General features: G+C 41.4%; 4 protein-coding genes across 8 annotated transcripts; 2 read left to right on the forward strand and 2 right to left on the reverse strand.

Moving 5' to 3' along the window:
• Positions 1-1,670: 1,670 nt before the first annotated feature.
• Positions 1,671-20,207, forward strand: dglucy (D-glutamate cyclase). Of its 2 annotated transcripts, none has more exons than XM_088648815.1 (13): positions 1,671-1,898; positions 4,774-4,917; positions 5,817-5,970; positions 6,380-6,578; positions 9,757-9,892; positions 10,831-10,953; positions 11,461-11,658; positions 12,198-12,458; positions 14,700-14,799; positions 15,723-15,871; positions 16,673-16,792; positions 18,320-18,471; positions 18,989-19,125. In XM_088648815.1, the coding sequence occupies exons 2-13, from the start codon at positions 4,815-4,817 to the stop codon at positions 19,007-19,009; spliced, it is 1,716 nt and encodes a 571-aa protein (XP_088504941.1). In that variant the 5' UTR covers positions 1,671-1,898; positions 4,774-4,814; the 3' UTR covers positions 19,010-19,125. The 2 variants fall into 2 exon arrangements, with proteins under 2 accessions (XP_088504941.1, XP_088504940.1); XM_088648814.1 differs by having other exon boundaries at positions 1,677-1,898; positions 19,011-20,207.
• On the reverse strand, positions 19,996-95,761 carry pcnx1 (pecanex 1). 4 transcript variants are annotated; one of them, XM_088648810.1, is made up of 36 exons: positions 95,446-95,761; positions 86,914-87,131; positions 85,043-85,148; positions 81,072-81,108; positions 79,050-79,136; positions 77,194-78,939; positions 72,088-72,217; positions 66,844-67,031; positions 58,779-58,872; positions 58,086-58,143; positions 56,568-56,770; positions 55,243-55,396; positions 54,541-54,573; positions 52,306-52,477; positions 50,165-50,275; positions 49,512-49,603; positions 48,700-48,809; positions 46,853-46,958; positions 46,319-46,411; positions 45,738-45,888; positions 43,629-43,770; positions 43,178-43,355; positions 41,902-42,010; positions 41,073-41,202; positions 40,410-40,468; positions 37,020-37,235; positions 36,197-36,450; positions 35,047-35,277; positions 33,263-33,363; positions 32,763-32,913; positions 31,824-32,054; positions 30,771-31,045; positions 30,485-30,666; positions 29,258-29,646; positions 28,617-28,757; positions 19,996-21,135 (listed from the first exon to the last, which is right to left on the reverse strand). In XM_088648810.1, the coding sequence occupies exons 1-36, from the start codon at positions 95,596-95,598 to the stop codon at positions 20,995-20,997; spliced, it is 6,972 nt and encodes a 2,323-aa protein (XP_088504936.1). In that variant the 5' UTR covers positions 95,599-95,761; the 3' UTR covers positions 19,996-20,994. The 4 variants fall into 4 exon arrangements, with proteins under 4 accessions (XP_088504936.1, XP_088504935.1, XP_088504938.1 ...); XM_088648809.1 differs by having other exon boundaries at positions 56,568-56,785; XM_088648812.1 differs by lacking the exons at positions 66,844-67,031; positions 72,088-72,217.
• Positions 95,762-97,316: 1,555 nt separating this feature from the next.
• Positions 97,317-106,686, reverse strand: med6 (mediator complex subunit 6). The gene is made up of 8 exons (XM_088648816.1): positions 106,604-106,686; positions 105,242-105,401; positions 103,883-103,974; positions 103,280-103,362; positions 101,483-101,591; positions 100,787-100,902; positions 99,668-99,695; positions 97,317-98,901 (listed from the first exon to the last, which is right to left on the reverse strand). The coding sequence occupies exons 1-8, from the start codon at positions 106,623-106,625 to the stop codon at positions 98,774-98,776; spliced, it is 738 nt and encodes a 245-aa protein (XP_088504942.1). The 5' UTR covers positions 106,626-106,686; the 3' UTR covers positions 97,317-98,773.
• A 4,192-nt stretch (positions 106,687-110,878) lies between these two features.
• Positions 110,879-118,575, forward strand: ttc9 (tetratricopeptide repeat domain 9). The gene is made up of 3 exons (XM_088648817.1): positions 110,879-112,408; positions 114,444-114,626; positions 115,368-118,575. The coding sequence occupies exons 1-3, from the start codon at positions 111,946-111,948 to the stop codon at positions 115,445-115,447; spliced, it is 726 nt and encodes a 241-aa protein (XP_088504943.1). The 5' UTR covers positions 110,879-111,945; the 3' UTR covers positions 115,448-118,575.
• The last annotated feature ends 766 nt before the right edge of the window (positions 118,576-119,341 follow it).

Below are 119,341 nucleotides of genomic sequence, written 5' to 3' on the forward strand. Positions count from 1 at the left end.
CTATCATTAACTGTGGCTGAAAAGCTGATCAACATATTTGTATTCTCTCGAATTGACTACTGCAATGCTCTGCTCCCTGGGGTATCTAAATCTACTCTGAACAAGCTGCAGTATGTCCAAAATTCAGCAGCCAGAATCCTGACCAGATCTAGTGCAAGTGTTCACATTACTCCTATCCTGGAGTCCTTGCACTGGCTTCCGGTCAAATTCCGCGTAGACTTTAAAATCCTCATGCTCACCTACAAGGCTTTACATGGCTTGGCACCTCAATACCTGTCTGAACTTTTATCGCCCTACTCCCCACCTCGCAACCTCCGCTCTTCAAATTCTGCCCTCCTTACTGTCCCCCAAGCCCGTCTACATTGTATGGGCGACAGGGCCTTCTCCTGCTATGCCCCCAAGCTCTGGAACTCCTTGCCCAAGGATATTAGAGAGTCACCTTCTCTAAACTCCTTCAAATCCAGACTCAAAACCCTCCTTTTCAGAAAAGCCTTTACTTAACTGGTTCCATTCTTCACCCCTCTGCTCTTCTTAATACCATCTTCCACGGTCTCCTCTATTGTTATTGTTGTATTGCTGTAATTATAATTGTGTCCTGTCTTGTGAAATTTTTCTTATTTATTGTTGTAGTCTTCTTATTTATTGTTATTGTCATCCTGTAAAGCGCTTTGAGAAGCCACCTTTAAAGGCGCTATATAAAATAAAGTTTATTATTATTATTATTATTATTATAACCAGCTGCTCTTGATCTGCTAATAACGCCATAGACTTTTCACTCCGACGTACTACTAGTTTGTTTCTTTGGATGGACTCCTTCGAAATTATACGAGAGGCCCCCAAAATCAGAGATGCTATTCATCCCTCATTTAGTAGTAGAGAGTACAACTCAGTCCTAACGTGTATCTTGACAGCATTCAAGGTGTGATCTCAAAGCTTACAGTGCATCTGTAAGTACAGTGAGCTATTATTTACTAAATGTATGTAATTGTACTAAATTGTAATTGTTACTAAATCTATAGAATTATATTCATAATAATTTGAGAGATGCTTTGATCCAAAGCAACTGACATCTGTACCCATTTATACTATAGGGTATTTTACTATAGCAGTGTGAGCGAATATCGTTGACCATGAGTACGGCACCTCAAATGTTCCATAATAGACATTGGCCGTATTATATAATTTACGGGTGATGGCCACACACCAATACATCTGAAATATTCAAATTTAAAAACTACTATTAAGGATTATTAGCAGCGTGCACAGTATATTTGCAAGGCAATACAATTACTGTACTTTGTACAGTATACCTCCAGGAGGTGGAGTATTAGGTATACAATACTCAAGCAGACGAATATACTAAGCCTGTAGAGAAATTGTATGTGTACCAAGAAAGCAGTGGAGATCCACAAGATATCTATGCTTTGTCTGTTCTTCCTGGCGTCTGACCATAGGCAGAAAGGGAGTAACCCTGGAGTCTGTAGCCAGACCCCTAGCTCTCTTACGCTGCGCCAGGTCCGCCGGTAATCATTACACCCACAAGACACTAAACTGGAGCTACCGTATCCCCGGGGGCGGAAAGACGCCCCTCTCTCCCGTAATTCGTATATCTGAGCCAACTGTCTAGTTTGAGTGCCAATCAGACTCGTAAATAAAGAAGGGACAAAAACAGCCTCAAACTGCTTAGAATCCTTCGAGCCTGAGTCAGTGTCGAACCCTCATAATCCGTGAGCAGCAAAATATATAGGTGGCAACTGGTGACCTGCTGTAATTTAGCATTGGGTCGGGCACTGCATGTAGTAATTTGATTGACCATGTCTGGACTGGAAAGAGCGAGCGACCTGATTATAGTTTGATTACTTTAGACTTTCGTTACGCTTACGCACGATTCATCTCAGGTGAGGATGTTAGTTATAAAAGTACTGGTTTTGTGGTTTGCCATTACACGTTATTTAGTGGTAGTGGTTCGTTACTACAGTGATACGTTTATGTACAGTGTGTAGCAGTGTTCATATGGAATACATAATTCAGCAGTTCAATTATTTGGACTGGGGTTGTACACATGTTCTAATGGCCTTGTAAATCTTATTTAAAGGTTTATCACTGACTTTGTTTTCGTCCAGATGGAAAACAAAAGTATTGGGTTCTGTTAATAACGATCTTCTGGAGTCAGGTTTTCCGAGGGAGACTTGACTAATGCGTACAGTATAGCTTCTTGGTCATACGGCTAAACACATTGTATGCCACTTTACCAGTTTGTTTCCGTATTCTTAAGAGACTTCTTCATGCAATTCAGCACTACTTTAAAGTTAACATGTATGCAAGGTTATTTTTGTAGACGTTACACGTGCTATAGATTTCGCCGCTTTTCTTAAATTAAAAACTGTTTTAGTTAGTCGTAAGGAGTTAACACGACTACGAAGACGTGAAAGACTAAAAATGATTGTACTTCCCCTGCGCGCTGTCGATGTTTTGGAGCAGGTGATGTTTTCAATGTCATCCACATAATGTCGATTAAAAAAAAAACCTCTGTATCTGTTTTTTTATTGCTTGTCTTTTAAAACACTGGCTTCTGCGTTCTGTTTCAACAAGATAAACCGAACAATATAGACACACACTCATCTCTCCAGAATGTTATTGTTAGAATAGAATATAACTCTCATAGAAAGCAATTTGTCCTCCAGGTAGCGGTTTATCAGTGCTCCAGGTGTGTTTGAATGCTGTGTTTCAACTTCATCTTCTTTTTCCCGTTAGTGTATTGAACTTACGTCCTAGGTATGTTGCTACCTTTCAGTTTACCAAAGAAAACCGTTCATTCAGTGCTCAACTTGTCTGAGAAGCTGTTGCTCCATTTCTCAGAAGATTTGTATCCATTTCAAAGAGCATTAGGACTCTCAAACAGGATACCAGTTAATGGCAAACAGTGGAAGAGGTCATTGCAACACATAACAAGCAGTCTTACAGTAATTCTGCATGGGACCAGCTGCCAAAATTCCAAATGACTCCTGGTCATTGGAGTTGTGTAGATTTCCTAAATCAAGGAACTGAAATTCATCACTTTCTAATGCTAAAGTCTGACCTTGGTCAACTTTTTATTAAATATTTTGGAAAAAGGGTATGCAGTTATATACAGCAAATTCAGGTGTTCATTTAGGTGAAGTAATTAGGAGCTGTTGTGGAATGAAAGCCTAAATACCAAAAAATAAACCAGAGGACACATGTGGAATCTGTGGGGCAGCAGTGCCTTTAAAACTGAGCATGGGAAGCAGGTCATTACGCCAAGGGTTGTGGGTGTGCAAAGAAGCTTTCTTCAGGAAAGAACTCAATAAGATCCTATTAGCTACTATCAAGCAAATAAACTTCATGGGCTGAATGAGCTCCTCTTGTTTTTAAACATTTGTATTCTTATTTTTCATAAAGGAAAATAGGGGCTCCTTAGCAGCAGGGCTGACAAACTGTATAATAGGACCTCCTTTACCATGTGTGGTGGGTTGAGAGTATGACAACATGAACATTCTGTACATGATAGTTAAATATTATTTCCAATATAGCAGCTAGGCTTTTTTGTCGTGTTTCATTGTGAAACAAAAAAGACATTGTGATCAGAGTCATTTCATGTAAAACTCCCATGTCCTGATTTAGTGTACATAATAGTTGTACAATCGGAGGAGCTAATTATAGCAGCTGAAGACAGGAACAGATGTTTGAGTATGATTCCATTGCTGGGCATGAAGTTAGTAAGGGAGTAGTTACTGTATGTAACTAGGCATGCATCTTGGGTGACCGCTAGGTGACACATAGATTTAATGTCTGGTGTCTATCTATGTTGTTGAGTGAAGGCAGGGTGTCAGCACTTAATTTAGAATATGAAATGCCAGAATCTTTTTTGAGATATAATTTTAGCTATGGGCAGATTAGAATAGCACATATCAGTAATGTATCTTGCATCATTTTTAGATTTTATTTCACTAAATATATTGCTCTATGATAACATTTACACCGTACATTTTAGAGTTAACGTGATTTCTGAATATGACTGATATAATATTGTTGTAAATGTGTCAATTACAATGAAAGAATGTAAGAGAAGCTTAGAAAACCAAGAATTAATGAATGAATGAGAAGGCATGCTTGTCTTTGCAAAGACAAAACTGTCAGTTTACTTGAACTGTTTCAGACTCAGTAGCACTGAGTCAGACTAAATCCATCACTGACATTGGTTACTTGGAATTAGGGTTATTTAACTTTGAGTAAGTTACGAGTAACAATGCGGCGGACACAATGGTGCAGTGGTAACAGTGCTGCCTTGTAGCACTGGGGCCCTGGGTTAATTTCCTTAGGTATGTTCTCCCTGTTTTTGCTTGGGTTTCTTTTGGCTGCTCAGCTATCCTTCCACAGTCCAAAGACGTATTGGTAGGTTAATTGGCTTCTGGAGAAAATTGGCCCTGGTGTGAGTTGTGTGTGTATTTGTGTCTGTGTGTCTGCCCTGTAATGGACTGGCGCTACATCCAAGGTGTATCTCCGCTGGCACCTGTGGCTTGCTGGTGTCCCCTGCGACCCTCTATGGGATAAAAGGATTAGAAAGTGAATGGATGGATGAGTACCAGTGTTTTCAACATGGGAATGTTTGGTTCAGTGAAGGTCTGACTAGGTATGACACAAATTCCCTCAATTTTGAAGCATGAAAAGTTTTCTGAAGTAATACAGATTAGTAGTTTCCTTACTACCAGTGTCGTATATTGCAGTGAAGGCATTTGTTTTGATCTGTTACAGGTGGCATGAAGGCTGTTCACGTGCCGTAAAAGAGCAGAGTGATGATCCCTGCAAGGCTCTTCAGGAGTTCCCTCAGCACTGTGTTCCGAGAACTAGCTCGAGATAGAAAATTGGGAATCAGAGGCGCTTCAGGAATGACTGAAGGTAGGTAATTAATTATAATAATTGCTTACACTTATATAGTGCTTGTCTGGACACTCCACTCAAAGCGCTTTATAGGTAATGGGGACTCCCCTCCACCACCACCAATGTGCAGCACCCACCTGGATGGTGCGACGGCAGCCATAGTGCGCCAGAACACTCACCACACATCAGTTATCAGTGGGGAGGAGAGCCGAGTAATGAAGCCAATTCATAGAGGGGGATTATTAGGAGGCCATGATTGGTAAGGGCCAATGGGAAATTTGGCCAGGACACCGGGGCAACACCCTTATTCTTTTGAGAAATGCCCTGGGATTTTTAATGACCACAGAGAATCAGAACCTCGGTTTTACGTCTCATCTGAAGGACAGCGCCTGTTTACAGTATAGTGTTCCCGTCACTATACTGGGGCATTAGGACCCACATGGACAGCAGGGTGAGCGCCCCCTGCTGGCCCCACTAACACCTCTTCCAGCAGCAACCTTCGTTTTTCCCAGGAGGTCTCCTATCCAGGTACTGACCAGGCTCACACCTGCTTAGCTTCAGTGGGTTGCCAGTTGTGAGTTGCAGAGTGATATGGCTGCTGGCAAGGTAGGATACTTCTTTCACACCAGAGGTGCAGATACAAAGTCACACTGCGCTGGAGCCAAGCTTGTCTATAAGAAAGATTTCCTGATCCATACCTGTCATCAACACATGCAGACAGTGAGTTCTAAGTCTTAAACAGTGCTCCTCTCTCCATAAATTCATTAGTCTTAACAGATAATAGAGACCTATGGATGCATCCTCTTCAGGGATAGAACCATTTTATTGCTCTAGGATTCCCCACATTTTCTTTCTGTTTAAGTTGGGACAGAAGACTGCAGATGCCAAATTGAGATGCAATTTCTTTTTCTTTTAAGGTTATAAGAAGGCCAGTATTGTAATACTGCACAGAGATCTTGCTGATGACTTTGAAGCTTTTTGCCATGCCAACAGTGGCCCCTTGCCTTTGTTATACAGAAGCCAGCCAGGAGAGCTGACATGCCCTGTACTGACCCATGCATCAGATGTTAGGTATGTGTTCCTCTCTTTAACTGGCTGTGAAAGGAAGACCGCAAGATGCCTTTGAATTGTTCACTAATTGTAGGATATATACAATCAGAAGATCTCTACGGGGGGAATCTGATAATGTTATGTCAGCTTGCTTAATTTTTTTTTGTTAGTGGCAATCTAGAGCCATCCACAGAAAAAAACAATATGCATGGAACAAGAAAAGGAAAGTGACAGAATAACAGGAATCCAAACAACAGTGATCTAGTTAAATACATTTTTAAATTCATGATATGTGGATTTCTCCAAAAATCCCTATATTTTCAGTGTTAATTACTGTGAAAATTAATAATACCTGTGAGCTTGATGAAACCTATTGTCCATATAGGTGACAGTGGAGAGATCAATTGACATTGGAGTATGCTTGTTACAGAACCCTCTACCCTGAGTATTTTAAGTACGAGCAAGGGAACCTCACTAGCAGGTTGCCTAGTCTACTGGACTACTCTGAAGAGTTGGCCAACATGGTGACATTCTACCTGGGCACAGCCATGTCGGACCACCAGAAACTTCAGAGGGCTGAAGTCCCTCCAAGGCCTGGAGATCAGAAACATGCTGTAAGCATTTACAAGGTAATGGCCTACATGATGCTGTCTAAAAGGGCTCAATGTGGATGTTTAAAAGTAAAATGCGAACAAGTGTTATTAGTAATACTTCCACTAGGTTGTTCCATATGCTTTTGCAGATGGTGGGTGGTCAGACGTACTGGCAGTACATGAACATTGCTCTCGCAAGCAGACAGCACAAATATGTGTTATGATCTTCAGCTATCATCATTAGGGGCCATTAGCTGCGTTACGCTGGTCGTGTTTTCCAGATGTCAGATTCCAGGCTCCCAAAGAAGAAAGTTCTCTTCTCTCAGCTTAGTCAAGGCAATCACATCAGAGGAAGCTAGAAAAGTGTTTCAGTGCTGTGATAAACATTTTGTAAAATTCAAAATTGATATCAACTCCTGGGAACTTGAGGCCCTTCACAGAACCAGATGGAGGGAGAATGTTATTTTGACACCCAAAGGTTTCTGAAGAAAGCTCACTATGACCGCACTGTGCAGTAAATAACCTGCATCTCCTGTTACAGCACCTGCTCACCCTGCCAGAGAGTGTGGATTCCATATTGGCCTTATTTGTCACCTTCAGCTTCATGCAGGACAGTCAGCCATGAGGGATAACAATGAATGACATCTGTTTTAATGGTGGATTCAGCTGTAGGGCATAGGATTTAGACATCAAACTGTATTAAGGAAGATTGGCTGTGAACGTGCCCCTTTTAAATTCCACTTATGCATGATCCTGCTGGGATAATGTTTGTCCTACACAGCCCCTGGGGGTCAACAGACAACATACAAAACATTACTTACAGCTTACAAAAACACAGCTGTGAAACAACCTCTGATTGCCTAGATCCTATCCCTACCTCTTACTGAAAACTTGCCTGCCAGACCTCTGGCCCATAATTGTAAATATTATCAACAGTTTGCTTTCCATGGGTGTGGTCCTTACGGCTTTAAAGACTGCATCGGTCATTGGATTCTGATATAATGATTAACTACAGACCAATTTCTAATTTACCATTCCTATCTAAGGCTTTAGAACGTGTAGTTGCACAACAATTATAGGCTCATATAATAACACATTTTCGGTTTGAAACATTCTAGTCTTGTTGTTGTATGAATCATAGCACTGAGACTGCTCTAGGCAGGATTGTGAATAATTTGGTTGTTTCGTCAGACTGGGGCGCTGTAAGCATTTTTATGCTGTTTGATCTTAGTGTAGTTTTTTAACTCATTCTGCTCATATCTGACTGGCAGGCAGCATTTTGTTTCCCTTGGTCCTCATAAATCCCCCATGGGCCCAGTCAATCTCGGTGTGCCTCAGGGTTCAGTCTAGGCACAGTACCTTTCATGATTTACTGTATATACTTTCTCTCGATCAGATTGAACACAAACATGGTCTTTGGTTTCATTGTTATGCAGATGATACTCAGATTTACATTAAAACCTCTTCCAACTCTGATCTCCTGCCTCTGTCACTTAACTCTTGTCTGCGCTAAATAATGACAAAACAGAAATGTTACTGGTAGGTGGCAAATGTCAGCTGAAAAAGCTGGAGAGCTTCACGGTAATGGTGGATGGCTTCCCCATTCACACGTCAGCTATATTTAAGAATCTGAGAGTCACACTTGATCCTCTCCTGTCCTTTGAGTGGAAAATTTGATAAAGATCTCTTTTCTTCACCTCAAAAATATTGCCAGCATTAGGCAATTTCTATCAATGCTCAATGCTGAATGGTTGATTTATGCATTTATAACATAACATCAAGGCTTGATTTCTGCAACTTTTATCTCAATGATCTCCATAACTCTTTTCTCAGTTGTAATATGTCTGAAACTCTGTAGCTAGACTTCTAACTCAGACCAGACCCTGGCAGCATATCACTTCTATTCTTTAATCTCTACATTGGTTATCTATCAAGTCACATATTTAGTATAAGATCATTACTGACTTTCAAGGCTCTGAATAATCTGGCTCCATCGTACATCTCTGAACTCCTTCACAATGACTCCCTCCCATAGGTTCTGTTCATCTGAGGCTTGTGTTTGCTCAGTGTACCCAGGACTTAATCTCTGACTTTTGGTGGCCAGGCTTTTTCTGTCTCCACTCCTTTGTTATGAAGTGCCTCTTTGAGAGTCAAATAATCCGACTCTCTCAAGATCTAAACTCACCTTTTTACTATGGCCTGTTTCTGATTATCTTACAGTTTATCCTGTATGTTCTTGTTCTCTTCATTTTTATTTGCTTTTTATTGTATTTTGGTCTTTTTCTTCTTTTTATTATTATTAGAAGTAGTGTAGCTTGGAAACAGGCCTTCAGGCTACAGCTCTCTGACTTGTTGAATTTTCAAAGGGACGCACTCATGAGCTACAAACAGAGTACAGGTTGAGAATCCCTTATCGGAAATTCCTGGGACCGAAAGTGTTGTGGATTTCAGATTTTTTGGGATTTTGGAATATTTTTATATTTGTATATCTATAAAATGGGACAGCTTGGGGATGGGACCCAAGTCTAAACACGATATCCATTTACATTTCATAATATAGCTTATACATATACCCTGAATGTAGTTTTATATACATTTTAAATAATTTTTTAAACATAATACAATCAGGAAGGTATGATATCAGTCTCCACCTACAATGTCATGTTTTGATTAAAAGGTTACAGTACACGTACGCCATTTGTATTTTATTTTTTACAATACAGGTATTAAGTTTTATGTAGGGTATAAAAACAAAGCATCGAATGTGATTACAGATAAATAAAATGAAAACTGAAAAAAGTCAGCATTTTATTTTTAAGGTAATGTACAAGTAATGACGCTAGTCAAGTTACACACATACATGGAGGTGAAATTCAGATCTCACGTAAAAATAATGTTTTGTACTTACTGTACAAAAAAACAAAACAAAACATGATGATCACTGCTTACAGACTTGAAGATAAATGCAGCCCCAGACATTACAACTACAGTACATCAGGTCTGAGAAACGTGAGGGAGAGGGTATGTCATCAATGATATCACTGTGAGCTGGAAAGTTTAGGATTTTGGAGGTTTTTGGATTTTGGAATTTCGGATAAAGGATTTTCAACCTGTAATATGAACCAGATCATTTTCCAAGAGGAAAGACTGAATCGGTGCTAGGGGAACTGATCTGTAAATCTGCGCATAAATGTATAAACTCCTGTCATTGCAGACCTCTGTGCCTTGCTGTGGGGTAGGCAACTTCCAGTGTGATCTGAGGGTGTTCATGAAGCCCATGCCAGAGAGGAACCTGGACACGCACTTAAACCACAGCCTCCATGGAGTTCCAGTGCACATCGGACACCCAGGTCACCTGACATTTATCATCCCAGCTTCTGCACTCTGAGCGCAAAACTGCAGATTTAAAATTATTAACAAATAATTTTAATATTGGGCAGCACTTCACCATACAGTATGACAATAACCATCAACATAATAATATGCCTAAAAAGTTGTATTGCATTTATGTTAATCTCGTGTTCACTAAGACTTCTTCAAGCAAAACTAAATTTTGATGTCCCCTGCATTTGGAGCGCACCATCTAGCATTAACATTATTAATCTGAATTTTATATAGTGGATTTCATTATTACTGGGTTCCTCCCTTCAGTCAGCCTAAAGTATGTCTTCAGTTTCATTACAAAATTTAGAAATACTGGGTAATTCCTGGATTGACTCTTGAATTTAATGTGCTGGATATTGTTAAGACATTGGTTTTTCCATTTTGCTAGAATGCATTTTAGTGCTGTCTATATAGCTGAATAATGGGGTTTACATTTTCCTCAAGGATCAATTATTGTGACACCCTAACCACAGAAGTGCCTAAAACTCCACTTTAAGCTACAATATGTTCAGAGTTCAGCAGACACAAGCCTGAGTAGCTCACTCACAGGCGAGCACACCACTCCTGCCCTGCACAGACTCCCTGTCAGGCTTAAACCTCATATTGAAACCCTCCTGCTCATATTGAAGGACTTGCCATGTCTACCTGACGCTAGTTGTTTGCTCACTTCCACGTGACAGTTTGCTCAGCTTTTTCTGCTTTGCCACATGACCCCATCTTTCCTCTCCATTCTATGGCTGGTGGGGTTTTGTGTTGCTGTTCCCCAGGGCTCTAGTGCACCATCGCCATATAAATCTTCTTTCAGTCTCAGAATTTTGAGAAAGGCTTTTTATGTAGGATAAAGCCCTGAGATTTTTGGTTTCACAAGGTGTCACCCACAGGAAGTTTATTCTGATTTCCCTAGGCCTGATTGGGGTGGGGGACTTGCGCAGGCCTGACTATGGGGACACAGTGGAGGTGCAGCCAGGGGACGTGCCCGTGTTCTGGGCCTGTGGGACAACAGGAGCAGAGGCTGTGCGGAGAAGTAGTGAGTACAGGGCTCACACACCACAGACAGAGGCCTTCATTCTCAAAACCCAGCCGGATTCCTGTGTCCTGCCGCCCTTAACTAAAGCTTTAAATGTGAATCTTTCATTTTTTCCCCCAAATGTTCTAAGTTTATTTATAACCATTTCAAGTGTCATTGACCATTTAACAACCCATTAATAGTGACGCATGGAACAAAGCACCAATACCAAGCACCAATTTGACACTAATCAAATCTGATACTTCTTTTCTGTTGAAGTATTATAACAAAACACTTAACTGATTATACAATAAACACTAAGCTGAAAATGAGTTACATTCTATTTTATATTTATGAGAACAAGGATATCAAAAAGTGCAAAATAATAGTTGCACCTAGAGTTAAAGAAATGTAATTTAAAAAGGTACGGTGTTTTGACAGATAAAACCATCATCCTTAAGCCAGTGTTCAGTGGCTGATTTATCTTCAGCTATGCCTCAGCAGTGTTTTTTTAATTTGTCCTTTCAGAGACGCCGCTGTCGTTCACCTGCTCCACAGATCTCAGCAGCTACGAAGACGGCGCCTCTCCTCTTGCCCGCAGCCTTGCCCCTTCTGAGACCCCCCTTGCCTTCTGCATCTCCCAGCAGCCCCTGCACTACAGCTTGGCATCAGCTGCTGCTGTCCAGCGCATCAGAGCCTTGGAGACCCACATCGGGGCCGACCCAGGTACCCCAAATATTCCACTAGTTCTGTCCTGTTTGCTTCAGCAGATGAGGAGAGCTGTTGCTTAAATGTCTTTGTAATCCAGTATATAAAAATCCACTTTAATATATATAAAGGAAGGAGGAATGCATACAGGCAGATTTAGAAGGTGACAGCCTTCTTATCTAGCTGTTGGACCTTCTTGACATTCTTTCCAAAAAGTCTGCCGTCTCTAGTTCGATGCAAAAAAAATCAGGGCAATGATGTAAGTCAAACTTGTGGTTTCAGTAAAAGGGGTTATCGGTTTATTGTATCCAGTTAATAAATTGTATGAATTATGCAAGCAGTAAAAGATAATGATACCTCACTAATGATACTGATCATTTAGTCTGAAAGGAGCAGGCCTGGCTTTTTTAAATGTTTCCTCTTAAAATGTTTTACCATCATTATCATAGAGCTGCGTAATGCACACTGTGTATGTATATTATAACCGACAGACCTGTAGGATAACTAGGCAAGTGGTAAAACATAGCACGCTTAATTATGGGACCTGTGTTTTCTAGGAGAAAGAGGGATTAAGGCTCTGCTCGTCCCTGACGAGCTCCTCAAGGCCAGCCTATCCCTGTCTCATGCAGCCTCTGTCCTCATCACCACTGGGTTTCCAACTCATTTCACCAACAACCCCCCAGAAGAGAACGACGGGCCCCCTGGGGCCATTGCTATGGCAGCCATGCTTCAAGCCCTTAACAAACGGGTCGCGATCGTAACAGACCACCGCGCCTTGGACATGAACCGAAAGATCATAGAAGATGCAGTTGAACAAGGTAATCTCAAAACAGTGCACAAATGTCTAACTGCTTCCTAGGCTAAACTGTCAGTGTCTCATCAGCAATAGCCATTATGCTTTAGGGATCACAAACAATATACTCTTCTGCCTCATTTTCTGATTACTGGATTGTCAGAATAAGTATTGCAAACTAGAGGAAAGCATTCATTCCCCTTTTGCTCATGGGGTAGTTCAGCCACAAAGTCAGTCTAAAATTCTACCTGACCTCTTACATGAAGGAGGTCAGAATTTTGGTCTAAACTAACTGACTGGTAAGCCAGTTCCAGATGCATAACTCTGTAACAAAGTGTTTCCTACTCTTGAATGAATCCCCTTTCAACTTTAGCCCATTTTAGGTATACAGTCTGTTTTGTGGAATGGTAGTCAAAACTGAAAACATGCTAAACATGATCTTACGAATGCGTACATAGCTTGAGCCTAACTTAACAATATGTAGAATGTACATTCCTAGTACAATGTACTATGTGCTGACTGATCCAATGTTAAATTTAATTTGCCAAGTGTCTGCAAAAACAATGGCATGTCATTTACAAAATGTCCTCGAGGGGAACCAGAATTGGGCATTCTCCCCCTCGAGGTGTAATACAGATGGCTATCTGTTGGCAGTAAAATAAATAATCCTTACAATTTATATAGCACTTTTCTGGACCCCAAATATTCCACTGGTTGAGGGTCCTGTTGCTGTCCTGTTTGCTTCAGCAGATGAGGAGAGCTGTTGCTTAAATGTCTTTGTAATCCGGTATATAAAAATATACTCAAAGCACTTTACGGGTAATGGGGACTCCCCTCCACCACCACCTATGTGCAGCCCCCACCTGGATGATGTGACGGCAGCCAAAGTGCACCAGCACAAAACCAGTTTCTTCCCCACAGAAGCAGCCTTATTTCGGGGTCTTTAATTCTTCTTATGGGAAAGAAACAAAAAGAGATCCTGTCTTCCTTTAAAGAGCTGTCAATATTTTAGGTCAGTTCACCCTGCTAAGCCCTGTCCCCACCCCCCCCTCAAATAATATAGAGCCTCAATGTTATTTATTTACCTTTCCAAACAAATCTGATTGTCCAGCTCCTGGTGCCCTTCCCACTCTCTCTGTATTGCTTTACAGAGCTTATATGTCTCAGGTTGAATTTAGTGTAACTACCCACATTTTGGGTCATTGTCTACTCTTGGCCCATATAAGATCCAAAATGGCTGATTTCTATGGAAGCCTCTCAGGGACATTACAGGCAGGTCTTCCACTCAGGGATGTACAGTCTACCACTGAAAATGTAACTAGTTTTCTGTTTATATCAGAATGTAACCCATTGATTAAAATTAGGCTGTAACACAACACTGCTTAATGCTGTCCAATTAGAGACTATGCTCCTTAGGATAATATACTGTTTCCTGTTTGTTAATCAATCTGTTTGTTGTTGTTTTCTTTCTTCAGCTGTGAAACATTTTTTTTGTTTTTGAATCTAAGTTCCCTTTTCCACTATCTGTAGAGCACTCTCTTCCTTTTTTTTAAATCAATTTCTCAATCTATTTAGGCTCATTTTCCTAGACTTTCATATTTGTTTTAGGGATTAATTTGTTTTGGCCATTAGTGTTGTCTTGTATTGATGATGTATCCATCTGTTCCCAGTGCTCTGCTTGCAAACTCTACTTTACTTTTTCAAATTTTGTTTTTCTAAAAGTAAACCCCTAATATTAGACTGACATTTTTTAGATTCAAAGTGTACTTCAAAAGTTACCACTATGGTGTAGAGACTGGCTTTCTGACATTTAAAAGCAAGACACCTGTTGTGTGGCTTTGTAGCAAAAAAAAACTCTTAAAACTGTTTGGGATGATGAGAGATACTGTAACACTGCAAGGTTTGCATTTCAGGAGATCAGAATTATTCTTACAGTACTTCTCTTTCCAAATACATCCCTTTTCCTTACACGATTTTGATACGGAAACTCAGGAGGCGGTTCAAGTTGTGCCTGATTATAAATACACATAGAAATGTCCTTTCTATGAAATGTCCTTTAGAGCTGAGGGAATGAGAGAATGATTAAGTCTCCGCTAGCCTCTTGTCCTTTCCCATCTAATGCTTTTTTTTCTATCCTGATTTAAAAAGACTAAGAGATTTTCGTTTGCCATCCAGTTGTGTTGTATTGTGCTTTTTCAGGTATTTTCACAATGTGGCTTCCTTGAAGAAGACGTCAAACCTGAAATGTGTCTGTGTTTGATTGCAGGCATTTTAAAGACTCCAGTTCCAGTGATCAGCTTCCAAAACTCAGGTGCAGAGTCAGTCTTGGGGTTCCTCTGTCACAGTGGAGATCCTGAGAAACCCAGGTACCTTGAGGAAGAAGGCCAAGAGGCTTTGCAGGTGCTTTCAAAATGCTAACCTATGTTTCTTTCAGAAGAGATTTCTACTAAAAGGTTTGTTGTATTACAAAATTAGCAGTTAGTAGCAATCTTCCTTCATTGGGTTTACTTAACTGTCACTGCTTGTAGATGCACAGGCAGCACCTGCTGCAGAAAATAAGGGGCCTTGCTCAGAGGCCCAACGGAGTAGGATTCCTCTGCCGGCTGCAGGATAAACCAGCAAACTTCCAGCCACAGGCGCAATAAGGGGCCTTGCTCAGGGGCCCAACGGAGTAGGATTCCTCTGCCGGCTGCGGGATAAACCGGCAACCTTCCAGCCACAGGTGCAGATCCTTAGCCACTGAGCCACCCCTGCCCTGAGCATTTAGTTGTCAGATATAGACCAAACTATTTATATGGTTGTGTTTAACAGCAGTTTGCCTTTGAGCTTATTGACTATGTCAAGGCTGTAGGTCAAGTTTTAGGCCTTTTGTTTCTAAGCAGTCATCCAAGGAGTAGACGGCTTCATGTGTTGTACCACACGTGTCGGTCACAGGATTCCAACATGCTAATCACCAGTCAATAAGATGGCGCAGACTGGAACCTAAAGAGAAATGCTTTTACAATTCTGAACTCTTTTCTGTGTATCAAATGAATAGGTAAAGGTTTATTCCATGCTGAAACGTTGTTTCAAATCTGCAGAAGCATGTCCTCAGCTTCAGTACAACATGAAAGTTTGACTGACAACTGGTACAAGTGGTTGACAGTCAGATTTTAACATAAAATAACTTCCTATCAGAGGTCCTGGCTGCAGGGCTTCTGAGACTATGAAGAGCAAAGGGAAGTCAGACCGTGTCTGTGCCTGAGCAAAGTACATGATGAATGAATCTATTCAAACATGTCATTCTCAGGTATGACCACTTGGTGGCAATAGAGCGTGCCGGCATGGCTGCAGATGGGAACTACTACAACGCCAGGAAAGTGAATATAAAACACCTGGTGGATCCCATTGACATTCTGTTCACAACTGCCAGCTCCATCCCAGGAATCACCACCACAGGTGCCTCCAAACTATTACAAAATCCACTGGACTGCAGGGCTAGCCAAAGAACTGACCCCCACTGAACGTTATGGCTTTGAAAGAAGGCATCATCATTGCTTTTGTAGTTATTTTTAAAAGTGGTTGCATCATGTGTTTTATTTGTGGATATTTTATCAGCGATGTATGCTGAGAGGCAATAGAAACACAATGAATACGTTTGGAATCAGTAGCATTTGTTGCATTTGTAATGACTCTAAGTATACATACTGTAAATATATGCTTATATTACTGTATGCATTTTCATGGGTTTCCCAGAATTGCATCATGAACCAGACCTCCATATACATCACCATATTCTATCATGATTTCACTGTGCACTATTCCTCCGTTACTGTATATCGCTGTAAATGTTCAAATGGGGGATCAGTTCCACTATGAGGTTCCTGTTCACTCCTTAAACTATGGATGCACGTTAATAACTATTGAAAAGCTTTATATTTAGAATTATTACTGGGAAGGCTGCTGTTCAGCTGCCTTGTCTTTAATCTCTTAAATTCCTGCCGCACTTTTATTGTCCTGCACTTGTTCTTGTCCTCATCTATGAAAAAGTGAAGCTCAGATTCCATTCTACATCCACCGATCCTGATTCGCTGCTCACAGTATTGACATCTAAGCATGCCAGGGTAGCAGGTGACCACCACACACCAGCAGACAGCTGGCATAGCACTGAACACCCTGATGGAGACATAGTGGAACTCTTCACTAGGGGGCGTCTTGATGCAAAGTCAGCCATGCCTCAAGCAAGGTCTTGTCTTTCAGGGATTGGCGACGGAGGCAATGAACTGGGAATGGGGAAGGTGAGAGAGGCAGTGAAGAAGCACGTGCCAAATGGGGAGCTGATCGCCTGTGATGTTGCTGCGGACTTCGCCATTACCGCAGGTAAATTCACTCTTCTCATCAACTCTTATTATTTGTTCTTGTGATTCTTCCCTTGATCCACTTGATTCACAAGTGCCACAGGTATCGAGCCTGTACAGTGTAAACTGGAGAAGGACGCTCCAGTAGCTGCAACAGTTTAGAAGTGTTACGTACTACAGTACAAGCACGGCAGTTTGTATTGTAGTAAGAAATTAGTTTGTATGATGTGTTGTACAATGTAAAGAAGGTAAATTCAAATATAAGGTAAACACATGTAAATATAGAGAGCTTAAATAACAGAAAAAGACCAATGAAACAATGTTCTACTGGTAATAATCAAGAGAGTCGTCTTTCTGAGAAATCATTTAAAGGTTGTGGTTTCTTTGTATGGCTTCCTAACTTCCATCCTGCCATCTCTCGCTGTGTTTCTGTAAATCAACCCAAGGAAGATAACAGATAAAAAAGCATATAAACCACTTCCTCTCACCCTTCTTTCACATTTACTATGTTAAGATTTTTTAAATCTAAATAAATTTAAATAATAAGGTAAAATTAAAGTTTAAGAATCATGTCCTAACACTAGTTTGCCAAGTGAGGAAATTTCTACATTTACATTTAAGGTGTTTCCTTTTTCTTCTGAAATGAAAAAGCCACAAGATCACGCTCAATATTCCCAGAATAAATAGGATGTTTTATTTCAATTTAGATCTATTTATTAACAAAACTAATAAGCTAAACATACTGACTGCCATTTCCAAATATTTACATAGAGTATGACAAGGTCTAGCCTGTTACAGTAAAACAGAGCTAAGAGAGGGTTCATTTGGCTGGTGGATATGACAGGGATACCACTGTCCAGAGCTCAGCCGGGTAGTGTGTCGGTCTTTTAAGCATAAGGGCCAATGTGCTGGAAGTCTGACCTGGAAAACGTGCTGCTAGTGTCATTGCCAGAGCTCAAGAGAGAGAATTATGATAGTGAACCTTTCATACATGGAAAAGAAAAAAAGATAAATTAGTTTAGGAATTCACGTATTCGGTACGTCAATATGAAGTACAACTACTGGGAAGTTTATTTTAGTGCCCTTTTGACCTGAACTGAAATTGCCATTTTCACTTCAAATGCTGGGTGGCATGGCGACACAGTAGTTAGCATTGCCGTCTTGCAGCACTGGGGCCCTGTGTTCACTTCCAGAACTGGGGTGCGGGCTGCATGACGTTTGTATGGGTTTCCTCCCACATTCCAAAATCAAACTGGTTGGTTAATTGGCTTCTGGGAAAAACTGCCCCTGGTGCAAGTGTGTGTGCCCAGTGATAGACTGGCATCTCATCCAGGGAGTACCCTGCCTTGTACCTTTTGCTTGCCGACATGATCCCCCATGACCCTGAACTGAGTGAGGCAGTTAGAAAATGGAAGGATGGACTTCCACTGCCCTTCGGCAGACCTAGTTTAAAGTGCCTGTTTTATTCCTGACCTGGTGAGCCATGAGAAATGGGCAAAAACAGATTTCCACTGTCGCTCTGAAACTACTCTCCTGTGGACCTGTCTAGGGGTGTCTAATTGGGGGGGCTACGCAGTGGCCTGTGCTCTGTACGTCCTGAATCACTGTCCTGTCCATGAGCGCTACCTCAGAAGAGCTGTGGGGCTCCCCAGAAACATCCAGCACAGCTCCTGGACTGCTGCACTCCCCACTGTCAGGAAGGTAATGTGGAACATTGTCAGCATTTTTACTGAAACTAATGAATCCTAGCTATTTTTATTCACGTCTTCACTCTCTTCAGTCCTGTTGCCTATAGAAACCCAATAGAGGATTTCAGCCCTGGAAAAAGGCCATTTATTTTCTTTACCACTCACCCACGTTCACAAAAAAAAAAATTTATAGCCTCATTAAACAAAAGGAAACTAATCTGGAACAGAAATGATCAGATAGATTAAGCAAACCTTTTATACTCTGAACCATAATAATGAAATTATAGAGACAATAAGATGGAACACCTGCTAATAGAGTTATAGAGTATATAATAGACACCTTGTTCAAAAATCAATTTTTCTCATTCGATTTGGAAAATAGGCTCATATCAGGAGGACGTAGTAATGTGTAATAAGACTAGAATCTTGGTTAATTCTGCAGACCATAAAAACAGTGGTGAACAGGTCATTGTGCATAAAAAAAGGTGAGGTGAACTGCCTCCAAGTCATTTCATTGTTTGACTCCAAAGACGGCTCATCTTACTTGTTAAGGAAGAGAAGATCCTGGAGATCCTGGTAAAGTACGGCATTCGGAGTGGGAGAACAGGGACTCTTGGGATGGAAGTGGACGGTTTGCCTTTCCACCGTATTCACTCTGCAATGATCCAGCGACTGATCGACATCACCCTGCATCAGGCTGCTCTCTAACAGCCCCTGGACAAGCTGCAGCACAACTCTTTCCAATCAAGAGACAACTGGCATCCCTGCCTTCTTACCTTGACAACAGAATAGAGCTGGTCACATATTAATTGTCATCAGTAGGCCTACAGTAGGTGACTGAAGAGGGAACAGTCAGGTAAGTGGTTCACAACACTGCTTTGTCAGGAGCTACTGAAAACATTGTCTGCTTTCTGAAACAGCCCTCACACAAACATAATTAAAATGAGGAAAGGTTTTTTGCATGAGACTTACTGGAATTGGTATTGGAGGGGGGGGGGGGGGGGGGGGTTGCAAATTTCAATATTTCTTGTCATGGGAAATTAGGACTAAAGCTGACATGCAGGAGAAAAAAACTATGCAAAGCTTTAATGAGGACCTGAAGATTTGTTTGATTTATCTGAAATGTGTACATTTCTTTAAAACAGCAGCAGATGTCTGGGATTCTGCATATCTTATGATAGTTACTGTATTCTTGGTAAAACTTTTCTTCAGGCTTCTCTTTCCAATTATATAATTCAGTGGCAAAAATGAGCATTGAAAGATTGTGCTGTACTATAAAAACAGCACAATTTCAATAGATCAAATCTTACTATTCAATAGATTAAATTTACCTGCAGAGTATCTCTCACTTAAGAGGTTCGATCATACTATGGACCTGCATGGGCTGCAGCAATGTGGTTTCTCAGTATAAGCAGGGAAGAGTACAGCTGTCTTCTACAATTTGTCTAAAAAAAAAGCTGTCTGCTCCATAAAATGTAAGTGCATTTGAAATTAATTGTAGTGAATCACAGCAGGAAAAGTATTACAAAAAACATGGTAAATCAAAACAGTTTTATTTTTTTCTTATAAAAAAAGCTTTAAGTTAAATTAGATCGGTCAGAAAAGAGTCCAACAGATGTTTGGAGTTCTGCTCTTAACCAATGGTCCTGTATACATTTATATAACTTTGCTTATCCCCTGAATGAAAAAAAAAGATATGTAACAAAATGTAAATATACCATGTTCACAGTAATAAATATTCCAAACCTTTTCCTTTTTTACAATTACATATAATATATATTTATATATAGTAAAAACAAAAATAATTTTTCAAGTTGAAAAAGAAATACAGAACGATAACAGAAAAGATGGTAGAATGACATGACCGCATGTTTCCATTCTCAAGGCATTGGTAAATAATGGCAAATTAAAAAGTCATTGTCTTTATCTCTCTGTAATAAATAGACCGTGAGATTACCTCAAAACTGTAGTGCATTGCTGTAAAAAAGACAAAATAATACAAAGTGCAGGTTTTCCTTGCCACACATCCTCTTTAACTCCAAACAAAAATAGGAATGACAGTGAAAACGAACAAACAAAAGAAGTGTCATGTGCCCACCACTACCTGAACTGGAAAAAGCCTCTCGACCATAACAGTCTTGGCAGCAACAGAAACAGCTAAACATGCATCTTATGAAGAAACCAGCATGATCTTTTACCCTTTTTTAATTTGGCAAAGAGATTGAAAGTTATTCTTATTCTCTTCAGAACTGTAAAGCAAAATTTGTCTGTCACGTCATTATGAGATGCATAGAAATCATGATGTTCAACTCAGAGTAATAATACATGTTAACAGGAGTACAACCTTCATGCAGCATATTGGTGTTATACAGAGTGAGAATGGGTCACCACAGGGCTATGCTCCCTTGTCCACCTCATTGGGAGGCTCCAACGGTGGCAATGTCTACCGTTTGGAGGTCCCCCTCCCGCCACCAGGAAGGTGGTGTGTTTCTTTTGTCAGTGGTTTCTCAACTCCGTGTTCAGAGGTGCTCACACTTCACACTTCTGCACCCAGCTCTATGACCCCGGTCTCCACGATGGGCACGAATTTGTCTTCAATCTGCACCAGGAGGATGGTTTTGTCAATGTGGGAACGACTGCCTGGATCTCTGCTACAAGGCACCCAGCGGTGAATCACCTAGAAGAAGAGGCAGACTGTTACAGGCCGAAATTCTGTCTCGAAAGAGGGGCATGTGCTTTTTGCTCTCTGCAGACATCCCTCGGAAATGCCCTAGGTTAGTGAAGAGCAGGGGTAATACTATCCAGACAAGAGCTGGTTTCTTGAGCAATACTTATTCTAAACTCACAAGCTTAGTGTTAGACTTCAAGAGCATTGTTATACTTTGTGAGATACTGGCACACACAATGACTTTTTCCGAAAGTACAACTTTTTTTGGAGAGTCCAGATTGGCGATTTAAGTAAAATGCATAATCCCTTTGCAAAATTATGTGTGTGTTCATCTGACACAGGTTTGGATTATATTAAACTTTGTCTCACCTGCAAATTGCAGCATTTCCAAATCTGGGGGTTCTAAGCAAGAAGAATGCCTTCACTAACTATCACGTAGTATAGGAATTGATGCATTGATTCAATCTGTAGCCCTGCCACTAAAAAATGATAGAACAAACCAGTGACTTCATAAACTGTTATTTTCACTTATCCTAGACAATCAAATTTAGGAAAATCTAGTGCTATTATTAATCTGCGTCTGCAAATTTACCCTGTGTCAACACTTTCAAGGCTATACTTGCACAAAACAGATACCCTTTTAACCTAAAGATTAATTTATTAATCCTAATCTGTTTGCCTCTGCCACCATTTCCAGAAGAGAAACCCATTGATGAACAGCTCCTCACAAACACCTCACAAAGGACAGATGCATCTCTCCCATCATGACTTCATTCAGTAAAGCTTTGATTTTAGGATTAATACAGAACAAATCTAACTATTTGTCCATTAACAAAGTAAAAACCTTTCAATTCTATTGAAAGTACGACAGCAATTAATAGATGTCTAATTCAGCATTTAATAGAACAATTCATAAAGTGTTTTATTCTGGTACTCTGTGCAGTGCAAATATACAAACAAGCAAGCCCTGGTCTTTAAAGGAAGCCAACCCAGGCTTTTGAAATTAAAATAACTGTGGTTGAAACAGAAACCTAGCAACCAGTACCTACAGATAAGACCCACTGGTTTAAGATCTGTCTGCAAATTGACACAGTTCAAGATAATTACATTTGAGTCAATGTTTTTTTTGTTTTTCAACCATCAATTCTAGAAATAAAGTTTGTGTTTAGTTCTCAAATACGTGTGGACAGTCACGTTATATACCCTGTTGTGTTAAAATCATATGTATTGCTATTTTGATTTCAAACAAAGTTGTCACACTGACTGTTTTCCACTTTAATACCACAGTAACTCAACTTCCAAATTTTCATAATTTTCATCGTCATTAACAGAAATCAACATTGCTGTTGTTTTTTTTTGTTCCATTAAATCTATATGCATTATAGATTCAATTACAAGTAAGCACTTCTTGAACTGGAACCAAAATGATTGCTTTTATCTGAGATTTAAGAATAGACATGAGAGTATTCACAGATCAGATAGCAGCTGCTGTGTGCTCACTCTGGTTTATCTGGACTACATCCTATCGCTCTAAATGCATCAAAAACCATAGCTAGGAAGTAGAGGCAAAGCACAGTTTAGCAAATCAAGCCACTACTGCTAAACATGTTGTTTTCTAAGTGTAAGGCACACATTTGTAAGGCAGTGCTCCTGTCATTTGAAATCAGATCTTTAAACAGAAAACACTAATAAAATAACCTGAACCTTGACCGCTTTTTAAAATGTCATCTGGGTTCCTGAGCAGCTGAACCAGTAAAGGTGGGATGAGTTGGGTTTATGGCCCCAGATATTGACAGTTCAACTGTGGGTCACATCAGTAGCTGTCTGTGATCAGGATTCCCCAACATGGGGCACACAATTACATAAGAACATTGATAAGGCTGTAAACAAGAGGAGGCCATTGACATTCAGCCAGAATGTCAACTTCAACAACATACTTCTGTGTTCCCACAAGCCTTTGCCAAGACTGGGTATTAACTCCATTTGACTGTACCTTGCACCTAGTAGCGTTTGCGAAATCATTAGATCTGACAGATGGGAATGACAGAGAAGGATCATCTGTCATCATCAGAAAAGTCATCATCTGACAGCTCTGAGTCTTTAACTGGTGATTCCAAATTATTTAAACAAGTTTGAACTTCAGTTATAGAAAGTAAGCAATTGAAAAAAAAACTCTTGCATACCTGATCTAACATATTACAATCTGCAATTAAGAATTGTGCAGCAGCAGCCTTTAAAGAATAAGAGCACATCCCACCTCATGCTGTACATGATTAAAAGAAGTAAAACAGGGTTACAATATTCCCAACACAAAGTATTAACTGATCACAGGCTATTTAGGCCAGAACACCCAAAATGCTTGTTCATAAAGTCTGATAAGTGACATTTTTAGTTATACAATCAGATGAAAAAGAAAGTACACCCTCTTTCAATTCAATGGTTTTACATATCGGGGCATAAATAACAATTGTCTGGTCCTCACCAACTTCCATAATTAGACAAATCTAGCCTCAAATAACAGCCAACACACAACGGATTTCACAAAAAGTAAGCCAAAATGCAGAAACATTGTGGGAAACATTAAGTACACACTTTCTGCTTCCATAGGAATTAAGAAGGTAATTAGCAGCCAGGTGCTAAAACACTTGATTAGTTGATCATCAGAAGTGTGACTACCTCTAAAAATGCAGAACATTTGGTGGTCTGGAGCATTCAGGTGTGTGTTAACACCATGCCAAGGAGAAAAGACGTCAGCAATGAACTCAAAGAAGCAATTGTTGCTCATCAATCTGGGAAGGGTTATAAGGCCCTTTCCAAACAATCTGAAATCCATCATTTTACAGTGAGAAGGATTATTTACAAATGTTGAAGCAATGTTGTAAAGAAGAGTGGGCCAAAATTCCTTCAAAACAACACGAGAGACTGATAAACTCATAAAGAAAACGATTACTTCATGTTATTGCTGCTAAAGGCGGTTCTACAAGCTACTGAATCATAGGGTATACTTAGTTTTTCACACATGTGTAGCGGCGAGGCTTATTAATAAGGCAGAATTAAGTGTTTCTGAGCTTTCCCAAACGAGGCCCCATTTCTCTGTTCATCTCTGTGGTGCAGCCACAGAGAAACTATTCATGCAGGCTGATTTAAGGTTCCTTTGATAAGGACAGCTCCCAAAGGGGGATGCACTTAGCTAAGCCTGGCTATCATGATCAATGGTCATCCATTGGCGCCTATCTGTCTAGGGAGTGCCAGATGGACATCTGGACTGCATTCCTAAGTGTCAGGAGTAAGTGACTCATATCTCACCTTGATCAACCAATCAGGGACTGGTAGGGCCGAGTAACCCACGTGGGACTCTGATGCCCATGGAACTTTCAGCCAATCAACAAGCTGAAGTTCCTCCAGGTAAAAACAGGCAACACAGAGAGCCTGAAAGATTCAGAAGGGATTCAGGAGAATTCTGTGGACTATTCTAAAGGGAATTCAAAGGAGAATTCCAGGGCAGGACGGCCCAGGAGCAGAAGGCTCCCAAGGGCAGGACATTCTCACAGCGCGCCTCCTGACCACCCTGAGACTCAGCCCGGACAACCACGGAACGGCCAGTGTGTCCGAGTGCCAGAACTTTCCTTTGTTCTAAGAGTCTAGAGTGGAGATTGCCAGAGAGTAACCAGCAGCAGGCCTCGTGAACAGGTCGGAACTGTGGACAGCTGAATCACTATTCAGAACTAGCTCTTCATCAGGAATGAACCGGTCCTCTTCCTGACTTGCTGGGACCCACAGTCATCTTTTCTCCTGTGCACAAACTTTGCTAGTTAAATCCAACACTAACTAGCCGGTCAGTGAGCATCAGCAGCGCACCGTCGCAAGCCGCACAGCACAGCCTGGCACGGAGCCAGAGAGCGCGGACTGGACAGCAACAGCCTGCAACTGTTTCTTTGTGCCCGCAGGAGATCTGAATCCCCAGAGATTGGATGAGTATTCAACTTCAATGCTTTACAGCTCGAGAATTCAACTGTTATCCCAACCAGTTGATATCAATTTAATTCCTAAGAGTTATGTACTTGTTTTGAGTATCTAATGTAGAAGTTATAACCAAGTTCATTTATGAAACGGTCTAAATGAATGATATACTGAACGTATGTCCTCTTGATATGTGTAACTCTTTGTAACTGACTGAATATATACCTTTTGTATTCTGATAACCTCCTCGATAAGATCTGTTAGGTTTATATGCATATTTTATGTATTAATAAATGTATCCTCGTGTATTAGTACCTGTGTGTGTGCGTTGTTTGAGTTATGTCGCATGGTTGGATTCTAAAGCCATCAAAAGAATCAACTTTGTGATTTACTGCTACAATTAATAATTGTCTCAGTAAATGCCCAAACCCTACAGAACTGGTGCCTTCAGAGAGCCACTACATTTAATTTTGCTATGGCAACGTTACATATTTGGCGTCCCTGGGCCGGCTATGATTACATATTTGGCGTCCCTGGGTGGGCGTGGCAAGACTGAAATGAGTCAACCAAGCGGAATAATTCAATATAAAACGCCGCGGGTTTCATACACGACAGTACAGTGTGCTGAAAGCCGAAAGGAAAAAAGTTCCCCTTGCTCTTTAAGCAGTGCTTGATTGTTTTGTGATCTTTTGCGATCTACCGGGTTGATTGCATACTTGATCTTGTGGTTTTCTGTGGTAAAACTGTGATTTTGTACTTAAAAGTAATACTCTTTAAGTTTAACGATGGTTGCTAAAAGGTCTGAATTCGAGTCGCTACTAAGCACTCTCTCTAGCAGCGACAGGTCTGACCACGATCTCTGCCATATCTCCGTCAGCGGAGAAGCTAGGAGAATAAATCTCCATTCTCTGAGAGAGCTAGCGAAGGACATAGAGAGATTTGACCCTGCAGTGTCAGAGAATAATATCGAGAGTTATATTCAAGACCTCAGGTATACCCTGCAGTACCTGCCAAACGCCACAGAACAGGAGAAAGTGTTTCTGGTCAGGAAAACTACCAGCAGAGCTGTACATGAGTGGATGGCTAGGCAGATGAAAGAAGTCTGTAATGACTTTGAACAGCTGTGTCAAGCACTTATCGAAGAATACAGTACGTTTATTGACCCGTCTGCCGCGATAGCCGCCGCTCTTAACATTAAGCACGAGAGAGCAGAGTCCCCTCGCGAATATTACGAGAGACTTAGACGAACTCATTTTGCAGGGCGAAATGATGAAGGCTGGGAACAGGAACTGTTGTTATTGTAACACTACTGCCGGGTAGCTGGATCATGACTGACAGTGTACTCTGAATGCTGTACTCTCGCATCAAGATGTACTCTGGGTAGCATGAATGAGTCAAAGGTAGCATGTCAAAAGAAAGGAAGTGACTTCTCCCCAAATATCTACTACAGAGGTATCAGATATTGACAGTGAACTTCCTGATGTGTAATTCCTAGACTTAGATAATGTCTCCTACCGTGTTTATACATACTCCAGATGTTATTCATCCTGTTTGTATCCAACGCTGGTTCCGGTATGAATTCTCGAGGAGTAATGTGAACATTTAAGGTTAATGTTCCAATGACAAGGGACATCACTTAACTCTGTTTTGTTTTGAAGGCAACAACGCCTCAGGACCTAGTGACCTTCAAAAAGGGGGGATATGTAGCGGCGAGGCTTATTAATAAGGCAGAATTAAGTGTTTCTGAGCTTTCCCAAACGAGGCCCCATTTCTCTGTTCATCTCTGTGGTGCAGCCACAGAGAAACTATTCATGCAGGCTGATTTAAGGTTCCTTTGATAAGGACAGCTCCCAAAGGGGGATGCACTTAGCTAAGCCTGGCTATCATAATCAATGGTCATCCATTGGCGCCTATCTGTCTAGGGAGTGCCAGATGGACATCTGGACTGCATTCCTAAGTGTCAGGAGTAAGTGACTCATATCTCACCTTGATCAACCAATCAGGGACTGGTAGGGCCGAGTAACCCACGTGGGACTCTGATGCCCATGGAACTTTCAGCCAATCAACGAGCTGAAGTTCCTCCAGGTAAAAACAGGCAACACAGAGAGCCTGAGAGATTCAGAAGGGATTCAGGAGAATTCTGTGGAGTATTCTAAAGGGAATTCAAAGGAGAATTCCAGGGCAGACGGCCCAGGAGCAGAAGGCTCCCAAGGGCAGGACATTCTCGCAGCGCGCCTCCTGACCACCCTGAGACTCAGCCCGGACAACCACGGAACGGCCAGTGTGTCGGAATGCCAGAACTTTCCTTTGTTCTAAGAGTCTAGAGTGGAGATTGCCAGAGAGTAACCAGCAGCAGGCCTCGTGAACAGGTCGGAACTGTGGACAGCTGAATCACTATTCAGAACTAGCTCTTCATCAGGAATGAACCGGTCCTCTTCCTGACTTGCTGGGACCCACAGTCATCTTTTCTCCTGTGCACAAACTTTGCTAGTTAAATCCAACACTAACTAGCCGGTCAGTGAGCATCAGCAGCACACGGTCGCAAGCCGCACAGCACAGCCTGGCACGGAGCCAGAGAGCGCGGACTGGACAGCAACAGCCTGCAACTGTTTCTTTGTGCCCGCAGGAGATTTGAATCCCCAGAGATTGGATGAGTATTCAACTTCAATGCTTTACAGCTCGAGAATTCAATTGTTATCCCAACCAGTTGATATCAATTTAATTCCTAAGAGTTATGTACTTGTTTTGAGTATCTAATGTAGAAGTTATAACCAAGTTCATTTATGAAACGGTCTAAATGAATGATATACTGAACGTATGTCCTCTTGATATGTGTAACTCTTTGTAACTGACTGAATATATACCTTTTGTATTCTGATAACCCTCTCGATAAGATCTGTTAGGTTTATATGCATATTTTATGTATTAATAAATGTATCCTCGTGTATTAGTACCTGTGTGTGTGCGTTGTTTGAGTTATGTCGCATGGTTGGATTCTAAAGCCATCAAAAGAATCAACTTTGTGATTTACTGCTACAATTAATAATTGTCTCAGTAAATGCCCAAACCCTACAGAACTGGTGCCTTCAGAGAGCCACTACATTTAATTTTGCTATGGCAACGTTACATATTTGGCGTCCCTGGGCCGGCTATGATTACACATGGCTTCTGCATGTTGGCTTATTTTTTGTTAAATAAATAATGACATAGTGGAATCAGTTGTGTGTTGTTTGTCGCCTGAGGTTAGATTGACCTAATTTTAGGACCTGGTAAGGACCAGATGACTTTTTGTTATGTCCTGATATATAAAACCATAGAATTGAAAGAGGGTGTACTTTCTTTTTCACATTTTACGTTTGTAAGACTGCAATCAAATCAAATACTTCTAAGGTGGCATGAACGCTCTGCAAGGGGCATGGTCATATACATGCAACATACTGTACAGAACCCCTGGTGCCTGAGCTACACAGTAATGTCAATGTCAAGCCCATTAACCCAATCCTGCTGGCGCCAGTGGACTCCAGACTCACATGGCCCTCCATGCCCTCCTGGGGGCTCCAGTCCCTCCAGCAGCTCCGCCCGGCTCGCAGACGCATAGCCTCGTCAGGCCACTGCAGCTCCTTGCGCTTGGACAGGTTGATTGTCTCCAGGACCTGACTGACATCCACAATCTGGAGGCAAACAAGACATGTCCCATCAGCTCAGAGCCAGAGCAATCGCAGCAGCCACCTTGATTTTAGAGCTCTGTCGGTAATGGTCACTATATCCAAGCACAGCTCAATCCCATAGCTCACACAGGCAATAGGTGGGGTGTAAACAGTAGTGGAAAAACTTTCAATGTCTAAACCTCAGAGAAGAACACTAAGATGAGCTTTGCGACAGTATTTAACAGGTTTCTGCTTTTCCTCACTATAAATGAGTTTGCTTACTTCTCTCCTGGTCACTTATTAGGAAGCATGCCAGTTCAGATGCAGATTCTGAGGAGCTGCTTGTTTTAGATGTAGAGTCCTGCCAAGTCATACACTAGTCAGATGTGGGCTAACAAGGGACTCTATTCCACGTGCTGCTACAGGCACTGGCCAAGCCCCAGTTAAGAGCGGCAGTCATTCAGTGGTGTTTCAACAGCACAAGATTGGGTTCGTGTGGGCAGCGGGTAATGGCGATCGCTCACCTGCACCCTGTAGGAGATGTCCTCCCGGCGGCTGACGCACCCCAGTGCCAGGTGACCACCTGGCGCCAGCTCGGGGCCGCCCAGCCCCTCGCTGCCCAGCAGCCCCGCCAGCGTGTGCCTCTTGCAGGGCGGGATGCTGTGGCTGGACAGGCTGGCCGAGGGGCCGGCGGGGTCGGGGGCCAGGCGCAGCTGGATGGAGGTGGGCAGCGCGCGCAGGGACAGCTGGCTGGTGGAGGAGCGGCGGCAGGGCTCCAGGCCCGTGGCCGAGGTGCGCAGGGACGAGTGGCGGCTGCTGCTGTAGCGGCAGGAGGACTGGCTGGCCACCGAGGCGCGTGCCGGGGAGTGCCGCACCAGCCCGGACTGCACCGACTGGGAGCTCTGGCTCGTGCCTGGGAGACAGGGAGGACGGGGTCAGCCCAGGCACGGCTGCCTTTTCAAGAGGGCTGCAAGGAGCTGCGGTTTAACAGTTCTAAAATTAGGCATTTTAATCGAAAACGGGGACTTTGAGACAAGGGGATGAGCAAAATCAGGACATTTAATCTGAAAAATGAACGGAAGTCAGGGCAACAGAAGAATAACTTTCAGAAATGCACAGTGGATAAGGGGGATTGTGTTACAGAAACTTTCACCTCCTAAATATACTGATCCACTGTAAATGCGGATTTTTAAACCACCAAAACCTCAAAAATATTGATTGTACGCATACTGCTAAAGGTTAAAATGTGAAGCTGGCAGAAAACCCATCAACAAGGGCTTCGAGAAGTGTAGTCTGGAGAAAGGATGACTTCAACAACCAAGGACTGGAGTAACGGATCTCAGCTCTATCTTCAAGCCACATATATAATCTATACAATCTTCTGTGGTCTGAGAGGTATGTCATAAATTACTATTTACTGCTCTAAACTACTTAATCTATAGTGTCTCGGTTAAACTGCTAGTGTCTTCAACTGTCAGTCTCAATTTGACACGGTTCAAGAAGCACATGAAGTAATCCCTGCATGCTCTCAGAAACACTTCCAAATCAAGTCTCTAGAGCTCTGGGTCTTTTTAATCACCAACATTGTAAAGCCACAGAGGAGGGATGAACTGGACCAATTAGACCTTAATTAAGTCATTAATCTGATGTCCCAGGTTGTGTAGACCAGACCTCAGATCTCAGAGATGAGTTCATGTGTGGACGCCAGGGCCCCCCAGACTGCAGCGCGGCACTAGAAGGACCAGGCTCACCTAGGGCGTGGGGCTGGTAGGACACGGGGGGAGCGAGGCCGCCCCCCCCACCCTGAGAGAAGCCGCTCTGCTGGGGGTCCAGCCCCGCCCCGCTGCCGCTGCCCGACGAGGCCCCGCCCCCGCCGTCCGACTCCTCGATGTTCCCGCCGCTGTTGCACCCGGCTCCGCAGCCCTTCCTCAGCCTGCGGGGAGAGAGCAGCCCTGCTCACGCACTGCCGTCACCCACAGATCAACAGCCCTGTCCCCTTCCCCCGTGCCCCATCTCCGCCTCCCCCCCCCCCGGTACCTGTGCCAGGTGCCGACCACGAAGTTGCGGATGTTGCCTATGCTGATGGGGCCCCCCAGGATGTGGCGCAGCTGGCCGTGGGAGTCGCAGTAGGAGGTTGTGAGCGGGGAGACGTAGATGGGGTAGCCGATGGGCTGGTCGCAAGAGGAGTTGATCATGTTGCGCAGGGCCTGCTTGGCGTTCTGGATGCTGCCGCGCTCGGGGTTGCGGTTGCGCAGGAAGACCAGCTCCTGCTGCTGCCCCGCCCACAGTCCGCGCACACACTCCTTATTGACCTGCAGCACAGGGGCAACAGTGATCCCTTACTGCTCTACTCCGCTGAAGCCTTGAGGGCCCGATGTTCTGTCAGCGTGTAAAAAAGCGTCCTTTGCTAGAAAGGTAACTACATTTTCACTGTTGCAAAATAAAATGTTTTTTAAATTTGGAAAACTATCAGTATAATACATTTTTCAAGGAAAATGAATGAGATATATGCATAGAACAATGATTCAGCTCCAATAAGTCAATTTCAATGAAGAAAACATTTAAGTGTGGCGAAACTCAAAAGCATTTTTACCACTGTTAAGCTTGCCAAGGAAAAGCACTTCACAATATACAAAATATTTCACCAGAAATCCCTTATATTTTTGGTGTAACAACACAAAACAACCAGTTCTGTGTATCGTACACCTTGTCAAGGAAAAACGCAGATGTTTGAGCTCATTCAGATAATTTTAGAAGCTGCAGTCACAAAACCAAAGACCCAGAAAAAAATCGCTGTCTCCGTCTACTTGACAAGAAACACCTTGTGTGAGTTCTCCCGGAGCCTGCGGCATAAAAGATAAGATAAGATCAGAGCGTGGGCTTAGCCGTTCATACGGCGCCCCTGGAGTAGTTGGGGTTAAGGGCCTTGCTCAGGGGCCCAACAGAGTAGGATTCCTCTGCCGGCCATGGGATTCGAACCAGCAACCTCCCAACCACAGGCGCAGATCCTTAGCCACAGAGCCACCGCAAATCTGGCATGGCACACACTGTCGTGCAACCGGACTCTTACTTCCGGCATTGTGCCCACACCTTGATGACACGGAAGCTGAGGTAGCGGCGGTTCAGCATGATGATCTTGTACTCGTTGGTGCCCTCGTCCATCACATGGCGCAGCGCCAGCAGGGAGGGGGAGTTGGAGAGCACGGCGCTGCGCCAGGCAGGGTCGCCCTCGTGCGCGATCACCAGGGTCTGCTGGTGGGTGGAGATGGCTTCGTACAGCACCGCCGGCTCCTCGTACTCATCAGGGGAGGTGAAGTGGTCCTGGGGGTAAGAAGCAGGCAAGGAAAATCAACAATAAGAAAACCCAGACCATCAGTCCTCGGCCACTTCCTGCAAAAGCTTATTAGCTTATTAACAGTTTTGTTGTACAAACTTTGGTCCCAGGTATGGACTGCACACATGCTGGCTGATTCTAATTTAGCTCACACAATGTGTTAATGATTTGCTGCCTTCCACAGAGGAAAGAGTGTCTTCCTCAACTTATTAAACCCACTCACCCACTCATTGCCTTTGCTTTATGGCTGCTGAAGTCCTAATAGGTGGTCTTTCAGACTTGTGTATCTACAGGTGTGTGCAGTCTTAGTAAAATGACAAATCTTACCACTGTTGAAGAACAGCACTATGAATATCTGTACTGATCCAGCTGTTGGATCATTGAGCTGTACCTACAGAAGGGGTTCCCTGAATGGGTTTCACAGCCACCAGCTGATTCATTCTTCTTTGGAGAATTAAAGCAGCTGTAGGGAGAGAGCACTGTCGGCGCAGCAGTGTGGAAGTGAGGCTGTGAGGCTGTCGGGCAGTGAGGCAGTGTGACGGGGAGACTGTGAGGCCGTCGAGCAGTGTGGCAGTGAGACTGTGAAGTCATCGGGCAGTGTGGCAGCGAGAGTGTGAGGTCGTCAGGCAGTGAAGCAGTGAGGCTGTGAGGTCGTCGGGCTGTTTGGCAGTGAAGCAGTGAGGCCACCCCTTTACCTGGTGCAGCTTGAGAGACATGCGGACCCCCGGAACGACCACCTTCCTCAGCAGCTCCATGTCCGCGAATATCCACTCATCCCGGACAGAGGAGATTCGAAAATCCCCTTTGAACAGGGCATGGAGCCCATACAGGAAAGACTCCAGGTTACTACAGAAAAACCCAGCACATAGGACCCATTAATTCGGTAGAGACCAGTAGAGACCACACTCCTATACAAAGTAGTCTGGGGAATATATTCATTTCATCTGCACTTCACTGCAAGAGAAAAACAGACAGGAAGTGTCGCATACAGTCCCCCATGGTTGTCACTCATACTTAAGCTCTTACTTTGATTTATTGATACAAATATTGGCTCATGTGGATATGGCTCATATTACTACTTGGCGACAACCCCTGTTGGACAAAAAGAAGGATCTGGACAGCCCGGCCAGGAAAAGCCAAGGCGCTGACAAAGCCTGATCCTTTCCTGCAGGAGCACGGTCTGTGAACTGGTTACCTGGACATGTGGTGGGAGGCAGTCCCCAGTGCCCTCCTGCCCAGCACACACAGGCCGTAGGACAGCGTTACCAGGGCCGAGTCCTTGTCACAGGCTGGGGGCTGTGGAGACGCACAGACACACAGCTTCGTCACGGGCAAGCGCCGAGGCCATGCACAAGCCTTTTTCGATGGACCAGGGCTCAAGCCTGGCTCGGTGTAAGGTGTTAAATTAAGCATGACAGTCTCATTTGAGCACACCATAACGATGACATTGAATCGCAGCACAGTGTATCTCCATATTAATGCAATGTGGTATGAACTGTGAGCCCGAGTATATACAACTGCATACAACATGGTTTTTTCATTTTTAAGCACTTAATAGTAATACCCAATGGCTGAACAGGCTAACACACAGAGCAAATCAATTTTCATTCAATTACATCCCACATCATAGCCAATTACAGCTGTAATAATCTCCTCTGACACCTAATTCACTTTCATTAAGAATACCAGCTTCACCGCCACAGGGCTGAGAATTATCATCAAAACAAGTTGTCTATATGTGTGTGTATCTCAGACTGGCAGACTGAAATGTTAATCAGGAAAAATACAAAATATAAATCAAAGGGTATTTTTTTAAGCATCTTAAAATTGTTTTCAACTTAAATGTTCACAAGCATTATGGTTTTTTTTTCTACTTCTCTCTTTTCAACTTAAAGGTTGAAAGAGAAGCATGATAAATTCCACAAAGATCACTCTCAATGGCCTACTTGGGATAAGCAGTAATACCAGGTCTTGAACAGTGAAACACAAACCAGTAAAACCAATGCAAACTATGTGGAATAACAGAAAACCAGGGGCAATTCTTTACACAAAGGTGTGTTGGAGTATGCAGCAAGTTAGCCCAAAACATGTTTAAACAACCTAGAAGTTTCAGATAAAGATTACTCTCAACCCTCACACAGGTTCTTTCAAGAAAATGGTAAATGAGATGCTTATTACCCAAGATACTAACTACCAACCAAATGGTCTACATGGGATGAATGGCCTCTGATTTTAAATGCCATGTCTGGTTACAGGTACTGTAATGTCATTACTGTAAGCTGTGTATTATAAGGTTTCATACAACTCAAGCTGAACACAAAGTGTTCAGTCAAAATACCCTGAGTCATGCCAAGATAAAACACAGTCTCAAGATAGCACTACTGAGTTTACACGGCCTGTCCAAAATAAGATTCCTATTTCACATCAATGCGATACTCAAGAACAGCTATATAAAGAAAACAATGAGCACAAATATAAGAAACTGTATTCCACTTGCAGATTAAATTAAATTTAAAAAGCAAGTTTGCAAAGTCCATAATAATAGTAGCTAATTTTTAAACATGGTGTCTTTTTTTGCTGTTAAAACTGGAAAAAATTAAAGCAGCCAGAATGTGAGGAAATTGTATACTGAACGTTAAAACAGCAAAACAATTCAAATGCTTTCCAGCACTGCCCTCTACTGTTCGTGTTTGTTTCCAAGGTGGCATTAAAACGTTTGATAGTGTCGGGTATTTAAGACTGACACGTTTGTTAGAAAATGTGCAATATCCCACAGAAACCATTTTCAGGAGAAGCAGCCTACGTGCCTTTGTCACTAAAGAGCGCTCTTTCACACTGACAAGGAGGAGGAGGATGAACGAAATGCAGGCATGTACACCCAGGCGACTAACGGTTTTAAACCGTCAGGAAAAAACAAGCCCTCCCAGGCCCACCACCCGAAGGAAAGGCATCGGTGGTAACCGGCTGCGGGACGAGTACCTTCTCCAGGCGGGAGCAGCAGTACTGGATCCAGCTGAGGTAGACGGCACAGAAGCTGTCTCGGGAGATGCCGGCCAGGCGGTGGTCGTAGTCCTCGTCGATGTTGGGGTTAAAGGTGGGGTCCAAGTCCACGTAGTTGCGGTCGCTGCAGCACTGGAGCCCCTCCCGCATGGCCTCATTGCCCAGCCACTCCTCCAGCTTGTCTGAGGTGGTCACGTAGTAGATGATGCCCTGTCGGAGCAACCACCCGAAACGCACTGAGCTGCTGGGCACTTCCCGGTTATAAGGAGGGAGCTGTGGAGAACGTGAGCAATCCTGTATGCTGACAGGATGAATTGCCACAATGAGGAACATATGTGCAGTTGGACACTTCCACTATATCTAAGGGTCCTTAATTTTGGGGTACTTTGTCTTGTTTTTGTTTCAAATCTTGGGATGACCTGTATCACCAATAAAATTCTCACAGTGGACACATACACAGTATTGAGAATTGAGGCATTGGTTTTAGTGCCGGATTAATCCTACTCCTGGAGGTAGTATTAATAAGATGTTCGTCTGGAAATTAATAATGCACTCTTGAATCAGTGTGCAAAATCCACACCGCAGAAGAAAAGTCATGTGAACCGCATACTGCCCATGCCAATTTCTTCCTTTCTGTCCACTAGCCTTTGTGGCTTAGTAGTTTGCATCACATGCATGCTGTTGTATTGCTGAACCCGGCTTTCTGTGTGTAAGCACTTATTTTCAAATAAGCCACTCTGGAGCAATGTTTCAGAGCATTTCAGCTGACTGAGAAGACCAAATCACAATTTCGGGAGCAGGAGGTATATACTATGCTCTGATATACTATGCTTACACTTGCATAAACTTTGGGCAACATATTGTTCCCCCCTCCCACCACACCTCCATATGTGTTTCTGATACAAGCAAATCATTATTATTATAAATTTAATTTAGTGTTTAATCTGAGCAGATTAATAATGCTGCTTGAATATTTTCATATTCCCATGGTTTTGGAGCCCTTTTTTGACAGAACAGATGATTCTTGAAACTTGAAGCTCTTTCAAAGCTCTTTCAGTTTTTTTTTTTTTCCCCCCATGACCTCAGCCCCCCAGGTCTCCCCCATGAATGCAGCCCCCAGGCAGGCTACCTTGACGTAGTAAGTGGTGAGGATGCGGCGCAGGTCGAACACCTGCAGCATGGAGGCGGCGCTGTTGTCAGTGATGCTGTAGCCCTCCAGCACGTACTTGGTGACCAGGACCTCCCAGGCCAGCCAGCGCTGCCCAAAGGCCGCATTGAAGGACAGCACGTGGGGCAGGTGTCCCGGCTCGCAGCAGCAGCAGCCCTCGTCCTCCTCCACGCCCTCCGTGATGGCCTCCACCTCCCGCTGCTGGCAGTACGTCCCTGCACAGGGTTCCCAAATAAATACCCTCCTCACAGCTTGCCAACCATCGTATCTGAACACCAGCAGCTGCTAATTAATATCATTTACTTTGTAGGAGATCTAGCAGGATGGTCAGATCTATGTTTATGTTTAATTCTCCTATAAATCTGACGTAACCAAACATGCCGCCATATATACTAGATCCTTAGGTTTAATCAACAGCTGGAAACAACATGTCTGCACAAGTAGATATAGTGGTACCACAGATTGGCTTATTCTATAATGGTAGGACCTGGAGACAATACCAATTATTTCTACAATTTCTCATAGACGATGCTGGACCTCAAGGACAGAAAAGCTCCAATCGCTGTTTTCCATTCCTGTAACATTCGTGACTCTCCCAGCTCAGTTATCAATGGTTCTGAAGAGAACTTCGCTAATTGATGATCAGCTGTCAGGGCAACTTTTGATCAATTGCTGTGCAAAAGTTGCATTAAAAAAATCTCCAGGATGTTCAGACCTCCTGCTTTCTGGACATATTTCATCCAGACAGCAAGCCGAAAAGAAAAAGGCAGCTGCCCACACGCACCCCGGAACTCCAGGCCCCGCAGCTGGAAGGTGACCAGCCCGTTGCCGATCTCGATGAGGTGCACCAGCGCGTTGAGGTAGTCCGAGGCCAGGATGAAGCAGTCCCCGGTGCCGAAGTTGCCCCAGCGGCCCAGCAGGAGGTCACCGCATAGGCTGTGCTGCAGCGAGCGCGTCAGGTGCTCGTAGAAGATGGAGTTCAGGTTGTTGTCATCAGAGCCTAGACAGGGACACACAGACAGCACCACAGTGAAGACCTCTCTTCATCGGTCACAGACCACACCGGTGTTGACCTCACGTCTGCACATTCTGAAGGACCACAAGCCTACAGAAACTTGGTTTGCTGGGCCCTGACATCAGTCATGCAAACTGCCCAAAAAGTACAAGATCACTTACCTTACTTCAGTTAGTATCCCATTAAACAATTACAAACATCGGTAGCAGTAAAGTAAAGTATAATTTAACTTATGGAAACACTTTCTGCTTCACGGTTCCTTATTTGCAAAAACATTAACATGCTATTAGGAAACAAGGTGATGTTGTGAGGAAAAAGGCTATTCAACAACATTCTGGTTCTGGAATGAAAGCAATAGACTTTCTGCTAAACCACACCACTGACCCAGACTTGAGGGAGCTGTACAGAAAGTGAACTAAGTGGCAGTCACATAGACTCTCCAGTAAAAATTCATATCATGCATGAGTTTGCAAGTCAATCGGGAAAAATAACTTTCCTTCCCTTTGGATTTTAAAACTAGATGGAACAGCCAAGTAAAAAGGGACTGACAGCGCTGAAGTCATCAAAGTGCTTGATGACTTGCAATTAAAACTATTTGAGCCCTAGTTTTTCCACTGCCTTTCCCTCTGTACCAGAACGTTCTCAATTTTGCTCAGTTAATTCTGATAATTTTACAAAAATTATTACCACCTGTAAAACAACTTCTTGCTGCCTAGATCCCATCCCTACGTCTTTATTGAAAGCTTGTCTCCCAAACATCTGCCCCGTTTCCCTGGGTGTCTACTGCCTTAAAGACTGCATCTATCACTCCTATACTGAAGCAACCTGGCTTGAACTCTTACAGTATATAATGATGAACTACAGATTGACTGCACATCAACTACAAGCACATATGATAGCTAATGACCTGTGTGAGTCATTTCACTTTCACTGAGACTGTGGGTTGTGAATGATTTACTTATTGCCTCTGTCTATAAGTATCCTTTTGCTCCTCAATCTTAGTGCGGCTTTTGATACAGTTAATCATTCAGTGTTTCTCAGTCGCTTGCAGACATTATTGTCTATCAATGGTACTATCTTTAACTGGTTTTGCTCCCACCTGACTGGCAGGCAGCATTTTGTCTTCCTTGGTCCTCATAAATCTCCCATGGTCCCAGTCAATCTAGGTGTGCATCAGGGTTCAGTCTTGGGCCCTTTACTTTTTATTATTTACATGCTACCTCTCGGCCAAATTATATGCAAACACGGTCTTCTCTTCCCCCTCTAGTCTCACCCCTCCGTCACTTATCTCATTACATTTTTCACCTTAGAAATATTGCCGCTTTAGGCAATTTTTATCAGTGTCCGATGCCGAGTGCGTGATTCATGCATTTATAACATCAAGGCTTGATTTCTCCAACTCTTTACTGTATGGGCTCTCTACCTCTCTTCTCAATAAATTGCAATACGTTCAAAACTCTGCAGCTAGATTACATACTCACACCAGACCCTGGCAGCATATCACTCCTACTGTTAAGTCTCTAAATTGGTTGCTTATAAAGTCATTTATTCAATACAAGATCTTGTTACTGACTTTCAAGGCTCTAAAAAATCTGGATCCATCTGAACTCTCCATGTTTGCACTCATCCCCATAGGCTCCGTTCAGTTGAGTGCATTCCTCTACCCACTCTCCCCAGGACTAAATCACGGACTTTTGGCGACTGTGCCTTCTCCGTTGCTCCTCCAATGGAATGACCTTCTTCAGAGAGACAACGTAACTCTCTCTTAGATTTGAACTCTCTTCAAATCTAAACTTAAAACTTACCTTTTTGCCAAGGTCTACATCTGATTGCCTACAGTGAATTCATAAAAACCTGTATGCTCTTGTTTTTTTCCCCATTCATTTTATTTATTTTCTTTTTCTTCATTCATGATGTACAGCGTCCCTGGGTTTGGAAAGGCCACACATACTGCTCAGCAGAACCTCCTCAGCTGAAAACTGCATGAACCAGCAAGGCAGCAGTGCTTTATGCTGAATAACAAAGCTAAGATCAATAGTTCAGTTGGGTAGGCTACAAAGGAACAAGTAATAGGCTTGTTCCATGCTGAAAAGAGAAGAAAGAAAAAACAACGTTTCGGCTGACACCCAAAGAAGGCTCCACAGCCGAAACGTTGTGTTTCCTTTCTTCTCTTTTCAGCATGGAATAAACCTTTACTTGTTCCTTTAAAACCAACAGAGTGGATCTTGAGTGAAGCGAAGTCTGTTGAACCTGATCAAGATCAGCTGATCAGTAGGAGCAGCCAGCTTTAACCAAGCAGCAGCAGTGAAACTGGGCTGCCCAGAAAAGCTCCCTGAGCAGTACAGTTGCGAGGACAACAGTACCAGCAGGTACTCATCTGATGACGTTCATCAGAACAGAAATAACCCTCCTTGAAAGAGGAGGTGGGGATCTTCATGTTCATTCAGCTCAGCTATCAACTCCTCAATCAGCATGGAATCAGAAAGGCAATTTTCAAATGCCGGTATGACGCAGTTGCCTGAACGATGACTGATGCACACAGGTTTATTCATCCTTTTTTTATTATTCGATTTAAAAAGAATCAGCTGTGTACCATTTAACTGTGTATATTTAAATGAAAATGCTCAGTGTTTAGTCATTCAAGCCCATCACTGTCCAATGATACTCAGAAAAGAACGCAAAAACGAATTTTTCATTCGATGTTTAATTTGAAATCTCAAAAACACATTATTTAAGAAAATGGTTGGCTACTTAGAAATATATTGTCATTTGCTCAGCTCAGTCCATTCAATGCACAGTGTAATAGACTTAACACATTTACATGCTTTTTAAGAAAGAGATGTTAGTCATCTATTTTTAATTATCACATTAAGAATCAGGTTTCTTTAACCTGGGATAAAAATACAATCAATTCCAAAATCCCCAAACTGAAAACCACATCCGGTTTTGAATTACCTAATTCTGCAGCATTTATTGCTGATCCAGGCTGTAGTCAACAACCTAACTGCAAAGACACCATAAAGGCATCGACTCATTGAGAGATTCTTCCAGTGAGATCCAGATGGGACTCCAGATGGTGTTTAAGGTATTTGTGCTCAGGATCAATCAATCTGCGGCAATTAGGCTTTTATCTATCACTTATTTATTCTGTTGTCCTACCTGGGTTTCTGTCCAGCTGAGAAGCCAATCTGGTATTGGAGTGATCAACCCGCTTTGTGCTACAAGAAAACACATGAAGAAAACAAATTTTCTTGTTAATTCAGGTTTAAATATTCTCACCTTTTCCAAGTTTTTGTATTTTTAATTCTATTCTCCAATTATTATTTAAAGGTTGTGTAGGATGATTGTTGGAATGATTGTTTCTCCACATCTTGGCTCCCAGTAATGGTGACTCCTTCACCACATGGAGAGAATGAGAACTCAGTTCAATTTAAATAAAATGATAAATGGACACATCACATTAGTTTTCCTCTGACACTGCTCCATAACACAGGGGGATTAGCCCATCTCTCACTGCCATCACTGCAAGCCTGCAGATGCCTGGCAAGCCACAGATAGTGATATTTGTAAGAAAACCAACAGAATTCCAGGCAGACTAATCCCAACTCTACCCCTATGGGGAGCTCTGCCAATTAGGTGCTGCTTGGGTAATCACAACCCAGGCTAGAACTCACAATGTGCTCAGAATGAACATTTTTTAGTCACTTAAGGCCACGTTTGTGTGCTTTTAAAAACGTTTTTGTTTGGAGTATGATCTAGAGAGTACAGTGCGTGGGAAAGGAAAGGAGATGGTACAAAGAGATGGAGGAGAGGTCTTCTTACTTGTAGTCTCTCTCCCAGAACTTGACGGGCCGCACATAGGAAGTGATGAAGATGGCGCTGCCCAGAAAGGGGTTGAGGGGTGTGGAGAAGACTGCCGACACCACGGCCTGGACAAACAGCATGGCCGAGTCTGCAGGGCACCTAGTCAAGGACACAACCTGCGCAAGGACGCCGACACAACCTCCAGCCCTGCTGAATATACATTCTCACACAAATATTGAATGTTTTTCATTGTACTCTGTTCAGTATTACCAGGGCGTCTGTTCTTGGTTATCTTAAAACTATGGTTTTCCAAAAATATTTAAAACTCTGTAAATACTAATGTACAATCTAAATTTGTTTTTTTTTTACATTCAAACAAAGATGTTTGAAGTATACTAATGCAACCACTGCGGGAATATGTGAACTTGTCTACATTAAATGTCGCTGGCCAGGTGTTTGCCTAGTCTTGAATGTTACATAAATCTTTTTTAATTTCTTTTGCCACTTCCAAAGTGTTTGCTGATCCCCCTTATTTGATATAATCTGTAAACTTGACTTATTTACTAACTATTCTAGAATAGTTCCCAGTACAGGCCCTTGAAATACTCCACTAATTACATCACTGATAGAATTAAGAAGAGCAATGGTCCCAATACAGATCCCTGCAGTACTCCACTAATTACATCACTCACAGAATTAAGAAGAGCAATGGTTCCAGTACAGATCTCTGTGGTACTCCACTAATTACATTACAGATATAATTAAGAAGACCAACGGTCCCAGTACAGATCCCTGTGGTTATCCACTAATTACCCCAGTTTGAGTCAGTCTGCAGTTTAAAGGATACGAGGCACTGCAAAGGGCTGGGCAAAGGCGTGGAAGGCCGAGCCCCATGTGATCTGCCAGGGGGCAATGTAGGTGTACACGAAGCGCAGCTTGTAGAACAGTTCCCACAGCTAGAAGACAAACATCAGGAATACACCCACTTACCAAAGCGGCTAGACGCCCGCAGGAGAAATGAAATGATCTCCACCTCAGAAAATGAACTCTGAAGCCAGAGAGCCAGTTTCTTACACACGACACACACAGTGTATGGAGGAAAAAAACTTAATATTCACATCTCCCCCTTGTTAAAAAGCCTTTAGATTTCTTTACCTACTACTGACTCAAATTGCCAAACACAAGAAAATCAGACTTGAAGATGAGCCCTGTGGTCAGACTGCAGAGTGGTGTGGTCAGAAACAACAGAAGGCTGAACTTCAGCGTGATGTCGGGGTTGGCTCTGAGGTCACTGTGGACAGTTTAAGGTTGGAATGCCCAGTCATGCACAAGGGTGCCACAGTCAAGCACGGGATCTAAGTCAAAGCCTCCAGAGTTAAAGAAAGGGAAACGAAAAAAGCAAAACCCAGCTGCTAGATATTTCAAGACAGACATTAGGTTTAAAAACTATGAAATCTAATTTCTCGTGCTTGTTCGGACTTGAATTCACACACCTCATTTACAGGTAGTGTTGTTACAAATTCCTGGAACATGCAGTAGTCAATAAACAGAGAGCAGTGTTTGGATTATCTTAGGAAAACTGTCAGTGTCGCTTGCTTACAAGAAATTCCTTTTGCCGTGCGTTGTGTATCTCTAGAAGAAAGGTATGTCTGCTTTTTTTGTAATTGTTTGTGTGTTTCCTCCTTGTGGAGTTGGGGTTTAAATGACTTAAAAAAAATAAAGGACAAAAACTACAAATGTTCAAAAACTACAAATCCATATAGCTTCTGCACCATTCGTTGAATATACACAAGAGTGGACAACAGGCAAATGGGGGTTAAAACTCTACAAAGAGAGTGCCTTTTTTTCCCCCTCACGTATTAAAAGTGTGAACAGGAGCATCAGCAGTTACACTATGAAATAACTGAGCTGGAGAGGATCTTGCAAGACATCAGGGATTACAGCTGACTGTTCCTAGTAACATAACCACAAGACATCAGTTTTGGCTAAACCAGTTAACTAAGTCATCACTAAATTAAACATGTCCTTAAAGAGGCAAAGGCTCCTGATGCTTGTTCACTTTTTTTCAAGCTGGAGGGGTAGTCTGAGGTTTTGCAGCACCTCAGGCACACTGAGGACCTTACCTTGCTGAAGACGATTGACATGAGGAAGAGGTCCAGCAGCAGGGTCTCGGACAGTGAGCGGTAGTCGAAGGTGAAGAAGAGGACGGTGAAGAGCACGGTGACGTACTGGTAGGTGGGGCTGCTGAAGGAGGAGCGCAGGAGCTTCAGCCCAGCAATGGTGATCATCAGAGCCCCCACTCTGAGACAGAGCAAAGAAGAGGGAATTCAAACTGGAGGCCCATAGGCCCGCCTTTCCTGTCCCAGTTGGACAACGGGGGAAGGAACTTCACAAATACTTTTCCAGTACTGAACAGACTAGTTTGCCAATGCAAGATGTCCCTGGCTAGCCTGCGGCTCAAGAATAGTTTAGATTGATAACAAATTAGATTCTATCTAAATTAGATTTTTCAAATCGTCTTCGGGACTTGGCCTCGTTCCTCTATGAGGAAGACTGGGAAAGGCAGAGACTCACTCCGTGTCCAGTTTCTTGGGGCTGGCGATTGCCCTGGCACTGCCGCTCAGCTCGTTCAGGATGACTAGGGGGTACAGCACATTCTTCTCCACAAACAGCAGCCAGACGTGCACCTTCTCGAACCACATCACATGAGCAGCTCCTGGACCGGAGAAATTGACACAGGGAAGATGTGTAAGACAGCCAAGCTAGAGTCAACACAACGAGAAATTCTCTCCTCGGGGATGTAAGAGTGTCTGGTGTATCATTTAATACCTTTTACCATTTAATAGTTAATATTGAACACTTGTTGTGTAGAAATACAGGGATAACATTTCTAAACAAAGTGGAGCCGTTTGGTTAAGCAGTTTCAGGCAATTTAATTTCTCATGGGTACTTATGAAACTGTCAACTACAGCTCTCAGACATCAATATCAAACAAATAATGAGGCCAATAAAAACCCCTTTCACAGTGAATCTCAGCTGCTTCCATCTGGCTGTCAATTTAGACTACTTACATGTAGGTTTAAATGCAACAGAACTAAGTTATCTTTTATTCCCATGCCTATTAACTATTAAGTTGCATAATTTGGACAATGGATTTCATATTACTTTAGGCATATAGAAATGTTTCGGGGTTTTTTTGCATGCATGCATGCATGTCTCTTTTGGGATCACGTTGTGTTAAATGTATAGTGTACTATGCTGTGTCTTTTACTTGTCTGCAAAAGCAAGTTTCTGGGAAAATAAAACAAAGTAAGTAAACGTATTTAGATTAAATACACCAAGGGCGATACATTCAGAATAGTAAAACTAAATAACAGAAGATGCTGCTGAATGATGCTAACAAGCATTAGGGTTGAACAGTTACACTTGTGGAAAGCAATTAGTGCAACAACTGAAGGGTTGCAATAGGTCTGTAATTGTCAGTATTGGGACAGCAGACTCAAAATAATTGTTGCACAAATGTTACTGTCTGAAATACAGTATGGAGGAATGGTGAAAGGAAGCTGCACAACAAAGTAGTTTTAAAGCTTCTGTCACACCGAGTTCAACTCTGGTCACTATGGCATAAGACATATACACTTTAGAGACGTTGCTGAGAAGCAAAAGTATATTCATTCCTGGACTGAAGCACATTTGTCACAGCAATAAATATAAAGCAACAACACTTGCACGGTGGATCTGCTTTGACAGAGCTTACAGTGGATGTGTTGAGTTGTGGTTATGTTTTTAAGCTACCTTGATGAAGAGCAGCACTGTTCTTAAAAATCCATCCATACATCATGAAAAAACCTGTTTCTTTCCAGAGGGAGTCACAGCAACACAAATCCTATCCGAAAAGCATAGGGCACAAGGTAGAGCTAAGAGCACTGGTCTCACCCTGGACTGGACACCATCTCATTACAATCTCTTTAAAACTCTAATTTCATTCTAAGTTAACGTGTGCTCTTATTAACATTGGTTACTTGAGAATTGACTTCATAGCCAGGAAAAGACTGAAATGCAATGATTGCAAAAACTGTGACACTAGATCACCATTGTTGATATGTTTACATTGAGATTCCTACAATGATCATACATCGCGAGTCTTTATAATCCACACAACAGGTATACAGCCCATTGAAGAACAAAAACCCATGCTTGAATTCAGATGAGCATGGGTCAGCTGAAGACTTTATCCAGGCATGCAAAATATTAGAAGATATAAGACTGTGTGCAAAATACATTTGATAAATCTAGTTCACTGAACTGAGCAAAAACATGTGCTCCAAATTATGAAGCTGTTAAAATCGGATTTAGGTCTAACAGAAAAAACAACTCCTTAATGAATAGTTTTAAAACTCAGTAAAGTTCTGCTTCAATCCATACTGTGAATCCATACTTCAATCCACACGCTGAAATCACAGGACTTCAATCAGCATTTTTCTTAACATAATTAAGAAATACCTGGAAAAAAGTACTGCAGTGAAAAGGAATGGCAAGGAATGAGCCTACAAAAATATTTTACTTTTTCAAATATATTAATGTCAAGTTAATGGAGGCATTATTCTCCTCCTTGAAGTCAGAACAGGAGCAAGAGAATGAGGAGACTCCATCACATCACAAGCGCAAAACTACCTGGCTTACCTCTGACCTCAAACTGGTAATATTCCTTGGTCTTGATTAGAGGGTGGGAGAAGCAGTACCATGGCAGCTGCTTGCGCACTTGAGGCAGCAGGTAGTGTGTCAACAATCCCACTGCTCCCACCAAAGCATACAGCACATAGCTCAGGAAGGGCTGGTGGAGAGAGGGGGGGAAATGACAAAAATATGATTCATTTTTAACTATCCATTTTTGAGAGTAAGGTTCTAGGAAAAGGCTAAATGAATATTTAGGAGCCTAGGAGTAGCAGTCTCCTGTTTTTCAGGGAAAATTTGCACATAAAAAACTCTTTGATATCTACATCTATGCACGTCCAATATAGGTAATAACAGGGGAGTTATCAGATTTGACTGAGATTAGTCAGAAAGATTATAAGATTATTTTGCAGCTTGAAAACAATCTCAGACAGGTTTAGTCACACCCAATTCAGAATAACACCCATGGTGCCAACAGCAGAGCCTATGAAGCTTTTACTGGCTACAAGTTTAATAAAATATTTTGAAAGAAACATGAAGCAAAGATGTGTCTCCGTGCTTCATATTTCAATGCTCTTAAATACCATTACCTGTAAAGCAATGAACACCGTGCTGACATGGATGGCAAAGTATAAAACTGCAATCACCACACAGACTATCAAGTCTGATTGAAGGCGCTCATTCTGGAAAGAAAGAAGAAACAGGTTAATGCTATTGGACAAATAAAGGTAATCCTGATTTCAGGACAGCAACATCACAAACTTTACTATTTTACTATTTACTACAGACTTTACTATTTTAGGACCTGGGGAAGGTCATGTGAATAGTAACAAAAGAGATTCGTCCCATCTAGCCTGTTTGGTAGCTAGTAGCTAACCTAAGCTAGGATGTCATGTTTCTTCAAATAGACTAAGATATCAGCATCAACGACATGGCTGTGTAACCTGTTCCATCCTCCCACAACCCTTTGGGTAGTTCTTAGTGGTTTCCATTTTCTTCTTGCGTTTCTTGTTGAATTGTTGAAGAAAACAGTACATCTTACAATATAGAAGCCAAAGATGTAAATCAGTTTAAAACTCAGAAACAAGTCTATCCAAAAATCTCACAGATTTCAGCACACTTACTACAGAGTTCTTGAGCTTGTCTGGTAAGGGATCCTTCACTTCTGAGAGAGGATCTTCTGGGTTTTTGTCCTTAAGGTCAGGAAAAATCTTAGACTGCACCAAAGAGCTAGACAGGAGAGAAGAGTGCAAAGATCATTTTCAATCAGGAGCCATTCTGCACCTGAGTAACTCATGCTTTGCATCATTTGTCTTCCATTCAGGATACACAGATTTCTTTCCTGTTCTAACTGAATAGTTTAAAAATAACAGAAAAGCAATTCACAACGATAGTGCATATGGCTGATGAGGACAAAGAAATCATTTATATGTTTTCTCTCAAGTATCATAATGCTGCACCACAAACCAGACTTTGTTTATTATGTAGGGCTGGGCGATAATTCGATAACGTTAATTATCGCGATACAATTTTCCTCGATATAATTTTAACAAAGTTCGATAAATGTTCGATATATATGTTTATGCGTTGCGCATGATATGCGGGTGCGTGTTGCAGACTGGGCAGCTAACGTGGTGGTGTTTACCCACACGGTGGTGGCTGACAGGATTGTAGTTGGAGCGGAGGAATGAGCGACACTGAAGCAAAGGTAGTGCTGCCAACGACCAGCTCGAAGGACGATGACATCGTCGACAGAAAAGGTTATTCAACTTCGGTAATTTGGAGATATTTTGGCTTTTTATGATCAGACATAAAACAGAGCAGCGTGCACTGCAAACTGTGCCGCAGATCCATGCCAGCAAAGACGGGCAACACCACGACCCTATTTCATCATTTAAAACAACATTACCCGTTAGAACACGCAGAAAGTAAAAAATTACAGTCACAAACTACTGTTGTTAGTGGAAGGGGACCATCTATAAGCACCAGGCCAGTATTCAGTGGGACTACACAGCAGCAAACCATAGTAGCATCATTTTCGAGCACCGTGCCTTACGACAAAAAAACGAAAAGACATGAAGACATCACAAATGCAGTTGCATATTGCATTGCAAAAGACATGCTTCCCATTAGCACTGTCGAAAACGAGGGATTCAAGAAGCTTATCAGAGTCCTTGACCCCAGATACGAGCTACCTGGTTGGAAACATTTTGCACTGACTGCACGTCCTCGGCTGTATGCAGAGTGTAGGGAGATGGTAGAGCGGCTGCTGCAAACGGTGCCATTCTTCGCCACTACCTCTGATATGATCCTTTAAAGCACTTTAAACTTTGCAGTCTGTCTGAGCCATCTTCTATGTGTGTTTTATCACACTGCAGTATTTAATGTTTCTATTAAGATTTATTTTGTAAATTTTACTCATGCATATTTTGACATAAAAAAGACTTGAATACTCCCTACCTCAGATTTGTTTAATGTTTCTGCTGTTTGGCAAGTGTTTGTTGTGCTCTTAAAATAAAGAGTTGTTTAATTTACCAATTAACTGTCTGGTTTCCTCAACTTTCACTCAGGAGAAAAAATCTGCCTTTAAACTTGAAAGAAATAATGATTTGACATTTATCGTGATAATTATCGATATCGACTGATATGAACATTTTTATCGTGATAATGTTTTTGCCCATATCGCCCAGCCGTATTATTATGTTTATTATTTTTGAAGATCTGGTTTCATTACAAGAGAATTATATTTATTTAATTATTTATATCCTTTTTACCCAAAAATCCAAACTTAGGAACAATGCAGATTAACACTAAGAGAATGTTTCTTTAAAAAAGGCAAAACTCAAGCAATCTCACACAAAGAACATGCACTTCAAAACATGTGAAAATAAGCAAAAAGGAATTCACAGTTTAAACCTTAAAGGGCCTAAAATTAAAGGTTTAAAATTAGTATATTTGTGAGTGTCCTTACATAAGAACTGAAGGGTCACTGCTCTGTCGACTCAGGTGATAGGAGACGGCCACAAGCAGCCCGCAGAAGACAGAGAAGAGCACGGGAATGTGCTGAGCATCCCACGATTCCTGTAACAAAGCCACACACTTTGTGTTCACTGAACATGACCACACATACAAGGGGTGTATCCCCACACATTGACTTCACAAGGCAAGATCACACACTCAGGCTACACGTCACAACATAGCATCTTGAGATGTTTGAACTCAATATACATGAAATATTGCTGTGATCTCTAGACAGGATCACATACTCAAAATATATTTTTAAAGATTCCATAAAATAATCATATTTTTTATAAGATTGATAAAAGTGCATTAGTACAGACCTCCATGAAGTATGAAGTAGTCAGTAAGAAAAACCAAGATACAGAAGTACAACTTGCTAGCTGCATACAGTAAATACAGCCATCAATACAAAACTGTTAAAAAAGTCTTAGTTATATTGATGACCACGTCGAAGATAAGTTAAAAAAATCAGTAGGCAATGAAAATGGGACAGATGTGGGCATCATTCCTATACCCATTGCCAAGTACAGTAGATTGTTACAAAGCAGTGCAGTGGTTGAAGTACATAGTATATTCTGTAAAAGTCTGACCTAATCTTACAGCGATAAAGGAGAAATCTGTAAAGCTTCCAAAGCAATTGGCATCAAAAGGATAAAGATCTGGACCAGTACACTTCTGATAGCAATCTAAAGCATAACTCAGGCTGTTTGGCAACTCACTATCCTTCTCTAGAACATAGACAAGACGGCGAGTGGCGTTTACCTTCAAAGCGCCATAGCAGAGGACGTACAGCATGGCCACGGCGATCAGGCTGCGAATAACACTGTACAGGGCAGAGGGCAGGCTGGTGCAGGCTGGAAGACACACAGCACCTTCAGGCTCAAACCAGAAAGACTCTGCACAACTGCTAGCGGGTGCTGGTGTCCTGGATCTCAAGAATGAATTTACTGCAACATCTGAAATACTGCTTACTATGATTAATGAGTGTACCAAAACCTACAAGAGATATTGCGGGTGAATATTTTTATTGTAGTCATAAATTACTAAATACTTGTTTCAATAACTGTGTTGGTACACACATAGATTTGCAGATTTGAAGCATAAAAACAAATTATCCTATGAACATGGGATTTTCTAAATTAATACATGGGCCACCTACAAAAGCAGGATGTCTGGCAATATTACGTCCATGTACATTGTCCCACTATTCAGAAGTGGATTTAAACATGGTATGGCTCTGTTGATGCTAATGTAAACTTTCAGACATAGCTTCACAAAACAAGTGAAGCTTCACAAAACTGACTGGTTGCAATGCATGAACAAACTCAGCATCATTAATAATAAGTACCAATGCATTACAATGACATGATGTACTGCAAGTCGATAAGATATGCTCCCTTGAACACCCTGCTCACCATTTCCTCCAAAGACATGAATGTCCACTTGCTCGAAGAGGTACATAACAAAGGTGTTGACTTGTGGGAGGAGACCAATGAAGAACACGAGGGGGAAACACAGCGTAAACACTGCAGGGAAGTAAATCGCAGCAGTCAGGAAAGATTGGTCAACAGGAAACGCGCTAGAACTAAAGTGTCACCTTTTCCCCCATCCAATGACTACAGTGCCTTGTGTTCACCTCTTTCCTATGACAAATCATTTTTTGGCTTTACAAAAGTGTACATGTTTTTAAAGTAGATATTTTTAAACAAACATGAATGCACAAACTTCAAAACCTTTATGGATGAAAGAAATTTAATGTCAGCAATAACTACAACTAAAGATTGAAAACTTTTTATCAAATAAGTGTTAAGCTGAGTCAATACTTGGTGGAAACACCTTTAGCACCAATTAATCCATTTTACCCATAAAAATATTCACTTTGAACATTTAAATTTGGATTATATTTATCTGTATTTTGATGATAATCTCTTAAAATCTCAATAAAAGTGTAATTTAACAAAACATCACTTTAAGAGCTTGAATACTCTTGCTAGGCACTACATGTGTAGTTCTGTATGTCCACTGAATTAGGGGACAACTCAAATGAACACAATAACACTTCTAAAACAATGTCTCAAGGAATATGAAAAAATAACAAAACTTTTCTACAATCAACAGAATACATAGTAGGATTTTTCAAAGCTTTTTTGCTCCAGAGTGCAATTTATTCAGAATTTGCTGAAAGTATAGTAGCATGACAATACTGGTCACAACAGTACAACAAAATAAAAATCAAAGGTTTTTCCATTTCAAAAGAGTTCTGGAGGGGCTCTTTTGCTCTTCAAAACTTGCACTGGAGAAAAATGCTTTGGAAGTTGTCCTTTTAGCTTTAGAAGTTTATAGTTGTAGCTTCAAAATGGAGTCACAGCTGTAAAACTTCATCCTAGACAGTGGACACAGTTAAAGGGCTAAACCACATTTAGTTGGTGGTTTTGGGAATTTTGAACAACACTGATTTAAATTAGTCCAGTTTGGAGACTGTATTCCTTTCAACAGCCAATTTCATTCTCTGAAGTCCTCTGAATGTTTTAAAAGGCCTCAGGATTCAGTTGTTCTGTATTGGTTCAATCATAATTCAACGCTGTAAGTGTTCAGCAGAATGTTTACAAGCATTTCTCTTGAAAAAGCAACTATTGAGAAAATAACGTTTAAATTAAAAATATTCACAGCCAGTCAAGTGCTTTCTTGCCAAGACAGCAGCATCATTGTTTAAAAATGGTCCCGATTTTGCTCCTGGTGGCGTTTCTTTTCCATGTCATTTCACTCATGAACAGGGGTTTGTTGATATGAGATCGGATGCAAACGCGCGTCATCTGGCTGAAGTTTTGAATTAAATTTCAAATTGATCCAACTTCTATAAAGAATTCTATCCCATGGCTGGAAGGTGGTTTTGATCAACTAATATTAATATTAATAATTGCTTACACTTATATAGTGCTTTTCTGGACACTCCACTCAAAGCGCTTTACAGGTAATGGGGACTCCCCTCCAACACCACCAATGTGCAGCATCCACCTGGATGATGCGACGGCAGCCATAGTGCACCAGAACGCTCACGACACATCAGCTTTCAGTGGGAGGAGAGCAGAGTGATGAAGCCAATTCATTTATGGGGATTATTAGGAAGTCATGATTGGTAAGGACCAATGGGGAATTTGGCCAGGATGCCGGGGTTACACCCCTACTCTTTTCGAGAAACGCCCAGGGATTTTTAATTTAATTTTTAATTTTTAACTAATGATGACTCTATAATGCTTCATTCCATCTGAGTAACGATTTAGATCTCTTTCTGAACCCAAGTCCTGAGGATGAGGCCGATTTAAGAAACGCCTGTAAGGCACAGATATCTTTAATTCGTCACCTGCCAACATCCAGGTGAAGACGGAAAGAGGGACCAATTAAGAAAATAATTAATAAAATTAAGTTACGGACTCGGGGAGGAAAACACAGCTGAAGCGATGTGCTCCTTAAGGAGAGTGATTTTGGAACTTTTGAAACCAGCATCTCTGCGGTTTCCTCTACACCCAGAGCTGAGCACCCCTGCACCCTGCCTCACCTATGACGAGGTCCCTGGCGGACGTGAGGAGCAGCGAGCTGGTGAAGGCCACGCCGTACAGAGTGAAGCGGGCCGAAGATGTTCTCTCGCTGCCGTAGTTGAGCAGCCAGATGAGGCCGCAGCACAGGCAGAAATACACCGGCCTGCTGTAGGCGATGATCCGATTGTGGCCCTGATGGGGGAGTTAGCGGAGACCATGAGAGAGAGAGGAGCTTTACCTGGAATAAAACATGCTTCTCGAGGCTGAAAGCTACGCCACAATATGAACAACGGTGTACAGAGAAATCTAAGCTTCATTTTACTCCTATGACTATAACATATCCAGTGTTAAATCCCATTAAAAAAAGCACAACACCACATTTTATTGCACAACTCAAAAAGAGCAATTAAAACAGCTTAAAAATAAAAACAATTTTTTTGTTTTATCCAGAAGTTTTAAAAATCCTTCTAGTGTTTGCAAAACATACTTTATTATCAGGGTCCCAGAAAGGCACTCTTGGCATTTTCAGGGGTCCAATGTGAGTAATATGTGAAGATGCATGGCAATGTGAAGCAGGTGCTGTCTCTTTCTATCAAACTCACTGCCAGAGCCACAGCCGTTTGTTAAGAATCCTCAGTCTTAAACTGGTCTGGAATCGGGGAGTGTCCAATCACCACCCCCACCCCAACAATCTTTACTTCTTCTTGTGTGTAGTTACACACCAAAACAATTATGTATCACATCCAGCCTGAATCAATTGACATTAATGGTAAACCAAGTGTTCCTGAAGGCAGAGGTAAAATGCTTTAGAGGCCCACACTGAAGATAGAGTTGAGAGGGCACAAATTCTTTTCAAAAGATAAACACATTTCATATAAAACAGGACAAGAAGTAGAGCACAAAAAATTAGCAAGAAACCAGATCACATTTGATTAACAATTCAGTATAAGACTACTTTATGCTAACATATAGTGCATATTTCCCATACAATTGGGATTAGTAAAGGCACATTTTGAGCATAGCCAAAAAAAATCAAGACAGCAAATTAAAAACAACAGCATCGAGCAGGCAATTTAATACTAGCAGTGTTTTCAGACACAGTCTAACATTTGGAGGTTTATTGTGAGAGAAAAAGGGAACCAATCCAATTTGCCATTTTGTGTCCTAGTAAGAGCCAAATCATAGTATGAGAGCAAAGCCTTTCTATTAAAACTTGGACAGAAACACAAGGTTTATACATACTTCACCTTGTCTGATTCAATTAATTTGAAAAAGCACCTTAACTCAGGTCTTCATCACCTTTCTAAATGGTTAAGGACCTACGAGACAACCTACTGTAAATCCTTTTCATTTTTTTCCCATTGCCACTTGACTCTGAAACAGCAGAAAGTTTGCGAACAAAAGGAAAGAAAGTGCTCAAGCTATCAAAAGCCACAGCACAAAAACATTCCCTCTTTTTCCCAGAATGCTCCAATTTTTTGCTTCACATGTTATTCTTGGGTCTCTCTCACTATTTACACTTATACAGTCCACTTCACATACTCAGCTACAGCAAACTCCATTTTCTCAACGTTTTGCACTATGTAGAAATGAAAAGCTTTTGAAAAACAGAAATCCCATTAAGCGTTGGCTAATTAAAGTATTTCTTGGTAAAGCAATACATGGATTAATTTAAATATTACAATGTAATAAACTGGAACGATGGGTGGGTTTTATGGGATGTGTATAGAAACAGGTACAGTTATCTATGTGTTGCATGTGTAAGTCTCCTAAAAGGAACTGTAAAGCTCACGGACCAATCGCCACGATGCTGTGTCTGCCTGCATGCTGTGCAGGTCCTCACTTGCCTACACTGATTCCAAATTATATGGATGCAAACCAACAACAATTAGCAATCCCTAATTTTAAAAACACTGCCAAGATGTGAACAATGACAGTCTGCAATTCAAGGCACATTGCTTAAACCACTGTGGCAACAAATATTTTCTCAGAAGCTCAACACCTGCTCTTTAAAACAACCCCTTCAAAACTAGTCTTACTTCTTTCGTTGTCTGCATAACTGGCAAGGATGATATGTTGCTGTTATGAAATTATTTCCCTTGGGAAACTGCTGCTTTATACACAAGCAGACTGTCTCCATTCAGAGAAGCCTTCAGTTTCCACTGCGTGTATGTTGTCCCACAGGAATGCCGATCAGAACTTAAAGAGCCTGCAGAGCTCTTCAAACAAGCCCATGCAAAAGGACCCATACGTACGTGTCGTGGCGATGAGGAATCTGGCTGCACACTCTAAAGCAGACAAAAGAGGAGAAATTAAAACTGGTTGGAAAAACGAGAACAACCCTCAGAAATCAGCAGTTAAAGTTCAGCAAGATTCCAGTGTTTTATACTAAACTGAGAGTGGAAATTGAAAACGCAAGGAAACCTCTGTTTATTTTCATATACCATGTTTATCTTTTGATGAAAATTTACAACATTTCCCTCTGTAAACACAAAATGTTGTCGAAAAAGACTGCCATCAAACACAAGAGCAAATGGAGTTCATACCTTCTGACACTTAAATTCCACACAGCCATTTTACAAAATTCTGTGCATTTGCCAGAAAACAACAAACATGAAAAAAGCACCCATTAAAATAAACTATCAGGCGCTTTAATATGCTTTAGAACATGATGGCAAGGAACACAAAGGAAAATGATGTCTAACATTTACCAAAAAGGATATTTTGAGAGATTTTTGCAAAAGACAGGCTTTCTGCACTGCTTTGGTCCAGAATTTCATTTTGCAGACTGTATCGTATAAACTGTTAACTGGGAGCTGTGTCAAAAGCTGATACCCAGACCATTTTAGGAACCCCATAACCCTGCTGTATTGTATTTGTTGTTCAAGTAAACTGGTGGTTATGCAAGAGTACACTGGTTTCAAAGGGAGCTGTGACGCATGACCAGTTCGACTCACCTTCAGTAGGGAATACTGGCAGCTAGCAAGAACAAGGCAGAACTGAAAAACCCAGATATCGGTGAAGAACCCGTGGATGAGAAGCACCGAGCCCAGGAATGCCACCAGAACGGCCAGGGTAACTGCCAAGGCGTTCTCCAGAACCTCCCGGTTCCTATCAACACAAACACACGCAGGGAGCTCTCCTAAGTCCACCCAAGTATCATACCAGCAGTGCAAGAAGTCCATTAGGTTGAACAATGAAGAGGTCGGCTACTCAGCTAACCCATTTAGAGAAGTTACAGTCAGCAAAAACTAAACAGAATATTTTTTTTGTATAAGTATTCAGTCCTGTATACTCAACATTTGGTGGAAGGTACCTTTGGCTGCCTATACAGATACAAGTCTGGTTTTGATTCTACCAGCTTTGCTTTGGCCGTGCATTCAAGATTACCGTCTTGCTGAAAGCTGACGTTTTGCCCCCGTTTTAAGTCTTTGGCAGACTAAAAAAGGTTTTCTTCTACTATTTGCTTGTACTTGTGCTCTTTTTCTTCTTCACACTGGAAAAGCATGATTCACTGTAGGGATGGTGTGGACTGGGATGTGCACTATGTTGGTCTTGTGCCAGTTTTATGTCTAAAGCAGGTTTTCCTCTAAGCTTTGCCATTCATTTGCTCCTCCTATGTTCCCATCAGTCTTGACAAGTTTCCTAGTCCCTGCTGATGAGAAGCAGGACAATAACGTTATGCTGCTTCCAACATGACTGTAGGGATTGTTTTGACTGAGTGATGTACTATGTTGGGTAGGATCAGATTTAATGCTTTCTACTTAAACCAAAAAGTCAAAATTTTGTCTGACCACATAACCTTTTATAGTATCACATCAATGTTTTGTTGCATATTTCTCTTTCACCAGGTCTGTGCCAGAGGATAAAGAATATACTGTATTTTTGAGCCACTTACATGAGCTGCAAAGGTATAGCTTTGACAACTGGGGGATTAGAATTGTTTATTTTACTGTTGACTATCCTGCTCTAACTTTTCTATATTTTCCTAACAATATAAATTACCTATTTGCTTCTATTTGTTTTTTGCACTGAAAGTGCACAGTAGGTTGTGTCTCAGACAAATATTAATTGCTTCTTCAAAATGTCATAACTGCAAGCTTTAAAGCAACAGAGTGCGAAAACAGTGCAAATGTCTGAATACTCTTTTCTCTGTGAGGCACAGATACGATTAGAGCCACACTCACAGAGGGCCATGCAACACCTTGCACATTTGATAACCTGACAATTTTAATGAACTGAACTGACTGCTCCACATGAGTGGTGGCTTAACGGCCGGTACCTGTCGAAAAGGGCAAGCAGCGTGAGGCGGTCAAAGTTGACACCGATCCACAGGTAGGGTAGCAGCCAGAAGCGGTAGTACTGCTTGGCTTTACGAGTGGCTCCCTCTGGTGGCAGCGAGGCATCCTGCAGATCCGGGCTCAGGTCAGCATCCTGCTGCTCCAAAAGCTCAGGGTCAATGGTCAGCAAACGGTTCAGATGGATCTGAGGGAGAGAAATCTGCCCGTGTGTCAATAACAGCACTTCTACACTTACCTGGCTTTATTCTTGACTCCGATTAAAAAAGTCTGTGTCGCATGAGCAGACTATATCAACTTACCACCCACTGTGGAGTAACTAAAACCCCCAGAGTCTCCGTAAGATTTCTTTCAATTTTTTTTACCGGTTTCCTTGTCTATTCAAAGGATGACTAGATATTAAGACTGCATTATCTTTGAACTCAGTCTGTCAGCTTGGTGAAGATTGATTTTTTTTAATAATAATTGTTTGGGTCTTTGGAGCACTTTCTCATCCCAAAGGATTCCAAAGTGCTACACATATAGGAAAGGACCTACTGTACTTCATAAATCACAGAACTGCAGCTACCACTGGGGCAGCCCCGCAAGACAGCAGACAAGGAGTGAGGAGGAATGAGAAACTGTTTTATCAACTAAAGTGATGGGGACTTTAGGGAGGTCAGATGATGTAATCTCAAAGTCGAAGTTATTCGGGACAGCAGTGGTAACTGTTTCAACAATGAATTCCTGAAGTCAACAAGGTTAAGCTGCCTATTGGCGTACGCTGTTTCGAATGGAGAGCTAATGACAATAACAGCAATAAAGCAGTTTTTTTAGAAGTGATGAATAAAGTAATCTATAAGTGACAGCTTTGATGCATTTCATTTAAACAGCTATTAAGCTAAATTGTGCAGCCAGGGGAAAGGCTAATCTACATTATTTTGGACACATTTAGTTAGTCCATTTTAGTTCATCATGCCATCTGTAAAATCATATCTCAGATCCTGCTTGTTTCCAATGAAACTTTTATCTCAAGAATCATTTGAAGACAAACAACTTAAAACTGATTTTGAAGGGGAAAAGTATAAAGAGATATATGCCCCGCCAACAGCCTTTTATACAATGACATTACAGAAAAGATCTGACCTGGAATGCCATTTTATCTGCTGCAGGTGCACAACATGAGCACTGGATTTAATAAAGTGCACGGTCGCAACAGAATGAAATTATACGATCAATTCTTTAATCAAATGGCATAAGATGTTGCATAATTACTGAATACATAGTTTGGACAGTTTCGCTGGTAATCTTTTGCTATATTGTCAACAACACAGAAAGAAATGGGAAAAAATTGCAGAGCTTATGTTATTGGAGCAGCGGGCAGTGGAAAAGGTTAGGTTTCGGAGATGCAACAAGTGCCGATCACCAGCTGCAGAAAACTGTGACGGACAGAGCACATATTCGGCTAAATAAGCATTGCTCCCACTGGCTGTGAGTAGAGCCTACACACACCAGCTACTTACTAGGTCATGAGGATAAAAGCGAACTGAGGTAGAACTGGAAACGTGGGAATCCGTGTCCCTGTGAAGAAAATGAAAAGGCATTTCAATGCACTTGGGCACCGATTGCAGTACTCAACATCCTCAAGCACCCTGGCCAAGTCAAATCAGGAGACTCAAGACAAGCACCCATACAAGCACCCAGGGACCCAAGTGAAAATTAAGCTTAAAAATATTCAGGGAAGAAAAGAGGACATAATTCTGTACATAGAAGACTGTGGGATCTGGCTTGATGGGAAGCTACTAGCTAACGATGAACAAAATGAACCAAATGATCACTCTCTTCTGTAACCTTCCTCATGATCAACACAGTGTCAGCAGCAATAGCCCTTTCCTTAAAAAAAGATATCTGAGGACTGGCCCTAAGGGGAAATGGTCAATCTACCGGTATTTGCTACCATTATTAAAGGAAATAAAAACATGAGAGTAAGAACCTGTATCATAAACTGTATTCATGTATATCAGGTATGGTATTGTTCAGCCATACTTAAGTCACATCAGTTGCACCCACAACTACAGCAACATCCCATGTCACAGAACAAAAACACTTTAATGGATAAAAAAAGCAGAAGGAAGGAACCTGGCATTTTCAATCATTAATAAACCAACCTCCCGAAGGACTTGACATTGATGGATCCGATGTTGCCCTACACTTACCAGATGTTGTTTGATGCTCGTCTTGTAGCAGGTTCAAAGTTCACTAGAGACACGTCGCAGCCCCCAGCCTCGTAGAGAGGAGGTGTGAACTTCCCTGAAATCAGAAGAGACCAACAGAGACACCCCAGCTGAGTCGCACTCACATCCTGGAGCAGTGACAGAGGACTGAAGACACACAACCATTCCCATCAACCACAGCAGTTTCTTAAATGACAAAATGAGGAATTTCACTGTGGCTACAATAGCAAGGGAACATTCATTTTTAATTAGGAATACACACAAATATGCAATTTACTGTTTATTTAACAGGACAAGCCAAAGCTCATAAAAAATCCATGCAGGCAAAATAAATGAATCTCAGCACCCTAGCTTTTTAACACGTGAGGAGGCTACCAATTAAAGAGTCCTGTATAATCTTGAAGGCAAAGTAAAGACATAGCCAGCAGCCATATCACCCTGCAACTCACAACTGGCAACCCACTGAAGCTAAGCAGGTGTGAGCCTGGTCAGTACCTGGATGGGAGACCTCCTGGGAAAAACTAAGGTTGCTGCTGGAAGAGGTGTTAGTGGGGCCAGCAGGGGGCGCTCACCCTGCAGTCCATGTGGGTCCTAATGCCCCAGTATAGTGACGGGGACACTATACTGTAAACAGGCGCCGTCCTTCGGATGAGACGTAAAACCGAGGTCCTGACTCTCTGTGGTCATTAAAAATCCCAGGGCGCTTCTCGAAAAGAGTAGGGGTGTAACCCCGGTGTCCTGGCCAAATTTCCAATTGGCCCTTACTAATCATGGCCTAATAATCCCCCTCTATGAATTGGCTACATTACTCTGCTCTCCTCCCCACTGATAGCTGATGTGTGGTGAGCGTTCTGGCGCACTATGGCTGCCGTCGCATCATCCAGGTGGATGCTGCACATTGGTGGTGGTGGAGGGGAGTCCCCATTACCTGTAAAGCGCTTTGAGTGGAGTGTCCAGAAAAGCGCTATATAAGTGTAAGCAATTATTATTATTATTATTATAGCACAATCAAGCTTTCCTATATACATAATAATCAAACAACTCTTGCCACCAACTTTTGCACAACGTACAAAAACTCAAAATTAACCTTGTTGTACTCCACTGTACTCAACCTAAAAAGGATATTTGAAGTGTGGGTGATGCAAAGCATCATGATTTTTCTTTAACAAAAGGAAATATCCAACCCATACATACCAAACATATCATTGGATCAGAGCAGGTGTAACTGCAGTTTCACTCAAAAGAGAGTGATAGTTTCTGCACTAAACCAGTGTTAAGCACAGAAAATAATTCACAAAGTTTAGAAAAAACTAAAAAGTTTATGGGGCCAATCAACAATCCAGCCTTACTGCACAATACTTCCTTTAATAAAAATGTATTTACTGCCCCCCAAGAACAATTGCAAACATTTACAAAACACCTGTATATGGAACTTAAAGTGCCTTCAAAAAAACTTCACCTTCACCTCAAGAAGTAAGATCAACAGGAGATGGAAGGAATACAGAAACACCCATGGAACTCTGTTGTCTGTAGTGGCTTTCATTGGGTTCTTGCATATTGTACTTATAATGCATTGAAAAGATATTTTCTGTTGATTTACACAACATATGCAACAATTTAAAGGAGTAAAAATATCTCCGATAACAAAAATGCATGAAAAATGAAAAAAGGAAATATCTTGTTTACTGAAGTATTCACCTAGAGTTAATACTTTGAAGAAGCACCTTTTAGCAGGCTTTAAGCCTTCCTGTGTACAGTATGTCTGCATCAGCTTTGCACATTAGGAGTTGGGAGTTTCCACCCACTCCTCCTGGCAGTTTTAGTCAAGGTCAGGCCAGCTGAATGGGGAGTGTGGGTGAACTGCAATCTTCGAGGCCTTCCAGAGATTCTCAATAGGAGTCTGGGCTTTGGCTGGGTCACTCAAGGACATTCACCTTCTTGTTCTGAGACTACTCCAGTGTTGCTTTGGCTGTACACTTGGAGTCATTGTCTTGTTGGAATGTGACTCTTTACCCCAGTCTAAGCTCTTTTGCTGAAGCAGGAGCACTTCAAGGATTTGCCTGTATTTGGTTTCATTGTTCCCTCTAGTCTGACACATGTGCCAGTCCCTGCTGCTGAAAAGAATCCCCATAAGATGAGGTTGCCTCCACCACGCTTCATGGAAGGGGTGGGAGGTATTCAGTTTGCGCCAGGCATAGAGCATTGCTTTCAGTCCAAAGAGTTGTAATTTTCTGTTTAATCTGTCCAAAGAAGATTTTGCCACATTTTCATGTGACTCCAGGCCACTCTTCCATAGAGGCTAAAACTGTAGTGCTACAGTTTATCTTTGTACAGCTACTCCAGTCTCAGCCATGGAACTCTAAAGGTCTGTTAGGCTTTTCATAGGGTCCTTGCTCATTTATCTGACCAAGTGTTTCTGTAGTGCCTTCATGCAGTTTGGGAGACTCTAGGAAGTGTCTGGGTTGTTCTGTATTTCTGCCCTTTCCTATTGATCTGGATACTTGCGATGAATACTTTTTGAAGGCACTGTAAGTTCCATATACTTAACAAATGTCCTTCCTACAATGTTAAGAAAACTATGATGAAGTACACAATCTACTTTCAGAATAGAGGTTTCTGGACAAATTTTACAGATGAAAATGTGAATACTCTTTTCTTCCCTTTCCTGAATAATAGCCAAATGCCCCAGAGCACTGCCATAGACAGAGCTATTTCTTTAGACTTTGGGGAACATATTCATAAAGACTTTTCTGCCAAGCTACATTAACCGCAAGTTGCATGTAACAAAAAAAACAAACTCTTGTTTTTACAACAAAATTAAGATGAAAAAAAACACGAACAGAGTCCTGTGCATCAATGTGTATATACTGTACAGCCTGTATTTATTTCCTCTGAATCAAATAAACTTTCTTTTGTAGTTATTTTCTTTATGGAGTGTAAGTTTGGGGGTGGGTGTGTGCCGATACTGGCCAGGGCAAGCACTACATTCCAACAATTTTACAACATTTTACAAAAAAGGAACAAATTTAAAGGGGAACAGAGAACTGGATACTATTTTATTTATTACAAAAAGACGCCATGGAGGAGCAACAAAAATCAAAACAGCTCCAAGATCCACATGAACTGAACCTCTCTTCACCAGAACAACATTAATACCCACGACTTCTGTAGCAGTAACTGGCGTGACTGCAGCAGGGCAGCCACGTCACATGACTTCTAAATGTCACGTTAGGAACTTGATTTAGAAAGAATAAATGCTGCCACTGCCAGATCTTATCAAACAGAATCAATTGCAGGTTGCATTTTTAGGTTTTCCACCATATAAACCATCTGAAGTCATTTCAATGGTTTCGCAATATTGTTGATTTAAACAATTCAGGTACTTGATTTATTCCCACAAATGGACTAGAAGTTAAATTGAGCTCAGTAACACTTATGAATGCTATAGGCATTCATCAATAACTCAGTGAATTACCTGTCTTAATACCACTTTATTTCATTAAAATCACACGTGCTCTAAATGCAAAATCAATATCTGGTGAAGGTAAATGACAATGATGAAGAATCCAGCCAAGTCCAGTTAATAGTAAAGAGGTCGACACATTGTGTATAATCAATCCCCAAATCATTTATGTTTTGGACAGATGTGATTTTTTAAAGCAACAGAAAGTCCACAAGCCATGAATAAGACAGAAGTATTTTGAAGAAAAAAAATAGAGGCTAGTCATTTATTTTGTCCCTTCCTAGCCACAAAATAATTATACCATAAAGATTTAACGAAGCTACAATCAACAGGGAACAAGACACTGGGTACTGATTTTCTTCAGGCATACATAACAAGTAGAATGATTTTATTCAGTTTCACATAAGATCTCAGTGACTTGCAAAAATGTTACTACTGTAAATGCATGCATAAGAAATAAGAAAAACACATGACAGGGTGTGGAATCCAATACAGAGTCGAAATTTCCCAAATCTTACTTTTCACTGAGGTACTGAGATTCACAACATATAATATTGAACTGCCCCCATCTATGGCCCCCCATGACTGAGGGCACGGCACAGGCTGTAATGTGGGAGCAGTGTTTAATAACACAACCACCTTTAAGAGTCTACTGGGGAGGCAGTAATTGCTTCTGTCTTGTTCAGCTGGCAAAGGAGGGCAAAGACTAACTATTAACTCGCGGGAAATTCCAAAGGACCTCACTGGAAGCTGGCTGTTCAGCATTCCTACAGTTAGCAAAGGTAAGAAAGAACACAGTGGAAAAATTTGTCAAGCCAGCTTAACAGGCTGCTTGCCTTAATACATGCGAATCAGTGTTACCCAGGAGATAACCCTATCAAATTCCAGTCTTCCACCAACATTAAACAAATACAGTAAGTACAGACTATCCGCCAAAAGATGAACACAGCCCGCTTAAGAAAAAAAAATGTGCTGTCTCCCAAACCAAAACAAAGTTTCTTTAAGGATACTGTATTTGAACGCAACAAAGTGAAATGGCAATAAGCTGTGTATTTGGAAACAAAGAACAGGCAACTGCAGAAACGTTCCTCTCTGTAAATCTGTGAAGGTTGCTACAATTGCCCGCTTTGTATTTCCAAACAAACTTTGTTGGCTAATGCACAATGCGGAACTAAAGTTTAATATTTCCTTGGGTCTAATCACTTTATCAATAGATTACTATATTAATGATTTCAACTGAAGGTCATTATGCCCTGTACAGAAAAGTAAAATTGTACAGTGGAATCCATTGTTGGCATTTTGCATGCAGTATATTCAAGGTTAAGGAAGATAACACTCAAGAACAACTGACAAAGAAGTCTTGAAAGATATTTTTGCAAACACCGGGAGTGATGAATTGTTCAACAACAATGGCTGCTGCAGCATCACCTACAGTATAATAGGTCCTCAGTTTTAACTCAACTAATCCAAACAACAGAGCATGAAGCCATGTTTAGTAACCTATACTGGGTAACACATTGTGACTCAGACACCAGGAAGTTCATAAAACCTTAACCACTGTCTGCACCACATTCACAGCCTCCCCAAATTAGCTCAACAGAGGCAGTTTGTTAAGCATTTTTGAACCAGCAAGACACAACAGCACAGACTCTAGGTTTTTAAAACTTTAAACCTACATCAGCCTTTTTGTACAAACAGCAAGACAGCACTTCTCAAACCAAAATACTAAACTGAAAAGGCATGGTTAGAATAGAATGGAGTAGAAATTAAACAAAATGAAAGCATTTTTTGAGCATTTCAGGAAATGGTAAAGCGGGAACTAGCGATTACTTGTCTCAGACTAGACCTACATCTTTGCTGTGGACAAATCACACGTGGTACTGGCTCAACCATATGTAAATGGCATTCTGGGGGTAACCCCTTACCCCAGTTCACCCCTGTTCTCATCGCAGAGCAGCCCTTTTACTTGGCAACGGCTAGATTTCTTGTCAGAATCACAACATCTTGTGTTGCAGCTTAAATGGCATTCTAAGCTCTTTTTTGTCTGAATTCGAGTTAAAAAAAATAATTAACTGCATGGTGTAAAGTACTCCCAACAGTCCAAAACTGGAGCTTAATGACATACAGGCTGAGCTCCAGACATATCTATAGGGCTGTGTAAAAAATAAACAGGTTTCGCAGGAAGAAAAAGGTCTCCTCGGCTCCCAGCTTCCACTGCTTATTATCTCTTCATTAATTTGAAAGGCTTCAACCAGATTTCTGAGTGTAAAGTCTGCCACCTTGTCAACAAAAAGTCACATGACCCAGTTCCTAATGCAGCTGCTGTCACATCTCCTAGCAACCTGAGGCACTTCCTTGCTCTTCAGGAAGAGTCACATAAACACAAAGACAACAGAGACTACCCTAGGGGGTCAAGACAGGGAGCCTCTGTCTCTAGAAAAAGATCAACAACACTTTAAGGCCCAACATAAACCGACTGGGACTGAAACAATGGCATCTAGTAGATACTAAGAGAGAGGGAGATAAGATAAGATCACTTTATTAGCCATATACAATTTCTTGTATTAGGAATTTGTCTTTTCGCATACCCCAGCTTGCTCTCCATGAGACACACAATTAGCTTCACCTGTCTCACAGAAAGGCCAGAATCACACCAGAAATCTCACAATGGTAGGCCAATCAAAAAGTTACTTGTAACCGGCTGATTAATCAACACTCTCCAAATGTTAATCAGAAGACAAAAGCTTCAGTTTAACTACCCTAGAGAATCAATTGGCCTAACGACAGGATTATAAAGGTTGGAGTGCTACAATGGCTGGCACTGTGCTTGCCTGGAGGAGTTACAGCTTCCACCAAAAGTCAAATCTATATCAGCAAGCATGCAAGGTGAAAAGCCTTGCTGAGGTTTCTGAATAAATATGGAATCAAACATTACATGTGAATTAACTTATTGTCTGGAACCCAAGCAATAAAATGTTAACAGGCAAAAAAACTAAGAGATTTAAGATGCTGATCACAGACCAGAAAGGATTTAATGGCTTGATCCCTGACAAATTAATGGTTACCTATGGCCAAAATGTCTAACCAATTTCTAACCAATCCCAATAAACTGATGATGGGTCAGTTCTTAAACTTTAGCAATTTTGTACTGTATGTTTGTACTTGCTTTCATCACTGTTCTCAGAAGCTGCTACAGGTCTGAATGACCTCCACTCATGTTTTACTTTTTTATATTCTTGTGTCTCTCACAGCTGCGAGTGAATTTCCAGTTACAGGCATCAAGGCTTGGAGAGAAAGTCATTGCTCAGTTCAATCTGGGCGAGATGTCACACTGACAGACATGAGCTTCGAGCACACACACCTGGCATGGATCAAGACTGCTATCCCAAGAGGAAGTGTGGTGGATTTATCACTCAAATCCCATCAGAATGAGGACAGCAATATTGCATTCACATCACATACAAAATTTTTAGCAACATGTGGGAATTCATTACATTTATATTAACTATTATAATAGCCACGAGGTTAGAACCATTTTGGAAAATAAACACTAAAAGAAACTGTCATAATGGGTTACATGATGCCTATAATTTGCCAACAAAGACGTGTATTAGTGAGAGAGTTCTGAACTACAGGAAAGTAAAACATTTACTGGTTTAAACTGGGAGCTGCAATGCTTTATGGGCACAAGATAAGAAAACTGATTGCAAAAATAAAAGGAAAACTGTGGTTTGGACCAAACAACCCTCACCTGGAAACAGGAATATGTCAAAAGTCAAAAGTGAGGCTTTATTCTCAGAAACACTCGCCAGAGCTGGCTGTGTCACAGTATCAGAGTGCAGCTGATGAGTGGAACCATCCACAAAAAGCAGGCCAACCAAATTTCAATAGGGAGCCTTTACATTTCAAGAGTCACATAATGGACCAACCAAAAATCTGTCAGCAACATTTAGTATAAAGAGCTGTGGACAACTGTTTCTGCAAGCTGTTTCATATTGCTTCTACACAACAACATAATTTTGCTCTTTAAGACAATGGAGCATTTTCATGAATTGAAATGGGATTGTTTCATATACTGATATGCACTCCAGTGTGCTGGTTCACTTCACATCTAACTAAAATTGGCCATATTTTTCTAGTATTTGTGAATTGTACGTACTACAGATAGGGTACTGTCCACCCACATCAAGTCTGGCTAGCTATATATCCAAGGGACCTACACCTACTACAAAGTCAGCAAGAGACTTATTATTGCCTTAAAATATATTAAGCATTTGCAACTTTCATGGGCCCTTAGGTACAATTGTATCATATAATACTATATTAGCAAAAAATAATTACAAAGCCTTGGTAATGTACTGTACCAAAGAGGACAAAGACAGCCAACTAAAATTTTACAGTAAGCACAGTATGTAGCAAAATACTGCAAAAAACATTAGTTGTTACTAAATACAAGTCAGCATGATTAAATTCAGCTTTTCCAGTGATTGAAACACTTCTTTTTGCTCCTTCTCATAAAGGCCTTTGCAGTCAGCTTGGGAACATGAGGAAACCGTACCCTGACATGCAAGTTGTGCTGCCTACCAAACTCATCGTGCAAACTGGTTCCGCCCACAGTAGACGCTTTGTCCTGAGAGCCCTCAAGGTGGACACTTCCGTTCCTGGCCAGCAGGGAGGCGCTTGCGCTCAGCACGGTTGCCTGGGAGGGAGGGCGGGACTGCCCTTTGACCTGGGAAGTGGATGGCTGGGGGCCCTGCAGAGCTTCCTGAAGACTGTTAGAGAAACAGGGATGGGGGCCGGTGAAGGGAAGGGGTTAGAGAGACATGGGGCAAACAAACACAGGGTGAGTCAGTGAGGTTCGAGAAGGATTAAGGGTTCAATATCAAGAAAAGAGTTAAGGGGGTTGGCCAAAGCATGTGCAGGATAAAAAAATGGGACACAAATGGACAGATCAGAATGAAAAGCGAGAGGAAAGGAAGAGTGCAGTGGGAGCCAGGAGACACAAAAAAAGCAGGTCGCAGAAAGAGAATGAGAGAGAAAATGAATACTAGCAAAGAAATTCTAAATATTCTAGCAACATTACACCAAAGAATTCTTCACAACAAAAGGCAAGAGTGGTGTGGAAAACTTGACAGCAAAAAATAAGCTGACCTTTGAGACAAGCGTATGAGAACTTGACATTAAGACATGACAGACCATAACATTAAAAAGGGCTTATTTATAATGTATGTTATTGAGCTCATTAAATACTTGTTCAAGTGAAATGCTGTCCAGTCTTTCTAACTTACTGAATCCATTCTTTCAACTGGAACAGCCTCCTCCCATCCCGTTTAACTGGACAGCTCAATTGAAATTAAAAACATCTTACTCAAAATCGGTCATTTAAGTATGCTTTCACACTAATATACAGAGAAAAGTTTGGTGAAACAAAGCAGGGCATCAGGCTTCAACCCATTTATTTCTCTTGAAGTCATAGACAGCTGATGGAGGGGAGTTCTGTAACAGATAATAACCTTGACTTTGTGCTTAAACGCAAAGAGCTTCTGAATGCAGACAACCTGTCTTCATTCACATACAGATGTTGTTCTTTTCAGGACTGACTTGGCCAGGGCTCTCTGTTCTCAGCAAAAAGCCAGCTCCAGGGATTTCCTTGGTGTAGCAGGAAACTTGCAGTGATGTCAGTGATGGACACACCTCTCCAACAATTGGCGCTGACTTTCCTGTGTTTCACTGCAGACTTTCTTTCTATTTATTCCTGAATGTCTTCCTGCTGGGGGGGGGGAGAATCAGTGGAACCAGCCTACACTTCCTCATTCTCCCTGAGTAATAGTTGGTGGGAAATGAAAAGAAACAACTGGCTCTTACAAATTGGGTGGGTGTAGAAATGAAAAGTAACCGGTGACTCAAAAATGTACAAATAATGGAAAGAGAACAATACACTTTGTGTAGTGTACACTTTGTGAACAATACATTTTATGCAGCAGCTTCTTCAATTCTGCTACAAACCAAGGGGGTAGTCTTAAAATATTTGGATTTTATGCCATGGCATTATTTCTTGAAATCTGGATTTTGAGTCCAAATCCTATTTGTATTTACAAATTTTCTCATCATACAAAGAAACCTGTAGTCATAACTCCTCCACTGTCTATAATACGAATTGATTAACGGGTGCAGCAATGGAAAACGGGGAGCAGAAGATTACCCACCATGTTGTGAAGAAATGCTATCAAGTTTCCTGCACAAGGAGGCACGAGGGACACACAAAGGTGACAGGACAACAATACGAGTTGTGGCTAGCTGAAAATTTTGCTCCAGAAACTCTCTTTCAGGTGACTGATCCATTGTTGAGGAAAAAAGCAAATATTCTCTATTTGACACTGTAAAGTGCTGTTTCGGGAGCAGTGGTTTAGAAACCATAAGTTTTCCAAACATTTTAGGAGAACCTTCTCATGCCTTTAGGAGAAGAAAGTGTGCACCTGACAAACCACTGTAACATGTGCTGTTAACTTCCAAAATCTACAAAGAAGATTTACATTTTACTACATTAATCATTAATAACCAATACTGTTTAAAAATGTGTGCTCAAAAGGTTACCCATGAAAAACTGGGCAATGATTTTTACATAAAAGAAAGCGTTTTTTTATCATGTTTATGTGAACTTTACAGATGCCAGCACCTGATTTAAAGATGACAAACTTCCTGTTTAATACAGAAAACTGTTCTGAAGCATAAAGTCTAAGATGTTTTTCTTATGGGGTTATAAGTGTGAGGCAGGAAACAGATTTTAGACTATAAGGCAAGATAAGCTAGAATTTATAATGCTTTTTATATTATCAGCCACGACACAAAGGTTCCTGTTACTGTGTCTTGGGATCCTAAACATCCTCAGCAATAAGAGGACATTGGTTTAATGTTAAAAACTCAATATTCTCCAACTTCTGGCCAAGCTGGTAGAACAATAATTGATTGGCCCAAACACTTTAATTCCAAAAGCAGCCTGATCTGCCATTTGTAATAACCTAGTTCTGGTCAGAGTCAGACTTGCTTAGCTTTTCATATCAGTGTTCAGCTGAGATGCTATGAATAGCAGGACACATGGAAACAGTAAACAAAGGACAAAAGTCCATGACAGCACCATTTTAATGCACATTTTATCCACCAGAGGACTATTCAATAAAGAATGTATTTTTGATTACAAATCAACTACAACAGCAGCAAACAATGACTACCATTCATAAAGTTAATGACACAAGCTCATTTGGACTCAGATTGCTTAGTTTCACTTACAATGATCACTTAAATCTGATAGCCTAAAGTTCTTCATGGTTGCATAAGAAACCTCCTGAGAGTCCAGAAGCTATCAGCTATAGACCAGAACAATGTCTTAGTAATTGCCAGGGAGAATAATCTACTCTAAACACTGTTGTGCTGGATCCTCAACAGACAGAGGGACGGCTAATGGAAGGTTTTTAAGGACAGCTGAAAAGAAACAAGCTACCCTGCCATGTTGTTGAAGCTGATACTTGAGCTCCATTCAAGACATGTCTGGATGTGATCAATGAGCTACTACCAAACTAGATGGGTTGAGTGGTCTCCTCTTGTTTGAAACTGTTCTTATGTGCTCATCAGGGCAGACATTGAGGGCAATGCATTCAGAAAAAAGACGCAGTACTGGAACTCGAGGTGTGAACTGTGCCATACCGCTACACGGTGAATGATATACATGTGGCTCCACAATGACGTGTGGGTTTTAACCAATCCCGTAACATTCTCCTCAAAAATGGATTCTCCTCAAATAAGGCCTCATTTTGAGACCATGCCGTCTTAAATTCCACATTGGCTGCCTGCTGTTTCTGGCAATGTGAATGATCTCTCCTGGCATCCCGTACCCTGCTACTCACAACCAGCCATCTGTTCCTCTCCTCGTTCGGATTCTGAGGAGCAAACAGCGGCAGCCGCCAGCACCATTGGCCCCCTCTTCATCAGCGATGGCCACGTGGGATGTGTGCTCCTCGCATGGCCAGGAGTCATTCCTCCAATGAGATTCCCACTGATCTTGACACCCAGTGGCTAGTAAAAGCTGTAGCTGTTGTTGCACTGTTACTCCTATTTTTGCCATACAGTAAAATTAGCCCCATGTGCTCAGGAAAGTGAAAGCTTCATTATTCACAACATGCATCGTGTCTGCTTTGGAAGCAGAAGCCATAGAACGAGCACCTGGCTTTATATGTATGGCTCTGAGGTGGACAAATGGAGCATCACGTTTTCCTTTCTCTATGGCGCCTCCATTCAGTTTATGAAACAGCTAGTGTAATTTAGTGTTGCACAACTCCAGTCCTGTGGGGAGAGTCAGAGTCTGTGGGTTTGTTTTTTAATTTAATTGAGCTTATCTGTAGCTAAGCTGACCCATTTTAACATTTTGCAAAGAACTGTCAAAAAGATATTACAGTGTAATATCTTGTCATACATACACAAAGACCAACAGGGCTCAGGTATGGTTGACTTCTGTCTCTGCCTCTGATTTTTTTTTAATTATTAAGAAACCATACCTATATTACTGGGGTTTCCTTACAATTATCAGGCTGGTAAGTTTCTGCTTCATGGCAGTATCTTTCTATTTCCGTCTCTGAGTTCATTAAAGGTACAAGGATAACCCTGCCCAGTACAAAGCACCACTGGAAGTTATGGAGTCCTTCGTATGTCAGAGAGATCTTTAGCAAGCTAGCTGGAAGGAGATAAGACCAGGTTCTACGAAAGAGGAAAGCAGGCTCAATGTCAAAAGTACACCATAGGTTTGGGGGAAGGGACAGATGAAAGAATGAGGACATAAAAAAGGAGGGTGAAAGGCATTGTCTTTCTTAATTTCTGCTGCATCCTCAGTTCCCTTGTATTAGAGAAAGGCACACTGATCAAATCCCAGGGTAGCAGGCAGCAACTATAGTGCAGAGTCAGTGGCACAAGCCTTTAGAACTGACATCTGTACAGTGCAACAACCTGACAACATTAAAACTGCAGATGCCCAAAGGACAATATGTCCTATCTTGCAGGCAATCAAGTTAAATTAATTTGCTCCCTTTCAGGAAATGTATAAGAAAATCAATAGTATAAGAGCAGAGCAGTGAAAATTAAACCTCTTAATGGCAAATGAAAATCCCATCACAATAACCGGAATGGGTGAGTTACAATATCACCGCATCCTACAAGGTGTTTTTCTTCCTGGGGTTGGGGAGACTGTATCGATATTTGAATGTGGTTTTAAAAGATTCCATTTAATTTATATCACTGTAAGCCCAACCATTAATTGGTGTGAGTGTATTTCAAAGGTTTTTACTGTAGTGTGATTTAAAGTGAGCATTTTCCATAAACAGAAAATGATTCTGTAAAATATAACATCTACATGTGACACAGTATAGAAATTTAGTTAAAATATCAATTAAAATATAAAGAAATTGTTTGGAAAAATTGAGTTTGCACTTCAAATCAAGAACTACTTTGCCTGACTTCAGCTCTCAATAATGAAAATGAGTGGATCTGTTCTACTACAACTACAAACCTTACCACAGGTAAAGGTATTGGGCAAAAGTAAAAATGTAATAAAGACAATGCCTGACAGAAAAAATGGAAAAAATGAAACATCTACAAAGTATAACATTTTGAGAACACTTTAATGCAAGCGCAGCACCTAAGCAAACCAGACCACGCAGTGCCCCTCTACCAAGCACCAGGGGCGCATTGGTGTCAGCCGGGGGATGGAGCTGTGCAGAACGAGTGAGTAGTGAGGAAGGGAGAGGCTGCATGCGGCGCTGCCTGGCAGGGCCCATGGCGTACCTGAGAGGTGATCCGATGAGGGAGGTGGGAGGCGTGGGGTTACTCCCCGCGTTGTGACGGCGCCGCACTGCCTGCCGCCTAAACGTGCTGCGCTCGCGGCGAAACGTTACCGTCTCCTCACTCGCTGGGGCTGCCATGGCAAGAGAGAGTGTCAGCAAGCGGCAATTCACTATTACAAAAAGGTTTTGCTACAGTCGTGTTGTGCCCTGGACCAGCACCCCCCACCCTGGAATTACGCTATTACAGTCTTCAGAATTTTAAAATGCACTTTAACGCAACTGAGACAGAGCAGGGGGCAACTATGACAGGTAGCACTGAACTTCAGGTGTGTCTTCATCAGAGGAAATCAACAAATTCAAACCAATTCAAAATAAAACAGGAGCCTAAACCAAAAGGCACAGCTCAGGTATAATAAGAAAACTAGAAGAGAAGATGGGATACTTGAAAAATATGTTTCAAAGTTTGGAGGCAGATGGAGGCATTACCAAACCGTGCAGTAGGTACAAATGCATAGGAATTGTTGAAAAACTGTCTGGAGTAGACACCTGAAATCCTAAACTACTGAAATCTGCTTTGGGAAGTTTGGAATCACTTTGTTTTCAATTACTCTGCCAAAAAAGTGTGTCACATTCAGCAGACATGGAGAAGCAGAACCAACCTTTCTTCTTTCAATAAATGTGGAAAAAGTGGCTTGAGACAGTAATAAAGCTGATGGAAATCAGCACTCACCCTGCCCAGAGGCCTGTTAAGGTGTTATAGCCCCAGAAAATAATAAGACCTCACAAATGTGTCTGAAGTCACAAACACAGTGGTTCAGAGTCATAAACCAGCATTAACATATTCCTTGACTTAAACAAAAAAAACACTAAGGAAACCCTGTACAGTATATGTTGATGTGCAAGTGCCAACAATATACAGAAATACAAGCCTGTTTCACAACAGACTAAGTTCCAGGTAGTGGGAGGAAAGTAAATGAGGACATTATGAGTGTTATCAATAGTGCTACTTTGTAGAAGAGTTAAATAGATCCAACTAAGGCCTAAACAGACTAATTTACCCACAGGTTAACCTGCGAGTAATGTAAAGAAATAGGGAAAGTCTGCTGGACCCTGAAGATGAGGTTTGGTTTTAAGACATGGTTTTCAACACGGATCTTGGGACAATATGTGTCGAGCTCCCCATTACTTATGGCAACTAAGTTACGAAACTAGCAAAATAGCTAATCAGGTATTTTAAGTTGTTTTCAGTTCCCAAAACATGTCTGGTTAAAGCTGCTATACAGATACCTTGAAATATTCAATTATTTAAACAACTGGAAACAACTGAACTTACGCAAGATGGTAGCTTATTTAAAAGGTCTGGATACATAAATAAGAGCTCTGGTGGGCTGAAAAATCAATCAATACAATAAAAAAGCATGTTCTGTGACAATGTTTGAAACCAAGCATAAATCCACTGAATCTGGAACACAACTTAACGCCCATGTTTTACCGGGCAGATACAACTTCTGAACATTGCAATCATCAGCTCAATGAACAACATACAATCAGGCAATCCTGATTAAAAGCCCAGATAGCAGCTGGTCAATATGGGACTGTATGACAGCTACTGCACTGCTTCCGCTATGAAAAACATGGGACACGAGACGGAGAATAATTGATTGCATGCTTCACTTTTCCATCCTGACAACTTAAATAACAGGCTAGCAAAACCAGCTTTTTTAGATGACACAATTTATACTTACAAATTAAGGTTTGTTACAAAGTCTGAGAAGAAAAAAACAGCAAAACAAATGAGAATTTCTTGCATTACTCAACCTCCCTCCCTTGCCTTGAATTTGAAACATTATTTAAGCTATTTTCTGTCTTGTCAGCACACATGGAACAATTCAGCATACTACAGGCTCCGCCAACGAGGTCACCACTTTAGGTCTGTGTTTCAAAGATGAAAACTCATGCCCCTACAATATGGTTAAAACTGCATACTTACTCATGACTTAATGGGGTGCTCCTTTTTTACTATTTAATGATTTTTTTGTTTTTCCGAATACAGATTTGTAGCATTTTCAAAATAGATGGTTCAAACTGGACCTATCCCACCTTAAATCAACATGGTTGTAGATTCAGACCAACCACTGTGTTAAGAAACAGTGTTTGAATTGATGTCCAATTACCAAGGAGATGCAGCCTTTGGGTGTGAATCCATGAACTATTAAAACCTCATTAGGGAGTCATTTCATTTTAATACTGTGCAGAGGGAGCTACACTTGCATGTTTCTCAGTGGCAAGCAAGATATAAGGATGCGTTAAAAAGGTAACAGATCAATTTTTAAAAATGATCAGAAAGTCAGGGGATAAAAATATTCCTAAACCCCAAAATGATTCTTTAATTGCTTACAGTATTCACTTTTGGGGAATATCTAAAATCTAAATCTACTTTGACATTGAGGTTGGAGCAATACATTTCTTTATAATTATCACCTTCATAACTTAACAATTAATATATTACAATTCTTCACTTTTTCCAAATATTTAATTTTTACCATTTTAGAAAGCATTGTCAGTCCCCCCATGTTTAATATTATATATTTGCAATACACTATGCCTGCAGAAAATCACTTCTAAATAAACACTTTTTACATTTTTAGATGTAAAAGTTTCTTATTTAGAAAACACATTAACAACAGTTCCCACAGACACATCTATTATGTAATGGAAACAAAACATTATGGGAAGTTGTAACTCTGAAAAGCCCTTGGTTTTACAGAGGCAATAAAAACTAAATTGGCTGTAACGCCATGCAATGTGGACCTTAATGACAGTTTAGTGAGCAGATGAACATTTACTGAACATTAGGAAATCTTTTTTGCGTGAAAGTTGTGATACATTGCACACTGCTTCACAGCTTTATTCTACAGCCGGTAGAAAAGGAAAATGCATCATATTCTAAGGATTTATGACACCCTTTTGAACTTTGTTTAGGTACAAGGAACTCAAACTCTGGACCTGGAGAGCAGCAGCCCAACAGGTTTTGTAAGTCATCATTAAATTACTGATCAATTAAACACATTTGGTAACTTAAGACATCAGTTGACACTAAAACCTAGGTCCTCTTCAGCACTCAAGGGGCATAACCAGATAACTGTTCATCAATAGCTTTCAACAGCTTGGTGTTGCCCATCACTAAAAACAGTGACCAATAAGACTAAGTGGATCTCCAAGACCCCTGTGTGTGACACCCCCATGCTGAAATTGTGTCCCATCTGTTACCTGCGTGCAGCAGTCACGATGGTGAATAGACTGGTGTCTTTTCTTGTACTATTCCTGCTTTTACTTCAGCTAGACAAGATACCAGTGCAAGGCCACTGGACGAGAAGAAGCGTTATTACTGTACATCTTCACAAGAACTAACATGGTTGGTATGTGGACTTGTTTCGGAATGAAATACGTTCTTTACGTCAGCTGCTGTGAAAAGCCTTAAGAAACTACACCAGGGTTACATTTTTATTGAAGGCATGCAGCCACTGAATTACAATTTTTTTCATCACGGACTAGAATTCAGCACTTCTGTACACACTCTCCCCTCCTGCTTTCACTGCTGTGGGTGATTATTATGTCACACTCCAGACAAGGACACTAACCCACATGCAGAGTAGGTCCTGGAGCGCACATGTTACACACACACACACAAGCAGTTTAGCTCCACCAGTGTAGAGCAGTTGAGTGTGAGAAGTGTATGTGAAGAACTGAAGGAGGTAATCAATTAATGGCTCTCAAAAGTATTCACCCTCCTCAGAATTTTCACATTCTATTGTGTTACAATATGGAATCATAATGTATTTAACTGAGATATATTGCCATATATTGCCAGACACAAAACAATCTGTAATATCAAAGTGAAAATAAAATTCTATAGATCTTCCTAAATTCATTATAAATGTAAGACAGAAAATAACTGCGTATTTACCCTCTTTGCTATGAAACACCTCAGGCTCTGTTGCCTTGAGACATTACAAAATTAGTTTAATTGAATTCACGTGTGCAATTACGAGGTTTCAAATGAGTTTGGGTTAAACACACCTATCTCTAGCAGGTCCCACAATTGATTAATACTGTACAGCTCCCAGCAAAAACTACATAATTACAACAAAGCAACATTCAAAACAAATCCAGGACAGGGTTATTGAAAAGCACCAAGTAGGGTAAAGGTATAAGAAAATTTCTAAGGCAATATCCCCAAAGCACAGTAAAGTCCATTGTAAAGAAATGGAGGAAAAAAAAAACTGTTCAACTGTGAATCTGTACGGAAAAGGGTATCCTCAAAAACTGAGCTCCCGCGCGAGAAGGGTGCCAGTCAGGGAGGCCACCAAGAGGCCTATTACAACTCTAAAAGGAACAGCAGTCTTCCATGGCTGAAATGGGAGAAACCATGCATATGACAACAACTGCCTGGGTTCTTCACAAATCTGGTCTTCATGGAAGAGTGAAAAATGAAAGCAATTGTTGGGAAAAAAAACACCAGATTTTGACCCCAGTTTGCCAGGGGCATGTGGTAGACTGAGACCAAGTTAAAGAAGATTCTATGAGACCAGTTGATCTGTTTAGCCTCAATGTTAAGCACTATGTTTGGCAGAGGTGTGGCACCACACTTCATCCTGAGAACACCACCCCAATCAGGTTAGCAGCAACACGCTATGGAGATGCAGTGCTGCATTACGGCCTGGAAGACTTGTGAAGAAAAAAAAGCCAAAAGTAGCATTATGCAGCAAAGTACAGAGAAATCCTGGAGGAAAACCTGCTGCAGTCTGCAAGAGGCCTGGGACTTATGATTATGATACATTATGATTCTATATGGCAACACAATAAAATGTGAACAAACCCAAGGGGGGTGAATTCTTTTGAAAATCACTGTAAGTGAAGTAGTGGATCTTAACTATAGTCATGACCACAGCAGATATTATACATCATGTAGAGCTAAGCCCTGCCACTGACGAGCAGAAATTGCCACAGCTTATAAAAAATGCCACACAGCTCACGAATGTCCCACATTTGTGTCTCCAGCTTAGAGTGAAGACCTTAGTCTAAGCTGTATGGGATGGCCACCTACCTCTCGTAGTGCTTCCTGCATCCTGGCACTCAGAAAAGGCTGTCTGGCTGGGCAAGCTGTTCCGGGAGCGGGTGACGGACTCCAGCTGTGATGCCCGGCCCAGCAGGGACACCTCATCCAGGACCTCGCCCTCCTTGGCCTCCAGGTCGGACTTGGAGGTGGTTAGGGGGCGGGCGTTGGTGGGGGGCCTCAGCCTGTTGGGGTCATTAAGGCATGCTGCGGTGCCACTGTCCAGGCTGAGCACACGGGCATGTGTTTTGGTGCTACTGGTGCTTGGGGTGCGGCGCGAGGAGCGCCTCCGCCCCCCACCACCTCCTCCTTCTGAGCCAGACTGGCCCTTGGAGGAAGTGGATGCTCCCCCGTGTTTAGCCTTTAGAGCGCGGTAGCGGCCTTCGGGGGACTGGCAGGAGTGGGAGGTGGTGCTGGAAGAGCTGTCCGTGCTAAAGCGGTGGGCCGAGTGCAGGCTGGAGGTGCGGCTCAGGTCACTCTGGTCGCTGGAGTCCTCCTCGGCTGCAAAAACAGCACTGCGCGGCTTGGCAATGCCGCGCAACGAGACGTAATCCCGGTGGCGGCTGGCGTCAAAACTGCTCGCCCGCTTTTTCCCTCCCCGTCTCCGCCCATTACGCCCCGAAGAGGAGGAAGTAGTCCGGTGAATCAAGTTGGCCGACTTTGGGCGCACAGCCTCCTTCTCCCTGTCCCTGGCTGCTGACCTGGAGCTACTCTCCATGCTTGTCCTTGCTCGGGACTCCTCCGAACAGCTGCAAGGCTCGCTAAGCTCAGGTGGTGCAGGGACAGACTCGGGCTGCTGTTTGGTGCTTAGCTCGTTGGCGTGGGGGTTTCTGTTCGCCTCTCCGGAGACAAGGGCACTCAGCCCCCGGGAACTGCTGCTGTGGCTCGGGCAGCTGGGGCTGAGGCCGCCTTCCCCTGGAGTCCTGCTTTCGGTGGCAGCAGAGAAAGTGGAGTCTCCCCGGTCTTTGCTCTTCTCATCCCCAGATAGAGACAGCAGGCTCTCCACATGCGTCGAGCTGGTCTGCTCACTGCGGAAGCTGCTGACAGTGCTGTTAGTGTCACGGTCTGTGCCGCTGCAGTAGCTCTCTGTGGAACCACTGCTCCGTGTACTCAGGCTGCGAAGGCTGTCGGCGCTCTGTTCCCCTCTCAGAGATTTGCCCTGTCCGCTCCGGGACCTACAATGCCCACCCTGATAGAGGCCCGAACCTCCCTCACCTGCCTCCCGAGAAACGGAGGAGGTCAGTTTCCTAGCCTCCATTTGGTAGTGCCGGCAGCAGTCTCCACTCTCCAGTCCCCTCGAGGAGGAGGAGGATGAGGCAGCCTGGTCATTCAACATCTGACCGAGCTGGCTGCCTGTATCCCCCGCCCCACAGCTAGGGTGCTTAGAGGTTTCCAGCTCACACACAGGGTCCAGGCCACCCCTCCTGGCCTGGGGGTAGAGGCTGAAGTCTGGGAGCGAAGGGTCAGGGAAGGCCGAGCCCGCTGAGCTGGAGGTCCGCGGGAGACCACGAGGCCGGGAGTCCTTGCGGTAGGACTGTGAGTGGAGCGGCACTAAAGAAGCCGCCTCTGTGTCAAGGGCAGCCGACAGGGACTGGTCCACGTGATGTGAGAGAGGGCCCATGGTCTGTTCTACAGGGTCCCGGGCCAGCTCCGGTGGTCCCAGTGAGGTGGAGGGCTGCAGAGAGGCGAATGAGTCATTGGAGACCATGCAGTACATCTTTGGGTCCGATGTGAGGTCTGGTGAAAAGCACAGGAAACAAAAACAAATTTGCCGAGGATCTTCTAAAAGGCCAGCAACGCAAGCCAGACAGATGAACACCCTAATCCCCCTTCCCTGACAACCTTACCTTGTTCTTGACTTCCATCCTTACAAAGGCTGCAGCTCTGAGCAAGACTCAAGCTGATGTCATCTGAGGTTTTTCCCATCTCTGTGCCTACGTGTGGCCCAAGAGAAAACGGGGAATTCATGCAACAGTCATAACTTATTCACTCTCTCTCTGGGAAACTGCACAAAAGCACTTCTACAAAAACATTCTCAGCTACCCCATCCAGATTCAGGTCCCAAAATCTAAATAAAACCAGGAGGCATTTTGTTACTTTTCCATGCGTGCGTTTTAAAATACAAATTAGAACAAAAAGCACTTTAAACCAGAAAAAAGCCTGATGCCTATATATCTATGTAATTCCAAAGTACATTTTAGTGATTCCTTTTGAACTAAATATACAGTTTCCATTTTCCTGTTTTTGTCTTAAACCAGAACACTCCTGGATTTTAAATCAGAGGAAAATGAGGAACAGGGTTGAGAATGAAACTTTATGTGTGGTCCTTATGACTCACAAACTTTATTGTTTGAGAAAGTATTTAAGTTAGAGTGTATTTATAGGCTCATGCTGGACACTGTTCTAATGTGTTTACATATAAGAAAACACACTTCTACTAAGTTGAACAAACTTGTATTTATAGTTTAAAAAGGCATGTAATTCCAACTGTAGTTCTGTCAAAATGCTGCATATGGGGTTGTCATCCAGATCCAGATTAACCTACTTTCTAACACTAAAGATTTTTCAGATTCCATCTTAATTTGGAAACCATTTTAAAACACAGATTGACTGTAACTTAAATTTTAACTGTACTGATCAACATCCTTCTATATCTTCTATATATAGTTTTATATCTTAAACTACAACAACGTGATAGATAAATTAGTTTACAGTTTAAAAAAAAAATCCTAACAAATGTGTAGAACAAAATAAGATCAAATTAAAAGAATAAAATACACAACATGGATGTAATTCTACTTTTATTTAATAAAATATTATTTTACTTAAATGACTGTTGTCCGTTCTTGCACTGCTATGCTTTCTTCCCTGTAGTGGTGTAAGCCACTTGGCTCGGTTGTTAATGTAAATGAGAATGTATTAATAGACTTCTCTTGCTAAGAGAAATGATACCCATCTTGCATATTACAGCTTTATTTGCTAAAGAAAACCAAATATGTTTTAGTCCTGGTGTTGGTAACAAAGAACTCCAGTTTCTTTTTTGGATTTTTTTTGTGTGGTTTTGAGCAGTAAAAGGAAATCCATGGTGCACTCTGACTTTTTAGATACTTCACAAAGATATCTCCAATCGTAGTCTTATATATGCAAACAGACCTTCTGCTTACTGTCAAGATACAAAAGTTCATTAGTCGCCTGCTCCCTTCAGTGATACTTAGTTAATTACAGTCCTATACTCCAGCCAGCTAAGGAGGAAACAATATGCTGAAACGATGAGATGTGCTAAATAATTAACAGGTGTGTATGTGTCTGTGCTGGATGCTTCATTAAAGCTCTCTTCACCTGAAAGGAGCAAGGTCAGGGGAAGTTTCTAGATTTGTTGGGGTTTTTTCCCCATATACAGTAGTCAAACACAAAGCCTAGGAAAGTTTTACTTCCGTGGATAAAAGAGTGTAGTCTGGAAACCTAGTGTAGAATAAAGTCTACAAAACCTGAATACCTATGCAGAGCCTGACACAGACACTCATACCAAAGGCTATTATTAACACTAGAGATGCAGGGTTTTGTAGCAAGAATGGAAAGTTCCACTGTATTTGCAAAACCAACACTGGACTCTGAATAAGGTTAACTTGATGCATTTCTGCTTTTCGTTCAACATTTAAAGTTGTATTAAACTTTTCCAAACTATACCTTTTACATTTATTACAGGTTTATCATTGAACATTCCTTGCTCATTTGGTGCCGTAACAGTGTAAACAACAGCACAAGCAGAATTTAGATTTGTGTTAATACACTTTATGATCTGGAACAGACGGGTTTGCTAGCAGTAAGTATAAAAAAACTGAGTGTGGTCACATGCTTTTGACTCTTACCTCTCGCTGTGGTCGTACCTCCGTGTGTGGAAGCAATCTAATATAAAAGAAGAAAAACAACATTAGGACAACAACAAAGACAGCTCAGTCAGTGAAGGTCAGGTCAGACGGTGCAGATTTACACAATAAAAGAAAAACATGTAGTTATTTAAACTGAATACAGATTGCATGGTTTTTAGTATCAAAAAGAACGAAAAAAGGACAAAAAATAATTTCATGGAAAGGGTGACTAAGTATACTAGGCTTCTGTGTAACTGCTAGAAAAGTCCTTAAAGGAGGTCAAAGTCTCAGACCGAAATAGAACTAGAGTTCGCCTTGCTTAACGGGGTTACTCTTGGAACATGAGGAATTTGGAGGAAGCAAGAGAGGCTCAAAAAAGCAATTAGGTCACAACATAGTTTATAGTACAAACTATTCTGCTGGATTTCAGGGACAAAACAAAATAATTGGCTTTCCTCTTTATATTTTTGAGAATAAGAATTCAGTCAGCTTCCAAAAATTCTCATAATGGAATGATTCACTTAAATATTTTTGAGTGTGAACCCTAGTAGACACTATCATGCATAAGTTTTTTCCAATCTCTGGTATGCAATCTTTGGGGCACTACAGCCACGTTTTGACACATTTTGAAGGTGTCTTGATTAGAATAAATTTTGGAGGCAAGTTTCTTCTTTCTTGTACACTACTTTAGACCAATGTCATTTCAAGCTTGTGCCTGGTGCTTTGGTTGAATGATGCCTCTTGTCTTTATCTTTTACAGCAGAAAGGAATCTGATTGGCAGGATGCATCACAGCTGAAAACATTCACTGATTCTTATTCCAGTGTAGGGAAGGGTACCTGATTCGTGTTTCAAAACCCTCAAAAGTGAAATACAAATCAGAGAACACATGGAAGCCATGGGTAATTCATTTAAAACTGGGATCATGAAGCATTTTTCTTTTACCCAAAGGATTGTGGGAGCATGGAACAATCTACCTAGCCATATTTTCAAAGGCGATATCCGGGCTTCTTTCAATGACAGCAGGATTAGATCCTCAAACCAACTGACTGCTAGCACCCAAACCAGCTAGATGGGTCAGATGGACTCCTCTCACTAGCAACCTCTCATATGTTCATGTGGTGCTGATTTGCCTGTGAAATGTCAAGAGGTCAGTGGATTGAAGACAGGCAGAGAGGAGGAATCTGTCTAACTTCAATCTCCATGTTTGATAGCAATGTTTGTAGCTTTGAACTGAAACTTGAAAACACGGAAAACACACAACTGGCATTTCCAAAATTGGGTTGGTATAACTGGACTAGTTATGAACATTTCTCTTCAGAAGAAAAAAACATCCCAAACAGCTGTCCCCAGAAAATGCACTACATCTACAATAAATTTCATCTCACTATTCAGAATAAAAATGATGACAGCAACAGCAAAAGCAATCATAAAGCCAATCACAAGACTTGGGCAGACAGGCTGCTTTTATAATATCTGCATCCACTGTCCATTGTACAGGACAGCAGAAGGTCACTGAAGCAGAGGAACTCCTGACTTTTGATCAACACCAAGCTTAACAGCAGCCTGTTCCATCTATTACTTATTTGAATAATATTAAGTCAATATTATATTTGCCACTATAATATTATATTGTACAATAGTTGCCCATTCCTCCATGCAAAATTGCTCATTCTGGGTCAGGGTAGTTGGTGAGCAGAGATGGACAGCAAGTCTGATGTTGTGACAGAGATTTTCAATGGGATTAAGGTCAGGACTCTGACTGGGCCACTCAAGAACATCTATTTTCTCATTTTCTTTATTTTAAGCCACTCCAGTGTTGACTTTGCAGTGTCCTTTGGATCATTGTCCTCTTGAAAGACAAACTTCCTCCCCGGTTTGAACTTTTTGGCAGAGGGCAGCAGGTTTTACAACCACCATGCTTCACATTGGGGATGGTGTTACCTGGCCGGTGTGCAGTGTTTGATTTACACCATACACACTGTATTCAGGCCAACAAGTTCCACTTTAGTCTCGTCAGAACACAAGACGTTCTGCCAGATCTCTGCAGTATCTTCTAGATGGTGTTTTGCAAACTCTTTGCAGAGAAGGATATGGGTTTTTTCAGCCAGGGCTTCATCTTTGCAACCCTCCCATAAAAGCCCTTTCTCTGGAATGCCTTGGAGTTAGTTAAAATGTACTTTATCTTCCATCTTATTGACTGACTTCTGTAGCTTGTTCAATGTCACAATTGGCCTCGCAGTAGCATCTGTGATAATCACCCTTCTTGTCCAGAAACTACGTTTAGGGGGTTGGCCTGATCTAGGCAGTGTGGCTGTAGTTTCATACTTCTTCTACTTCTGTACAATGAGTTCCAAGGGATATTCAATGTCTTGTACCCTTCCTCAGATTCGTGCCTCTCTATAATCTTATCTCTGACTTTTTTGGAACACTCATTCATCTTCATATTCTTTTTTTTGCTGTAGGATCTCAAGGAGAGGGATATTTATATTTACAAAAGAATTGACAACAGGTGATCCATTAATTTCTTACACAAGTGGAGTCAACAAATTGTGTGACGTTTGAGGTAATGTATTGCACCTCACCTGTGCAAATTTGAGCTTGCAATAAAGAGGGGTATGAATACTTTTTTAATGTAATCATTGCTGCTTTTCATTTTTAGTCAACTGTGGAGAGGTTTGGGATCACTTATTTTGTTTTGATATGGTTCTCAATATTTTGAGGATCAGTGCCAAAAAATCCTACTTCAATCTATTTCAAATTCACAATCTGCAGGAACATAATGTGAAAAATGTGTTGGGGGCTCAATACTTTTTCAAGGCTCTGTACATCTTCAAAACCGAAGTAATAGCAGGGGGTAATGTAGGAAACTGGCTTAAGGTGAAGATGCCGGCTGCCAAGCAGCCAGGCCTGCAGAATCTGACTTGTCATGCTACCCACTCAAAACGAGCTTTAATATTTCATCACATTTATTCAGCTTCAGTCTGACGGCTTGGCATATCTGTCTGAGACAACATATTATATCATTTCAGCAGAAACTGCTGCAGTGCTGTTTATTTATTTACTGCTTTCATTAAGCTTCCAAAATGTTGCATTGCCCTCTATAAGGCTTTCAAAAGTTTCAGACAAGGCTAAAAAAGACACATATGGATATATCTTTGAGGATGTATTGGTGAAGAATTGAAAATATAACTGAGCTCCACAACCCAGATTTCTCAGATTCAAATCTGAGACAGGTCAGTCACTTATTGACTGGAATGGCTTGGGCAATGGCACCTAAACGACTGAGCATTTCCAGGTTCAATAGCATTCCCCATCACTGTCTGGACACTGGTGAGCTCGCTGTGTTAACAGTGAGAGCTGTGTTACTGTTACATCCAGAGCCTAATGCTGCTTCTTGCACATTGGGCCAATGTAACAAAACAAACAACTGATTTCTCATACATTTTTGGAGGAGCTTGTAGCAGATGGCCAAGCAGTCTATTACCAATATTTGCAGGGAGGATTAGGAAAGGAAAAATGACAGGCAATTCCCCATCAAAGCACAATTACAGACTCTGCGACTTCCTGAAATTCTGTACTGGGTTTGTCTAAATAACCTCTGTGTAACTAGAATGGCAATGTTGTTTCAGGCGAGAAGCCTTTCCTTGTTTAACTTGAGGGCCAAAATAATTTGAAAAGCATCTTTGTCAGAACTTTTTTTGTGCATACCTTCAAACCCTCCATTGGTTTTTCCCAAAGGAGATTTAGTGTACAAATAGTGTAGTATTTTAGAGACATAGGCTCTCTCATCAATGCAAAACAAGCCACGATCACAAAAGTCAGAGTTCTGAATGATTGTAAAGTTACAATTTTAGCGGGTAGCTTTACCATCAAGAGCTACTTTTAAACTTCAGGGAGCTCAGAATTGCAGTTTCAGAATGGACTGAAATAAGGATATGTCTTCTTGGTGTTGGTTTCACAAGGTCTTACTTGATTACTGGAGTCCATCCCAGCATAGGAGTTTCTGGAGCTGCAGTCCACTGGAGGAGTAACTTCCCGAATAAAGTCTGCCATCTCTATCCCCCCTCCAGGATCCCTGTCAACAGCACAAAAAAGAGAAAAAATGATCTGTTAAAGGACTTTAGCACAATGCTGTGACACAATGCTCTCTACCCAATTTCCACTTCTGGCAGACCATGACACAACAGAAGCTAAAAATCAAGCATAACGGAGTCATTAATTCTTAATGCAAAAGATCACTTGGCCCAAGAAAATCTGTCACTGTGCAATAAAAAATGTTTTCTAATTTCCACACTTGATGACAACACGCAGCCCTTGCCTTTGCTTTTTAAATTGATGAAGTTCTCAGAAAAGCAAAGCATAAAGGAGCAATTCCAAATTTTGCAACTTGCCAGCTTGCCCAACACAGACTGTCTAGCAGTCCGGTGTACCAGCAAAACGTGCTTGCATTTCTTTTTGCAATGGTTCTATAAAGTTCTGAGCTCAGAATCTTCTCAGTCACACCTCTCATGAGCCATCCTGGGGTATGACGGACCAAAGTCGCACAAAGTTAAAACCCCTTCCAGAAAGACAGGCAAGGATGACACCATTAGATATATCTTTTAGTAAAAACATATTTGGTCTTGAGGCCAACAAATCCCTCTAATAAGTGCTCACAAATGATCAATTTCCATATATAACAAGACATTAATTGCTATTCATTGCATGATCCATTGCAGGTTTTCATTATAAGCTGCTATATTAGACTCATACCTTGTGTTGGCCCAGTCTAGTGTTCTGGACATATTTTGCTTATTCTGAGAAAAGTGCACAGACATGTAAAGCTAAAATAGTATTAGCACAATACTTTTCTTTAGCACCAGTACAAAAGCCTGACGTTCATGAAACCAGAAATAGATCCACTGCTATGCAGAAAGGAGTTTCATTTCACTGGCTCTTCTCTCTTGGGTTGTCTTCTGTAATTAGTCACAGACATTTGTTTTTGTACTAAGCTCAAGTCGCCTGCCCAAGTATCCCTTCAGGAATGTGAAATGCGTCACGACAGCTATTGCATCATTAAGTTGGGTCTCACCATTTCTTTAACGGCATTCTTTAGCACCGACAAATGAAGAGAGAATTCTCCTAAAAACAGCTTTCAATGCACATGGCCAGGTTTGAGGTCTGAATGTAATTACAACAGCTGAAAAGACAGGTCCCAAACAGGAAGAATAAGGACAATTCTACCTCATGCCCTTGGTTGTTATAGATACTGAATGCAGTGATCTGAATGCAGCAAGAGCGGTCTGAAAAGACTCAAAGTGCAGAACTATTTATTGATGAAAGTACTCAGGACTGCCAATCCTAAACTACTAAACCACAAAGCTCCATGATCTACCGAGCTCTGGAAGTGAGAAACGTGTTCATACCAGGCACTATGCAAAACATGGATCCACAAAGCTGACAGATGAGCTGCACAATGCATTAAGGACGATGATGACAGAGTGGGCAAGGGAACAAAACATGAATTCGCCAGATGCTGTTTACAGAAAGCTGCTTCTTTGCTCACTCAAAAAAGTTGAGTGTAGCTGAAGAACTCTCTGTTGTTGTTTATCCAGTCACGGCTTTGATACCGTGTTCTTGTAACCCAGTTCTGCGTTTCCTTACCTGCTGATCTACGGACTTCTAAGACTCTACAGGAAATCCTAAAATTCAGCAGCATGTCTCTCCACTTTCAAATGAGGCTTGGCCTACAGCTACAGTTGTGAGTACAAATATAGGGCGGATCTTTGGGCAGCAGATGTGATTGGAGACCTTTCAAAGAGATTTCCCCTCCTCACCCCGACTATCCTGTACCCTCTTACCCTGGCCCATTGCTATCCTCTCGGCGGGTGGCGTTGGCGTCGTTGGCGCTGTCGGGATTCGCGCTTCGGCCGCCGAGCTCGCCAGCGCGGTGGTGCTCTATCACCTCGCCCTCGTCCAGCGCCCGGTGCAGCCGGTAATTCACCGTCTTCAGTAGCAGGAACATGGCGGCGATGACACCGCAATAGATGCCCACTATCACCATGGTGGAGGGCAGAGCCTGCGGGAGGGAAAGATCAGTGAAAGAGGGAGCAAAACATATTCAAATTTCACCTGACCATCCCACTCAAGGTTCAGTGAACAAGTGTAGAAAGCTTTTTAGAACCAATTTCAAACCAGCTACAAAAGCATGTAAGGTGCCTTTCTGGAATGAGGCCTTTTTACCTTCAGATGGGAAATATTATTCCAAATCATTTGCTCAAATCAGAAAACGACAGCTTTAATGGTTAGATCAAAGACAAGCACTAATGACTGGTCTTAAAGGCATGTCAAACACTGACACACGATTACAAAGATATCTCCTAGAATTATTTGACATTCTGAAAGATAAATAATATCTTTCCACACACCCACCGCTGTGCATGTCACACACTGCCAAGTCATGCTGTTGAAAGTTAACTACAAGCAAGTAAAAGATGGTCTCCCCTTGGTTATAATCATTCCTTATTTCCTTCTCTCCTTGTTGTTTTATAAAAAACATCATTATACAGCCGCCACCCGTACAGTCCTCAGCTGCATTGCTCCTTGTTTGAGTTTGAGGAACTGCTGCCAACAGCAAAAAAGCTAAACCTCACAATTCTGTCTGAATGTGCTTTTGTGCAACTGATTTATAACCTGGAATGTACTATACCTTGGCCAAGAGATATTTTTCTGTTTGTAATTCTGTACGGTGCCTTTGAATGCCTTTGGCATGAATTTGTGTCATATGTATGAATTTCTATTATGTATACTGTACTCAACAATTAATTTTCTTTACAAAGCATCTGTCAAGACAAAGCTCTGAAGAGATGTCAAAACTGCCACTGATGTGGAATCTTGCATTACCCACATAATTCACTCTGCAGTCTCAGAGCACAGAAACAAAAGGTCTTGCTGCCTGAGGTGTAGAGTTTGTACTTTAAAAAGTACCCTCTGAACGTAAGGGCCAAGATAGAATGCACAGTGAAAGAGATCATTGAGATATGAAAGACTTGACCCACTTAACCCATAATAGAAAACATCTGAATTTCACAGGGAATCACCGCAAATACAGCTAAACCAGGAGGTATGCTTTCTAACATCAGACTTGCTATTATAATGTGATATAACATCTGATGATGTGATTTTAAAACATTTACAAGATGCTCTTATACCTCATCTACACATTGTGCTGAATATAGTAATCTCAGTCTACAATAGCTTTTGTTCAGCCAAGGCAATTCTACCCAGCCTTCTACTTCCCACTTAAAAAAGGCTTATTTCTTATTTTCCATTCCTTAAATCCGCCTTTTTATAACCACTTTCTGACTGTGTATCTAATAACCTAATTCCGCCTGCTAACTGCAGCTTGTTAGAGTAACGCAGACGGTTTTACAATTCATTATGCTGAGACATTTTAAGGCCGATCTACCCAGCATGTAGTGGGACTTTTTCATCAGTTGCTATGTTTGCTTATAATCTTATTAGGGCAGATTGAACTGCACATTTGGAGTATTTTATCTATTTCACCACTGTAAGGGGCTCTCTCTGCCAGAACAGAAGCTATATCTCAGCTCTTGCTGCTCAGCATTTTCTGTTTCCTGATTTTTCATATCACCAAACAATATAACTTAATTGGCAAAATCGAAATATACGACATTTACCCTGAATGCATAGAACAGGAAACGAAAATCCAACTATTAACAAGAACTTCCATCAAATGAAAAGAAGTCGTCACAAAACAGAATGTAGGAGGAAAGTCTCAAGATGATGTAACTATGGCACTGCAAGAGGACCTTTACTGAGGTACACTGACGCAATAAAACCAGCAGGATGGGTTTATTTCTCCAAAGTGGATGAGAAAGGAAAACTCCGAACTGCACCTTTCACCTTTTCTCTTTATCTGATAAATCTGTAAACTTGATTTTTTTTTCCTGTCACCTTTGATAAACAGGGAGCATCTTAAGTGAGCCAGCAGCCATATCACTCTGCAACTCACAACTGGCAACCCACTGAAGCTCAGTACCTGGATGGGAGACCTCCTGGGAAAAACTAAGGTTGCTGCTGGAAGAGGTGTTAGTGGGGCCAGCAGGGGGCGCTCACCCTGCTGTCCATGTGGATCCTAATGCCCCAGTATAGTGACAGGGACACTATACTGTGAACAGGCACTGTCCTTCGGATGAGACGTAAAACCGAGGTCCTGACTCTCTGTGGTCATTAAAAATCCCAGGGCGTTTCTCAAAAAGAGTAGGGGTGTTGTCCCAGTGTCCTGGCCAAATACTCTGCTCTCCTCCCCACTGATGGCTGATGTGTGGTGAGCTTTCTGGCGCACTATGGCTGTCATCGCATCATCCAGGTGGGTGCTGCACATTGGGAGTGGGAGTCCCCATTACCTGTAAAGCGCTTTGAGTGGAGTATCCAGAAAAGCGACATATAAGTGTAAGCAATTTTAATTATTAAATTATAATGAATTAAGTGTGAAGCATTCCTTAAATCCTTCCAGAAGAAAACAATGGCTGTTAGGGAATCAACTCCAGTGTATAGCTCAGAATGAAATACTGCAGACAGACTACAACAATGATGATGGAATTATTTTCTTTAATTAGAGCACAGAATCTACTTATGATTGTCTTATTAATTTCTTCAGTCCCTATACTTATACAGTGCTTTTCATTGCCAAAGGATCCCACAGCATTTTAGAAACAAAGGAGCACACACTTCACCACTTAAGTGTAGCTCCCATTAGGCACCAGCTACTGTAGGCTACAGATTAAGGGAGGAAGTACTTTCATCCAGCCATTTCCTAACTGCTTCTTCCAATCCAGGGTCACAGGGGAGCCAGAACCTAACCAAAGAAAGGCACGATACGCCCTGGTTGGGACACCAGTCCGTCACAGGGCAGACGGACACAAGCACACCCCAGCACTGCAAGGCAACAATGCTAACCACTGAAAGTTTTGTAGGTGAAAGGACATATTTCACCTGCAAAATTTACGGGGAACTTTAAAGTGGGTAGATTACACGATCACAGAGTGAATTTTAGTCAAAATACTAGGGTAACACCCTACTCTTTAACAGCCAAAGGACACTGCCTCTTACAGCACAGTATCCCCACTGATCATATTGTAGCACTGGCTTGAAACTTCTGGTTGGTTCAAATTCTATCTTCACGGTATGCACACATTTTAATTGTAGCATGTGGTTTCAAGACTTGCTTTTAAAACAAGCAATGTTTTTAATCCCTTAAACCCTTAAACAGTTCACCAACTCAGGAGACACAGCAAAAACAAAGCTGTTATGCACCAGATGACCACACAGCCAACTGCCTGATGATCACACTTTTTATAAAGCAGCATGACACAGCAATAAACGTTTTGTCCCCCCCCCCAACTGTTTACAACAAAAGTGATCCTGGAACGCTTTAAATTATACGCATTGCTGCATCGTCGCAGTAAGTGCAAAGGTTTCAGTGCAAAGGGCAGCTTCCTTTTGTTTTTCTGCCTGTTCAGAGATGCAGTAACTTTCCCAATCTTTGCGCTGATATCGCATGACATCTTATCATTCCCAAGAATGAAAGATTCTGCAAGGTACATGTGGTGCTGTACTGTTATATTGACAAACATTAACAGAGCTTACAAAAGAGATGTTCTGCTATAGTGCCACAATGATACCTCTACAGCACTTAAACTGCACACCAGAATGACAGTTTTTCACACAAAAAAAGTGGATCACTCATCATTTAGTTACAAGGAGAAGGGCACCTTGTTTTTGTCATGCTTTGTTATTATTATGCCCATGAGATATGTTTGATGATGTTTTCACAGTTGCCACTATGCGTTATCATTTGCATGGCGATCTTAAAGATGAGTCTAAGCAGTTTGGCATTGACGGAAGTTCTTGTTTTGGGACTTAAGGTCAGACATGGTCTCAGCTTGGTTTCAAAGGCTCCAGTATTCATAAAGTGGCGGAATCTATGCTATAGTTTTGCACAGGGGATAGATGAAGCCATTTATTCCATAATTCACCATTATCTTTCACCGTCTTGACAAAAAGCACTGCATTTAATTTGACTGGCTTGATCCCATTCACAGACTTCTGATTAAATATGAGAACAGTGTCATAGCCTAAAGTGCAAGGCAGGGAGTTAAAGACAAAAGTGCAAAAGTGTTAAAATAGATCAAATTCTCAAAGTAAATAACGTGCGATAAACAAAGTGCTAGAATTAAATGCATAATAATCATATTGAAAAGGTCTTGCCTTAGTGTCCATCAGCTAGAGACCTGGGCCCAAATGAAATGGTGAGTTTTACCAAGGCCCTATATCAGTGGTTTCCTAGTGTTTTGTAAAACCCAATTCTGGGATGAAGGACCAAATCAAAACAAGATTTCAAACCCATCTAACGTTAATTGGTGATTTCCCTGCAATACCTAACACAAGTGAACTACCTTAATAAATAATATAGCTTCTGAAAAAGCAACAACCGACACGGAAAATGAAACAGGTCTTAAGGGCTTCAATTTTTTCTTTGTTCTTAATCAAAATTCAATCTTACAGTGTTCAGGAAATTTACATAAAACACAATGGAAGCTCTGTTGTTAATCATACTGACCGTACAACGGCATGGAACGCTCTGATGTTTTTCTGGAAAGCTACAGTAATACAGTTCCTTATTTTACATGATAGCAGAAATGTCAAGGCCTTCACTTTCCATGGCAACGGATATTAAAGCAGTGTCAAATGGGAACGCAAACCACAACGAGAACTAATGATGTTCAGGACCAAACTGACCTCCGCTCTGTTTTGTGACTTCGAATTGTCAGAAACAAAGGGAAACTCTAAACACTTTTTCTCTCTTTCTGAGAGAGAGGTGTGCTGAAGAGCTTGCACAGTGGCATTTAAAGAATGATTAATGTTTCAGCTCAGCTCATATGCTAAACAGAGACATCCTCAACGAGTCCCACACACTGAACAGCAGGAATTCTGTGTTCAATTTCATTTCATTTTCAGAGCAGGTTCAACACAAGCACTCCTACTGTGCCTTCCAAAAGCCAGCAAGAGAATGCTTCAACCTGTTCTCTGTACCTGAGGGATCTATACTGTACCTGTACTGGATAGGAATAAGGCTTCTTAACACTTCACACCATGCTAGGCCTATCATTTTAAAACTGCCCCAAACCAGGCATCAAAACTTTCTACTAGGATAACAAGTTCATTTTTAATAATGCAGTTATTTAACAGCAGTCCCCCTGCTGTTAAAATTCTCTAGGAATCTTGGAATGAAATGTAAAATTTTTGCCACCATTAACACAAAAAGGAGAGCCCTCTACAGTATTCTGCTTGTGAGCCTACTAGGAGCTTACCCCGACAAGCAACAGGTGGGGGACACATAGACACAAACACAAACATTCACACCAGGGCCGCTTTTCCCAGAAGCTTTATTAACCCACGAGTATGTGTTTCACGTGTGGGAGGAAACAAGAGCACCCGGAGGAAATCCCCATGTGAACAAGAGAAGAACATACTAACTCCATCCAGACAGCACCCCAGGTCAAGAATTAAACCCATGGCCCGAACACAGCAATACTAACCACTGCAACACCATTCTTCAACAAAAAATTAAAACTTTTATACCGCTTAGCTACATAATCTAATCCCCAGATTCTCATTCATTCTTTTGTTGCTCTTGTCTGAGCAGCACTGCGGACAGGATTGTAAGAGTCTTAGGAACACTGTCTTTTCTGGAAGCAGAGGCACTATACACCATTGCCAAGATGACAGTCGAATACAGGAAAGGCACACTCACACAGGGATGATCTAGAGACACCGCTAGTCCTAACCAGCATGTATGCATGTCTGAGGTGGGTGGAAATTGCAGCATGCAGACTCCATACAGATGGTCCTCCATGTGGAAATCTAACACAGGAGAAGGCAATACGATTCCACACACACCAGAAAACTTCAGCATTTCTTCTTGGGATCAGCAATCATTTCTATACATTAGAAGCCCACATGTGAATCTGGCATGTCGGTTTGCTATGCTGTCTCATAAGGCTTGCTACTGGTCCTTGCATGTGGAGTTTCCACGTTCTAAGTGCATCCAAGTGTTTTTTTCTCCCAAAACACCTCTCCTTCCACTTCTCAAAACCATGTGGATAGGTTATTGGCTACTCATAAATGTCCATTTGTGAAAAGAGATGGGGAACCCTACTCACTAACTAAGCCAGTCAGGAGAGGATCTGATGCCTCTCTGCTGGACACTGGGATTCAATTAAAGCAATTAAAGGTTCCTACCAGATGACATGTGACAGATCACCTCCACTGACAAGCAGAAAGGCAACCCGTCATCTAAGTACTTCCATTCACAGGACAATCTGCATCGCTGCAGGCTTGTGGACATCTGTAAACAGCACGCCATAAATAAAACAATCACAGACAGCAATGGCCTTTTAAATAGGCACGTCCTGGTCACGGCAAAAGAATGGGTGCTTTGTGCTGTGAAAAACAAGAACTGCAGATGTGGCTAGCAAGAAAAGAGTCCAGGAGAACCACCAAGTGTCACCTCTGCGGTGTGTGGCAGACAAGGAGGAGCCATGAGACAACCCACTGTGCAGTCCATGCACCGTCAGCCTCAGACTGCAACTGCAAGTACAGTTGCATGTTACTCCATCCTCCTGCCTTTAGGAATGCTGCAGTTTTTTTTGGCAGTCCAGGTCCTCATTGTTTTCAGACAATGTCTGTTAATGGAGGTGTAGGAATGTTCGCAATCAGTTAAGGGCCACAGAGAAGAAATATGGCAATCAAAAGCAGGCATTATTTGCGGACTACCTAATGCCCACCTCTTATCCCTGCGAGACCATCTCAGTAAACACTCCATCCTGGAAAAGTGTCAGGAACAGGCTGTAGTCCAGCTATCTCAACTACAGAAACAAGCAAGCCCGCCCCATTCTCTTGTGTGCAGCCACAGAGTGTTAACCAGCTTCATTTTAGCTCCATGTTGTGGTGGCAGACCAATCCCGACTGCCTGCTGTGCCCTCCTGCTAAACGCTTTCATTCAAAGCGGGTGTCATACGGTTCCATGCCTACACTGAAATGATCAGATTGAAAAAATAGCGAGAAAACGATACAGATATGAAAATAGACCCCCCCTCACATTCTTTCTCTCAGTAAAGTCTATTGCCTGGAATTATACTAACGACTAACAGTGTGCTGTAAATCTGGTTCATTTTCAGCAGGTGGTCCTCAGAGACCAATGCACATCAGCTTGCGTTTGGCTTTATTAATCTTCTTTTCCATGTACATTTACCCTACATCTTCTGGAAGGAATAAAACGCAAATGATTGGACATTCTAAAAATTAATGGCATTTGCAATATTTTGCCCGTTCCGTAAGAGTATAAAAATCATCCGTTAGATATGAGACTGCTGGACAGTACATAGCTCAACAAAGACACTGGAAATAAAATTTCGGACTTCGCCAGAGAACATTGCTTTGGCCCACGGTCTCGTCTGCCAACGCGAGAATGACGACAAGTCCATATAGTACTGGTATTGAGCAGCAGAATATACCGATCGCTGCATATACATCGAATAAAAGCAATCGCGTAATTGAACATAATTAGGTTAAATGAAACCAATGGCACTAAATGGCACTCCACAGCGCATGGAAATAATAAGGCGTTTAATTGACATTTGAGCTGTGCAATGAAATTACAGCTCGGCTCAACTTACAATCTCACAACATGATGTCGTTGTTACTGTTGTTATTTCAGGAAATGCCCGTTTTGATTTAATTTCGGTGCTAGTGCGTTACGGATATGATGGAGACACTCGTCTGTGACCACGGCAACAACCAATACCCACAGCTCGTCGTCTTAAATAAAAAAATCTTAGTATAAATTAAGGTTGGTTAATTGATGTACAGCTAATAAGTGCTCTTAATAGAAAAGGTAATTACCTCCTTTCGACTTGTATTAAAGAAAATAATGCTGCAGGTCTGCAAACCTTTAGTATATTATATTGCATTACTACCTTCCAGTATGGTGTAATTTCTTGTGAAGAGATTAATAACAACGGTGTTCTTGCAAGCCCGGAAATTAGTTCAGAGTTTGACAGAGACAGGCTAAGTAGTATCGTCCCCGAAATAGGATAACACCTGATTCACAGCAGTACGATTGTATCTGCATCAAACTAAACACAAACTCTGCCTTGTAAAGAACAGGACCGTCCTGCCAATATTGTGTAATTAACGGTAAGCAAACAAAGGACTCAATCTGACAGGAGAGCTGCCTGACTCGCCTCCACACCACCCGACCCGCTAGGCAAGAAGAGAATTTAAAACCCATGCACATCAAAACTCACCATGTAAAGCGTAAAGGGGAAACAAAGCAGGAAGAGCCAAATGTAGAGGTGCAAGGCATTGACAAATGTATTTTGATGGGGATCGTAATACCAGCCTCCTGTAATAGAAGCCCATACCCCTTGTCTCAAAATCTGTAGTGTCTGAGACCCCATGTTTTAGTCCGTTTAGATCCTCGAAGCAACCTCAAAAACTAACAGAGGCTACTCGTCCCGAACCATAAAGCGCAGAGCACTGCCTCCAGACACTGGCCTGAAAACCCCCGCTGCAGCCATCTTCTCTCCCAGTAGCTGGAGGACTGCCCTCGGTCCTCCACTGAGAGACTTCCTATCCCGCCACGCCCTGCGAAACACTGCTCTCCTCAAACTCGAAGGCCAAGAGGGCGGATAAAAGACAAAGAGAATAAGTCCTGCTCAGTTGCGCCATCAAGTGGCATGTGTGAATACATCTGGTCTTAAATTGTATCCCTTATTGTGAGGGCCCACACACCAAATGTTATTGATAGAAAAAGGCAGTGTAACTTAATAGTGCCCCCTTCACGTGGAAGACTGAATCTGAAGGGGTTTTATCCTAAAAATAAAAACATTATATCTGAAGACTTAGGTGAATGGTGCGATATCGTTTAACTGGCTTTAATTGAAATAAATATATTTAATCGTTTATTCAACTGTTCTTGTAAAACCATGAAACATGTGACCGTAAATTCCAGACGATTACAAATATTATAGAACACTTATTATGAAACAACAGAAAAATATTTTTCAGGAATGTAAAAACGAATAGCCTTTGCTGCACAGCATGAACATTATATGATAAATACAGTAAAGTGCATGTTTTGTATTAACGGCGCCTGCTAATAAAATGTCTGACTTTAAGACGTTATAGAGTGACAATTAGCTTCTTGCCGCCGGATTTCATAGATGAGCAAGGCTGGGCTTGGTCCGCACTGGGACGGGAGACCTCTAAGGAAAACCAAATTGCAGCAAAAAATGCTATCGGCGGCCCAGTAGGTGGTGTTCTTCCTTCCGGAACAAAATGTTCTAGCATGGAGACTCAACACAATGTGCTGTAAAGTTGCTTCTTTCTAAATTTGGTTTAACTCTGTACATGCTGAGCCCGGCACCTGTTGTATGGAATGTTTACAGAGAGAATATATGACATTTCAGAGCAACTGTAAGGTTGTGATTGCCAAAAGAACTATTGTGCTATGTATGGAAATTAGTACGTTGAATCAATTTCAATTCTAAATATGTGATAACTGAGAGAGGTGGTCTAAAGTATAAAAACTGCTTGTGGATGTATGGATGAAGACCATAACAGCACCTATAAAAGGTGTATAAACTGCACCTTTGTGTTCCTGTTTTCATCACAGAGAGCCCTGAGCCTATCTAGGCCAACAACAGACATGAGGCGAGATGCATCCTGTCCATCACAGGGCAGAGTTACACTCACACCAGGGCCAATTTTCCCACAAGCCAATTAATCTACCACTATATATCTTTGGACTGTGGGAGGAAATTAGAGCAACCAGAGGAAACCCACACTAACACAGGGAGAGCATTCGAACCCCATGACAATAGCAGCCAAAGTCCACAACTAAACCCAAGGAACCAGTGCTGCAAAGCAGAAATGAAAACCGCTGCCACAGAGGGCTCTTCTATGAAACTGTATTTTACAATGTAACTTTGAAGGTGCCTGAAGACCTTTTCTCCCCAGACAACACCTCTGAGTTTGAGAAGTACTGTGCTGGAAAAGACAGGTGCACCACACCATGTAAACTCTGGGATTGGTTAGTGTACACACTTGGAAAAATCAATACTTTTGACACTCTTCCAGTTGTGCTGAAAATCCCAATCAAAGGATGAGGAAGGCATTCTGGAAAATTCTGTAATTTATTAGTTGAAGAGAAAAACAAAACTCTTTCCTAAAATACATACAACACATACAAAATCAATGTTGAAAATCCTGGTAACAGAAAAAATTCAATCACTTAAAAAGTCCATCTTGTGAAAGGAAGGAAAGAGGTCCAGAACACCAGTTTGCGCCTATTCATTCAACATGTCTCCCCTACTACATGTGCCACAATTGTGCAAATCTCAAAATCCAATTGGAAGATATCACCATTTTCTAGACCAGAGGTTTGCAACCCTGGTCCCGGAGGAACTCTATGTCTTCTGGATTTTTCACCACCTGAGTTCTTATTCACAGAGTAACTGATTTCAATTTTCTAGCTATGTAAAGTTCTTTGTGCTGAAGGCATTATAAGTACCCTTGAAGTTGGGTATTCCTGAATAAAAGATTTCTGTCAAAATGCAACTACAATACTGATAAAGCTAGTAATTTCACTCTGAATACCCTCTAATTGAAGTTGAAATGCTGACAACATAAATTATCTAGCAAAGTAACTTAAGTCTAATCATCTTACATATTCTTTTGCAGAAAGCTGAATATGAACTCCACGAATTAAATGTGTGCGTCTACAACTCCTGAAAGCGTACAAAGCTCTGAAAACAAGAGCAGACGTCCCTCACAAGTCACAGCCAGGAGAGGCAGCTGTCTCGTGTGGTGTTGCCCAGAAGCACAAGAGTAAAAAAACTTGAAGACATTTGGTCCAGTTCCATCAGAAATTTCTCATGAGAGAACAAGAACACCAATCTCTTGTTAAAGAGCCCTGATTTAAATGAACAAGGATGAGACAAATCAGGTGCTTGGAACTGCTTTCACTGAGCTCCAAGATGGCATCATTGGTAAAACTCACCAGTACAGTTTACTCCATATGCCCTGGAAGGGAGAGCATGTTTAAAGAGGTACTTAATTCTCCATTACCCCACCAATCCATACACCATCCGTGCCTATCCATTAGATAAATGTTCTCTGAGAGCGTTGGTCTTAATTGCAGGACCATGTGCAATGGAGTCTGGATCCCCTCTGTAAATATCACAGCCCTCAAGGCACACAACGGGTATTTAGAATTGGCTCCTTCTCCGGTATCAAGGACTGAAATGCTAAGTTCCTTCCAAGCACTTTGTCAAGCTGTTGTAAATCTTTCACAATCCACGCCAGATGAGACACAAAGTCTCACTCTGAACCTGAAAAAGAGCACCACCTGCTACAGCTACATGCTGACATTCAAGCAGGCTGACAGTCCTTGAGGAGCTCGGACTGGCTCCCTGAGTTCTTTCCATCCTCTATTTTGCGTGCTCTCCAGCATCAATTTTTAAACGCCCCCAGTGCACGAGTGCGTGGCCGTGCATTGTGAACGCGTCCTTCGACTTCCTGCATGCCAGTCCCGCAGCTCCCTCTCCGTCTGCACGCGGGGGGGGGGGGGCATCACTGCAGCCGAGGCCGTTTCTCTGGGGGGGCCTTGCTGGGCGGAGCTGGCGCGGGGGTCTTGGTGGCTTCGCGCTCTTCCTGCTTTGCCGCTTCAGCCGGAGGCTCAGGCTCCTTCTTCACCTCCACTGCACAGGAGCAAACAGACAGAGATCAGTGAACGAGAGCAGGCGTGACGAAGCCAGCAGAGCACGAGCCCGTGGTTTCATTACCGGCTGACTCAGAAACAACGTGACCCCGCAATAGGGCTTTCCACATACTGCGCAACACCAGTCCTTCAACCACTGCTGTATAACAGTAACATCCAAATCACTGCATAATAAACTATCTCATTGTATTTTCAATGAAAAACATTCATAAGAGCACTTCTTGAAGCTTTTAGCGGAAAGTTTCAAGAAGTGCTCTTATTTTGATGAGTGCAGCTATAGCAGTTATTCAGTTTTGCCCATTAATGAAGGATAGCTATTACTTTACAAGTGGTGAACACCAGAGATATCTGCTTAAAACCATCTCCTATACTCACTGTCCTATCTATTTCGAGATGATTAATAGTATTCTAGTCTCCCCTTGCTTCAAATTCAGCAACTTATCAGTATTTTCTTAATCTATGGAAATATGAAAACTGACACGTTTTGGTTCATCAGCAATGAAGATGAAGAATGTGATGATTATTACTGCTTGAAAACTGAATCAAATATAAAGCAGCCTACCATAAATAAACAGTAAATCTGAACATGTATTAAAAAATTCAATATGCAGTTGAAAATATGGTAATCACTATTTGACAATTATGGTACATTTCACACATTAGGGATGTTAAGATTAACTGCTGGTACAAGACTCTGTAGGAGAGCAGAGGAAAGAACAAAATTGTTAGAAAACACCTGGTCTTACCTGGAACAGGCTTCTCTCCAGGCTTTGGCTGAAAATGAAACACAAACTAAGTGAATTACACTAATGCCTAATATTAAAAATAGCTATGAACAAAATTAGATGATGATTCCTAGACCCCCTGACTTTTTTTCCCCATAAATCCACACTTTATATCACCAGTCGTCAAATGGTACTTTTTTAAAAACGGCACAATTTAAAAACACCTTAAAATAGACTAGGAGTGCAACAAAATGGAACAGGATACAGAGTCTTGTGATTTCCCGCATTGCTTGACACGCTGTTCATACGTCTAGTGTAGTGTATACTTCTAAACTTAAAAACATTCAAGCAAGTTTGACATCTTTAAAAGTGCAATTTGACTTTGATAAAAAAAAACATGATTAATTAAGGAGAAAAATCTTGGATGCAGGAATCTTCCATGGGTAGGCTTCCTCTTTCCAGAGGAAACACTGGGCATGAAACTAGCAAAAGAGTGTGGATTATCCAAGCACTGTGACGTCCTCTGTAGTAATAGCAAGGGGTGAAAATAATCATTCGGAACAAATATCCAATACAGCTTACAAAAACACTAAACGTCATAAACCCATTCACAGTTTTGAACAAGTAATTGCCAGAAATTGTATGGAATTGTTTTTGGACAGATTTTGAACTCCTATGTTGCAGGGCAAACAATTCTGAAACACATTTCCTCAGAAATGAGGAGAAAATTGTCTAAGACAGTAAAGTGTGGTCAAAACACTTGGCTTATGTTAATGTTACTTGCTGATGCTAGTAACATTAACTAGAATTTAAAAATAAAATTAAAAAGAAAAAAGAGTGTGTTATGTGTGCGTCACAGTTAAGCAGTCCAGTACCCCCGTTACCCCTTGTACTTCTGCTCTTTCCTATTCACCTTGTGTTGTACAAATTTAGTACTGCTCTCATAGTGTGAACTGCATCAGATATTATGTACAACTGTACCTGATGTACCAAAAAAGAACCAGCTTTGAGATTTCTGTCCATCAATATTTCTTCACATTTACCCACAATTAAAAGGCAAAAGTAACACAAATTCCAGCGTATGTTCAAGACTGCCATACACGGGCTTCTCGTGTTGTTCTCTCGGTGGGATGGTTTTACCTGATAGAAGGCTGGAGGAAATTTCTGTCTCAGATCCAGGAGCAGAGTGTCCACCCTCTGTCTCTGAAATAGGGAGCTGGGCTCCTCCTTCTTTTTGGATTTCGGTTTTGCTTTTTCTGGAGATTCAAAATGACGACAAAGTTCAGATTCAACTCTAGGGAATAAATTCAATCTTTCGCCTAGCTGGAAAATGCTACTGTGGGATAATCGGTTCCCGCTGAAAGTCATAGCTCTAGGCAATGTTTGCAGACTTAAGCATTGCATCCTGCATTTTAAAATCATTTTAAATTCAACATCCTTGCTACAACTTTCTGAGATGAACTAGTGTTCCGTAAACACAGAAGAGGTAACCCCAACAAGTACTATTTGACAAGAAATATTAATGCAATCATTAAATTAGCCAATTTTTTTTAAATAATTCTGCAAAGTATACATCTTGAAATGTATAGCCATTGTAGGAAAATATTGTTCTAAGAAGTGGGAAGTTTAACATTACAATAATATACTATTTAAGAAAAGAATGGTAACATTAATTAATCTGAACTATGCTGTAAAATATCATAATACTAAAGTTCTAATTCTAATCTACATTTTATTCAGTGCTACAGACACCATTTCTGACAGACATCTAATGTTTAATTTGCACACGTTAGCAGACCACGACACATTAATGCTAAAAACACGCAATGCACTAGCCTTTATCATCCTGATCTTTGAAGTGCCACCAGTAGCCTTTGGAGGGATGGTAGCGGCAGTAGGACATGGCTTCATCAAATGCAGACTGAATCCCATGCACAGCAGACAGCTTGAAGACAAACACAGAGTCTGATCATAAGGTAACCAGTCAAATCAGAAAAAAAAACTGGCAGTCATAAGTCTGTGGAGTAATCAAGGGAGTGTATACTGCCTCCTGCAATTTTCATTTGTTAAAAACAGAAATATAAAGTCCTTCTTCATTTCATAACCCTACTGTAAATGACTTCTACAATTACCGTGACTAACTGTAGCCAAGACGTACCTTGTTTAAATTCTGTTTTATTGGTGGACTAAACAAGGTGGCTTTAACACTGAATCAGAATGACTTCACAGAAAAAAGCTAACTTGGGAAAAATAAAATTTTAAAACAATTTCTGCAGAACAGTGGAAAAACATATGAGGACTTCAAGAAAGCTCGACTAGTTCAAATCTGCAGAAACCCATTGGAAAAACTTGACTCATTTCTTTTTCATCGGTCCTAAAATTGAAGTAAAACAAAAGGGAAACAGTACACAATGTTAGAGGCTACGTGGAGAGCAAGTAGCAATTCATTTACAGGCAACGGTCATGCCTGAAAATACAAAAATATAGTAAATCTATACATTTTGCCCTTAATAACATAGTAAACCTGGACATACGATATGAATTCTCTGCTGTATATTTGGGTAATTTTTCTTTTGTCTACTTGGAAGTAAAGGGTATATATTAGGAATTTTTTTAGCTGCCAGTAAGAAACCTATCACAAGAAAGTGTTTACTAAAGAAACCCAAGGACCAGAACCATGGATCAGTGTTGTGAAAAAGACTTATATAATGGAAAAGATCACCTTTTCTCTTAGGTTACAGGTGGAGAGATTTAGCTAATTGTGGCAATCCTGGATTGGGCTTTTTTTGTTCTGTGAAAGAGGTGAAGTAATCTTTTGTGTAGGTTGTTGGTTATTTGTTGTGTTTTTGCCGACTGTATTTCTATATGTTACCATAATGTAAACAGTTAATTATATAAAACAATATACTGAAAGATGAAAGCAGTAAATTATTTTACTTTGAATATGTTTTATCTGTAAATCCTGTCATTAAAGTTAAAAAAAGCTATAGGCTAACTTGCTTTTGTAGTTTGGATGTGCTCTCTCCTCCACTACTTGCCTGTTTCATTTAAAACGGGAAAAAAAAATCGAAGAGTTTCTTTCACATATTAAAATGCAAACTGTGAGATGACAAATCCTGAATAATATATCAATAAATAAGATCATCACAGACTAATTCATTTCAATTCGGAATATTTATATATTTTCTTTCAATTTTTAAAAGCTCAAATATGCACTGTAATTAGCATCACACTTGTACCAACTTCTGAGATTGACAGCTGCCCTCTTTTAGGTGTGCTGGCTGAATTGTAACCAATTGCATGTCTGATGCAGTGTCACTCCCACTATGGGCAAATCATTCCACCTGTGCCTGTTCAGCATCAACTGATCAACTAGTAAGAGCGGTCTCATCAGAAATAACAGCAAGCAAAATGTAAAAGTCTGTATGCTAAACCTGTTGGAAAAAAATCTTACAGGATAGATCTTACAATCAAGACTAAAGGTTAAAGAAACAAGTTAAATAACAGTCTATGCAAGTAAGCATATTAAATCAACAACTAGCACTGGAGATGCTGAGGTCAGCTGGATGGAAAACCAGCAGACATAGTGTTCTTCCATGGCCAGGGCTAGGAACCACTGCATTAGATACTCACCACCCTGGAGCCTATCACAGAGCCCAGGTCAGGAGCCTGATACACCACTCCTGCAATGATGTAATAATCAGCCAGGGGGATAACTACAAACACAGACACAGGGAGAAAAGTACAGGCATTAGGACAAACGTACTGTGAAAAGAGACCTGAAACAGTAACACGCTATGATTTCAAGGTGAAGTATTGAGATGCATTTGATAAGTTTTGTTTCTCTCTCATGCCTCATCTGCATTGGGAGAGGCTGTGTTGTTAACATTGGGGGGTCCTAAGGTGATCATTTGATGAAGGAAAAACTACAGCAAGTGTTTAAATCCAAGTTAGTAACACAGTTAAGCAGTACACTGGAAACGCTCAATTTCTGGCATGTACTTCATAAAACACCACTGCATGTATGAGCCTAGCTGTTTGATGAACCCCAGATTCAATACAAATCCATTCATAAACTGTGCATGGAATATGAAAATTACACATTTATACAACAGAATAAAATTGTATTAACAATAAAATTAAGTTATGGAGAGAGTAAAGAAATCCTTATATTTGAACAAAGCAGATTTTCATCTCAGGCAACGTAGCAATAACAGACGTTTATCGTGTTCTCACCTTGACTGGGAGATTGCCTCTGTTGTTTTCGAATGATGTACAGAATGGGCTCCTGTGCGTGAAGCAGAATGTACTCAACTCCCACCATCTGGCTGAGAAATGACAGACTCTTTCAACATTTTACATCCAACCTCACAGAGTAACTGTCCAAGAAGCACTGTCCACCAAAAAAAAGCATTGCAATTACACACACAAAAGATCTTTTCTAAAGTCATTATTATTTTAAGCAAATTATCCCATATCTATAACTCACAGAAGTACAATTTAACAATTCTCACAATTCTCAATTTTCACATAACCCTAACTCTCACTAGTCCTGGAAAAAAATAATATTAAATAAACAATTCAGGACTATTGCTCACCAGAATCAACAAAACCATCCCACAAAAGTTAGCTTTGATCTTACAGAACATTTGCCAGAAACCACATACATTATATTGTGTATACTGTATATATTTTTCAGAAACTACTGCAGTGGGTCAGGAATACAAAACTGACTGTTGCTCCTTATTAAACACCAGGTATCTCTGAAATCACATAACCTACCTATCTGAAATTTAGGTTTTTACTACTGCAAGGCTGCTAGACAAATGCCAATTCCAGAAGCCTAAACTCAAGAAGCCTCTAAGGCAGTCCAGTATTATAAAACCTCAACAAAGCGGCAAAACTTCACACATATGTCAGCTAAAACATATAGAAAACTGATTCTGAGCAGCAAAGATGACCCCCAAATGTATTTCAAATTTTCACCTGAATGGTCAAGTGTACTAGCAGCCCTAAAGCAAAAGAAAACCCCCCACAATACTTTTTGACATGTTATAATCATTTCAGGGAAAGACCTGCATTGTTTCCTTAGTGCGGTAGTTATGTGGCACTGTTCTATCTTCGAATAACAACTGTCACAACAAACATGGCTAATAGGCAACAATCCTTAAGTGGGTTCCCTCTGTGTCATCAATATCGCATTACAATGAAAGTCTTGAGCGTTTTTTTAATCATCAATTATTTTTATTTAAAAAAACACCTACCTAAAAAAACACCAATTGATTAAATTGGCCGAGTTTAATAAAAATTCTGTTCCTGTCCTGAACAATCAGAAACTGAGAATAAGCAGCTGTGCTCCTCTAACTCACCCATCTGTCAGATCTGACCATCTTTTGACATGCTGGAGTCATGCATCTCAGTGACACGACTGCAAGAGCCAAGGGTGTTTCCACTGCACGGGACATGATGTGTCCCAGCATGAACTGGTGATTTCTGTGCTTTGGGACACAATCTGCACTCTACACTGATTGAGCCACTAGGAATCCCCTTGGACTGTTTTCAGGGGATTCTGATCGAGGGGCAAGAGGCACCTACTTTAGATGCTCCAGAGTGAGTCTCTGCATCTTCACCACTTCATTGTTGCAGGTCCTGTCATAGAAGGGGTTGCTTCTCTCGGAAAAGTAATCCAGTACATTGCCTGGGTTCAGGATGGGCACCCAACCACTGTCCACCCAGGATATTCCCAGAAGGTTGTCTGTGAAGAAACATTAAGCCCTTAGTAAACAGCTCCACAGTCAAACAGAATTGTGCTTTTTAAAACAACAGAATCTCTCAAGAAGGTCAAGTCTTTTTCCCCCAGCTTCTCTGTAACACACTGGGATACAAGTGCTCGTACATCATTTTTCCTGTCTGAAATGACTACTTGTAAGCCATGATATTTCGTGTTAATTTCTAGCAATTAATATGTAGAAATTATCATTTAATTTCTTTCTAAAACATAAGCATCCTACAAATGCTTGTTACTTCAAGTGCTTTGTTAGATTCACACTGCTTCTGAGTTTCTGTTTTGGTCTTCTTTTGTATTAATAATGTCATTCCCAATGTCTTGTCAAGATGCAAAATCTAAATATCTCAGACACCACCTTAAAATACGAATAATGGTTTTTGGTTTGCTAAATCTAATTCAGTACGGAGGTTTAACTCAGCAAGATAGAATGCCTTTAGTGATTTGAAACTGAGAGAAAGAAGCACCATTTGCCAATGTTAAAAACACAATGATCCGCCCCTTATGATCAAGGAGATGAAACTAATATGCCACATTAATTTTAATATGTATTGCAGTTAAATAGCACTGTTAAGGCGCTTATTATGTTTTCATAGTTATTATTCATAACCCAACGCGTTTTTAAAGTCTAAAGTCTCTTTCCAGAAAATGCATATTATAATTCGTTTTTGTACAAATGCTGTAGTAAGGCATCATAATTATGACACGGAAAAGGTAAAAAATAAAAATGACAACGTTGCCAGAGTTAAATCAAGAATGCTAAGAAACCATGTATTTTACTAACGTGTCACGCTTTTTCCCCCAAACATTCACAATTTCTCCGTATACAGACCAAAACCCTGGATATCGTGGAATGAATTCATAAATATAAACAAACTCTACAGAGATATGGTCATACATTGTATAATATATCAGTGGATTATAAAATACACGTATTCTTCTATTACGATTGATTTTTAAAACCCAAACTAAAAATCTTTTCTTTTTCCTCCGGTTCTCGCAAGTACTGTAGCTGTACAGAATACTTCGAAAAAGGTATAGGGACGTATTCAGACATTGTAGTTGTGTACAAATCACTTTCATGCCATTAGTATTTACGCTGAACCACTTATTTCTGAGCTTAAAGTAAACAGAGAAACACAAAGAGAAAAAATACAAAAGTCAAAATTTACCCCTAACATCCACAGACGCCATCTTGCTAAATTTCTGTCGCTTATGGATGTAGTCATACGTTTAAATCGTAGTCGCATGATTGTGACGTGGTTAATATTCTTACAGTAAATGCAAAGTCGGATTTTACGTTGGCGTTGACACGTTATTCTATATGGAGTATATCACAATATTCTCTTGCCCCTGTTTCGTTACCTTCTGTGCACATAAACCCAAGACATCAAATACGTGATTTATTGCTTACTAAAATGGCTGCAAGTCATATTTGAATTGATTAAACCTCCCCAAATGTTATCGTTCTTTCACGTTACCATTGTTGCTGTATGTTTTTGGTTCATTAGTAATATGCCATCATATTCCATATTCTGCAAACTATAACCCCATCATAAAGTAACACGGATTACGTTTTTTGTCACGTTATTATCGAACCAAATATTTATATAAAACTTGAACTTTACATCAACATTCCCCATTTGTATGGGTCCTGAATATAATTGTTTAATGACAAAATTGTGTTAAGAAGGACAGTAAACAGAACACTTCTTTTTAAGTATGCATTATTTTTCCTTTCTGTTGATTTTCGTACTGCACCTTTTTAGGGTGAGAAACTACAGTATTAAGAGGAAATATTAGAGTCATAACATTCAGTAACTCATACATATAAATGAGAAATTCCCTTTAATGGTGTAAATATTATCAACAAATATATAGAGAGAAAACATTCTTTCTATATGCTTCTGCCAAATGTTCATATGGAAAAACTGGGAAATGCTACAATAACAATTTTAAATGTTAATGCCATTGGTAGGTCTGTCTTATTGTGGGATTGCTTTACCTTCTCACAGATGGGAACCCTAGGTTTAAACCAACACTATAAACACTATAAAATGGGATAGTATGTCATCTGCCAGCAGCTACTGTATATCACCCTATAACTCACAACTGGCAGCCCACTGAAGCTCAGCAGGTGTGAGCCTGGTCAGTACCTGGATGGGAGACCTCCTGGGAAAGCTACGGTTGCTGCTGAAAGAGGTGTTAGTGGGTAGGGGGCACTCACCCTGTGATCTGTGTGGATCTTACTGCCCAGTATAGTGATGGAGACACTATATTGTAAAAAGGTGCTGTCCTTTGGATGAGATGTAAAACCAAGGTCATGACCCTGAAGTCAAGTAGGGGTGTTACCCTGGTGTCCTGGATAAGTTTCCTCCTGGCCTTTACCAGTCATGGCCTCCTACTTTCTCATTTTTAAATTGGCTTCATCACCCTGTTCTCCTCCCCACTGATAGCTGATGTGTGGTGAGTGTTGTGGTGCACTATGGCTGCCAGTAAATGCTGCACATTTGTGATGGTGGGGATGAGTCCCCATTACCTGTTAAGCCCTTTGGATGGAGTGTTTAGAAAAGTGCTTTATAGGAGTAAGGAATTATTATTATAGCTGCATTCACACAAGAGAGGCTGAACATTTACCAAGAATAAGTGGGGACTTTAAATTAAGATCACAGGCCTCACTTAAATCTGGAGTACAGTAAGATTAGTTACAGTATGTATATTACTGATTCTTGCTTGTTCAATCATCCATCTATCCTCTACTTTATCCATTTCAGGACCGCGGGGGAGCCAGAGCCTATCCTAGGAAGCAACACGTGCAAGGCAGAATACATCATGGACAGGACACCAGTCCATCACAGGGCAGACACATGCAGACACGCATCCACTCACACCAGGGCCAATTTTCCAAGAAACAAATTAACCTTCTACTATATCTTGGGACTATGGGAGGAAGCTGGAGCACCCAATGAAAACTCACATAAACATCCAGAGACCATACAAACTCCACCCAGATAGCACCCCAGCAATTGAACCCAGCGCCCCAGCACTGAGAGGCAGCAGTGTTATCCATTGTTCCACAGTGCAGTCCCTTGTTTATTTATAAGGAATTAAAATCCACTTAATCTTTGAAAATAATTTATTCAAAGCATTAGTTATGGAAGTCTTTGCAGATTAAATTCGTAGTATTCTGCCTGAGAAGGCGTGAAGCACTGTAAAAAGGCTTTGAGTTGGCTTAGGAGGATTGGAGACACAGAAAAATAATACATTTGTTCTTCTCTTTAGTTAAAACATCACTTCTTAGAATATACACAACTGACTGAGTGAGAGAGTGGGTTCAGAAATTGCCTCTATCTCTGTTTTCAGATGTCAGAGGTCACTGGAAGCCTGTTGTATCAGCTGTTGTGGAGCCTTAAATATACAGAATGCAGTGCAGTGGAAGTCACTCTCAGAATCTGTGGAAAACCAAGGCCAGTTGACTAAAAGATAATTTTCTGAAAGGGTGTTAGCTTCAGGGTGTAGATGGAAAAGCTTATTTAAATTGATCTCTCAACAACATGATGCGATATATACTCCCCATTGAAGAGACCCGGATTAATACATGACATCAGACACTCAATCGCAAATTCCAAACATGTCTCCTGATGGAGCTATTTGTGTGTGAGGTGGAAAGTCACGGCCACTAAATAGCCAGCTTTTGGATTTTACCTCAGGGTTTTATGTTTTCAGTTGAGGCCAGTCTTCTACTCACTGTCCCCAGGACTAAATCACAGACTCTTGGTTACCGTGCCTTTTCAGTTGCTGCTCCAGTGTTGTGGAATGACCTCTCTCGGACTTTAAGATAAACAAATTCTGTAACTCTCTTCAAATCTAAACTGAAAACTTACCATTTTACCAAGGTCTACGTCTGATTGCCTACAGTCAGTTTGTAAAAACCTGTATGCTTTTGGGTTTTTTTCTATTTACTTTTATTGTACTGTTCTTCACCTTTTCTTTCTGCAAGATGCACAGCGTCCTTTAGTTTGGAAAGGCGCTTTATAAATAAAAGTTATTATTATTATAATTATTTTTATTAGTGTTCTGGTGCACTATGGCTGCCAGTGAATGCTGCACATTGGTGGTGGTAGAGGGGAGTCTGTAAAGTGCTTTTTATGATTAATAAACAAAGGCTTATTATAATCAATCATTATAATCAATCAATTAATTATAATAATAAAAGTGATTTATTCTGCATGTGATGGAGAGGAATTGTGGGAATAAATTTTAAATGCTTTGGAATTGGAAAACTGACATTTCTGAAGACTGTGAACTAGTCACATTGTCAAAATAATGTTGTACTAAATGATTTAGTTGTGTTGTAGTACAGGTGAGTGCAGTCTTAATCCCAGTGAGCCACTAAGTGTTATGTATTTCGTTAAAATCCAGATCTCTCAGAAGTATGTATTTGGTAAATTAGTACAAAGAAATGTGCCTTTATTTAAAGTATCCTAAAACCTTATATCTCTCTCTCTTTTGTTTACAGGATCTAAAAAAAGAGCTTTTCAGTGGGAGCGCCATTGAATGAAGAAGAACACAGAATGTGCACACAAGTTAATTAAAAAGTAGAGGAATGCATAAAGATTTACACAATTTGTGTAATTTTGAAGGGTGGCACAGTGGCGTAGTGGGTAGCTTGCTGTCTCACTGCGCTGGTGCACTTTGTTCAATTCTGGACCTGAAGTGCTATTTGTGTTCTCCCTGTGTTTGCATGGGTTTCTTCTCGGGTTTCCTCAAACAGTCCAAAGATATACCGGTAGGTTAATTGGCTTCTGGAAAAATGGGTCCAATGTGTGTGTGTTTGTGTCTGTTAGCTCTGCAATGGACTGGTGTCCTGTATAGCGTGTACCCTGCCTTGCACCTGTTACTTGCTGGGATAGGCTCTGTCTTCCCAGTGACCCTGAATTGGAGGAAGCATTTAAAAAATGCATGGCCGAATGTTCTCCTTAAACTGTAATATTGAAGGGACACAGAAATCCGAAACGTGAAGAAGACTTGTGACGAAAAGGGGAAAACACACTTCTTCAAACCACACAGTGAGTTCATATTGTACCGCACTGTCGCTTTCAAAATTCAATTTGCACTTTAGCAAACCTGTTGTATCCAAACCAAGCCCTCAGGCAGTCTGGCCTCTTGGTGAAGTAAAGTGGTTCCCATGACAGCAAACGGATATCAGAGTAATGGCCTAGTTGATGCTTTCTGACAAAGAAGAAAAGACTTTACTAAAGACAAGGGTGACTGCTGCTCTTGCATTAGGGAGCTGTGGTTGGGATTGGAATCAGTTAGTAGAACAGCAGGGGTGTGGAAGCCACCAGGCTTGGGAGTTTAACATGCTTTCTGAGGTCTGCAGTGGGAGCTCCAACCGGCCATTGAGGAAGAGAGCGCTTTGACACGCCCAAGGCAAGCCGCAAGAGCAGCTGCACTGGGACTGAACACCAGCCAGATCCAGGCCTCCCGTTTTAGCTCAAAGGACATGACACTTGATTTTCTGGTGGAAGCTTTGCAGCATTTCTTTGGCACCTTTCTTGTCAGATGTCTTCTGAAGTAATGGCTAGGGGTGACTTCAGAAGACATGTTTTCTCTTTAGGATTTTAGGAATACTAGGAGACAAATTGAACAACGGCTTTGTATACAGTAGGAGGAACAGGTGCCGGCCTGAGTTTGTAATAAGATGAAAAACTTGATGGCTAATGAGATGTGTAATTAGAAAGTTGTTCTTTGGATCTGCAAATGCACATGTGGGGTTACTTTTGCCAACTGTTAACAGTATGGGACTGGTAAGATATTACAAATAAATACATGTGGTCAACAGTTTAAAACGGAAAGACTCATCCTGGTTTAAGATGATCTTCAATCCTAGTTAAACGCGGCAATACTGTGTTTGTCCGACTACTACAGAGTGACCGTTTTAGGCAGACAAACGTTAGATCTACGGCACAATCTACGAATAACTGGCATAAAAATAGAGTATCTTTCTGTGCTGTGGAGAGAGCAGCGCTCGGCACAGCTAATTTTCAACGCTCGGCGCAGCATTGCGTTAAGGAAAGGCATCTCCGGACTTGTTTTGTTCGCTATCCACAGGGCTGTTTGCATTCCTGTCTTGAGCAGAGCAGCTGCATCAGGTTGGGATACGTATTTTACCTCCTCTTTCATTATTCTTTAAAAAGAAAGAAAAGCCTCTTCCGGGTCAGCACAGCAAATAGGGGGGGAAATGCACTTGGAAAAACGTTACGCTTTATAAAAGCATCATAAAAATATAAATAAGCAAAACTGGGAGCAGCAGGCAGAGACAAAAGGACTAAGTACTGTACAGTGGAAGATCGAGGAGCATCTGTATGCACCAGACGTAAGGAATCGACTGCCCCACAAGGCGAATTACAGAACGAGACAAGCAGCGCTGCGCCTCCGAGGTGCTTGAACCCGAGCACGGCTCTTCAGGATCTAGACCCTGTGTTAGCCGGGTGGGTTTTATGTGGAGGTAATGATGAGTCAAAGTCGAGCCGGACAGGATGGGAATACTAGCAGAACAGAGTGCGGCAGTACCTCAAGCAGCAGCGGCGGGGGCATCTCCAGGCTGCAGGTCTACAGCAGCCATTCGCAGAGTGGCCGGGGCAGAGACATGCGTTCCCAGCAACTGGGTCGCCACAGCGGGTCCAGCGCCAAGCAGACGGGCCATTCCGAACCGACGGATCTGCTCCGAAGGGCGCTGGACTTTAAGACTCAGGGAACCCAGTGCTATAAGGAAAAGAAATACAGGGAAGCGATCGGCAAGTATCACAGGGCACTCCTGGAGATGAAAGGGCTTTGCAGGGTTCTCGGAGACCCAGATGCCAGTTCTAAGTCGCCATCCTCCGCGGTGCCAACACCGGGCAAATCCACTCTGACAGACGAGGAGAAGGGGGCTGTGGAGAACGCCGAGCTGGAGTGTTACAACAGTCTCGCTGGTATGATGAGCGATGCCTCTGCTCGTTCGCTACACAATACACCAACACTCTCTGAAATAAAGCACGACAGTGAACAGAACCACATTAGTGGATCGTTTTATGTCCAAACCGCTGACATCTCCGACATCGTTGTGACTATAATTGATGGTTAAAAGCGTAGTACACACAACACTTCTGTCGTGCGTTTTTTCTATTTTTCTTTAACGTTTCCACATTATTTAGAAGGATAATGCAAACATCATTTTGCATCTGTATGGTATTATGTTCGTCGTAGCTTCGTATGGGACAAATTACAGCATTTTGATTTGTGTGCCTGCAGTATCATCTGCTGTTTGTCATCCGGTTACAGGTTGCAGTTAGGATGATTGTCGGAAATTCGCTTTGCATTGTGTTTGGGAGCAGAGCACACTCCCAAAATATTTGCTTTGCAATTATGGTGAGTTGAGTTTGTGCTAAGCGTTGTTTTTTTAATGATTAAAAAATTGTAGATTTATACGATTATTTGTAGTTTTATAACTACCTAGTTATTACGTAAACACAGGAAGTCATCGGCTACTTTTCGAAAATCAATATACATGTATTCTAGTAAGTCCTTAAACGAGTAGTTACTTGATAAACATGATTCGTATCATTTAGAGATAGAAACCGTGTACGTGACTGTAGAGTGTTTTACAAGGCAGTAGCGTACAGATTTTCATTTAAGATGAAAAATTATTTAGTACGTTATCAATGATTATGCCTGTATGTATACCTTCAGATGATCCCGATTAAATATAATTTATGTTGTGCAAAGTTAATAGTTCAACTGGATAAAAAGATAGCCATTTAGTTGGTTCTTGGTATTTTACTCGAAATGTGCGTTAGTCATGCATCTCAGTGTTGAAACGAATGAGGCGCTCTATCTTTTAAAAATAAAACTAGCAGTTGCGTGTACAAAACAGTTCTCTTCAAAGACGAATTAAAGGTTCCTCGGAGAGTGACAAATCTTATGTGTTATTTTCTATGTCTGATATGTACTTATCGTAATTCGTTGTCAATTCAATCAATTCTCACACATTCCTCTGTATAGAGTTTGCATGCTTCTGCTATGTTCACACGAGCTTTATCCAGATGCTCTAGTTTTCTGTGACTTTCGCAAGGAATAAATGGCTTTCTGATCATGGATGAATTCAGTCTGTATTGGGAATGGGTGACTATGAGAATAGTTCTGATACTGCAAGGTTCATTATTTGGTCCCAGTGAGAGAACTGGACTCCCCACCTCATAACTTCCCCTTGACAAGAGAGGTTTTGATACATTTCTTTTCAGTGACCAGTAATGATTATTGGGCTGAACATTGGAGAGTATGAGGCAAAATGACCACACGGTTCAGGTCCCGCAAAACCTGGGCTGCCCTGGTTTCCTGACCTCAGTTCTCCCCTTGTTTTGGTTAATGGGTATTAAAGTCAAAATTACAATCTCTTAAGACTGACAGATATAGAGCCAAAAACAGTCTAAAATATCACATTAGACAATTATTGTTTAAATGAGGTGCTCAATTAAATTACTCTATGTGCTGGTTTCCTTCCACTATCCAAAGACATGCTGGTAGGTTAATTCTGGAAAACTGTCCCTAATATGAATAATAGTTCAGGTGGGTAGCTGCGTCAGCAGGCGTAGGCTGCATAGGAACAAGTAATAGGTTTATTCCATGCTGAAAAAAAAGAAAGAAAACAACGTTTCGGCCGTAGAGCCTTCTTCAGCCACCTTCTTTTTTTCAGCATGGAATAAACCTTGTTCCTAATATGAATATATGCATGTTTATGTCTGTGTGTACCTTGTGATGAGCTGGCGTCCCTGGGTATATCCCGCCTTGCACCCAGTGTTTCAACAATAACAAGGCCTCTTGTCCCGAAATATAATTCACTGCGATATGTTGATTGTTTTCACAGCAGACTCAGTACGTACGGTACCACTCTCCAAGATGTACTCTAGCTGTTAGTTGAGGGGTGAAGGGGTGTCAGGCCCATCTAACTCTTGTGTACCGCACTCCCAGCTTGCCTGCTGCAGATGGAACTGGTGAATTATGAGAGGGTGAAGGAGTACTGTCTGAAGGTCCTGCGGAAGGAAGGGGAGAACTTTAAGGCCCTGTATCGCTCAGGGGTGGCCTACTACCACCTGGGAGACTTCCACAAGGCCCTGCACTACCTTAAGGAGTCTCACAAGCAGCAGCCCTCAGGTCAGTTCCTCTCTGAGCATGGGAATCCGTTACACACAATGTTTAGCACAGGGCATGTTTGGTACTTTTTCTTGCAGCTGGATGAAGAGAGTAAGATGTTTTTCTCTGGAAATCACATTATTCAAGGAGTTAAATCCGCAGCTTTATGGACTTCCTGTTTCTTGTTAGGGAATGAGCGCAGGTTCTTTCACTGAAACTTCTGCACAATTGGCACTGTTCTAATTTATTGAAAGCATAACGTCCAGTATTGCCTATCAAGCACCTCGGCAAAGGCACATTAGAAGTTGACTCGCAGTATATGTAAAAATAAATTCATTAGTTTCAGAAGCTTTCCAAAATTCCAAGAATGGTTACATTATGAATAACACTCAACAAGACCTCAAAGCTTTTGAATGTTTCTCTGCTAACTGTATTCTGAAAAGACCCAAGGTTAGAAAAAGGGTGTAATTAAGCTAATTAATTGATATCTAATGTTGTATGCCATGTTTTTTTAGCAGCATTGCTGTACAGTATTTTATTATAATGTGCAATGTTTATGTGTTTAAAATTGTAAAGAAACTAAATTTCTCAGAATTCCTGCTCAACAAGTTTACATATCTTTGTAACAGAAGTTGTAATTGGGAAGAGGGCAGTCCTAACAGCTCAAAGTTATGTGTTTTGCATCAGCCTGAGAGTTTCCTGTTATGTTCACTGTTAAAATAGCCTTTTCCTGTCTTTGTGCCTCTGTGCTGTATCCTGCAGACACCAATGTTATCCGCTACATTCAGCTGACAGAGATGAAACTCCGGCGCAGCTCTCAGAGGGAAAAGGAGGCCTCGTAAACAGAAGCTGCTGTTGCCATGGAAATGTGCCATGAGCAATCTCTGTGCCGAAACCTGGCAGGCCTCACCTTCTGGCCAGTGCTTAGAACTACCCATTCTGATTGGATATGTGCCTATACACAGACCTCTTACAATTGGATGTCAGGAGTGGATGTGGAGTGCATGATTGTTTTGCTATGCGCGTCCATTTTGTTTTATTCCAGGTGGTAATTCATACAATAACTTATGATATTCCAGGAAACAGGCTATGTATAATTGTCTTTATAAACAAAATACTGATAGAACAGTAAAAAAAAAACCAACATCACTAAATAGCTTAACCGGGCTCCTGGCACTGTATTTGTCATGTGCCATCTGTTAATGTTAAATCTTCCAAAGATCCTACCAGCAGTGCCAAGAATCCTGCAGTCTCCTTCCAACGGGCACATTCCCTCACCCTCTGACTCACTGAGGAGACAAGATATCTCCCCAAAAAACTGTGGAATATTTATGAAGAACACCTTAACTGAACACTACGTACAGATTCAAAACAGCAATATCAGGCTTGGAAAACATTTGCTCTAGGTACTGTAACGCATTACATATATTAACCCTGCTCCTGGCCATCTTGCTAAATTTCAAACCCCAGCATGATCAATACCACAGCCCCTTCGAAATCTTTTTAGGAATATCAGTCATACCCCTACTTTGTCATACCCCAAGGCCAGCGATATACATCAGCTCTGAAGCTAAATATTCTCAGGGATGTTAAAAGTACAGCAGAAATGAGTATGAAAGGAAAGGAAAGTCAGTTCTGTTTTGTGAAGCATAAGCATTGTCATGATGTAGAAATTAGGCACATTAGCAATCTGTAATCATTTTGTAATTCCCTCTCTAATGTTACCATTTCATTAAAAATAGGATTCATGGTAGATCTAAAGCCATTCAGTGGTCCACAAGCTGTCAGTGAACATTAATCTGCAACTAATCACCTGCGCAATAGAGTCCATCTCTTAGATACTGTATGCAGGACTGCAGCCTTGACCTGTAATGCCCTGGCATTCAAAGTGTGTTTTAGAAAGGCACTCTTTCATCCCTGAGAATGAACTGTAAATATTAACAGACTGTACCTAAATCACAGTACATACATAGTGCTCACATTGTGGTTGATGCAAAGCTGTATTCAAATACCCTCTTTGTGGGAATGGTAGACTCCTATTGTTAATAACTGTGGCTAACTTCACTGTGGATATGAAGTGTTTCATTAAAGACAGGCATTTAAGGAAAAAACATCCATCTCTATTAATTGTTGAAAACGGGGCCTCAAAAAGTGGCTCATCCAGTAAGGGTGCTGGCCCAAGTGCTCTATGAGCTCTGTGATCACTGGTTTGAATCTGGGTCACATCACTAGCTGACTGTGACTGGAATTCTCCATGAGGATATGGTGGGATTGGGTGGCTGGGGTGTGTTCAGCAACACAGGGACCCTTGTTGCCTCATTGGCATTTGCAGGCTCATGGTGCTGTTGGTGAGGGATGCTCCTCCAATCAGCACTAAACCTGGGGTTGCTGTGATTTGTTTAATGATGAGTGACTTTAAAGATGGGCTGCTCTGTCTGCATTTTCTCCTTCTATCCTCGCAGTGTGTGGTTGTGAGGATAGTAGCTGCGAACTGAGGACAACACAATTTGCTATTCCAAATCCCTTGGGTATAACAAAAATAATTGGCAATTATAAGTTAAAAGAAACACCAAGCACAAACCTGTGTCAGACAGGGGAGGCTCTGCTGACTGTTCTGTATGAGTAAATCAATTCTTGGAAAGCAAGACTCTTAAAATGTGATAAGGAGGCATGATTGCAATTCAGGGCAGTCAAAAAATGTATTGACCAAACAGGCACTGGGCATTTGTGGCATGGATGTGTCTTTGTCTTGATATTTTAAGTTTAGTATTTATTTAGTTGCACATAACAAATTGATACTGAATCACTTCATAGTTGACAAGTGTTGCACATTTTATATTGGAGTAAAAAAAAACTCTTCTTATTAAACAAGCTTGTCAGAAATGGGGAAAAAAATACTGAGTGTGGCCTAGTTTGCTTTCAATATGCAGTTTCCACTGATGTCCATTTAATCTGTCTTTGTGGTTTGAGTTCAAATGAATCTGTGCTGTGCTGCTTCAAAGCAAACCTTTTCTTGTGAAGACAGGTGCTATTAACACGGAGCCAACATACTGTATAACTGTGAATAATTTCTTGGAGGGCTCTTTTGTAAAGGGTAGGGGCATCTTTCATTCCACTTCACTACCCGTTTCCCACAATAGTTTAAGTCACGTGCCTGCACCTTTTCTTGTCATTCTTCACATCCTGATGAGTCATCAATCTTACACAAACTAAATCTAGCACATTTGCTTTCAGGATGTATGCACAGGCAGGGCCAATTGGAACACTACAGGCTAAGTCTAAGAGAAATTCCTGCTGCACATTTGGCAGTGGCATCCAGCTTGAGAGGAAGGTGTTTCTCTAAATGCAAACAAAGTCAGATGGAGGAGCCTTGAGAATACACTGTTGCTGCACTGAGGGGTACCTGACTGCAGTGAGAGGTAGACTATGTTCGTGTTGGCCAGGGTGCCCTTGATGTGACTTGGTGTGCACCAGTGACTTCTGGGATCTGCTAGAATCATTGAGAGACATACTGCCCCTCCAATTGGCGCTCACTCTCCTGTAAGGCACAGTGGCCGAGATGATAAGCCATTGGTGGATCCGAATTCTGTGGATCAAAAGAAAATAATTACAGTTTTTCAAAAATTCAGGATATTAAAAAAAACACAGGCACGTTACTTGAACCGTTAGAGCAAGGTGATGTACCGTAGATTATAACTGTTTTTCACAAACCCCAATGCTTGCTTTTTAAAGATTAAGTAATGCTTAGCATAAGCACATTGCCTGTAGGGGAATACTTAGTAGCCTGGGCACTCTGTATACACAAAGAATGTTACAAAGCTGTAGAATAATATAACAAGGGTGAAACATCTTTGAGATGTACTCGTATATACAGTAATTGTTGGTGTGAAAAAAAAACAGTTTTACATTGTTTGTAATCTTGTTCTGTAACCTAAAGTTACATATTAAATATAAAAGTGGTATCACTAAATCTGACTCGTCTTTGTCTTGCTTCTGATATAAGTGCAAATTGAGAGGCCAAGCAGAATACCCAGTATCACTTCTGACCAAGCCACCTGTCAGGAGGAGTGCTTGAGGCAAATTGGGAGATGTTAACTCTACTTCTAATACTAATTTGTCTGATGCTTTTATCCAAAGTAACTTACATTTGCACTCATTTATACAACTGGGTATTTTACTGGGTGAAGTACCTTGCTCACTGGTACAATAGCAGTGGCTCCTCCATGACTTGAACCTGCAACTTTCCAGTTACAAGGGCAGAATCCCAACCACTACACCATAATGTTACCCAGAAATATGATATGCGAGCATATTTTTTCCTCATCGAGTAATAATTTTATATATACAAATGCTTAACTTGTATTGCTACACTTTGCGATTAGAGTCCTGGTCAGAAATTCATTTTCTACCCATGCACTGGAAATGACAAAAAGCAGCATCTCATGCCACTTTCAAAAGATCCCTCTGTTTGAATGTAAAATGCACTACCCTGACTGAGATGAACATTCGAAATAGTAACCACAGGCATTGATGAAAACAGAGAAACATGAGCCAGAGGACCCAGGAGGAAACTAGGGTGCAATTAAACCAAGAACAGGGGGCACCTCACTACCAAAAGGGTTGTGGGATTCTGGAACAAGCTACCCAGCCGTTTTTTTGAAGCCAAGGAATGGCTGGATGAGATCAATTAACTGGTTGCTTTCCAACAACCAAAGATGAATTGAATGGCCTCCTCC

This window comes from Lepisosteus platostomus, chromosome 10 (assembly GCF_059453375.1).
Source record: "Lepisosteus platostomus isolate fLepPlt1 chromosome 10, fLepPlt1.hap1, whole genome shotgun sequence".
Taxonomy (NCBI): domain Eukaryota; kingdom Metazoa; phylum Chordata; class Actinopteri; order Semionotiformes; family Lepisosteidae; genus Lepisosteus; species Lepisosteus platostomus.

Bases quoted from the DNA above. Each gene is read 5' to 3' on its own strand.
- dglucy (XM_088648814.1), top strand. From the start codon at position 4,815: ATGATCCCTGCAAGGCTCTTCAGGAGTTCCCTCAGCACTGTGTTCCGA. The intron at 5,971-6,379 runs GTATGTGTTCCT...TGCTTGTTACAG, and splicing joins ACCCATGCATCAGATGTTAG to AACCCTCTACCCTGAGTATT. The intron at 6,579-9,756 runs GTAATGGCCTAC...CTGTCATTGCAG, and splicing joins ATGCTGTAAGCATTTACAAG to ACCTCTGTGCCTTGCTGTGG.
- pcnx1 (XM_088648809.1), bottom strand. From the start codon at position 95,598: ATGGGGTCTCAGACACTACAGATTTTGAGACAAGGGGTATGGGCTTCT. The intron at 56,786-58,085 runs GTAAGTAGCTGG...ACACACGGGCAG, and splicing joins GCTTTTATCCTCATGACCTA to ATTTCTCTCCCTCAGATCCA. The intron at 52,478-54,540 runs GTACGTATGGGT...CTCCCCCATCAG, and splicing joins ATTCCTCATCGCCACGACAC to GGCCACAATCGGATCATCGC.
- med6 (XM_088648816.1), bottom strand. From the start codon at position 106,625: ATGGCGTCTGTGGATGTTAGGG. The intron at 105,402-106,603 runs GTAAATTTTGAC...GTTTCTTCACAG, and splicing joins GGCGTCTGTGGATGTTAGGG to ACAACCTTCTGGGAATATCC. The intron at 99,696-100,786 runs GTAAAACCATCC...TTTCATTTTCAG, and splicing joins TTCCTCCAGCCTTCTATCAG to CCAAAGCCTGGAGAGAAGCC.
- ttc9 (XM_088648817.1), top strand. From the start codon at position 111,946: ATGATGAGTCAAAGTCGAGCCGGACAGGATGGGAATACTAGCAGAACA. The intron at 112,409-114,443 runs GTATGATGAGCG...CCGCACTCCCAG, and splicing joins GTGTTACAACAGTCTCGCTG to CTTGCCTGCTGCAGATGGAA. The intron at 114,627-115,367 runs GTCAGTTCCTCT...TGTATCCTGCAG, and splicing joins TCACAAGCAGCAGCCCTCAG to ACACCAATGTTATCCGCTAC.